Source organism: Corvus moneduloides, chromosome 1, assembly GCF_009650955.1.
Source record: "Corvus moneduloides isolate bCorMon1 chromosome 1, bCorMon1.pri, whole genome shotgun sequence".
In the NCBI taxonomy this organism is placed as follows: domain Eukaryota; kingdom Metazoa; phylum Chordata; class Aves; order Passeriformes; family Corvidae; genus Corvus; species Corvus moneduloides.
This window is the reverse complement of record NC_045476.1, coordinates 40350680-40469311: the sequence shown is the minus strand read 5'-3', so window position 1 is coordinate 40469311 and position 118632 is coordinate 40350680. Positions and strand designations below refer to the sequence as shown.

At 40.8% G+C, this 118632-nt stretch overlaps 2 protein-coding genes and 1 long non-coding RNA gene across 10 annotated transcripts; all 3 read right to left on the bottom strand.

Moving 5' to 3' along the window:
* Positions 1 to 1662: 1662 nt before the first annotated feature.
* LOC116443302 lies at positions 1663 to 10420 on the bottom strand. Its single transcript, XR_004239810.1, has 3 exons — positions 10035 to 10420; positions 7095 to 7214; positions 1663 to 7006 (listed from the first exon to the last, which is right to left on the bottom strand). It is a non-coding gene; the product is annotated as an uncharacterized LOC116443302 (long non-coding RNA).
* A 20285-nt stretch (positions 10421 to 30705) lies between these two features.
* On the bottom strand, positions 30706 to 56687 carry TCAIM (T cell activation inhibitor, mitochondrial). 4 transcript variants are annotated; one of them, XM_032107359.1, is made up of 11 exons: positions 56603 to 56687; positions 54530 to 54605; positions 48935 to 49070; positions 48244 to 48397; positions 47108 to 47354; positions 45246 to 45368; positions 42516 to 42613; positions 40805 to 40896; positions 38554 to 38786; positions 37898 to 38029; positions 30706 to 34498 (listed from the first exon to the last, which is right to left on the bottom strand). In XM_032107359.1, exons 2-11 carry the CDS (start codon positions 54556 to 54558, stop codon positions 34273 to 34275), a joined length of 1470 nt encoding a protein of 489 aa, XP_031963250.1. In that variant the 5' UTR covers positions 54559 to 54605; positions 56603 to 56687; the 3' UTR covers positions 30706 to 34272. The 4 variants fall into 4 exon arrangements, with proteins under 4 accessions (XP_031963250.1, XP_031963262.1, XP_031963255.1 ...); XM_032107371.1 differs by lacking the exon at positions 56603 to 56687 and adding an exon at positions 56482 to 56596; XM_032107364.1 differs by lacking the exon at positions 56603 to 56687 and adding an exon at positions 55985 to 56228.
* A 2253-nt stretch (positions 56688 to 58940) lies between these two features.
* Positions 58941 to 101889, bottom strand: TOPAZ1 (testis and ovary specific PAZ domain containing 1). 5 transcript variants are annotated; one of them, XM_032107348.1, is made up of 22 exons: positions 101173 to 101887; positions 99723 to 100229; positions 95619 to 98322; positions 92407 to 92468; positions 89889 to 90019; positions 87823 to 87884; positions 84557 to 84663; positions 82251 to 82336; positions 81394 to 81531; positions 76950 to 77013; positions 75660 to 75811; positions 75360 to 75452; positions 74963 to 75078; positions 73498 to 73564; positions 72320 to 72494; positions 70720 to 70820; positions 66595 to 66760; positions 65585 to 65749; positions 64372 to 64575; positions 63110 to 63293; positions 62270 to 62465; positions 58941 to 59627 (listed from the first exon to the last, which is right to left on the bottom strand). In XM_032107348.1, the coding sequence occupies exons 2-22, from the start codon at positions 100183 to 100185 to the stop codon at positions 59544 to 59546; spliced, it is 5520 nt and encodes a 1839-aa protein (XP_031963239.1). In that variant the 5' UTR covers positions 100186 to 100229; positions 101173 to 101887; the 3' UTR covers positions 58941 to 59543. The 5 variants fall into 5 exon arrangements, with proteins under 5 accessions (XP_031963239.1, XP_031963205.1, XP_031963215.1 ...); XM_032107314.1 differs by having other exon boundaries at positions 99723 to 101888; XM_032107324.1 differs by having other exon boundaries at positions 95619 to 98319; positions 99723 to 101888.
* Between the last annotated feature and the right edge of the window lie 16743 nt (positions 101890 to 118632).

Here is a 118632-nt window from a genome sequence, read left to right as displayed (position 1 = left end):
CCTGCCGGTGTAAAGCCTTCCCAGTATACCTCCACCATAGCAGCTATAAATAGGCTGGGGGATAAGACAAAGGGAAGTTTTCTTGAAATGGAGGATACCACAGGTCCTGTTTGCAGGAGCAGGAACTTTATAGGGTAGGCAGCCATTCAGGGAAGTTTTAAAGCTGTTGATTTGGCTGACGCTGTAGGTCTTAGAGAGGGGAATGCTGTCACTCTGAGGATTTTTTCCCTTTTTTGCTGTGCTAAAGCAGGGAGGGTGTTGTCTCTCCTTTCAAATAAAACCCACATACATTTTACGGTGATGGATGTCTGCTGGGAAGAGAAGTTTGTATATCTTGTGTTCACTAGCTGCAGAGAAGTGGAGTGGTGCTGAGCCAGACAACCCCTTTCGTGAACCACTGCCTGGCAGTACAGATGCTCCTTTATTTAAATAAAAGCAGCCGGGGGGCTTGTGTGGTCTCTGCATGCAGACCCTACCCTTCCAGGGAGTTTCACAACTACACGTCTCTGGATGCTACTGCAAGCTGGAGAAGTAAAAATAAGGAAGGAGGGAGCGAGCCTCAGGAAGCCAAATCAAATGGCGGTAGCAGCATCTCAGGAAGCTCGCCCAAGGTGGTGGGGTGCAGGGCAGGTGAAGAAGATCAGAAGTGTAGGAAATCAGGGAAACAGATGTGGCGATGCCAGGCTTTGGGGAGGGAGCTCCCGAGATGCAGGGCCAGCATTCCCATGCGTTCCCATCTGGCGGTGAAGGAAATTATGTAAAGTGGAGGGGCCAGGGGCCCCCTTTCTTATTTTTTTTTTCTTCCAATTCTTTTCTCCCTTCACTTCCCATGATGCAATTAAACAGCCATTGCTGACATCATCATGTATGCACGCTGAATGCAGGCATTGTGTCTCGGCTGCAGTGCTGTACTATATATAGATTAGTTGCCAATCTCTGCTATGTATCAGCAGGGAAGACACCCAAGGAATTAAGAGAGCAGTTGCACTGTAGGACTCCTGGCTTTTGTCCCGTGGCCTCAAGACACGATGGACTATACAGTGGAACTAGAAAAAATCAAAGATAAGTGATTTGGAGACCAAGCCAGGAAACTTTTGACTGATTGATTTGCAGCAGTGGTAGGAAACAGTCTTCTAGGTTGTGATGCATGAAGCGGAAAGACAATCTGACTGCTAGCATGTTGCTAGCTTCTTTTATGTGAAAATAAGTGGTTAGTCAGTAATCTCCCCTCACCAGACTCCATGCCAGGCAATATTAGATAGCCTGCTTCCTTGGCCTTGGGCAGATGAAGGAAAAACATCCTCCTGGGAATTGTTTTGGCCTTGTGGGCACTTGAGGGGACAGAGCTAGTGACCTCCCCTCTGTGAGTGGTAAATGCACCCTGCAGTCCCCTGTGCACAGACCAAGCAGAGCAGCCAGTGCCCGTCCTGCCATTGCCAGTGGCGTGAGAGGGTGAGCACCCAGAGAGGACCACTGCTCTCTCTGCTGCCACTACATCAGGGAACCTCTTCCACAATGAGCCTGTTCAAGTGACCTTGCCAGCACTAGGTTAGGGAAATTTGGTCCTGTGCATTTCCAGTGGTAGCATTTTCTTTTGCAACCAGACAGCTCCGTCAGCTCCTTCTCCCTCCCACCCAGCCCTTTGGCAGGAGGTGACAGGAGGTGGCTGAGCCAATCTAACAGCTCAACACATCAGAAAGGGGCAAGTCCTGCTCCTTCCCTCCAGCTCCTGCTCTTTGCTGCTCATCTGTGGACACCCCAGGCAGCTGACAGCAGGGTCTGATGAGTGCTTGAGCAGAGGAGGTGGTGGGATGGGGACCTGGAGCACGAGGGGGTCGGGGTCCTTGGAGGTAAGTAAACCTTCCCTGTTCAGCAGTGAGCTGTTAGATTGACTCAGACAACAGACAATTTGAGGGTGTAAATTGACCCTGAAAGGAAAGCTTTGATGTTAAGAGGCTTTTTTCTTTCTTGTTGACTTCACTCCAGGCCAAATTCCAACTGAACTGTGGCCATAGCAGCTTTCTCAACCATTTCATGGAGTCCCATACCACAGTGATGAGACTGAGTGTTGCCACAGCCTCAGGCACTCACCTTCCTGCCCTTACACTGCCCGTGGGCCAGTCACAGCATCTCTGTTCTTCACTGAGTAAATGGTACTTTTTTTCACTCTTCTGGTAGGCATCTAAAAATAAGTCAGGTAAAAATGTTTATTTCTTGTAGCCCCTGTGAGAGTGACTGTTGCACTGGTAGCAGGCACAGAAAATGCTACCAGGGTGGTTTTGAAAATCTTCAGGGGTGGAGGTTCCCCAGCCTCCATGTTTCCCTGCTCTCGTGTCTGACACAGCCATCACAACAAAGGTTTTTCCTTTCATCCAGGTGGGATTTTCCTTGCTGCAATTTCTGACTGCTGCCTCTTGTCCACCCAGTCTTCTCAGGGTAAATTAACCCAGTTCTCTTAGCTGTTCTTTACACATCACATCCCAGTCTTCTAACCATCTTAGTGCTCCTCTGCTGCACTTCCTTCATTATATTCATATCTCTCTTGCACTGGGAAGCCCAAACAGGACACAGTAGCACAGGTCCAATCTTGCTGCTGCTGGAAACAAGGAAAGGACCACTTTCCTTCACCTGCTGGTTATGCACTTGCTGATCCAATCCAGTCTGGAGTTAGCCTTCATGCTGCTGTCTCACGTTCAGGCCATTGCTCACAGGGACCCGCAGGTCCTTTTCTGCAGAGGTGCTGCCCAGGTCCCCAGTAGATCCCCACTAGTGCAGGTACTTATTCTAGATGAGGTGCAGGACTTTGCATCTGTCCATGCTGAACTTCATGGGGTCCCTGTTGCCCCATTTCTCTATCTTGTCCAGGTCCTGAACTGCAGCCCTGGTCTCCAGGCTATTGACCTCCTCCTGCTTTGACATTGTCTCTCAGTTTGTTGAGGAGGTGCTATTCCCCAGCGTGCAGGTTGCGTGACACTGGTGTAAACCAATTATGGCCTCAGTATTGACCCCAAAACTCACTTATGGACTGCCTGATGGACTCTGAATCTGTGACCACTCCCTCCAGAAGCTAAGCATCCAGACAGTTTTTCACCTGCTTTCTAGCCCATCCATGCAGCCCATACCACCTCAGTTTGGCTACAGGGATGCTATGGTGAAAGCCTTGCTAAAGCCAAGGCAGGAGACATCCACTGCCCTCCTCACCCCTGCAGAGCAGGGCACATATTCCATCAGGAGGGCAGGCAGGCAGGCTGGTCAGGGGCACACTTCACCCTCGGACAACCCATGCTGGCTATTCGTAGTCACTCTCCTGTCCTTCATGAGGTAGACAAAGAGTCCCTCAGGACTTGCACTGAATTGAGTCTGACCATCTGGTCCTTCCCCAGATTCTCCTTTCTGCCTTTTTTTTTTTCCTGAAGGCAGCTCTCACGTTGAGCATCGATCGACAGATCAAACACAGACCTGGCTGAAGCTGATGGATGTACAAAGCAGCCTTCAAGTATGATAAAAGTGAAGGTCTCTGTGCAGTGAGAGCTGCTAGAGAAGCCACCATGCTCAGCACCTCAGTGAGCATTGTGCAGCCTGGAAAACACAGCCCAAATGCTCCTTGTAGGGGACAACACAGGACAGTCACAGTTTATAACTGCAATTACAATTGCAGAACTTTTGCAGTTTCACCAATAAATAACCCATGGTGTTACAGTCTATTTTCAAACAATTGAAAAAATCACTATATTTTGTTCCTCAGGTTGAAGAAATACAGTTAGTCCCCTGATGTGTTTACATTTCTGCTGGTACTTCTTAATCCTTTTAATTGCATGTATATTGCAGAGTTGAATGAGAGGCACAACTTTGGACATGAGGATCTGGTCCAGTTCAAGCCCTTCTGATGTGGCTATTTCAACAGTGAAAACAAAAGCAGCATCAGAGCAGGTGGGGAATACTGTGTTATTTCTGGAGGTATGAGGGAATTCTTTGTACTTCCTGGAGGCAAACAGTATTTCTCTTTGGTAGTGTGGGAACTGATTGCTTCTCACTATTTTTTTTTAAATCCCAGACATGGAAAACCTCTATTTTTTAAAACTGATTTTACATCTTTTCTTGATGTAGCTATATATAGGACCCTAAAAGCTTTCACCTAACTGGCTAATTATATTTTGTTTTCAAGAGAGAAATGCTTTAAACTTCCCATAATATTAAACAGCTTCCAAAGATGCTTTGAATATTGACCAAAGGCATGACATGGGGATGATTTGACTGTCAAAACAAAGCTCCCAGAACACCCCTAGGAAACTGGGCATCTCAGGATGCCTGACAGCAGGAGCTGAGGGTTAAGGCAGCATCTACACTGCCTTGATTGCTCTTGGGCACCCTGCTATGCTGGCCCTGGCAGGTAGCTGCTCTGAATCGAAAGCACAAATTTGTCTTTTAAGATGAAGTTTTGAACTTTTATTCTCTGATTGTGCAGATCCCAGAATGACGTGAGAAACTGCTAAACCTGTAGTTCCTCGCCAACAAAACAGAAAAGCTCTTACCTTTGTGCAAAGCCTGAAGTGCTGACTGTCGCAGACCTGAGGGTGTCTCCAAAAGCCCGTGGAGAGCTATCTGATCCTGGTGATCTGCAAAGCTATGAAGCCCTCTCTGCTTTTCAGGTTTCTGATGCAAGTGCCTTGCATAATACCACAGGCTTCCAGGTACAGGGAGCGTGGCCAGCCCACAAAGCCGAGTGCATATCTCAGCCACCTTGAGGCCAAAATAACCCGACCTCTAGATGATCTTCGGAAGATGATGAATAATGTATTGCCTCTCCCAGAAGGCTGATTTCTGCCCGTACAGTAACTGACAGTTTTCCTGACATCCACCAACTGTGTTGGCTTGTATATTTTCAAAAAGGGTTCTGGGGTTATTGAGGGGGAAAACCTGTAGAGCAAAGGAAAGATCACTTCAAAAAGAAGTCAAATACTATTGCAACCACCAAATGGGAGTGACTTTTGGGACACACAGTGACTGCAACGTTGGGATTCTCCTGAGCACAGTAAAATCTATCAAAGAAGAAACAGCAGGGCTGGAGAAAGACAGCAGGAACTGAGGGCTAGGAGAGAACTTCCAAGGAGTTAATTAGTGCTGTATTAGTGTTTGTGGGTAAGCAGACCTGTAAGTAAGGACATACATTTGTGAGGTCATTTAGAAATTCCTGAAGACGCTCTCTTTCTTGGCAAATGACAGCACCAAGCCACTGCTGACACACATCCTACCCACTATGAGAGATAGTTTACATGTCACTCATTATGGAAAAGGCATTACAGAATAAAGTCCAAGTCCTTTGGTTCAAAGAAATCCCCAGGACTGCTTCAGACTAGCTGCTTGCCATCTACAGCTGTTTCCTGCTGGGCTGGGACTGTTTCCAGGAGTCATTGGATCCCCAGGATCAGCTGGATCATGGCAAAATCATCTTCTGGTGAAGGAACTCCCTACAGTGGACAAGAACCCTCCCATGCAAGGAAAGGCTTGTTTCCCTCTGCTCTCCCTTATCCTGGAGCTGCCATTAAAAAGGTTTAGAAACAGCAGCCTCATGTCATGAGTCACAAAACTGAGTTTTAATTCCTGGAGGAAATTTTTTAAGTGATTTAATGCTTAGAAGTTTACACTTTCTGAGGGGTGGGCAAAGCTCCTAAGCCCTGCTTTGGTGCTTTTAAAAATGTGCCCTGCCAATCAGCTGCAGATGTGTTTGCTGGGTAAGAACGGTGCTACTGGAGATTCCCCTACTTTTTTCAGCTAGACCATTTCCTGGGAGCAAGCCCTGTAAAATGTCTGAGCTCTCACCCTCATGGATGGCAGGAATGGGCTGCACTTCCTTCTGGTGTAGTTTTTGGGCAGTGCTGCCCTTTGATGCTCTGTCCTGCTCCCCTTGCTATCCTTCTCCCAGTGCTCCACTGGGCTGGCTGCCTGTTTGCTCTAGCTGGATGCTCACTGTAAAGCTGGGGTTGTCTTAAATGCTTTTAATAGTGGGGTGGCCTGCTATTCTTAAATGAAAATATATACTTAGACACAGCTAATTTTCAGGAAACCACATTTTCTGCCAGCATAACTTCACTGGAGTCAATGCAACTTCTTTTCCAAGAACGCCTGTGTGCAGGGGATCACATCCATTATCAGGATTGGAACTGCTTGCAAATAAGAGCACAGACCTCTTTTGAAACATAATAAAAATGAGTGCTTCTGTAGAATTTATTATATATTCATTATGCTCAGGCTGACACCACTTGTGTTCCTTATGTGCTTTTCTCAGTTAAATTCTTAACCACTTGTAAAATTTCAAGCACCTGGAGAGCTTGGCTGGCTTCACTGATGCTGTTTCTGTTTAGCCTGATGCCAGGGTTATGCTGCAGTGTGTGCTACAGTCTAAACAGGTAGAACTACTGGTTTTGACTTAAGTGTGTTTTGTCTCTTATTTCTCTTGGGGTTTTATCTTCTGAAGTGGTTCTCTGAACTAAGTATAGCTCCAAGGTCTTCTCCATGCTTTTGGGAGATAACATCCACCTTGTTGGGACTTGCTGATTAAACTGTGTGGGAATGAAGGGCCATTTGACTCGCCAGCCTGTCTTAGGCCTGCTGTGATCCTTTAACAGCCTGGGAGACACAGCAGGAGCTGGAACTTCCAGGGTCTGTGCTGTTGTGCAGAGAAGCTGGATGCTTAACTGGAAGAAAGCAGGGATACATGAGATGGGAACTGAGTGTCTCAGCACCAAGGGCAGTGGGTAGGAAAGTAGCTCCAGAAATACAGCTCTGAGTATAGCCACCCATTACAGGAGAAGGCTGTGTGTGTGGCTCCTCCTGTTCCTCTGACCAGTGGGTCAGTGCTCACCCCTCCCTGAGGTCACGGTAGGCTCCCATTGCTCCCCTGCAGGCTGCACCTACCTGGCTGAGCTCAGGCAGGGGCAAAGCTCACTCCTGGGGAGGGCTGAGGTGGACACGAAACCTTGCTCAGTCTTTCTGCAGCCAGCATCTTCTATCACAAGGAAAGATGACAAATTGTTTGTTAAATTATTTAAGATATTACTGACTGGTTATGAATTATTAAAGCGTTTATTACTTACCATTTGGATGGCAACTCGGGGCAGAAAATCACAAGCCTTTCAAGAAACCTGAGGCCAGCCATAGCGTGCCAGACATGCCGGGGACTCGGGGGTGAGCCGAGGTGGTGGGTGCAGCAGCATCTGGTGTGAGAAAAGGCACGGCTGGAGCCTGGAGCGTGATGCAGCCTGCGCTGCTGCAGATGGCTTTGCCACTGGTGCTGCAGTCTCACAACCTCCTGCCACTCCTCCCAGTGCTATTTTTATTTAATATTTGCATGATGGCCTCGCTAGGACCTCTTTATACCACATGCCATATAACCGACAACAGAGACAATCCTTGTCCTGGTGGTTTTCTCCCCACTACTGCAATTTTCTTACAGATTCAACTACCTTTAGGTAGGAGGGGACACTACAGAGCAAGAGAATGCTAATTCTCATCAGCAAATGTATGTTTGTTTATGGTCTTGCTCTGTTGAAGATATTTGAAATTTTTTGTACTAGCCTATTTTCCCCCTCCTTTCCAGCCTCCCTCATGTTTGGGGTTTTTTTTTTTTGCTTTTTGTTTTAATCTTCCCATTCCTTGAAACTGTAACCACGTGCTGATCATTAGGACTTCTGTTCAATGCATACTTATCCTTTGTGGTCAACGTTCACGAGCTGGAGGTTAGTGATCAAAGAAAGAGTGTACCTTATCTTCCAGTGTTATTTTGAGGAAGACAAAGCAAGGAGATAAGCGTAGTTTGGACATGCAGCTCTGCCTAACAATGTTAGACTGCCTCCACATCAGTGTGGAGACAGTCAGGATTGGGCAGTGGTTAAAATATAACTACTTGGAGCAAAAATTCTGCTGATGGGTTCTGACCACACAACATGGCTGCTCAAAATTGAGAAGAGGTTCACAATTATCCTTTGAGCTGTGCTAGTTTGGTTTGCACGCATAGATATATCACAGCATCCAGAATCCACAGGGTAGCCAGCGATTGCTGGAAATCTCTGAAAGTGTTTGTGAAAACAGTCAGCTGAATATGTTTGTCCTTGAAATGCACTGTTTCTTATTTAGCATCCTGTGCTCATTTTTCCTCCCTTGCAAACATTTCAGTCATTCAGCCCAGGAACTGATTAAACCACCCAGTAAACACAGTACAGATGTCAAAGTGAAAAATTCACAAGCTATTCATAACAAGCCATCTGCTGAAAATAATTTGCCTAAACTATTTGGGGAAATTTTACAAAGTAATGAAAATGCTCAGAGATATTTGGGAAGATTCTGATTACCAAAAATCATGAAAGGGCCTAATGATATGTTTTGGATACAACTGAAACCTTTACAGCTCGCTGCAGGATTTGGGATAATAAATGCTCTTTGGCCTGCCATGCTAAGTACTGGCTGCTCAGTTTTGAAGCACGTAAACCTTTTTCATGTTCACGATTACCCTACAAGAATGCACAGTTTGGGCATAGTCCATGGTCTGATTTATATTCCCAGGGCAATAAATGGCCAAACTCCCACTCAGGCTGTATTCAGACTATATTGGAAACCCAGCCTTTAGAAACTCAAGCCATCCGAACAACACCAGGTCATGCCCAACCTTTGCAGACCTTGCTCAAGAAAAGACATACCTAACCTTCAACAATTTTTCATTCAGGTAAATCATTGTTTTTCCTTGGCTGTTCAAATTGTTTCTGTTGTACGTTATCCTGGTTTTAAGAGCTCGTGCTGAGTCCCAAAGATGGGCTCTTTCATGTGCCATGGCTCCAGGAGCATGTTTCTCCATTCTCTGCATCTTTTCATTGCCTGGGTTTACACACTGGTGCTTTGACAGACACCTGAGCTGGCTAAAGTGGTTTTTGTGTGTGAAATGCAGATTTGGGCCCCTGGGAGATGTATTTGCTGGTACATCAGACATCTCAGTTTTAAACCACAAGCAATTTCCTGAAGAAGGCTTGAAATGAAATAAGAAAGAAGGGGAAAAGATTAGTATCTCCAGGGGACATTTTCCAGCACATCACTTAAATCCTCCTCCCCAGCCTACAGGCTGAGTAAAGGTTAATCCTATAGCAACTAAAATCCCATACAATCCACACTCCCTCAATGTACACATTTCCAGGAGGAATTCCTCTGACTGAGCATAGTTGGCAGCCACACAGAAAGGTATCTCAGCTTAATGGCCACAAGTCAGTGGATATCTAGGTCCATCAATCTCCAATGGATATAAAAGCCACACAGGGACATTGCTGCTGTGCATGTGCGGGATGGGGGCTTCCTTTGTGAGGAAACCATGTGGACCAGGAAGAAAGACCTCTCTGAAAGCCCACACCCTCTTGGGTTGTCTGACCTTTCACTCTGGGATTAATGGGCCTGGGGTCAAACAGATAGGTAGGTACTTAATGAATTTTTCAGTAGATGTTACATCTGAAGTCTGTGTTTACTGAGTTGTTCCCATGTCCTGTTTCTTCTTTTCTTTGGAAACTGTCAGTATAAATATTCTAAACAGACTGAAAAGTCCATGAGTAAAGCTGGTTGCTGAACTTCCCCAGTGATGAACACAGGGAAATTTGTTTTATGTTTGTAGTCAGAACTTGTTTTCCATTTTCAAGTGACTTCTGGTATTGAAGTCCTAATTAGGTACTTTTAAATAGAGATGAGCTAATGCATTGTCCAGCTGCTCTTGCCACTATCCTGTACTTGCTGATAGTTGCCCATCTGCTCTTTGCCAGCTTAAAATAAACATCCACTAGTAAAATGAAAATATGTTCATTTAGAGTATTATCCTCATGCTACACAATCCAGTGTTTTCCATCTAAAAGTTCATTCTGTTCAATAAAAAACCACAAAAAATGCAGTAGCTTGTGTTAGCAGAGGGACAAACTGAACTCACTTTACGAAAATATGCCATTAAATGTAGCTGCCAAACGAAAAACTCCAAAACCTGCGTTAGCCTACTTCCCTTGATCTTTTACCTTCTAACACCCAGATCCACGAAGCTGTTAGCGTGTCGGATTCTCGTTGACTACAGCAGGAGTAAAGCTCCTGGGTGCTATCACAAAGGTTTGGTCTGAGGGTCTCCAGCCTTGCATTGTGCACAACCCTGGCGGAGCTTCGGCACGTGCCGTTGCCTGCGTTTCCGATGGGAAAACGATGGGAAAACGGGGACCCCCGCTGCAGGTCTTTGGGCAGAGCCCCTCGTCTGCCTCCCCGGCGGTGGGGCCGGGAGATCGCGACTCCCGCCACGGAGCAGGCGATTGCGGAGAGCTCGGGCTCGTTCCGGAGGCAGGAACCCGAGATGCGACCAGCGAGCACACGGCGCGGTCCCGGCGATGCTCCCGGCCAGCGCCGCTCCCGCCAGGCCGCGTCCCCGCACCGCTGCCGCCCCTGGGCGCTCCGTGCCGAGGGGAGCGGGGCCGGGGGGGCCCAAGGCGGCGGGGCTGCCGGCGGAGGGGCGGGGGGCCGGGGGTCCCGGCAGCGGCAGCAGCAGCGCCCGCCCGTGCTCGGCGGGTTCGGCGGGGCTCGAGCGGCACCCAGCGGTACCCGGCGGCACCGGGACGGGACAGCGCCGCGGGCTGTGCGGCACCGCGCACGGCGGAGGGACAGCGGCACCCGCTTCTTAGCAGCGCCTGTCGCGATTGCATAGCGGGTGGTGGGTGCAAACCGAAGATGGGACGGCTTGGACTGGCTGTAAAGAAGGAGTAAGGTTTCTTACAGTCGGGGTGGTGAGATACTGGCACAGGTGGCCCAGAGAGGCCATGGATGCCCCATCCCTGGAAACATTCATGGTTAGGGTTGGATGGGGTCTCTGAGAGTCCTGATCTAGTTGAAGATGTCCCTGATCATTACAGGGAGTTTGGAACTAGATGACCTTTAAAGGTCCCTTCCAACCCAAGCCATTCAATGAATCTGTGATTCTGTGATACTGTGAGTCTGTGTTTCTGTGAGTCTATTGTTCTGTGACTCCTAACCCTGGGAAGGCCTTGAAAACTGGTGTGGTTTTCTGCTTTTGTTTTTGTTTTAATAAAAATCACACACACATGGAGGAGTGGCAGAGGCCAGGGGAAGCCAGAGGGAAGGTCAGGGCTTGCTGCTGCTGTGCTGGGGACAGGAAGGGAAAGGGCTTTGGAGCCTTTCTCTCTCTGCTACAAATATCAGGGAGCATGGTTTCTCCACCCGCTAGCTTTGTCCCGAGGAAATCCTACCAAGATGGAGCCAGAAGTGCTTCAGGGCTGGTTTGCATGATGCAAACTTGACCTTTTTCTGCCAACAAGAGAAATGGAAGAGGAGATGAAAATCTGTCAGATTTAGCGGCAATCCGAGCCAGTGACATTTCAGTGGAGCTGCTGTGGGCTGGGAGTGCTGCACTTAAGAATAGATTTTTTGGCAAAAATAATTTAATCCACTGCCTTAGAGTAACAAACACCATCTTAATCATGTCTAGAATGGTCTGCATGCTTGTGTGAACCAGCCACAAAGCCCACAGCCCATCCCTTGCCTTCATCCTCTGGGTCTGATCCAGAAACTGTGCCAGTTCTGCCAAGTTTTGCTCCAGCTGAACTCCTCAGGCAAGTGAATCTTAACCCTATCCCTTTTTAGGGTGTTGAACATTGCTGTCTTTGTAAGAAACGACTATTGATAAGGATGATCCAACTGTGGGTTTGAAAACATGATAGATAAACAAATAGTGCTCAAATGGCTGCATTTCAATGGAAGTGGTGTTTAGTGGAAAAAATATTTTAGGAAAAAAGCTGTATTTATTATTGGTTTAAATCTTTTTAGCATGATTACAAACTGGGTAGACAATCTACTTTTCATGTGGTGTAAAAGAATCCTCTTAAATGAATAAAATATGGGATATCTTAAGAGCTCAGCTTAAAACCTAGCAAAAAAGAGGAAAGAAAAAAAGCAGAGAGAACACAGGCAAGTCCCTGTCTCAGCTCTCATTGCCATCTGAGAATTCGTGGTTGGGATGCTATGAAAGAACAACCCCTGGTGGGACAAGAATTAAAATTAGAAGAAGAAGGAAAAAACCCTAAAATACAAAGTGACCCATGAAACCTAGCCCAGAAAGAAAGAGGGCTACCAGAGGAAATGAAGTTAAGGATATGTTTGGAAGGAGTTTGTTTTCTCAAAGCCTTCCGTTTCACTGCAGCTGATTTAAAACTAGGGTTGTATTTCAGCAGCAGCAGTTGTAGGAGTGCAAGAGGGGAGTCTGCCTCCTCAGCCTCTGCCAGCATGCTTCACATGGAGTTGTTTCTGGGATTGGGCTTAGAAGCTGTTCTTGGGACCAGACCTGGAGGAAAAGCTGCCCTTTCCTTCTGGTGACCCAAGCAATACTGCATAGGGGCACAAAAGGTGTCCCTTAGCCTGGCTGCAGACAAACCCAGGAGATTGTTGCCCAGCAGTTTTCCCCACTTGCAGGGATGGTCAGCAGTAATACAGGTCTGTGCCCACCAACACAGGGATTTGTGCAGTGCAGCAATTGTACCAGATTTTGCTGAGGAACCAGTGCCATGCCATTTAAACTTTTTGCATCATAAATGCTTGTAGAGTCATCATTCCCCCATCAGCTCAGCTTCTTCCCTCTCAGTTCAATGGCTTCATAAGTATGCCTATTTACTTATTTTATTTACTTCTTGCCTTTGTTGAAAAGACAGAAAATCACTGAATAATACCTTTTTTTTTCCGGACAGTTTGTCTATTCAGCTCACTTACTGTCTAGAAAACATCACTGGAGGAGATCTGAGCAAGCCGTCGCAGAGCAGAGCCAACCCTGAAATGCTGTGCCAGAAAGTTAGCCCCAAGATGGTGTTCAACACAGCAAATTCCCATGAGGAGCTTGGGAATGGCTACAGGAGCAGAGAAGGGGTTTATTCCAAAGGACATGGGCCCTCAGGGAAGAAAGGCAAGCATGTTGTGTGGTGGTGAGACAGCCTTACTCCTGGTAGTGACTTCAGTGCAGTGAGATTTTCGTGTTGTGGCTAGAGCTCATTTTTTCCTCATGGCCAAGTGTTTGTTAAAGCAATGCCCTGCTTGCCTGTTGCCTGCCTCTCCTAAACACACTGGGCAGTGGGAGAGGCAGGACATCAAGCCAGGCTCAAAAATAATGTTTTAGCAACTTCAGTGAAAATGTCACTCCTCCTGCACGTGTACCTAGTCACACGGCACACTCCATTCCCCCAGGCGGGCTGTTTTCCAAAGGCTGGGCTGTCACAAACTGCTAACAGCAGTGCTTTTCATCTCACACTGCTGCTCCAAGTGGGCCACACGTGGGCTGTTCTCCACTTCTGGGCACAGACCTGCTCTCCTCAGGGCAATCCCACTCCAGCCAGCGAAGCCTTGCTCCTCTGCACACTCCCCCTATTACATTCTCCTTAACCACAAAATGCTTCTCTTTCTCGCCCCACACTGGGAAACTCTGTGAGGACCATGGCAATAACAAATGACCCCTGGGAGTTTTGTAGCTCCTTGCTAGGTCAGGATGTCGTGCTGCAGCAGGTGGTGCCTGCTGTTGCATCTTTCCCAGTTGATGGCAGGAGCAGCCAGCTGTGTTTTCCAGAGGCCCAGGTTCCAGCCCTCCTCAGGGGTGTGGTGGGTGTCTGTGATGTCCAGTGATGTCAGCTGGAGGTTGCTGACACCATAACGCAAACGTGTTTCAAGGGATGGTTCAAATAATAGATAAGCTATGGGGAAGTTTCTGCTTACCAAGGATCTTTACACTTGAAATACTTGTACTAACCATGTCTGAAAATAGCAGTGTGGATGGGGAAATATAAATTACACTGTCAAAACCCGAGCCTAGTAAATGCTGCAACGGGGATGTTTCAAGTTCATTAGCTCTTTACAAAGCCATGCTTATACTGATTTGGATAGAAAAATATCTCCAGAGAAGGGGTGCAAATCTGCCATCATGGTCCAGGGACTGAAAAGCCTGGTTGTCCCTTGCCACAGCACAGGTGCCTGGGTGCTGAGCGGCACTTGGGAACACAACATCTCACTGCACGTCATGGCTGAGGACACTTTATTGCCTTCTGTCAACACCCCAGCACCGAGCTAGGAAGTAATATGTGCTTCTAGTGATGTGATCCCTCAGACAGCATTTTAAATCAAGCTTCTGTCTGTGGGGAGACATGAGAGTTCCCGTGACACCATTTTTATTTCAGGAAGAATAAAGGCATTCATCTCCGCAACATTGGATAGATTCACTGCCTTATCCCAATAGGGCATCTTCACATAAACAGCTGAATTAAACTGCAGTCTGGAATAGCAGTCAGGGGTAGGAAACTCAGGCACTAATTTTCTTTCTTCACTGAAACTATCCATGTTTTATCGCTCTGAAGGGGTTAGCCAGCAGTTTGTGCTGTGGCTTCCAAATAATGGCACCATTTTTCCTCTGAGTCATTTTTGTTTGAATGCTGATAACTGGTATTTATATTTTCAAGACCAGTTGTGGCCAGGACTGTGAGAAGAAAATCAAAAGCAAGTTCCAACCTTTATTTTCATGGAATCTGGCTGAGCCATGGAGGTCAAATTGCAGTTTAAATCTTTAAAATGCAGTTTTAGTTCTAAAAGGATGATTGCACCAAGACAGCCAAAAGAGGAATGGTGATAACAATTTTAATACCAATGGGGACAGCTGATTTGAATTAAGCCTTTTCTCTCAAGTGAGAGACAGCAGCCCTTATAAGGACCACAACTCTGCCATGGTGGAGCTTTTCATGACCATTCATAGTCACAACCTTCCTGAATGCCGTGTAAGCTTTGAAAATATTGTCCCAGTTTTACAGATGTGGGATTGTGGCCCAAGCCTTGGCTTGGGACCTCCCCTGAGAGCACTCAGCAATCCTGCAGTTGAGCTGTAACTTGTGAGAATTACTTCCATGCCCTTCTCACCTTCCTTGCCCTACACCAGCATCCTCCAGGCTGGATCTCACCCTCTGCCCCTTGGGCTGATGACAGCCCTTAGATGCATGTTCATGCACTGCCCAGCTGCTTTGAGTGAGGGCAGAAGAACCAGAAAGCTCCTCTGGCCCTTGAACTGATTTCATTCTCCAAGCAGTAGCAAATAAAGATAAGGAGAAAAAAACCATCAGCGTGTGGGGTAGAAAGCAAAGCTGATGAAGGATATAGATATGTCTGCTCACCACAGCCTATGGTGTACTTAAGTAACATAGCAAAGATTTTAAAAATCCAATCCTTTTATTTTAAAAGTAAGCATCACTTGTGAATATACAGCTGGGTGAGTTAATCGTTTGGTGTTATTTTTAGTTATTTGATTTGTTTATGCGTTTTGAAAGTTGCTTCAGCCTCAGTGGGTCTAACAACCCAAGAGGACAGGGAAATGCAAATTGTGTTGTCCTTGTATCTTTTCTCCTTTTTAGGTTTTGCATCAATCTGGTTTTTTTCAGGTCAGTTTATATTACTGTTGGATCTGAGTGTGTCCATCACCACATTGTAAAGATGCAAAGCTGCAAAGCCACAAATTCACAGAAGGTTGCTGCTTTATCTCACCTTTTCACAGACCTGTCAGTTTTCCTTAACGCTGGCAGAAACTGGGGGCAAAATCTGCACGTGAACTGCTTACAATGGGACCCGCCCTATTCACCCCGTGGGATAGGACTTCCCTGTCTTCTCTCTGCCTGCCCTTTGCAGAGTTTCCAGCAGCATCCTGGCTCCCAGCAGCTCAGACTACTGCGGTAAGGGGAGAGCTCTGCTCCATGAAACCCCTTCTCCCTCCTCCCAAACATTGCTGCTGGAGAGACACAGAGGTTTAGCATCTCCCACCTGACACCAGAGCTATTTATGCAATATATTCCCCCTCCTTTTGTCCAGAAAGCTTCATCCCTCTCTCACCCCAACTGGGGTGACTCCTGAGGAGCAGAAATCCAGCCCTGGGGCGTCCATCCTGCAGAAACTGCACCTTGCTGGAGACAAGTACTGCACATGGCTGCAGCTGCTCAAGCCAACTGCGACAGCAGCCGCCGGCCCCCACGCACCAGGTCCGCGGCTCAGGTGTCCTCAGGAAGGAGAGAATTAGTGAGGACTTTAATGCTGGATTAGGCTGCCCCAAGTTTTCCCTTTTTCTCCTACCACCAGCTCAGCCCAAGGAAGCAGGCAGTCTCCGGTGTGGGTTACAGCCTGTGACTGCCCCTCGGAGTGGCCAGGTCCTCTCCCTGACCCACAGCCCCTCTGCCTCTCCAAGAACCTTGAGGTGGCTGATGCCTGGGGGTGTGCCCCAGGGCACCCTTAGGGCACAGGGATGGGAGCTGCTTGAGGTTACAGTTTACAACCCCACCCTGTCCTCTGCTGTGCAAAGTCTGGAGCTGAAATGAAGCATTTTCTTGAGAAAAAAGGCTTTTGCCTCTTCACTGTCTTTTTCAAAACCCATCCACCTGAACATGGGTAGAGCCCCCTGCACAGACAAAATGTTCTCCCCTGTGTTTTTACACATTTCCTTTCTACACAAAACCTTTGGGATATTCCACCAGGCTGCACAGAAATCTGCAGCCGTCCTGGCAGACTTTAATGGCCCTAAAGCCCCGGAGGGCTGAGCAACCCAATGCTGTGGCCTTGCTCTTGCTCCACAGACGGAGACACACCATTCCCCCTGTGGCCTGAGCTGAAACCATTAATGTAACTACTGGGAATCTGGAGCTGATGACTTGTTGAGTGGTAGCTTGTAGGCTTCTTGGCTGGATTTAGACAGCCCGACAGGCTACCCTTCCGCAGCAGTCATGTGGAAAGCCGCAGAGAGCATCAGGATATTGCAATAATGCTGTCTTTCTGAAAAGCCAGTTCAGTGGCTGAATGAGCTCATGTGGATTCAGGACAAAAATCTCATAGTCATGCATCACAGAAATAAGAATTATAAAAGATTTCATATATGATTTACCCCTGGGACTTAGAGATTTGCCAAAACCACTGTGCTGAAAACCAGGAGAACACACAAGGATATCACTTTTCCTTCATTTCTCATCTTTCCTTGAACATCTGCTACTTGTTGTTGCTAGAGGGAGGTTTGGGATGAGGAGACACGCCAGATCTGACCCACTGTCGTAATTCTTTTACTTTCTGCTATGTGGTATTCACTTTTTAACCCCAGTTGACTTTGAACAGCTCAGCAAGGCTTATCTACTACCGTGCTTGGGAGCTGCTCCTCACCTTCTGAGAATTGCCCATCTAAGTTTCCTCCTGATAATTCATCAGTATTTCCCAAAGGGTAATTAAAAAGCTTTTGTTAACATCTGTCCATCTGCCTGCTGAATTGAAGACACCTTGGAGGCAGTATTTGTTACAAATGTATCTGTGTCAAAAAGCTGGAGCGTGATGACCCTGCTTTGGCTCTCAGTTCTAGCAAAGGTGCCAAGACCTGAGGAACTGTACCTTAAAAGAGCAGGTTCCTCCACTGTCGTGTGGTTTCAGGTAACCAGTGCTGTGCTCTCACAGAAGGATTAGCAGCAGGATTGACAAGCCAGGAGGAGTCCAACTGCTTTTTGTGGAGACACAACCTCAGAGAAACCTCTGGCCCTGGGGATTTGCTTTTCATTTTCTGCTCTACAAGTGCAAACAGAGTAGAGAAGCTGCACCCAGGCTGATGGCTCTTGACCCTCCTCCTGCTCGAGATGTGAGGCAGCAGGAGCCTGAAAATCATGGCTGTGACACATTAAGTAATTGAATTCCATCTGCCACAGCAAGAGCCATGCTCTGTGCAGCACCACTTGGCTGCTGGTATATGAAGTTTCTCAAGGAGAGCTGAAGCAAAATTCTCACTTTGGGAACATGGTGGAGCTTTAGGAGTTTATGCAAAAATGCCATGAGGAATCAGTGTTTTTCACAAGAAATGTTTTGAAGTAAGCCCCATTCTCCTTTAGCCAGTGTGATTATCCCTCAGTATTTTCAGTCTTGTCTAAACCAGGCTTCTCTCAGGGAGGTTTCACTTCCAACATACATTTTTGTTCATAGGACGAGTAAGAGAAGGTGGGACAATCTCATGGTACAGACCCTGAGCTGAGCTACAGGATACACCGAGACAACTCATGGCTCACGCCACAGACCCTGCCTGCATGTAATCGTGGCACTCAGAGCAGAACCCCGAAGCAGATGGGGCACAAGCATGTTGGGCTTCTGTTGAATGTGTCAGAGGTCCTGGCACATGTTTTGCATCGGATCGTGCTGTGGGCATGCACTTCATGGACCAGAGCCCAATTCATTGCACACTGCCCATGTTCTTGTTCCCCTGCCATGAGCTCTGCAATGCTGCTGCTGTGGGTAAATGGCCATTGTCAGCCAAAGCTTTGTAAAAAACCTCAAGAAAAACATCCAGAACTCATCTCACCAGCACAACTCTTGTCTGCTTGGAGAAGTCACACTGCACATCACAAGGTTTGTGTTCAGCCTCCTCAGCTCAGCTTGGTGAGCCTGTTCAAGCTGCTGAAGATGCTCAGCTTAGGTGGATATAGGAGCAAGTTTTCCTTGCACAAGCAAGTCAGTTTTTGGGAGAAGTTTTCATCAACTTTCAGGAGAAACTTCAATCTGTGCTAATAAAAATTCACCGATTTTTTTTGACCTGACACAAGGTAATCCTGTGACTTCCAGCACTAACACAGCCCCACTCATTTCAGCAGTCATGTGGCTGACAAGACACAGTTTGGTGGACAACCCCTCACAACCCCAGTGGGAAGAGTGAGCCTTGACAGCCCCCACAGCTTGGTAAGAGCAAGGTTTCAATCCCCAAAATAGCATTCTCTGCTCGCCAGCAGCGTGGGGCTGCTGTGCCAGGGTGTTTTAAGCCAGGACATGCAGTGGTGAAGTCCATAAAAACCAGTTGTCAGAGCCTTTGGGGCACTGCTGTCCCTGGGGGCTCCCGGGAGCCCACAGGCATCTTGGTGACAATGTCCCTGTCAGCTGAGGCACAGCCTGTGTGAGCCCCATGGGAATGGCACCCCTGAGCTCCCACATCCTTCCCTGGGGCTGCATGTGGTCTGGCACTGAGTGTTTTTAATTCTGATGTCCCAAAGGTGCGTCTGGCGGAGCGAGGGGGAGGTGTGTTGGCATCTATGGTTGTAGCAAGAATTGATCAGTGTGAAGGACAAAAAAAAATAACCAACGGATCCCATTTTACAAAACGCAGGTCAGAGGGGTGCGAGTGCATTAAACCTGCAGTCTCACAACACTGCCTCGCCCTTCCTCCAGTGGTCACGTAGGATGTTTTGGAGATGGTGGCCCACACACATCCTTTTGGACTGTGAGCAGGGGTCCCTGCTGCCTGAGTACATCTTACAGGTTTGAAGATCCTAATGGCCATGAACTTCCCTGTGCTCAACCAGGAGGGCCAAGGGCTCATGCACCACCTGATGTCTTCAGGTACCACTTGGCACCACTGGCCAGGCTGATCCAGTCTCCCACGAAAACTTTTTCATCAGCTGGCATGAGATCCCATCTAGGTCAAGGAAACTTCCTATTGGAAGGCTCAGTTCCAACTTTTTTTTAAAGCAGCTCTCTGATTTCTATTCTGAGCTAAAATTTTTAAGGATCCTGAGGCAAATCTCACCTCGGATGGCAGATCTTGGTATTGCAGATGAAGGAAATAACCAGTAGTAAATAACATGACATGCACCAGGTTTTCCACACATCATTACAGAGGAAGCCAGGTGCCCAGAATAGATTTACGACATACAGAAGCAGAAAACTGCAGAAGTAATGAATATTTTAAAGCAGAGAACATGCCTGTTTAATAGATAAATCTTCTCAATTAAGGAAAAGGGAGTATTATTCTGAATATACCCTTTTGGAGTGATTTTCTAGTATCAACCTTTTGGATTTTAAATAAATATCTGCTCTAGATCCCCATGCATCCATCCAGGATATTAGCTGATGGCAGGACAGCTTGTGCAAAGCGTGTGCACGCAGCTACTGGTGGCTCCTGGAAAACACTTGTTTTCTGTGTGACAGCCACCACCTTTCTGTGTGCCACGGTTATTTTGAGCAAGGTTGGGTGGATTGGTATAGAGACAACTGGCTTTGAAATCCTCTGCTGTGCTTTATAAGGAAGGATCCCAGGGATGCAGGTTGTGGGAGGAGGGCTGAGGCACAGGCGAGCCAGAAGGAAGCACTGGGAACATGGAGGTGGGAGCTTTATAGGATAAAAGGAGGGGACAAGGGACAAACTGAGGGGACAAGTAAAATGCTAAAGACAGAGTGCTACATTGCTGAATATTTCAGGCAGTTAGAATAACCATTCACACCTCAGAAATGTCAGGGTTTATTTAGCATGTCATTTTTTTGCCCTTTTGTCCCCAGCCCTGGAGAGGAGGGAGCAGCTGCATGGCAGCCCCAGAAACCCAAATCCTGCCCCCTCTGCTTTCTGCAGAATAAATGTGTTATGGGAGCTTTGCTTGCAGTATTTGTGCTTTGCCAGCTCCTGCATCTGCAGGCCAGGACATGGTGCAGATTTTGTCTGCCCCTAGGATGCTCTGAGCTGAAAGCACCCACGGATTGGTTTTGCTGCACGATTACATTTTCCTGCTGCAATAAAAATTAAACCATTGAGTAAAATACTCCCAGTAGGAAACATGAAAATCTGCAAATGGAAAGCACAGGAAAGGGTTTTGTTTCCATGCCAGCCCCATATGCACTGATGAACAATGAAATATAGTGACTTCTGCAGCATTCATAAATGCAGACTGCCAGGGCAGACTTGGCGCTGGCAGAGGCAGAAGATGGTCTCTGTGGATCTTTGGTTGGATCCAGAGGGTGGACTGTGTGTTCCTCACTGCACCAAAAGGAAAGAGAAGGCAAAGTGTGAGTCCTGACTCATACCTGCACTGAGCACATATGCAGAAAAAAATTACCGAAGTTTTTCAGATGTTATTTGGGCAAGGAAGAAGCAAAGGAGGATGGAGGGATTTCTCACCAGTTGGGAAAAATGAGAACGTAATTGCAAAGATGCAATATCCTCTACCTTCCCTGCTCCAGGTCTTGAGTTCCCAGCATGAAATGTGCTGCTTTATTCTGTTATGATGGGCACAAAATCAAAGACAGCAGTGCAGCCATGTGGGCCAGCCATAGAAAGCCAAGACTTGTGGGCTCATGAAAGGAAAACTCTGGGTGCCTCTCTGCACCCACCTGTTACAGGGTGGGGCTCGAGCACCCCAAAATCAGTGTGGCTCTGGCAGGTGACCCAGTGGAGGGGGCTGGCCGTGTGAGGTGACTGCAGCAAGGAGACAGGGATGGAGCCCTGGGCGCCCACCAGTGCATTTCCCCAGGCAAGGAAGGAGTCGGTTTCAGGCGGCAGGAAGGTGGATGGGGAAGGATAAAAAGGAAGAACCCCCCGATCAGAGGCCACAGCTGATGGCCGTGCCCAGGGCGCGCGCCCCGGCTGCTTCTGGTCCGGAAACGCCGTCAGGGGGCCCAGCGAGGGCGAGCTACGCGAGGAGAAAAGCAGCCTCAGAGCATGTCTAAGGTCATGACACTTGACCTTTCCATTTCTTTTCCTTTTTGAAGCCTGATTACGTCTATTTTTAGGCCCGTGCTCGGGGAAGGAGGGGGAGCAGGGGTGGGCTGACCCTGCCTGATGGTGCAGCTCCACTGTGTTCCCTCCTTATGCCTGCCCATGTTTGCACAGTGCAGCAGTGGCCCCATGTGCCCACGCACACTGAGTGAGCCAGGGATGGTACCAGGGTGTTTTCAGCACCCCAAAACCCCTGCAGACATAGGTCTGCTTGGCATGTGTGAGGAGGAGGAGCACATGCTACAGATGGTTTGGACAGGGAGCAATACTCCATAGTGAGCAGCTTCCAAGGGGATTCGCTCTGGGTGGTGGGGGAAGACATGGTTTGGTGCAAAGCAGTGAGGTTGCTGCAGACCTGTTCTAATTGATATAACCCTCTGGGTGCTGCTGATGAGTGAGGGGCTGCTGGGAAGGTACTGGAATGGAGGAGGGACTTGGGAATGTCAGAACACAGAAATCGCCAACTTTGAGACTGATTATTGCAAACCGAGTTAGGCTTTGGGTTTTTATCTTTAAGACAGGCCAAATCACACTTGAAGAAACAAGGAAAAGGGTATGAAATAATCATGGGTGGTGAGAGCAAAGCTGGTTCCTAAGTCAACATTCTCTTCACCAAGTATAATGTCTATTTTATTTTACCATTTTAGCTTGTCTGAGCAATAAGAAAATAACAAAAACCCCCCATAACCTTCTGGCAGACTGTTTTGCCAGGCAGACACAGTTTGTCTCCCACTTCAGCTGCCTGGAAAGCCAGCAGCATAGTGGGTCTCCCCAGTGAGGCTGGGCTTTCCCTTCTCTCCCCGAGACCTAGTGCGACTTCATCCAGTACGAGTTTTGCATCCTGCCTTTCCCAGCTTCCAAAAGCAAGTTGGGAACAGCAGTGGTGAGAATAAGGGCTGGGTGCTCTCCAGTACTTTGTGCTGTTTTATACATGGGCATTTGGAAAAAAATAATGCTTAAGGCCACTTTGGTGATAGTGGCTGGGAGAGGGGTGGACTTGTCTCCCCAGGAACCAGTTCCTGTGATCATCAGTGTTCAGCTTTCCAGGGGATGTGAGATCATTCCCTAAACGTAGTCTTCCATGGGGAAGCACTAAGAAAGTGCTGCTTGGTCTGGCTGTATGGCAGAATCCCTCTCTCTCTTTTAATTTTAAAGCAAAGGTTATCCTGCCCACCCAAGGCCTGACTTGTTTCACATCACCCATGCAGCAGCATCTCACAAACATTCAACAAAAAAAAAAACTGGGTGCCTGTATTCCAATGTGATATTTACATGTTATTTCATATACCAAATGCACACACACACACACACACACACAGAGCTTTCTGCTTTGTGTTTTTTCTTTAAAAGGCCCAGGGTATGGTCAACCAATTCTCTTGGCTGCTTAGCAACAGGCAATTGAGCCTGCCTATCAATTCTCAGTTTATAATAACCTGAGGCAGACCTAGATTTTTGTTTTCCCTTGAGCTTTTTTCTTCCCTTCCCTCTATAATAAATACCAGAAATGTAGGGGCAGCATGTGTCAGAAATCTCCCAGTGGAATATCTTTCATTGCGCTGGCGGGGCTGCTCCTCTGGCAGGACAGAGCTCCAGGTCCCCCATGCCCTACTCTCCTTTGTTAAAACATTTGAGAGATTCATTCTGCATTAGACCACACCTCATCATAGATTTATCATTTAAACAGCTAAGTTAAAAATATAAATTTTCTGTTTTGTATGAAAAACAAGACCCAAAGACTTCACCTGGACAGAGAGACTGAATGCAACCCTCAAGATACACAAAAAACCTGGATATGTCTGTCTTTGAATGTGCTATAAAAAAAAGAATATAATTAATTTTACTGGCCAGTGGAGCCCTAAACAGCATGTCCTGCACTGCAACTTAAAGGGCTGGAGCTGAGGGGCCTGGCTGTGTCCCTGGGGAAAAGCGGCAGTGGTAGAGCATGAAGGCATTGGGAACAGAGCGTTGTGCCTTAGTGAGCGCTGAGGAACTGCTGCCTTGTGTTGGAGGAGGGCAGCACGTGGTGCTGATGGAGAGGTGGGCATTCAGCCCATCCTGAGGGGTGCCTGACAGGCAGTGGGTGGGATGTGGTGGAGTCTCATGGCCAGCTTTGCTGTAACAGCACACTTCCTCTGGAACACTTCTATTCTCCACTGGCAGCACTTTAGGGATGCTGCTTGCTAACTCTCAGTGCCTGTACTCAGGAAGGAAAAGCAGCCCGTAAGACCTGGAGATAAGGCAAACCTCTGGAGATAAAATGTGAGCAAGTGGGAGAAGCCTGTTCACCCACCTCTGCCCCATGAGCAGGCACGTTCATACAGCTTGGGGTGGGGATTGTTTTAGATGTGACCCCTCCATACCAGGATGACTACAGTTCTCACAATTATCCTGTACCATACCTAAGCATTTCCATCATAAAGAAGCATTTCCAGGAGACTGACTTTTTTTACAAGCAGGTGAGCAGGAGTAGCCCAGCCACCCTACATGTCCTGGATCACTCTAGAAAGAATCAACATCCCTGGTGCTGGTCTGCAGCCCTCAGCCTCAGCACAGCTCTCGTGCTCACACAGCATGGTGCAAAGCCTGCAGCCCTCCTGCCCACAGCCATGCTCTCCCTGCCCGTGGTGGTCCTTGCACAATCTCCAGGTAGCCTCCAGCTCTCCTGGCTGGGCTCCCCACAGAGGATTAGCGTTTTCCCTCACGTGGGGAGTCCTGGCTCTTGGGGAGAGGTTTTGCACCATCCAGCCCCTCACTTTACCGACACATCCCCGCCCAGTGCGGGTCCCTGCACTCCCCAGGCATGGCTGGCCTGTGACCCACAGCAGCAGCAGCAGATGCAACATCAGATGTAGCACTAATTGCTGATGACCAATGTGACAAGAACACAGCACTGTCCCTCACGTCCCTTATGAAATCCCAGCCTGTCTGAAGGGGACCAGCAAACAAAGTGTTGCAGGGAGAACTGGGCCACTCTCCTTTCACCCAGGTCTTTGCAGAGTCTGCAGGCAGACTCTGATCCTTACCTGGTCTCCACTGTAGGCACATCACAGGACCAAGTGCTCCCTGGAGCTCATGACCTGAAGGATGGTCAGAAACTGCTGGCAGTGCCTTTGCTTTCTTGATCTTTCTGTGTGGACCAACAGGTTCTTCAAACTCTGGTTCATGCTGATTCTGGAGATGGCAGAGATGATGTGGATGGAGAAATCCAGTAATATGCATGGATCTTCTCTCACAAGGACACCAGAATGTTCCTCTTGCTGCGTGAGTGGACGTCATGCCAGGGAAGCAGAACTGGGGGTCCCCATGGTTCTAGCACAGCTCATGTGCTCACAGCCCTCCCCTCCGAGCTGGAGACTGCTGAATTGATCATATAATACCTTCACCCATCTTTTGTTTGCCAGAAATTTAGCTGAGGATACAGCTTTTTGTAAAATAGAATGCCTGGAAATGAAATGAGAGGACTGGCCTAGGTGTTCCTTAAAGTGTAACTTAATGGAAGCAGCACATCACTGGGAGTGCACGTGGACAGGACCTTTCTCCAAGAGGCATCCTGCAGGAAAGCCACATCCCTGCATGATGAAAATGCAGTCAAGTGAGTTTGTCAGTGTGAAGCTCATGGTATGGTTCTCTTCAGAACCTTTTTACAGTGGGAGGGAAGTGTCACATTGTTTTTGTTGAAAGTTCAATTATAACCGTGCTGAAGAATGTACCAATCTATCTTCTCTCTCGTGTTGTGCCCTCCTGTTAGGGCAGTAAAATTACAGGACAAAGTGAGCTCTTCCTTTTAAAACAGGATATTAAGGGAAAAAAATACTTTTCACAAAATCTGTGCATTTGACCTGTTTATAGCAGGAATTAAAAATCTACAAAGAATTCCAGAACACTAGGTGCACTATTGTTTCCACAGTAATTTCTGGATGCAAAGCTTCCAGCAGGGCTTACAGAAATGCTATGCAATCCTTCAGGAAAGGGGAAATATTATAAAACACATTAGCTGTCATGTAAATGAGAAAACTTCACTGAAGCCACACAAGGGTTCATCGTCACAAAATTGACAGCATTTGAATTGTAACTCTGGTGCAATTCTCCACTGGAAACCCACTTCTGCAATAGTTAATAAACTTCTAAAAGTTCACTTGTGGCTAAGAGTGTATGTTTAAGAAAACAGAACAACCAAGAAGAAAACAAAATACTGGAATAACTATTCAGACAAGACATTACATTATTTTAGCACCCTGAATTAAACTCTGGCTCTCAAAATGTTGACATTTTCCTGGATACACTCTTCCCATAGACCCCTGTACATTTATGCACCTGTACATCTGGTGCATAAAGTGGAATGAGACCCTTTCCTGCAGCAAGGATGCAGCACTGGCAGTATTTGAGAGAAACAGCTTTGCTTTACCAAAAAAGAATCAGCAACAACTACAAATTCCAAACCAGAGTAACACTGAGGATAGAAGAAATGGAACTGGGAGTGCAAACTGCTGAGAAAATGGCTCCAGTGTACAAGAAAATTATTCTTACTGAAGCTTTGTGTGTGTTCAACTATTTATTATGGTCACATGCATGGTGATATATTAAAATTCTTGTTGGCAAAATGTCCATTCAAAATTAAATGATGCTTTAGCCTCACCATGAGGATTTTTGTTGTACCAAGTCACGTTTGTAATAAACTTTATTAAATGTGATAAAGTATTACACAGCTCAAACAGAGAAATCCAACAGGGAAATAATGTCCAATTTTGTTAAACTAAGTAGCAGAGCTTTGTTGTTGGTATTAGAACAGCTCTGAGCTTCGCTAGAGGTATGTTCTAGAAAATCTCCTCATAGTTCTTAATGAATAATTGAAGACAATATATAACCGAGATGCTTGTTTGCTACCTCCAGAGTTGGATCCTAGAGGACCATTAAATTAATTTTTAATAACCTATGCTATGGTTAAAGCTATAGGACACAAATACTCATTATAAATATACTTATCATATAAAGAATAATCCCAAGATTATAATCTGGCTAGCAGGAGGTGTACAAAGACTAATAAAGCAGAAAGGGAAACATTAGCACAGCTTACAGCTACTCCAAGTTATTTTTCAGATATCGTCTGTTTGCGCCTCTTACCTACGCGTTCCATGACTTTAGCAGTGCACCATGGTGAATGCTTAAATTTTCCAGTGCAATTCTCCTTGCTTTTGTGGTCACCTTTTCCCCCCAGAAGCTGGGAACTGATGAGGCCTTTTGAGTGTACGGGGTCTGCACAAGATCTTACCCATCTAAATTATTTATCAGTGAGGAGGCAATTTCTGTTAGTGCCTCAGGGTGATGCTGCAAAATGTTTCACAAATTTATTATCCAAGAAAAATTCAGTATAATAAGTTGTCTGCAGAATAAATTTGTAGAGAACAATGTAATCATTAGGAAATCCAGGCCATTTAAAGTAATTGCTGATTGCACCTAGGCCTCCATTAATCACTACATAATTGTGTTTCACCTAATATTAACTCAGGAAAGGCTGGTTTATCTTTGGAATAAATGAACATAATAAAAGAAGGGAACAATGAGGGAATGACAAAATCAGCACAAACTTTAAACCAAAAAAGAACAGAGGAGTTACCAAGTACCCCGTGCCACAGATGACTCAGTATTTGTATAGAACCTTTACAGTTTACCAGCGAGGTGAGCAGCATGCAAGAATGTACTTGAATGCGGGTAGACTACATGTTGTGGGGCTATGATGGAGCGTGAGGGTTTACGACACAGTGCCTGTGCCCAGCAAAGCTTTTGTTTTGTCAGAAGCAGAAAGCAGTTTTGGGAACCCTGGTTTGCAATTTCTTGGCAAACTCTCACCATCACAGCCAATGGTCCATACTCAAGGCGGAGAAGCCTCACTAATCCCTGAAATGGCAAATGGAGGAGAGGAAGGAAAACAGGAATGTGCTCAACACCCAATCTCTTACTGTTCTCTTCTTAACTGCTTTTGAACACAGGCATTTAGAATAAACCTGTCTATGATTTGTACCTACCAAGACTAACCCGATGAAGGAGGAATTCAGGACACAGGTACCTAGCCAGAACAGAGAGATTTCCTCCTTCTCCAAAAGAAACTTCTAGTCCCAACCAACTATGATATACTGTGCTCACTATACAGACTTACACAGCTTTACTTGGATGAGAGAGTATCTTCAAGAGATTTTTCAAATAAAGACATGATTAAATTTCAAGGCTTCTTAGAGAGACCCTTGAGCTGAGAAGGTCCGTTAGGACTCCTTGAAGACATCTGAAGATACCTGCACACGCAATAAGGTTTCTATGGCTTTCCCCTGCCACCCAGGTAGGGATATGCTACTAAATTATAATTAGGAATCTCAGCTGGAACCTGTACTTTAAAGCTGCTCAGTGCTGGTCACGACAAACTGCATTAGGAAGGAGATGGGTAAAAACTCGTAAGTGCCAAGCTGAAGCAACCCTAAATTTGGTTGTTCCTTTTCCTCATTTTTAGGCCAGAGCATAAAGTGTAGATGAAATGTGGCTCCTGCCAGAAGGTTACAGTTATGGTTTCTGTACCCAGTAAAAAGGGAAAGAACTGTACAATATATGTCATTTTTTTTTTAAGTCCTGACTTTGGCCATGAGGGGTTTAGATCTGCAGGGCCTGTTGTCCCACCCACTTTTCACCATCTCAAAATGAAGCACAGATTACTGGCTTAAACCAGAATGCATATATATCCCTCAATTTACAGCACAGCTTATTTTCCCTTCAAAGTCTGTCATGCCAGGACAACAAAGGCCTGAGCAGTGAAGAAACATTTGCAGTCATATGGGCTTTTAAATTCTGATTCATTAATTTGGTTTTTTTTGTTTGTGGCAATACAGAGTGCAAGAGACCGAGCTATTCCAGACATCACACAAATACTGACCAAGGCAAGATTCCCTGTTACTAAAACCTTTGTGAAGTGGTTAGTCACATCTAGATTAACACTTTGTGACCTTTAGAGAAAGGTCTAGCAAGCACAAAGGTTAAACAGAGAGGAATGTGCATCTGATCATGCAATACACTAATGGCCCTGTGTTTAAATATCACCTGGCTGGAGGGATTGTCTGTGTCAAAGACAGCAACATCATCCTCCAGGAATCTTCCCTTATTTGAATTGTGCAAAATTGAATCAGAGAAATGGCTCAGAATGCTGTAAGCTGTTAATTCTGTCAGCACTGCTACAAACCCTGGTAGTAGTTTAAGAAAGGCCCTTCCTCACTTTTGTTTCTGTGGTTATTTTTATTTATTTATCTGTTTTTTAGATAAGCAGGGCTCCTCAGGTCACTCCACCCGGGAGGTTGCTGTGATCAGATGTCCTCCCCTGGGGCTCCACAGGCAGTCCTGATGAAGACATTGGCTCACCCTTGGTAGCTCGGCTTCTCTGAGATGTCCCCTTCACAGCACCCTGCTAGCAGGGTGAGCCCCAAATCATACAGTCTCTGTACAACACTGCCCTAGCTGCCAATTGGTGAGAGAAATCAAATTAAAGTTATATCTAGGGCTCCTTGTTAAGTACTTTATCACAATTTTAATTGTGTGAAATTGAAGGATTTGCATTTACTTTTTTTTTTAGCACTGTGTAGAAGTTACAGCTCTGTTTCAATGGACTGTCTGAAATCAATACAAGATGAAAACAGACGTTACCATGTCCTTCGATTATAACACAAGCAGGATTCAAAAACTCGGTCTACAACTACAACCCACTGACTCAAGATGAACTTGAAACATCCCATTAAAAAAAAAACCAACTCCAAATGACAAGTTCCCAGGAGCATGACAAACCCGATGGGTAAAATAACGTGTGGGCTGGACAAAGCACTATCAAGGAAACGCCTTGATCTTGAACTGTGGCCGCCAGATCACAGAGCAGTCTTGAGGGAGGACATCAGGTTCCCATCCGATTGCTGCTTTTAGTAAATGGTCCCAGAATATCCCATTACAGAGAGAGGGTGCACACAGCTACCACAGGCATTAGCTGACTACTCAACTATGTCCCTGCAACATATAAAAATCAAATGACAAAGGAGATGATGAAAGAGAAACAATAAAAAAGAAATTAAAGCTGACTGGTATCTTAATCTACAGTAAATTGCCTTGTGCTGTCCTGAGGAGCTAGGTAGGGGTGTTGGTACTAAATAAGAAAATTAACCCTGCTCTTTTTATTTAACCTCAGTGTTAAAAACCGTTCCATGTTGCCATTGCAGCCTTTACATTTGGCACAAACTTGGGTCACTCTCACTTTTCTGAAATCTTATTATCTGTTAAAATCTAAGAGAAGTTTACAAAGCGGATAAGCAGCTCAATTTCAGGCATGTTGGGGGTGTCTGTAGTTAGCACAGTTCACAGCACAGACATTTAAACCTGTGCTCTTTTGGTAAATATGTTAGGAAAAGCAAAAGGGTTAAAAATCATTAACTAAAATATGGAGCCACACAATAGCCAAAAGCTATGGAAATAGAAGATCACAGAAGAGACCCTTTCAGAATATAAAAGCTGGCAAGAAAATATTAAATGTCAGGTCTACTAAATAAAATATCTTCTAAAGGTTTTTCGTCTTAAAGACATTGCTGAGATCACAATCAATCAGTCTGGCTACTTAGATGCAGCGCCCCATCGGAGGATTTAGCAAAAATGAAGTACTAAATTATTCAGCATTTGAGCAATTGTGTAAGGAATATGTAGCTGAAAAGGATAAACTGCAAAACAAGATTATTTCCCCATTACATCAGTATACACTGTAGTTTTAACAGGGCTTTCCAGGGGGATACGTAGACATTTTTTCCATGCACAGAATTGAGACCCCAGCTTTTGATCTTGTATTTTAAAGTCAGATTACTCTAGTATTTATATGTAGCTGAAAAGGATCACCTTTCTCTCTCAACGTTTAAAATTAACATTTTTACTGTATTTACAACCATGTTTTCTCTTTCTCAGCTAGGCTACCTTTTTTATAAAAAAACCCAAAAAAACCTCCTGCACTTTTCTATTAAAAATTTGCATAATGTTAAGCTTATAAAGAAATACTAGGAGTCCCATCTTTGTATACATATACTACACACATACCATACATGAATATGTCCAGGGAGTCACAGAGACAACACTTTTCAGACAAAGACAATATATTTTCAGAAAGACAACTGGAAATTACTAAGTTTAAAAATTTCAGTTTCCTCAGAAAGATTTTTCTAGCAGTCATGTACACAAACCAGATGAGATTTACATTTTCCATTAAGAGTTCTGATGAATTTTGGATATGCTTTGATACATCAGCTCTAGTCTTCCGGAAGACTTTTCCTTTTTAAGTCTTCAAGATTCATTATCAACCTTTGAATGTCTTACAAAACAAGCCTCCTGGTGCTGGAGACCGTATCCCAGCAATTAATAGCCGTAAGAACAACAACAAATGTGCACTATTGCATGCAATTTCATGCAATTTTCATACACAGCTGTTAAAACATAGGCAGGAGTTCTGTAACACTGGAATTCACAAACAACCGATACTGTAAAATGTTATGCCAACACCTGACAAAATGGAAAGTGTTGTTTGCCAGTACCTGCATCTCAAGGACACAGTATTTAACAGCATCAAAATAACTTGTTAAGGTGATAAATTTTGTCTCAAGTCCCCATCTCTTTTATTTTAGCATTGAATTTCCTTCTGGCAGCTGCACTAAAATACTAAACCACTCTCAGAGGCTGAATGACACGATCTGGGCATCACGGCTTATTGACTCATGATGGATAACCAACACACATTTCAATTCTTTGATCAGTGGTAGGGTTTCTTACTTACCTTTCAAATGTATGGTGCAAATTTCCGAACAGTAGAAAACCTCAAATCTAAGCCAAACAATAATGATTAAAACAGCAAGACACCAAATCCACCTAATTTAATATTAGGATTTGTTTTTAAGGAGGGTGCTTCTTGAAACTTCATATGGAACGTTTTTAGTTGTTGGTCACAGAGCAAGCAGGACTTTGTACTGGATAAAACTACAGTAGATGTTAGTAATCATTCAAATCTATTTCCACAATGAGGTGACCACACTGTCTGTTGAATTTGAGGCGTTCTGCACTATTTAAAAACACAAGAGTTTCAAATCATTATCTGTTTCCACCCTGCCATAGTGGCAAAAGATTTTCAGAGTTCTAACCCCTATTTTTTCCCTGCCATATATAAAGTGTTAGAAATCAAAATGTAATTCTGACAGATTTAACCCATATATATTTACCTAAATGGATAATTCTGTTACTTTGGTGATAGTTTTCAAAATAAATCAAACATGACCAAATAAACACCTACAACATGCACCTTTTTACCCCACTGTTTTCCTAAGTATCTTAAAGAATGTAAAGAGGCCCATATGTTTGTAAAGGCAACTTGATCATTCAGCAGCAAAACCGTCTTACAGAAAGTGCACTGTAAAATAACACTGTTGAGACAGACCTTACACTGCTGAATTACTGACCTATACTCAACCTTCATTTTTATATTGCTCAACTTCTGAGCAGTTTCAGAGATTGTATAATGCATCTCCTTCAAAACTCAGGAAAACAAAACCTAACAGAGGAGGGGAGGCCCACCGCCATGGCATGTGAGCTAACCACCTCCCTGGTGGGAGGGTTGCAGGACCGGAATGCTGGTTAATTGCACAGACCCAAGACCCTAGCCTGGAGGAAACCATCAGGCAAGCAAGCTGCCATGCCACCCTTTGAGGGGTGACACATTCTGCCAGAGGATTTTGGCTATTTTCCCTTAGAAGGAATGGTGAGAATCTTCAGATGCATCCCAGACTAGCAATGTTTTACAGCAACTACTTCACTGCTTCTACTTTTAAGCTCAGCCCCAGCTCCCCTTATCAAGCTTTGCCTTCTCCAACTCCCATTCCAGGTCAGGGTCTCCATTACTTGTGGAAACATCCCATACTCTATTTCATAAAGGCTCGTTATGTCTTCTTCTCCCGCCAGTTTCAGTTGTCTGTTCTGTGCCGCGAAGAGAAGGTGCAGTCACTGGTTTCAGTGACATTGGTGTCAGTCCTCACAGGATCACATCAGGCTTGTTTGCATCCACTCACCTTCCCTCAGACCTTTTATCATCTCCTCTACAGTCAAAGTGGACAGCTGCTTCCTCCCTCAAGCTCCAGAAGGAGTCATTCAACTCACGCAAGAAAAAACCCCACTACTATAGTCTTTTTATTCCCAAAGATATCCTACTTCAAAGAGCTGAATGAGGGAATATTGCTAAGCTACAGTGGGTGGGACTGGCTCACTAGCTTAGCACAGCTGGGTCACAGAGTATCAGCAGTGCTAGATGGACTGAGGGAGAGGTCATGTGCCATGGAAGTTAACTTAGAAGAAACGGTCAATTGATCTTCAAAACCTCTCCATGCATTGCTGGTAAATCCCCTGGATTGCAGGCCTGAGGAAGTCACAGCTTCTGTCTTGACGTTTTAGAACAGTCCTTTCTGAGATCACAGTGGGGGTTTTTGCTTTAAGTTTGACATCTTAATAAACAACTTGATACTGAGCCTTCTAACAGGAGAAAACAGAGGACCACACCAATTGCCCTGCTCAATACAAATAAAAATACAAGGCAAGTAAGCATTTGACAATTCCTTTTCTTTTTGCCAGTTATGGTAAATTCAAATCCAGAAATGTTAAGCAGTTGGTCTTTCTCAAATGATATTTTGCGAAGTAGTAATCCAAATATCAAAATGCATCTTGGCATGTATTACAATGAAAAAGTGTTGACATGCTTTCACACTTTATTTCATTTTTTTCCAAAGAATAAAGTACCAGTAAGGATCCACGTTTGCCATACTGCAAACTCCTTGCTCTTACTGAGAAGTACTTACTCCTGCAGACAATCCCACACAGATCAGTGCTTCCTTCCCATAGATGTCACATTAAACTACTCAGGTTTTAAGGGTTGTGTATGGGATTTGCAATCTGTTATAGTGTAAGTAAAGAAGATTGTCTGTATTTATGGAGCAAATGCCAGAAAACAAGAAGAGATTGATGTCTGCTTTAAAGTAACCACAGACAGTATAACTGGCATATTTTGGAATTCTAAGGCAACAATGTTGGACCAGCATGTGAAATTCTGCTGTAGACACCAATGTACTGCTTTCTTCTGCAAAGGAGAAATATTCTGATGTTTTTTCCCTTGTTTTTTTTTCTAATTCAGTGATAAGCAGCAATATGAAATGCCAGCATTGCCACCAGATAACTTCTGTACTTAACTTCTGCCTTCAATGAACCCCTTAAGACGGCATGTAATGTCCGGCTGGAGTAGCACACTCTTTATTTCAGATGATCTATCCGGCAATATTCATGTATATTAAAAATACACATGCACATTTTTGCAGACTTGCAATTTAATGTATTTTCAGAATTCACTACAAAAATGCTGTTTCACAACTGTAACCATACACTGGGACTCCTACAGTAGTATGAATAATGTACAGATTCTTTCCCAGGACTACCAATACTGTGCATTGTGCAAATTGTCTAGGACTGCAATCCTTCCTCAGCAGCAGCCGGAAGAAAATTTGTGAGCTGAATACTGATATCAAAATACAGATTTAAATAATTTACTCTTAAAAACATTCATATTTATAACCTCTTACAGAAAATAAAACAATTTATCTGATTATCAGATACATCCCTCAGTTTTTCCAGTTCCAAGGTATACACAGGTCTCCATCCTGCAGCACAGAGTAGAAATGGGAAATGCAAAGGTGCATGCCTTGTAGGTAGGGCAACGATTCCTCCAGCAGCCGCTTACAGCAATCTATCATCTGTGCACTGGAAACACTGGGTTCCTTATACAGCCGATCCAAAGAAAATCTTTCCGTGGAAGTATCGATGAGCTCTTTCTCTGTAATCATCATCCTGGCAAATGGAGACAACACACAGCGACAAAATTACAACTTCATCTCTTAAAACCCCCACCTTAAAATAAGCATTTCAACGTATACTGAATATCTATTCAAACAAGAAATATTGAAGTAAGTAGATTATATGCATGTAAACAAAGGTGTCAATTCATGTACAGCTATGGTAGAGCTGAGATTTTTGTGCAGGTTGTTGCATGTGTCTATCTCAGAAGTCAGAGTGAACGTTCTTCCATGACTATGGGCACCGCATGCCCATGGAGTCACATTTCAAAGCCTGTGCCACGACATCTTTTTGCTCACTAAATAACTGGGAAAAACACAAAAATAAAAATCCTGTAAGGCTCCCTTTTTAATGTAAGGAATGAAAATACTTACATAACATTGGAAGTTTAAGTTTATGCACAAAATCATCTTCATAATTACTCTTAGTTACACCAGTACTCTGTATGTCATCAAAACCAACAACTGGTAAGTACAGTAAACTGATGCATATTAAGTGTGCTAGTAACTTCCCAATTGCAGAATTTTGTTGATTTGCTTGGACCCAATGATCTTAAAGGTCTTTTCCAACCTAAACGATTCTATGAATTTTGAATCCGAAGTTTACGGACAACTTTTTCCTCACTCCAGAGAAATAAGACACCACGTGGCAAACTCAAACTACTCAGAAGCAAAGTTAATGTGTAGATTTAATTAAGTCACTGGAGCTGTGACTGATCAACTAATGAAGAGACAGTTCAGGTTCAGCCAGCCCCACTAGCTCAGGCACTGTGCCACATGAACACAGCTGCATTTCCAAGCCAGCCTGGCTGCAGACACAGCACCACTGCTGCCCTGCAACACAGACCTTGTGCTAGACAGGGGAGGAGCTACAAAGCAGCAGCACCACTGGGACGTTAATCAGCCCAAGCTAAGCACGACAGCTACTCAGACCATTTGCCTCACATGAAAACGCTACTGTAGGGCCTTGCCACCACTCTCTCCAGAGCTCAGGATGGGACCTCTGTGCCTCTGTGTACTTGCATGGCACTGAGCTCTGCTGGGGCACTCAGATCACTGCACAAGAGCCCAGCCCACTCTGGCAGTCAGCAATGAGCTGAGCCAGTGAGTTAACCAGAGCGAGCCTGTCCTCTCTAAGGAACATTTCCAAATGACCTTCCCGAGTGCATTCCCAAATACCTAGGCACCAAGCTTTCCTGTTCTGTGAAATCTTAGGCTCCCTCGAAGGAATTCCAGTTAGCTGGAGAATTGCAGGTTTGTTTTCAGTCACTTCCACAGGAAGGTTTACACCTTTATTACCACACAAACCTGATACTTTACAGAAGCATGGGAAGGAGAATCCTGCATTACTAGAAGACTTGACATTATCCACACAGATAACAGAACTTTCTAGAGCAGCAGAATTTGGACTTCCTTGAGCATTCAGGTTGGAATTCCAGCCATGCTATGCTGTTTACTGCATGTAGAACATTCAAGTCCATGTGCAAAGTACAGCCAGTCCATCTCAAAATATTTTCTGCTGCAGTTCACCGCAACAATTTTCCTTTATCTTAAGGCCTTTTTAACCGCCACACGAGGCTAAGGAAAATCAGAAGAACAGAATGAGTTCTGTCCAAGGAAGCATTAAGTGGAAAAGGAGTTTTCAGCTTCGATAAAAGACAAGTAAAAGGAAATATGACACAGCTACAAAAAACCCCAGAGGTGATAGAGAATGACTGTTTTGTATTTCCTATCACACAAGAACAAAAGAATGACAAATGAAATCATCAGGCTGTGGGTCTATAAATCACAGAACACTTCCTCCCTCTTTCATATACACATGCCATACGTGGTTCAAATATGCAATTTGTTGCCATTGGATATTTGGAGCCACAAAATGCAAATTGGCTCAAAAAATAAGACAATTAAGAGGAAGGGAAAATAAAAAGGTCGACTGAATGCTGTTAACATGAGATAATGTTTCCAGCTTCAAGTATTTTCTCAAGTGCAGTCAGACAGAAACTGGGAAGGAGTATGGAGTAAAAAAACCCACCACATTTTTTGCCCCATCCATAAAGCCTCTCCTTAAGCTAATGGATGATGGGGACAGACATTGCGACCCAGTACAGTTGTTTACTATTTCATACAAACCAGCAATCATCCAGCACACAAGATACGCATCTTGGCTCTTACATTCTTACAACACAGCTGCTTGTACTCTGAGGGCACAGTTTTCCTGGATCAGTGTCTTTATGAAGCGTGGTAGTGTGAGGTTTTTTGGAGAGTGAGTTACCCAGATGCAAATGCATACATTTCCTACAACATCCCTCCCAAAATCTACAGACAATACTTTCCCAGCTGTCACATGTGGACAGCTACATAGAGAGCTATTCAGTAGTTGCAATTTATATGGCAAAAATCTAATTTCCAAGATGGACTACGGTTGTTGAAAAATTCCAACAAATCATGTTTACTGAAGTCCACCTGCAAAACATATCTTTCCAAATAATGAGGTCTTAACAGAGCTAAAACCATAGTGCCTTCAGCAACTCATGCCTAAAATAACTTCACAAAAACAGATCTGGATCTATCATGTATACACTCGTGACAGTGTGATAGTTCAACAGCTCATTAAAAACTTTCCAAAGCAGAAAAATAAACTTGCAGTAACAACCTCTGAAAGGACAAGTACCTACCACCCACTTAACAACCCCAGTATCTCTACTTCATCCTCAAGGACACATGCAGTGTACAAGGTCAAGAAGCAGATTTACAGTTCTGATGGATATTACAAAGCATGGCCCTAATATTAAGTATGGTGCTGTGACTCCCTATTGTAAACTCTCTCATCTCACTCACACCTGTGAGAGAATACCCACAAGGTGTTTCACTCATCGTTCTTCCCAGATTTTTTTTTCTTCGCCTTGTTAGGTACAAACTAATATTTTTCTCAACTAAGTGACCAATAACTAGAAATAACGATTCTCTAGTTGGTCTCAGTTATTTTTATTTAGATTTCACTGCTTTTTTGTCACATTTTAATTAACATTAATAAAAATCCTTGCTTTTCTTATTCATTGAGAAGGTGTTTTCCACCTCTTAGATGGGGAACTAATCGTAAAACATATGCAATTTTGTCTTGTAAGCAAAGGTATTTTACTTCTGAATGAAGTACAATTGTCTCTACAAGGTGAAAGAGGGTATTTTCTAGTAACTGTTTGCATTCATTAATGCTGTACTGTAATTCTTTACTTAGTAAAGCTGATGGGTAGAGCTCTATTTTAGAAACAAAAGGGGTTTTTCCACCAAAACAGTATGAATACATTCTTTAAAATCCTCCTCCTTCTCCAAATAAAAAACAGGACATGCAAATATTTTTAAAGGGCTAAATGTATTGAGTCACACGAACACTTACTCCTCCTTTCTTTTCAAATTCTCTCTTGCTTCCTGTGCTTTGGCAAAAATAAACCATTGAAGAGCTGCTGGATCACAGACCGTTGGGATCATAAAGTGTCCAAATTCATGTAAGCTTGGTGCATATCTGTCACTAATGAAACATGATGAAAGTCAAGAAAAAGGTATAATTTTTGAATGCAACTATTTATCTATTTATGTAAATTACTTTCAGAAAAAATCTAAAGATAAAAGAATATAAACTAATCACAATCAGAATAATTGGTAAAAAATTATCAGGCTTGGTTCATGACACTAGAGAAATACAGTAGTAATGCTTTTTTAAAATTACATTTCAAAAGCAACTGGCAAGAATACTCAAAAAATATAAATACCAACATGACAGCACAAAACTTTTGATTTAACCCAGCACAACACTGTAAAATAGACAGAACTTTGAGTCCAATTTGAATGAAATTAAGCAGGATTTTCTTCAGTCTGATTCCTTCTTAACCCATAAAAATGCACTTAAATCCTTCAGAAACAAAAAGACTTTGACATAATGAAAATCCGAGATTATATTACTTTTCTTCTTAGTGAGAGCAATAAGCAGTGTAAGAAAAAAAAAGAAAAGAGTAATTGCTCTAAAAGAAATCAACTTTCCCTGCAAATACCTACCTTTCCAGAATCATTTGCAAGCCTCGCAGACTGCGAGGATGAAAAGGTAGTCTGCTGTCACGTAGTTTATTATAGAAAGAGTTGAGAGTCTCATAGTACTCTTCTAGAGTCAACAGAGGTTGCAGCTCTTCAATATATATTACTTGGATGCCTCCCAGAAGTTGGCTTATCCGATCTTCCAAGAGCAGGAGCTTTTTTTGAAGCATATAATAATTTGGCAGTCTCTCAAAAATCTGTGCATACACATGAACAAACGTTTTCTATGTTACAGAGCTTAAAAGTTAGCTTTAATAAATTAAAAAAATAACAAGAAACTATAAAAGAGACACTTAACAATGCAAACATGGAACCCAAGGGGAAAAATTAAAATTGAAGAATACCAAAGATGAGAAAAATAAAGTGTATGTGTTTTGGGACAGGATATAATGGAACAAGCTTCTAAGTATTTCCCATATTTATAACATAAAGGCACCAAAAGGACATAAAACCATAGATGGATGTCCTCTAGATATTCAGAAATTAATAGTTTCACATAAACAAAAATACATAATCTGACACCTATACAGAACATTTATCACTACAGTTATAGTGGTAGAGCTATTCCTCATACAGTAGTCACTACCTACCATCCACTCTGTTGTTATTTTAAAGCAGTTTTTCATACAAAAAAAAGCTGCTGCTGGAACAAGTCAAGTGATTTCAGAACTATCTCTTTAGAAACCCAGGAGAACAGCAGAATAGATAGTAGATAGTTCTGATAGTAGAATCAGAACAGCTTTTGGCACAATAACAGTTGGGTCAGCTTTTGCATTTGTTACAGAGAAAACCAGCAAAAATCCTTTAAATATTGTACCTCTGACCAAGCATTCTACAGACTGACTTGGACAGTATTCTACCGCTTCCTTCTTCTAGTACTTAGTAACAAAAAGTAATAGCACTTAGGATTGCTTTCTAAAATGGGGTAGAATTGGACAAACATGCTCTCTAAAAACCAACTGACTCATACACCTCATCAAAATTTTCACTGACTTTCTGTGTAACATTTCACATGATCTTTAGTGCATTTCAAAATAAAAACCCTTTGATTTCAGGTTCAAATATATACCTCTCTTTTGTCTTCCCAAGCAAATACCATCACTACAACTAACTACACACATTATTCTATCTGCATGGCATTTTGTGTGGCTTTATAACCCCTTTGGAAAAACCTGCAGCAAAGGTTAGAAAGACGAAGCATTTATCTTTTCAAGGAAGTTAGTGTTTATTTTAATATTAATCAGAACACCTTTATTCCAACGACTGTCAACACTCTCAAATCCCAGAAAATTTTCTATTGAATTCCAGATTCTCAATTTAAGTTCGTAGTAAATCATTCACACTAACAAGCCACAGTTTGTTTTCCCCCACTCAGTAAAACATATATAGGCAAAAATTCAAACTACCACCAGAGAAAGAAGATTGAGTGTTAACTTTTCATTTTATTCACTGATTGGAATACAGAAATAGAATAGTCTGATATTCTAGCAGGGTGAAATTCCCAACTATGAAATTCCACCAATAATCTCCTTTACAAAGAAATATTTTTTCATAGCTTTATCAGTAATGTTTCAGTAACCAAGATTAAAGAAAAATTCCTGAAGTGACATGTTGATATTGCCACATATTTAGTTTTTGGTCCTTTGCATACAACACTATCATTTAGGATGTCAGAAATCTTATCACTCTGAACTTTACACAAGCAGCAGCAGAACGGGCATAGTCACTAAAGATAAAATTCTGCAACATCCACATTAGCTGCCTAAAAGAACAAGATGGAGTGGTAGGGTTGGTTAGTAGTCATTGACTGAAATCATCAGTTCACAACTTCCTTTAAATCTCATATTTACAAAAGATTGGAATAAAATCCATTAGCTCTTCACGGGAATGAGCTCTTTATGGATCACAAAGTACTCCACCAGGACTCACTGCACAGACTGGAACAGTGCATAACTAATTAGTTTTCTTTACATCTAATCAGAAGCAGTACTGACTTATTAATGAAAGCAGCAGCAAAGATCTAGCAAAGACTCTTGTTAGTAACAGCATACACAGGATTAAATTTAGAATGCAGTGTACACCATCATGCTAAACACATTAGCTAAGTGTTTGCTTTAAATTACTCATTAGTTATCTGCACCTATTAATTTTTGCTACAGTTTAAAAAAGGATGTCACAACAAGGAGTGTTATCATTTACTTTGAAATCTTCTTACTTTGGTCCAGTGATGGTGAACATCCATGGTCCCCAGCATTATGTGACCTGCTGCACTCATACCTGAGCGATCTGTAAATACCACCGTGCGTCCTAGAGATTGAACAAAGCTCTTTACTAATTTGGGTTACTGCAGTCATTCCTACAATTACTGAAGACTTAACTATGCTGCTAACATGTCACAAGCAGCGCATTTCTGCAGCACAAACACATGTTGAATAGATGCTTCTGTTATTCTCAAAATTTTGAAAAAGATTCTTGAAAAGTCCAGTTTAAGAATTTTTTTCATACAAACCTGACCCAGCATTTGCCTTCTCTCTATTTGAACTTGATAAGAGTTTTAGTTACTCAGACTTTTTTCTGATGACTATTTTAAAATATGAGAAAATCTCATCAGAGAGGGTATCCAAATAATCTGTACGAATCCTGTATGAAGTAGGAAACACACGCTAAATGCTTGAAGCATATACAAGGTAGAAGTTGGTCAAAGAACTATTAATAAGGCCATTCAACTCTACTTCACAACTCTCTGCAACATGCAAGCTGTAAGAAACACTTGCACATTACGTTTTCATTCTTTTTAAAAACAGAGACAACATAAAGCGCTAATTCTAGATGGATTTTTAGGGGGATAAATCAGTTTTGAGTCTGTTTTTTTAGCTGAGTACAAAGATGGTCAAGAAATCTTTAGGGTAATAGCACAGTCAACTATTTATCAAAATAAGCTTCCACAAAAGTCTTCAGTGTGATGTATTAATCTACAAGACAAGGCTTAAGTAGAAGCTCTTGCTCTCAGAAATCAGTTTTCCAAAACCCCAAAGAAGGAGCAACACTGGCTTCAAGGCATCTAGTTAAACCTTGTACCCAAAGGCAACATCAACTGTACTTGTATAATTACTGACAGGTACTTATCCAGTGCATTATTAAATATCTTCAAAGATGGAGACTACAACAGGTTCACAAGACAGACTTCTCTAACGCTTTGAATCTTTAGCATGCTCAGGTAAAGAACTAATTTGAAATCTGATACAATTTAAAACTACTACTTATTGTCCTACTCACTCTTGTCTTTTGGCAAAGGATTAGGTGAACCCTCAAATGAAAGTCACTCAAAACTGAGTATCTGGAGACAGGCATAAAATGTGGAATTACAATTAGAGGAAACAGCTACTGCCACAGGTCAAACAGATGTATGAGAAGAATGGTAGGTCAGGTTTACAGAATATTTTAGTTTTTCCTGAGAAAATACCAACTTTAATACAGTTATTTTATGGAACACATGAGAAAAGAAAGCAGTACAATTTTAAAGGTATTCTAGTAAGTCCTCGCTAGGGTTAGAGACTTACTCACATTTTTGTCTTGAATTCACCATGGGCTACTATCTATTGCTACCTCCACCCTTTCAGAGGTTCAGTTTACATTTTTTACTTTCATTGCTAATATTAAGTCTGGTGCCTTCAACAGACTCCACTTGCATTTATTAAGAAGTAAACTAGAAGCTGAGTGCAGTGAATAAACTCTAAGGAAGGGTCACTTTAAAAAATACCCAGCAGCTTAAAATGTAAGTTCTCACCAGCTTTTCAGTAAGCCTGACAAGTTTGTTTTTGCAGTTATCAAAAGAATTTGTAAAAAGAATCCCTTGCAACAGAAGACCCATGCTCATTTCCGAATCAATACTATATTAGGATATATGAATCAAGCAACAGAAATACCTTTAACGTTCTTTAATATTTCAGGTCGCTGTTGGACCAATCGACCCAGACTGTGTAGCTGGCTACAGCGGTGAGCAATACCCCAGCTCCTCTGCCACCTAAATGAAAATGTAATTGAAAGCATTTAATCCTCAATATTATTTTTAAAAAAAAAATCACAGAAGTTAAGATGCAGCTCAAAGCCTTGTAGCACAAGCAGAATAGCACCCCAAAAGTAATAAAGGCTACTCAAAACCTGTCCAAGTCATATGCTATTTGAACTGATAGAAAGCCTAAATAAAATTACAGTGCTTCTCAAAGTGAGTCCCAAAAAGCAAACAAAGAAAACCAACACCAGAAAAAATAAATATAAAACCAGGTAGACAGACATAAATCTCTCCCCCAGTAAGAAGGGGGTTAGTAAGAGAACAGCAACAGACAAGCCAGTATTTGGTTTGGTCATGGAGCATGCAGTTTGTTTGGACACTGCGTAATGTTTGTCCAGAGGAGCAAATACAGTATGTAAGGACATTATCTTCTTTTCCTTTTTTTTTGGTTCCTAGCCCAAAACATTACTATGATTCCAATGGAAAGTTGCTATGTATTATTCATATTTTACAGTGGAGTAATTTTTGTTAAACCATACAGGAGCCAGGTGTTACCTTGCTGGCTTTAATACACATAGTTTTGGCATCTTTTTCATTACAGATTGATCAGACAGATTGCTAAACAAATTTCAAAAAGCATCTAAACTGTGACGTTGTCCCAGTGTATTGGAAAAAATATACCTTTTTACAGACTTTTAGTTGATATAAAACCGTCTCAAAGTGGAAAATTCCCATTCCTTTATTGTACCGTGTCTGTGAGGAATTCAGTTAATTTTCTTCATAACACCCATATTTTATATTTTTTACTCTAACAGTGATCATAAAACATCAATATTTTGGCTATTCTGCAGTGCTGGCACAGCGTCCAGGTCTTCTCTTTTTCTTCCCACCCTGCCCCCCACCATCAGCAAATAGGCTGGGGTGGACAAGATGCTGGGAGGGGACACAGCCAGGATGGGTGACTCCAACTAACCAAAGGGATATTCCAGACCATATGTCATGTTCAACAGTAAATGCTCAGGGAAAGGAGAAGGAAGGCGGACCCTCATGGTTATGGTGTTTGTCTCCCCAGGTAAACATTACACATGCTGAGGCCCACTGAGGCCCAACTGTCCAGAAGGGACTAAACACCTGCCTGTCACTGGGGAACAGAGAATTAATCCCTCCTTTTGCTTTGCTTGAGCTGTGCTTTGCTCCACTTCAGCTATTAAACTTCTACTTTAATTCACAAATTTTCTTGCTTGTGCTCTTTCTATTCTCTTCCTCCCATCCCACATGGGGTGTATGAGCAAGTGGCTGTGTAAGTACTCAGCTGCTGGCTAGGGTCACCCACATAATCTCTTTTAGGGAAACCTAACTGGCAAAACCTCACTCTTTGGGATGCAGAGAATGGCACTACGCCACAGCACATGTGAGGCAATTTAATCTAATACAAGTAATTCAAATAATTATTTAGTTACCTAGCAATATCACTTTGCTTTCAGCAGCACCAGACAGGAGTGGAAAAAGGTGGCCATTTCTTCAGCTGTCCTAAACTTATACATGGAATAAAGCCAGTGACCCAGTCATTTTTCAGATCTCTGTGAACACTAGCATGAGGCTCCAGAATCACAAGTAATAGTGTCCTATTAACATAGTGGCTTGTCAGGTGTCCGGCACTCACATTCCTCCCTGGATTATAACAGTGTAACTCATGGAAGATTAATAACTCTTCATGGAACACAATAATTTTAATGTATTTCAGAAGCACAAACTATTTAAGAAAATTAATATAAGCCATGAATAAAATCAAACCTACGCGTTTAATACTGAAGACTGTTTCAGAATGTTAAAAACCTTCACCACAGCACAGTTACAGAGCATTAGAAATTGTGTTCAAAAAGCCTGGCTTCAGCTTAAAGGAAACCAGGGTCTTTTGCAGGGTGAAAGGACAAAAGCATGATTTTAGAAGCTCCAACTCTCTCTTTCCTGGTTAAAAAAATAGAACCTAACAGACTAGCCCTTGAAATAATCTCCCAAAGTTTATTTTTCCATTTGTGAATACCTTCGCTGCCACTTCCCCCACCCTGAATATCTCATTTCCCAACATCCTCAAAGGCACAAAATTTAAAAAAAGATAGCAAATTATTTTCTGGAAAATATTCTGAAGAATCAAGATCTCCAACTGCAATCAGATCTTTCAAACAAACGAATCTCCTCCTCCTCTGGAGAGTGAGAAACTAAACACTAGAAGAAAGAACATTTTTATTAAGCATTCACAGGATCTCATTATGTACCATGTGCAAAGTTGCATTTCACTGCTGGCCTAGTTACCTTTGTAGATATTAACTTGAATTCCGGAAATGCAGTTTTAACCAGCAAAACATCCAAACTAACACATACACACTAGATCTATTTCTGTGTCTGCCTCAGCTGGAGCCTACACTTTCAGTTACAAATAGGAGGTCGGTCGGAGCAGACTGTAACAGGAAACTTTTGTCCCAATAGAATTCTTCTAGAAAAACACTCAGTGCAGTAACACTTCTTCATATATGAAAGATAGCTGTTTCGCTGAAATAAGCTTTTAAAGTTCATAGCATAGTATTAGACAACACTTCCTTGCTTTGACTGTCTTAATCCAAGTACAACTGATCTAATTAATTACCTGATATCTGAGAGCTGGAGTTCATGAGAAAGTTCAATTTTTAAACGTTCTAATTCTTTTCTAAGCGGCAAACTCTTTTTCAGCTTTTTTACTGCACTTGCTTCATTATCATCGAGCCAGGATCTGGAAGACAAGGAAAAATACTCAACAGTAGAAGCATGCTGCTGTATGATCTACCATGTAAACAGTACAGGTAACTCAATTCTTACTGCTAATGTAAGTGTTTCAAGTCAAATTATCAGGTAAAGGGATTTTTTTAAAAATAGAGAAGATGAAATTGCTAAGTGCTTCACCCTAAGATATCTACAGAGGAAACCCTGGCACTTAATGTCTTTGGAGGGGACTAAGGAATCAATAGAGAAGATGAAATTGCTAAATGCTTCACCCTAAGATATCTACAGAGGAAACCCTGGCACTTAATGTCTTTGGAGGGGACTAAGGAATCAAACTGAATCAAAAACACTGACAATGTTAAAACTGTAAGACTTGGATGTGTGTGTAACAGGCATAAACCAACAGATCAGTGAGACTTCACGGGACATCTTCAGAACTCTGTGGTCTAATTAAAGAAGTTTCCACACATCTGCCTTTAAAAAAAACCCCAAACGAACCCAAACACAACAAAACCTAACAAGAAAACCCCAACCAAAGTGATCATAGTAGACTATCAAATATGGGAGGTGGTACTAAAGGGCTAAGTTAGGTAACTTTTACAGAGCTGACATGAACATAGATTGAACAGGTCAAAGTTTTATAGTTTTTTTGCCAATAATCACAACCAGACAAACATGACTCATTGAGTACATCTAAAATTTCAGTAGATAATTCCATTTCTAGGAAAAGATTACTATTTAAGAGATTTAGCCTTTGTTCATAGTATGAACTTATTTTCATACTCTTTTACAAACAAATAGTTCCATTCTCATTTTAATTTGAAGCAAAAAAATTCAAACTCAAGTAAAAAGGGAGGCCTGATGCCAGCTGTCTATGTATTAAAACGAGACTGTTAATACATAACTGTCCGTGGCATTCCTTGTAAATGTGTAAAAATAAGTAAAAATATTCTTGAGTACGTTAAATCTCAGTTAACTGTTTTATAAATGTGCATATTACAGTAGTTTTGTGAGGTGGTATGCAGGACAAGGGGTATACTTTGCTCTGAAGATCCTTCCAGCACAGCTCTGCATTCATTTCAAATGGCACCTAAAACTCATTGTCACAAAAAGATTTTAAAGGCCCCAAAATGCCTGTGTCCCAAAATGAGGACATACAAATTTTTTTTAAACCACCAACTTTACAACATAACTTGCTACATGTAATGCAAGTTCAGCATTTGTAACTACATTGACTTAAATATTAAGGTTTTCCTGCAGAACAACAAATGAGAAGCCCAACACTAAGATACCATGCCTATTAAAACCTTTTAACCTCAGTTTTCATGTATTATCTCCCACCCTCAACAGAATGTGATAATGAAATAGGAACAATAAAGTTAACAGTCATATAGGTTTGTGTTACAGAATTCCTGTAAGAGGTAAGGAGCTATCTGGAGCAAGTGGAACCTCTGTTTTCTTTTGAATTGCCACCAATATTCCACAAATCTGAAAAACAGGATCAACCAAAACTAGATTGACCAAACATGAATGCTGGGCAAAGAGACAAGAATGTTTCAGCTTTGCTGGCACTGTAGTTGTCCCAGGAGCTCATCTGAACTCTAATTATAAAAAGCATGGCAAAATTACATGTTGGACAATAAAGTTTTGTATTGTTCAGAATGTTTATTGCCTACCTTTAAAAAACTCAGCATTAGAGTAAGACCAATTTAGATTACAAAATTTCAGTTCAATGAAAGCATTACATACATTAAAGTTGTTTCCACTCTCTGGGCTTGCTCTAGTTCCTCCTCAGGATCCTTGAATCCAGTAAAGGAGTAATAGGTCTTATCCCATTTGATAGGTCTGTTTACTGTGCTTTTTGCTTCCTTGTGGGGCTGAGCGTTCACATTCAAACTCTGAACATGCTCTGTAGATAAACTGCAGGAGTTGAGAATATCTAATACTGTGCTCAGGAGATCCCTAGTATGTAACGTAAAACTGACTGCTCGAAACCCTGTAAAAACAAGTATTATTTAATTAAAATTATTTCAAATGCATTCCCATTTCTTTCCTCTTACACAAGAGCCTAAACAAGGCACAGATAGTTGGAAATTATGATGATGCTATTATTTCAATACTCACTGCAAAATTCACATGCAATTTAACTATGTCCAATCACTTAGCTACTGGGCCTACCTTCCCTGTTAGAAAGCAAGCTTTTGACTCAAGAGCAGAAGACAGCTTCCAGTTCAAATATTATGTTAAGTAGACCAGACATAACACTACTATTTTCTTAAAAAACAGCATGATTTTGTTTCCTAGCACAAGGACACCTCACAATTTGCAGTGTTTTGACTGTCAGGATATAGAACGTAAAACTCTTCTGTTAGGTAACACATATTGGTACTGGAGACAAATATGTACAATAAAGTTAATCAATAGCAACATTTAAAATTCGGCAATATTTTTTGTATTCTCAAAGATAAGAGACAATGAAGTAAATTGGAGCTTCAGATGTTATACAGCTGCTTAGAGAGTAAGTTCTACAAGTGCCCTGACATTATGTACTACACATGAACTGCAATGAGGACAAGGACCCAACATTGCTCCACTTAAACATGGCAATGGTATTAAAAGCAAAAATATTATCATTTACATCCACTTTTTTTACTTCCTTATACTGTAACTTGACCTCAACACTGTAATGTCTCATTCTTTCAAGGCTTTATAAAGCTTAAGATGTTTAATTACTTGGGATGGTCCCACCTGCCTGATCTAATACAGATTTTCACAGTTTGACAGGATTTTATTCAGTTGTGAAGTTATTATGACTGCACAAGGCTAAGCAATGGTCTGAAGGAATTTAAGTACAGGAAGATACATTCTACACGATATAAAAGCACCTGAAGCACTGAAGGATTCCTGAACATTAGAAGAGTTTGGTTCTCTTTCTCTTACATAAAAGGTAAGCTGAGTTGGCTTAAAGGAACGAAATCCTGGTTTCTGTAGGTTCTCCAAGTAGCCATTTAGCCTCTTCAGAGAGTTTTCATTTACTTCCTGTTTAAAAAAAAAAACAAACAAAAATTACAGATGATGAAGTAGGCCATTTTTCATCTAAACCTTTTTAATCTTACATGCAGGATTAGGTTTCACAAAATTCCAGTTGCTTTTAACAAGTAGTGATACAGCTCATATTCTCAGCATTTGTAATTACCTTGCATGAATAAATTTGTATGGTGTACACACTTGTACATTTGTGTGCGTTCCAAAATGCACTGGCTTTCAAGCTTAAAGAAATTAATTTATTCAAATATAATGCACAGCATTTCAAAGGGACAAAGTAATATGTATTATAAATTAGCCTGGAAGGATTCAGTATTTTCTTTATAACGATTAGAAAATATGATTAACAAATAATGAACTTCTAAGGGACCTATCCTTGCTAAAAATTAAGGAAGTGCATCTTTTTGTTCTCTGGTACCAACGATATTGAATTCTAACATTACTTTTGTCTCTCTGGCAGCAGGAAAACTAGAAAATTTCCATCCTTGAAATATGAAATATTTACAAAGAAAGCATACAAAATATTTTTACCCTCTCTTTGGGATGCTGGCCAAAGAAATCTGGATGTACAGCAAAATAGAAAGGTCTGAGAGCATTGATGGCATCAGCGCCTGACAAAGTTCTTGACTGAAGAACGCATTGCAGCAATATCTTGTCCAGACATAACCTAACAAAGCAGTAAAATGTTTATGCATGATGCTACCAATCAAGTGACAAACTGATATAATTACATTAAAATGGGGAAGAATGGAGTAAACATTCATAGTTGCAAGTATAATAATTTAAAACTGGAGAATTTAAATTAGGAGTCTGAGTTCTGGATCTTTCCCCTTGGGATTAACAAAGCTGTGTTTTCACAGCAGCAATCCAACAGGTTTGAAGGATGGTGGATGCTAATGGTTTAATAAGACATGTAAATAAGTATGGTAACTTCTCTCTCCTTTCTCAAATATGCCTCACATAAAAATTCCCCAGTCAAGTAGTTCAAACTGCAAATACTGGCTTTAGTGGTATTTTTCATAGACATTGCTGAAGCTGCTTTTAAAAGTCAACCCTTATATATCTTTGAACCTCCAAGTTAAAAAGCCAAACACAGTATTTTCCAAGCAGTACCAAAAGAATCTTAAATTTTACCCAGGAATAATAAACCCAATTAAGTGAAAAAAAAGTTCTGCATTAGATTGTGAGTTCCATACTTGTGCCCAGTAAAAAAAAAAAAAAAAAAAAAAAAAAATCTACTTTCCCAAACATATTCTTTTATAGAAAACATCAAGTAAAAAGACAATACTTTTTGTCTTCTCATCTTCACTAAATTACAAGAAACAAGGACTTAAAGAAAATTACTGGTAGGAGAAGAAAACTGTTTTACCTAAGATCAGAAGGAAAAGTTAAGTTGAAGAAGTTCTAGGAAGTTCAGAAAGTGCAAATTATTGAATACCTGCAATTATGTGGAAATTGAACAGTTCTGTAACAAGTACACTTGTGTAACAGAAGACTGAAATGGAAACCAAGTCCTTCATTACAGACCACCAAAATATCCTGCCATAGCTCAAAGGTAATATTCAGGTTTAGCAAACTAAGTACCAAGAGAGTATACACAAAAGCAGCAAGAAAATGTGAACTGGAAAATATACAACAACAGGTTTCTCCTTCAGCTGATTTCACAAGCTAACAAATTCAACAGGCCTCTTTCTGTGATTAACATTAATTTTAGTTTGCAAATCATAAGGGCAGGGACTCTGCTCTGTTAAGAAGTACAATGCCATTCCACTCCTCACAGTATCATTCAAACTGCAACCCCTAAACAGGAAAATATACAGCAGATTAGAGACAAAGCTGCTTCCAATTCACATAGAACTAGTAACTGTATTAATAATAGTTTGCAGGACTGTTCTACAAAGAGCTCTTTGTCCAGCATCCTAGACCAAATAATCATCCTGGACACAGAAACATGTGAGACTTTCCTGACTGCTGTCATTAATTTAAAAATATTTTAAAAATCCCCAAATTTGTCCTCAGACAATATGCAGAATGTTTTATTTTGGCAAATGATAAATGACAACATTTGAGTTGTCAAGCAGAAGCAGTGACCCTTAGTTTACCTTTTTTCTGTCAACCTTCCCAGCTCTTCAGTTAGAAACATGAAAGCAGGTAAGACTAATGCTTTCTGCCTAAGAGGTGGGCAAATATTTAATTACCAGGTCTTAAAAGTCAGCTTGCTGAAAACAGAAGTTATTGTAGAAAAGTGGGACAACAAACCATGATATAAGGCTGATGAAATTCCAAATCTGCTATGACTTCAATAAAAAAAGTGAAAATGTATTCCTGGCAAACACTTCTACTTCCTTCTTGGCTGCATCTCAGAGACTCTAAGACTAAGACTAGTCATGACTACAGCCCATGATCCTACTCAAACCTGCAGGAGATGGTGAAGTACCACAGCAATATAATGTTTTTAGGGAGAGTGAAAGCTCTTAATGACAAAATCATGTCACAGTTGCTCAGTAATGCAGCAAGAACACCTCTACTGGACTAGGCAAGACAGGGAGCAAAGCACTCTGGATAGAAGTCCACTTCGTCAGATGCTTTACCATTCTGGGTCTGGAAACACCAAAATAATTGTCTTGCTGAGAAAAAAAATAGCAAATTTTTCTCTTTTTTGGGTAGCAAGTGGACACAAAACAGTAAAAGGAAAAAGTAATTCCAGCAAAGGAAAAAAGTAAACTAACCAGTTACCCTTCTAATTGCAGATTACTGCCATGCAAGAAATTCACATCCTCCCAGACCAAGCTGCTAGAAGGAAGAGGAGCTCGGTTCTCTGTTCACCTTATTTGTACACCATTTCCCACATCCACTCTCAAGCTACACTGCATGATGTTTCCAGTAGTTCAGAAAAAAAGTTTCACCATAACTAGAAGCCATTAATCATACTTCTGAGTTTATTAATTATAAAGTTCCATCTGTTATTCTACATGAAAAATGGCCAAGGATGGCTAACTTTAGTTCCCTTGTTTTGTATCTAAACAACACTGTCATGCTAGTAGGAAGGCTCAGGATTCCAGCCAAAGTCTATTTTGAACTTGCTTAAAAGAGAAATGCTCAAAGGCCAAAATTAGTCTGCGTGACAGAAGGAAGAATTCATTCACTGAAGGTGAAAGACAGAACTCTGAGGCATCTTTTAACTGAAGTGACGAAGTAAGTGAATTAAAATGGATTTAGAGAGAGAAAATGCAAGAAAGATGTTTATGACTTCACTCACAAGGAGCAAAGATTGTTCCAAGAGCTTCATTTAGATCTGAAGAGCAGAGAAAGGCTTTGTATTAAAACCAAGGTCACAACCACTTTGAGGACAGTGTCTCCATGAAAGACATGAAACACAATCTCCACTAGAACACATTATGCAATCATACTCTAAGACTGATTTAATATATTGGTTAAGTAATTCCCTTCAGCTTTCTTTTTCTTCACATCTCTCCAAAGTTCAACTCTTTGGCGTAGAGCTTTGGCACTGAAAAGCTCTGTTACATTAAGTTCATAGTTGTTGGGGTCCCTCTCCTGCCATGTAGCCCTGGGAGAGGGGCCCTGAGGGCACAGACACGGGGTTTCCCTGCCCCTGCTCAGCCTCGTTCCCATTGGTTGGTTTGTGTTCCCTGCGCAGGCAGAAGGACCCTTGGTCCCGTGACTGGAACAGTTCCTCGGCAGAGCCCCGGCCATGCGGCTGGAGAAATAAACATCTCTGAAACATCTAGCAAGAATCTGTCTATCCATATATATTTCCTTTCCACGGGACTCCTGGTTTGATATATGCGTGTTGCAGGATCCCCACTGCAACATAATGGTGGAGAATTGTGAGTAGAACGATCCCCGATCCCTAAGTGACTGATTTGTGTGAGTAAACCCTGGAAACTTTGGATTCCTCTTCTTGGTTTTGTTTTGCTGTTCCATATCTAAACTATGGAGGAACCGTGGGAAGACTCTTGGCTCTCAGAGCCGCATATGGACATTTATCTTAAACTTAAAACGATTCTTGAACAACGATTTGTAAATTTTAGCTTGATTAAAGCTCAAAAAGAACTGAAACACTTCCTGGCATGGTTGTTTAAGAACTTTTTCTATGTTTCTTGGGATTTAATTCTTACCAAGGGCTTTTGGAAAACCGTTTGGACACAGTTAATACTGGAGTCAAAATATATGCCGATGGAAGAATATTTTCGTGAATATTATTTAGTTACCGAGACTGTTGAGCAATGTCAGCTGTGTCCTGGCGAAGGGAAGCCTGGCGCAGGGACCGTGCGGCCCAGGCCACGTGCACCGAGCGCTCTGCGAGCAGCAGCGAGGCAGTTCCCGCGCGCGGGCGGAGCCACGCGAGCCGCAGTGTCGGTGGCGGAGCGAGGCGCGGCGGGAGCGGCGGGACCCGACGGTGCCCGCCCGGCCCCGTGCAGCGCGTGGTGGAGCGAGCCCCGGGAACGCCCGACCGAGAGGGGCGGTGCGCGGGCGGCGGTGGCGGTGGAGCGGAGCCGCGCCCAGCCGAGACGCGCGCTGGAGCAGGGCACGGGGGAGTCATCGCTCGGGGGCCCGGCCGAGATGTGGGTGCAGCGCCCGGCATCGGCAGCGAAGCTGCGACCAGAGGAGGCGACGCACGGAGAACTGAGCGGCGCGGCCCGGCCCGGCCCGCACAGCCCCGAACGCGACCCCGGGAAGAGCGCGCAGGCACCAGCAGCCCCGACAATTCCAACACGGGAGCGATCAAAAGAGAGAGCAAAGACGCAGCGAGACAGAAAACAGCAGCCACTCGGAAAAAGGAAAAGATCATAGTAACTAAGATCTTAGGGATAGTAAAATGGTATAATGTTAAGCAAAATTATGGTTTTATAACAAGGTGTGACAACCAGCAAGACATATTCGTGCATAGAACTGCTATTAAAAAGAATAACCCTGAAAAATGCATCCCAAGCTTGGAAGATGGAGAGGTAGTGGAACTCAAAATTATACGAGGTAGAAAAGGGTTACAAGCATCGCAGGTCACTGGGCCTGATGGTGTTCCTGTGAAAGGCAGTATATATGCAAAAAATCGTAGTCATGTTAGACAGTATCTCCATTGTAAGTCCCCCCTACAGTCTCCCTTTCCTAATCCCACCTTTCCCTTTTACCCTATGTCCTATTACCCCCAGTGTATTCCCAATCCGTTTTTTCATCCATGGTTTTCCTCACAAAACCATGCTTTTGCCAATTGTTTCCCCAAAAATCCCTTTCCAATGCCGAGTGGAGGATGAAAAGGGGGAGGGAAGAAATTAAACCCTCTCCTGCCTCAGTTTCCCCACAAAGCATGCTCAGAGAGTTCTGTCTCCCTTCTGTCAGCCCTAAGATGTTCCACAGAATCTGATTGGACATTTAAAGACTCAGGAGGGTGGCTTGTTTTGTTTTGAAACTGTTCTTGTTATGTTTATCCAGTTGTTTTCATTCTCCTTTTATTAAAATAAAACGGGTGAGGTGTTGGGGTCCCTCCCCCGCCGTGTAGTCCTGGGAGAGGGGCCCTGAGGGCACAGACACGGGGTTTCCCTGCCCCTGCTCAGCCTCGTTCCCATTGGTTGGTTTGTGTTCCCTGCGCGGGCAGAAGGACCCTTGGTCCCGTGACTGTAGCAGTTCCTCGGCAGAGCCCCGGCCATGCGGCTGGAGAAATAAACATCTCTCTGAAACAGCTATCAAGAATCCGTCTGCCCATATATATTTCCTTTCCACGGGACTCCTGGTTTGATATATGCGTGTTGCAGTATCCCCACTGCAACACATAGTTACAGACATATTCACACATTTTGAAACATTAAGCTTTAATAACTCAATAATGCAATAATACATTGAATATCATATTCATGTTTCTCATAATTAAGCCATTTAAAACCCCTCATTTTGTTGAGAGCCTTTTTAATGTCTCACTTGAGGACAGGCATATGGCTTTGGAGGATTATCAACTGTGGATGCTCTGCTGAAAGCTTCAAGCTGTAAAGATGAGAATGTCAAAGAAATAAGCATGAAACAAAAATACCAAACCAGTTTCACAAATATGCAAGTCATAAGCAAACACTGAAACATATGCTAAAGGTAAATTAGGTCCGTAACATGCCATACCTTCTCACGGTTCTCAAGCAGCAAAACATTTCAGCAACTCAGTAGTCGAGCCAAATTTCAGCCATCCACTAACTCACTTCAAAAAAAGGAGAAGAAAATCCCTTTCAGAAATGGACATGGGTATTTTCCCCTGTTACTTACCAGTGCATTTTCTAAACCCTAGCTGATAACTTTTAAAGTCACAACAGTAATATAAAATTGAGCAACCAAATATAAAACCTAAAGCTTTGTGTAAGAATCTTTCTGTTTCCTCTACTAACAGCGAGTCTTGCCAATATTAAGAGTTATTACCATATCTTGATTTGAGAATGAACATTTAAAGGTACTCCAGTTAGGGAAAAAGAACTCCTAAGAATTTTAAAAGCAAAAAAATAGAAGCTTTAAGCACTAACACATGGAATTTCATGTAAATTTTTAGTAAGTCCTACACTCAAACAAATATTAATACTTTAAAACACATGTGCCAACTACTTTATGGAAGGGTAATATAAAACCAGAGGGAAAATCACTGTCATACAACAGTGCCTGGGAATCTTTCTCAAAGGTTTGCTGACATTCATAAAAATGAATTAGCAGTTCTTACCAGTAACTTCTGCACTAGGCAACTGTAGGTGAGAGTTTTCCAACAGGAGACAAACCACTTGGCATGTCAGAGTGCAAACATACAGCTAATTATTGGAGATTATGAGGTAAGCTCCCTATTGGCAACGTTTTCAATCTTTTTTTTTAAATACGCTTTGCACTTTTCAGAAGAACATGCCTGCTATGTATGCTGTTTCAAAGCACCTGAGATGAACAGCTATCAAAGAAACATCGTCCGTGTTCCAATACGGCATGACACTTCCTATGCCTACTTTGCAAAGCACTTGAAGTTTTAGAAGTGCGTATTACTAATACAAATATACTTAACCAAGAACCTAAATTTTTACTAGAGGCAGATAGTGGGAGGAAAAAAAATACTGAGCTAAAATAGCCCTAAAACATTCGATAATTTTTGTTTTCTGATTTTCAGCTAGGTGGGCAAAACAGCAACCATATCATTTTCACTGTCTATAACAATAGTCCTAATCATAAATTAAGTTAAATACATTAACAAGCTCTCTGGTCATAAAACCAGTTTTCCCTCACTGTAATTTTAGCTTCAGGCATTTGGGTAGAGGATGGAAAAAACTCAACAATCTCGCTTAATCCGCGGTGACACTTTATATAACCAGACAAAAGCATCATTGTTTCTTGCTTTAAATGCTCTATTAACTGCTTGGAAATTGGTACGCCGCTTAACTGAAAAACAAAACCTCCTGGTTTAGACTAAATTTCACCTGCCCCCACCTCAAAGACAAACCCACTGAAACATAACAAAATATGAATTATGTTGCAGAAGCCTTTGGCACCACGACGTCGCACATCGCTGCCACCTCCCCGCTCAGCCCGCCCTTGTCTATTTCAGGTGTTTACCTACACTTGAGGCAGCACGGAGAAAACAGCGTGAAAATCAACAAGATGACAGCAGCGCTCAGAAAATAAGCTCGGGAAAACGTGACTCGCTTACTGCTTGAAAGCAAATAAGCTGCACTGGTCCGACCATTAACAGTTTTAACTACTGAAAACAGAGCCCCGGTAGAATTCGCTTTAAGATCCACTAAAGGCAAGGTCTTCCCAGAGGGCGGCAGAGCTGACCGCGATCCGGCTCACGGGCCTTTCGCACCCTCAGGAACAAGGCGTGCGGTAAGGAGCCGCCGATGCCGGGCCGGGCAGCGCCGAACCGAGCTGAGCTCGGCCGAGACCCGGGGCTGCGCGTGCCCGCGCGCACGTACCGCCACGCGCGTGCCAGCGCAGAGGCAGCCCCCGGCCCCGGCCCCCGCCCCGCCCCGCCGGCGGGCACCGAGCGACGCAGCCCGGCCGGCTTCAAAGCAGACCCCCCCCCCCCGCACCGCCCGGGCTCGGCCGCGCACCGTCCTTCGGCCACCGTCCCAGCGGACCCCCCGCGCAGGTGGGCGGTGGGCCGCGCTTCCTTTCCTCATGCCCTCCCCTCGCGGAGAGGCGCGCCGAGGCCCCCAGCCCGGCCCCGCTTACCGCCGCGGCCGGACGGCACCCGCCGGGGCTCGGCCCCATCGCCCCCGCCTACGGCCCCGGAGGGGGCGGGCCCGGGGGATTCCCGCCGAGGGCGGGCCCGGCGCGCGCCTGCGCTCCCGCCCCCTGGTGGCTCCTCCGCTGAGCGGCCGCTCGGGGCGGGCGGGGCTCCCCCCGCCCGGGCCTCGCCCCCGGCGTCAGCCGCGCGCCCCGCAGAGCCCGCCCCTCAGGGCCGCCTGAGGGAAGCGACTCCTGTGCAGTGCAGAGGCTGCCGCGGCCGTCAGACCGGGGACGCCTGCAACGGTTCCTCAGGGATACAGAAGGGAAAACTCGACGCAAGAAATGCCTACCCTTTTGCAGAGATGATGGGAGCAATTTAGCCAAATGCTTGCGTGCGCTTCACCTCTCCTTTTGTTCTGCAGAAAGAAAACACCAAGTAGGCGAAGAACCAGGCATGAGCTCTGCAGTCCCGAGGGGAATGCAAGAGCTTCTTTCCTGGAGTTACACAGAATCACTTAGGTTGGAAAAGACCTATGAGATCATCGAGTCCAACCTGTGACTGAACACCACCCGGCCACTAGACCATGGCACTGAGTGCCACATCCAGTCTTTCCTTAAACACCTCCAGGGACGGTGACCCCACCACCTCTTTAGGCAGCCCATTCCGAAGTCTAGTCACCCTTTCTGTGAAAAAACTCTTCCTATCGTCCAGCCTAAACCTCCCCTGACACAGCTTACGACTTGTCTTATGTTAGTAATGCTCGATGTACACATACATTTATACATCTATTTTTCTTCCAAGGTAGTTGGTGTCAAAATGCAGCTGACACAGGGACATGGAAGCTCGGAGCAAAAATGTCTATTGCTGCCAATGTTTGAGAACAAAAGGAGATTAACTGTTAGGGATTGGAGTTATTTGCATGCGATCTATTGCATTTCCAGCCAGAAAAGGTTAAAAAGAGAACTCACAAGGTTTAGGAACTATCTGTAGTTCAGTGAAGCTTTAAAACAAGTTAACAGTCTCACAGCCCTTGGGGGATTTTTGTAATTTCTATGACGTGCAGTGTGTTTCTTGCTTCCCCATAGAAGCCAATCAGTTATGTAAACAAATTGGTTGGACAATTATGCAAATGAAAAAATAAATTTAATTGATTCAACAGAAAAGTGTGCTGTTCGTTTCACCTGGAATTTATTTTAACTCGTTGAGGAATGAAATAAATTGGGAGAGGTCATCAGCAAGTGCCAGCCAGATACCAGCTCCACTGCTTAAGGTACACATTTTCAGAGCCCCCCCTCCTGCCCCGGCAGAGGAACTAACTCCTGCTTTTTAGCTAAGTCTCAACGTTTATTTTGTTGATGGGAGTACTACTGTGGCTTTATCAAGTCAGAACATTCCCTATCCATACCCAGGGCACATCCCACTTAGCTCAGCAAGAGTGGCATAGATTTCCAAATGCAAAGCTTGTTTTATACCAGATAAACTTATCATCTGAAAAAGTTTGTATTTTGATGCCTTATGCCCTAACAGAGGATTTTAAACATTCTTTATTCTTAATTCTAAGTTGCTACAAGTTGCAATTGAAACTGTTTTCTCCTTGCTCGTTTGTTTCTGTTTTGGTCCTTGGTCTGTGGAAGGTCAAAAAATAGGATCAGTTTCTCCAATCTCATCACATGCAATGGTCTAGAACTCTGAGACGATCATGTCAGCATTCATTTCTGATACTACACATCATTCTAGTAATTTTAGAAAAAAAAGTTATGCAGGAGTTAAGACTGAAAAATGTAGAGCTGGGATTTGCAAAAAACCCCTCCATTAAAACCACAAAGATGCAAGATGCATCTGGAGAATGTGAAAGGACAAAAAAAGTGAGTAATTGCTTTTACTGTGGCTAAATTTTACTAAGCTGAGGAGTATGGCATTGAGACTAGTAATTAAACTTCTACTACTGCAGTAGAGACATTTTACTATTTCTCCTCAAGTGAAATCCACACTAACATCCATCGGAATTCTTCAGTGAACTGAGCACAGCCTGTAACCCTGGCTGTAGCCTCCACTTCCAGTTAAAGCTGGAAGCTGGCCATCTCCACAGCTGGGAGTTTCAGCCCAATTTATTCATGAGCATTTGCTACATTGCGTGCTCTGGTGTGGTGAAGAACTGCATAGACTCTGACTGATTTCATACTTTCTTAACCTCCTCATGCAGCGTATTACTCTAGATTCTTGTAGTACTTTCAAGATATTAAACTCTCCACAGCTACTTTGCTGCTTGCCTATCTTCCTGCATATTCATTACAGGAATCTGAATATAATTAAATAATTTAATAACAATACAGACTCACAGATATTTTGAATGCTTTATGTAAGTAATAAAAAACGTTTATTAACAACTTAAGAACTCCTCCAAAATGCTCCTCCCCTTCCCCCTCGTTGCTCTTTATAAAACACCATAAAACTTTCAAGCTCCTATTTCCAGCTTCTCACCTCCATCCTGCATTTTGAAACTCTCAAAATTATCAATACTTTGAAATAAAATTGTGGTAAGTCTTCTGAACCACATTATTCTGTTTTAGTTACAAGAAACTGTCCATACCCAACAAAAATAATCTTTCCAAGAGCATAGTGTGTAATCAGTGAAAACTGAAGATTTTCACAGAGGGAATTTCTCATGTATCTAACAACATACTGAAGGAGCACAGCGTTGTTTACTCCAAGCTACTGAGCACAGCACAGGGAAGGTTTTATTTGCACATTTTTCCATCTCTCTCTGCAAACAGGTAAACATACATTTTATTTTCTATATGAAAAATTAGATCAAATAAGTTGCTTAATGTCAAACATGGAAGTTTTTTCAGCTTAACTTATACTGGGAGAAAGCAAAAATATGGATATTGTCTACTGAGTGGCTGGCTCTGCAAAACTGCATTGCCTCTGTTGTACTTAACTTTATTCTTCAGGATATTTTTTCCATCTTTCCAGGCTTGTTTCCATTCCATACTGGAGTTTTGTCCTGTTTGGCACATGGAATTTCTGTTACCAAAACACCGAGAATGTTACTCAAGAAACCTTTCTGGCCTTTTGATACACATCCGAATGACGAGATTTGCATTGTATTTCACGTGGACCCAGAGAGAACACAAACGTGAAATACAGGACTTAACATCAAAGTTGTTTAAATTGCCTACTGGTTTATCATGGGGATACAGGGAGAAACAATATATTGGCAGAGACATCAGAAGCCTCCATTGCAACAAAACTTCTGAGCAATGATGTGGGCAACTTGCTTTGTTAATATAAAACATGACTGAGATTACATCCTATCAGCTGAAGATGATACTCAGGAGATGGAGCCAAAACATTGCAAAAATTTTACACAGTTCCAAGTTAAGCTTGAAGGTCAATGATTAACCTCTGTCTGAAAAATAAAGTAACATTTGGAGTTTTGTTCTGGGGATGATCCAAGTGAAAATTCAAGGTTACTTACAGAGGAAAAAACTCTGCTGTCTCTAGAACATCCCAAGTTTTGAAGCCATACAGATTACAAAGAAAATTTTGTCCTTCTGTGTCTGTCAAACACACTATTAGCCACATTGGGTATTGCTCACAGAAACATGGGATTTAGTCGAGGGTCAGACAGCCTCTGTCTAATTCCAAGGGAGATTAAGCCACAAAGGATCTTACAAGAAGTAATTAGGAAAAATTACTTGGTATCTTACTACCATTTCTAGTTTGTTGGAACCTTCCAAAATTGCTCTTTTCACTAACACTGGAGTGGCTGCAAGAGCATCAGTTTAGATCCCTCATCTGAAACCTGATTACTTCTTACCCAGTCTTTCAGCTACTGGGAAGCAAAATCAGTAGAATCCAGTCAGATTTGACCACCTGGATACCCTTAAAAATGGCAGAGCCATCTTTGTGAATACAAAGGGGTGGAACCCAAAGGTTGTTTGAACCAGTGCCAACTGTACTCTAAGACTGAGGTCAACGGCTTCTACAGAAATGCGATCTGGTACCATTGGTACTGAATCTACCATTTTTTACAAGGTAGGCAGATGATCCCTGCAGAAGAATGATACCCTGTGAAAAGACAAGAGCCTCTATCCTTGCATTTTTCTGTACAGGTGTCACAGGAGGAAAGTAGTGATCTTGGCGGTCATCAGATTCAATCCTCTCTCTTCCAGCAGCAACTCCCTAAACAGACTAGATGAGAAGTGGTATTGAAAAAGGTCAGGACCTGGCCCTGAAGACATCAGGAATCTAACAAATGACAATCAGATTCATGACATCAGATTAATGGCATAAACCCCAAGACTGGAGTGGCAACCTCCCCCAAAGAGAAAAACCACTGACACCAAAACCTTCCACACAACCCTCCAGTACTAAGATCATGATGGCTTTCATAATTTAGAGCTGCAAAGAACACCTGAAATAATGCGGCAGGAACTGGGAAGAGACTTACGCTACCACAAAGGAGAGACATTTTTCAAACACTGAGGTCCTATGCCACCATCCACGATGGAACAGCCTAAAAACTCATGAACTTCTATATCCAAAAGAGCCAAAGTGTTCAGAACAAAAGGCTTTAAAAAGGATGGAGAACAGGACCAAAAGAGCTGTATTATTGGCAGGTTTGTGAAGGTTGGTACTGGAGGTCTAAACTAACAACACTACAGAAGTGGTGAGCTCAGTAAGTATCAGCTTTGACAGAGGCCGTGTTGTTTTGCCATGGGATGTTTTCTGATAGTAAATGTTTTGTTCTTCTTACTCAGGCTGCAGAGTGTGCCTTAAGCAACTCATACTTTGAATGTGGTTCAGGATTTTCAGGTGGAAAAAAAGCAGAACCAGGAATGGTGGAACAAGCATGCTGGCAGTCTCCATCTCATCGTGCAGTTAGTAGAACCTAAAAGATGGGCAAACTGACCTCTCTCTACGAGCACAATCAAGGGAGAAAGCAAGTTTTCCTTTTCAGTGGAAATATCCATCCATACAAATGTGAAACCATACACAAGCTATTATCTAATTACATTTTTATCAAATAAATATCTAATTAAATTGTCAAGCAAACCTTCAGCTGTGAGCAATGTGTAGGCTCTCAGTTCTGTGAAGAAAGGTATCCTAAGTCAGGCATGTCTCAAGTGATTTTGAAGTTATTTTATTCTCAGTGCTTTTCATTGGGCTTTTGGAGTAAAGAAATTAAGATCTAAGGTGCAAACAGTTAGGACAGTAACCTCACACGTTGCTGTGAGAGGCAGACAAAAGAACACATGTATTACTTCTACAGATTATGAATGAATGTGAAAAATGTCTCACTCAAGAACAGTAAATGCACTCAACCAATCCACTTACCTATACTTTTATCTATGCTTATACTATACTTATTTGATTACCTGCTGGGAGAAACAAGCTAAGTGCTAATTCTTTGTACAAAAAGAGAATGTAGGTTCTGAGGCTGCAACTTCCTCATTATCTGGTGATGCCATTGCAAAACAAATATAAAGTCAGTGTGACAGTTTATATAGTTAGGGAAAAAATTACTCTTTCTGTGCTACTATCTGCATTATCATCAATATAGTATTTATAAACAAAACCTGAGTTTGAAACCTTGCTGTAAATCAGTAAAGCACCATTTGAACACAGTGGGAACTATTTAATAACTACTGAAACAGCCAGACCTTCTCAGCCCATTTCATATTCTCATGAAGCCATTTTAGAGCAGATGAATGCTCCAGGCTGTAAACTTCTTCCATATTAACATTCATTGTCATATGCTTAAGAAAAAGCTTTGGATCAGATAAACGAGCCGCTTGGATCAGCCTCTCCACTGCCACATGGTAGGCACTGTTATTCTGAACTGTCTGATCTTCAGATCTGTAAGGGAATTTTAACAATCAAATTAGGTATCATACAGGCCCTGTGTCACTTGCCTGACACTTTATACTGGCAGGAAGATTACAAAAATATTAAAATAATGCCTCGTATTCACTTCACTAATAAACATTATGTTAATTTCTAGACAGATTAGATTATTATTCTGAAGAATTAAGAAGTTATAGAAAGTATATTTTCAACATATTTAATGGTAATGAAAAGTAACAGGCTTTAACGCCAGTGCAAAGTAGCTCTGCAATATTCACATCACATTTCGTGAAAAAATGTCTCTCGGCTGGAAAATTCAGTAAAGGAATGCAAACTATTTAATGAACCGGATATAGCAAGAATTCATGTACATGCTTGAATCCATAAGGTTTACTCAGTTTTGGCATGTAATCACTTTTGGAACAAGGTTGTGTCTAAGTAACATGCCTACATTTTTTGCAAGAGCAGAACTTACTCTTTAAGGAAACAGACATACAATAGCATACACATGGAAACAAGAGATAAAAAACTTCTCACTTATCCAAGGAACAAAATTAAGAGATATATTCTTTGGGAAGGATAAGGAAAATAAGAACTATTACTTACATGATCACCTGAACAAATACAATCAAAATGGTACATGTCTGACAACGAACCTTTTCAGTATTATTTGAAGAGTCTGACTAGTAGTCCTCAGACTTTGAATATCACTGGCATTTGAAACAAGAAATATTTCAATGGTCAACAGCATCTCAACTTCAGACAGGTAAGATGGAATCTTCAGAAGTTTGTGACATAAATTTCCCTGCAGCTCTGGGTAGCAACCCAGCGATAAAGCATCTGAGAGTAAATGTGGAAACACGAGGAATTAGGATTACCGAAACTGAATATAGATCTGTTTTCTCCTGTGTGACTAAATGTGGAAAAACCCAAATCCCTAATGGATTTTACTATTTCATCTATGAAATGGCCTGATTTGAGAACACAGCAGACAGTATTCACACATAATATTCACTGTTGTAAAATGTTTGTTGTTTTTTTTTTTCAGTGAGTATTATCAGCTATGATTAAAAAGCTCTGTCAGAAGTCTGGGGACACCAAGTGTGTAATAATACAAGTACAATTTAGGCAGGTCAGACAGAAGCTGCTAATCATGGTTAAAGTGAGAGAACATCTGAACAGCATCTCCTGCTTTGTTCCCCTGTCTTCTGTCACATGATCCCAGCAACCCAACCTATAGAGCATTTCAAGGGAAAAAACCCAAAAGAGATGAGGAAAAACAATCATTTTAATGTTAACAAAACCAAGTATCCATCCCAGCAAGGATGGACTCTTTATGAAGTCTGCTAGCCTCAACAATTCTAAGACAGAATCAAACAGTAAATAATGTGACAATATGGAAGGACCCTAGGCAGAGTGGCACACTCAGTATTAACTTAGCTCAGAAACGGGGAGCTGAAAACAATTACAGACTATTAGCTTTTAGTTGAAAGGAATTTTCTTATAGTTAGGATAAACTAATGAGCCAGACTTCTCAAATCTTAAATATTAATAATATTACCACCATGGAGATAGCGGTTATACTTCTAGAAGTATCAGGAAATCTAATCTGCCTAGAAGAGAAAGTAAAGATGATGCACTTTTCAACCATTTCAGGGTTCACATATCTGAAATTCTGAAACTGAATGTAAAAACTAATTTTATCATTATTACATTTATTTCATGCCAGGTAGTATGCACTGATTCTTATTTTCAACTCACCATTTCCTAGTAAGTATTTTGGTTTCAAATAAATTCCCGAGAGTGACACAGAAAGTACTGTTTTTCTTCTTACTCATTTCTCCCCAACAGACTGAGCTGTTATGAGCATATTATCCAAAGAATGTAAGGGGAGGATATTGTTTAAGAAGCAACTTACTTTTGTAATAGGTCCTAGCTTTATACCATAAAGAACTTCTTCCCAAAGCTGTGATTAATCTTCTAAGTAAAAAAAAATCAATAGCAATTTTTTTGGAAAGCATGAAGTCTACTGCAGAAGACGAAACCCCGAGGTTCTTGTTCTCAAAACAGGCATTTATCAGCTTGTTAAAAAGGCAGCTGTATTGAGAAGCATCTACAATATCTGAAATGAAATTAAGGACGTTAACAGCTGAATTAATTCAAATGCAAATCTAGTTGAAGGATTTTTTATCAATCAGTACCTAAATCAGAACTTTTGCCTCTATCAGCAAGATGGAACAAGGTTGGACTAACATGAATGCTTTATTCATCAAAAGTCTTCTCATACAGTAGTTCATTCACATTGTGATGGAGAAGTGTTAAGGTTCAAGTAATAATTTGCTGCCAAAACCAAGAGAATCAGATAAAAATACATTCACTTGCTCAAGCCTATAAATACAATCTTCACCTGATCTCTAGATTTAAGATTTCCACCAATAAAAATCCCCTTGGTTTTCTGCTTCTACTTTTACTCTGAACCGTCTCCTTTTTGGCAGGACTGAGCAGCCTTGTATTCACCTCGTAACTCAAAGAACTAGATCCTCTAAGTAGAAGGTCCTCCAACCAATCTCTCCTAACATACCTAAAAGCATAACTGGCAGTAGACTGAGTCCTACACACAGGAATCAGATGAGGTTTCCTCAGTGGAGCCTAAGTAACTGTATCTCATTTTGAAGTACTCATCCAAAATTTGTCAGATAAATTGAGCCTGAAAGAGCACTCGGTTCTTGACATAGTATGTAAGAGACACTTATGCTGGCTAGCTCAGTTAAAGAAAAAGATCCCCACCTCATTCACCTGAAATTAAGATAAAATAAAACTAAAATATCCCTATTTTATCTCACTGTATAGACTGTGTATGATCCTTAAAAATTTAATGGGTACTTCCTGTTGCCCTGTGTAACTGAGCAAAAGAGGACAGGTCTGTGTGCACATCCATCCAAGTGTGTGCACATGTGCAGCAAGAGCAGCAGAGCACAACAAAAGAAACAGGCCTGTATAAACCCATCTTACTTCTTCAACAAATTTTAGCTAGAAAACACTACAAGAACAGCACAGAATCACCTGTTAAATTTTTAGCTCTTGACACAGAGCTAAAATAAAATAATAATAAAATCTTTTTCTTTACTTACCAGAATGTTTCTGCAAACCTGGTAAGTTCTGCAGAACTTCAAGTGCCTGCCTGTACAAACTCTTCCTCAAGTATTTGTGCACTATTGCACATAACAGATTATGTCGATTAAGGATGTCCATTTTATCACAGGGCCACAACGGTGCATCTGTGATCCACTCTGACTCTGTGGCAAACAACAGTGCAGTGTTATTTCTAGGAACTGGAACTTCTGGATGTTGAGACGTTTGACCATTAAGAATGTACTGTAAACTGTACCATGACACAGATTTCTGAATTGTACAGAAAGTGCAGCTCGAGTTATTAATAATTTGTTCCTTATGACCAACACTCCTCAGACTGATTCTCTGAACCTTTATATTGTAAATCATCCCTTTTGTGAAATATCACTGCAGTAAAATGGACTGTCAGTATATAGATAGGCATATATAGATATGCATATATGTACAGCTATAAAACTGAATAGCAAATTTACAACCTCAATATCACTTTATAGCATACATTTTATTCTTTATGCTTCTGAATTCCTTCTCTTTTCAGCAATCAGAATTCCGAGAAGCCGTATGTAATAATTGCAGAAATATGATACTGTTCTAAAGCAATTATATTAAATGGGGATACTGTGAGGTGCAAAGGAATGTTGCTTCTACCCAAGCCAGAAATTTTTTTGACACAGAATGCCCCCTGGTTCAAAGGAAAACTACACATGGGACAAGGTCATTTTCCAAGCTGCACTCCTCCCTCATGGCAGATTTGCGGGTAGAATGGCGTTGATAGCAGAATACTGTGAAAACTTCTGAAAAAAATCAGGCATTAGTTGTAATATTTCTTATACATTTCAAGAAGAATACTAACCAGTAAGATGGATCACATTTCCTTTGTTGCCTCAGTATTATTAACTGTATTTAGTAACACAGACCAACTTGTAACTTTTATCTGAAATCTGTCATAGAAGTGACAAATTCAAATGTAACTGTTCAAATTTAAGTAAAAACTGTAAGACAAGCTTACCTCTCAATACCCTTGTTGCTCCATCCAAATTGCCAGAATGAAGAAAGATTTCTGCAGCTTTATTAACAATCTGACACCTCGATGCTGACCTCGCTGCACCTACAAGTCCTTTCAAGAGTGTAAAATGTATCTGTAGCTCATGCAGTTTATCCAAAACCTTCCTTCCCTAGTATAAGAGGGAGAAGGGAAAGGGGGAAGGTCAGAGAAAGCAGTGACATCAATGAACACAGAGTATATTTACATAAAATAGAGCAGATTTAATTTAGTTTACATGCTTATAGGTATCAGTTCAGTTATCCAAACTAAGTCAGGGGTGAAGTATAGTAAAACTTCTAATGAAGAGTTTAGTTTTGTTTACTATGTAGACAAAAAAACTCTACCAATCTCTTGTCAAAGAGTTCCCAAGACACTATTACCCATAACATTATTTCTATTATATTAAAAATACTGTACTGACATTATATACTTTGTAATTAATTTGTATTTGCTTACTTTGGTTTATTAATATTTTTAATTTTGATTCCATTCAGTACTACACAATCTACGAAATTCTAAAATATCATACAGAGAATTTCCATTTTGCAGCAGAGATGTAATTGTTAAACTGAAATAATTACTCCAGCATAAGTCAAAGGAAACACTGATGATTGTATGCAGCAGGACAATAAACTGGAAGAAGCTGGGCCTAACCGGCCAACACTGTAAGAACCAACAACTTTATCACTGGATTCCAGATTGATATTTAGACTGGTTTTCTAGAGAAACTTCATCTTAACTTTTTGGCTGTCCCTTTCAGTCAAAAATGGAAGAAAAGTAGCAGTCTCAATTAAGATCTGAATCTAAAAAAGAGGATGATCGAGTCAAGGTGAGGTATCAAAATCATGTCTCCAGCAGAGCAGGGCCAGGCAGAATTCAATACTTGTCCTGCCTGGCTGCACCTTGCTAGTCAAGGAACAAAGACAAAACTCCAAACCAGATGTGTTTCAGCTCTTGCTTAGCGGGTGCATCAATGAGGAGGTGGCTTATTAAAAACTGTGGTCGTGTGTGAGCATGCACTGTGGTGGCAGAGCAAGGGCCATGGAGGCAGAGGGAAAGAGAGGTTTAGGAGAACAGAGAACTTGACAGAGTTACTTATTAATAAGCTCATTTTTTAAAAATGCTTTATGCCTATGTACATATACACTATGAACTGGTATGTGCTCAAAATTGGACTCTTTTGAAGGCCTACAGGTATCTGCGATCATTTATTTCAGCATAACCCATAAAAAATACGAACATTAACTTCAGTTAACATCTAAGGTGTAAAGAACCCATTAAACTATAGATGTATGTGGCTGAAGGGGAAAATTACATACCAGAAAGACTCAGGTGAAACTTGAAATTTAAGGGCAAACCAGAAATGAAATATAAAATTAAGGAGGATCTGTGTCTATTCCACCCTTCTGGAAAAGAAGGGGCCACTAGGAAGTGGTCTTTATAGAAAGATGGAAAGTATGCAGCTATAAGCAGAAAAATGATCCTTAAAGGAAGGGCACTCAATTAAAATGCAGTTGTGGAATGAGATCCTTAACTGGACTAGAACCTCTGACCAATTCTCTGAAATACTAAAAACCTGAGTAAAAATAAACCATAGCAGTGTCTTTCAAGAAAAAGCTGAAATAGGAAGTGGATGAAACAGCTGCCAAAGGAGCACTGATGTTACAGAATTCTCTACAAGTAAATATCCAGAAAGCAGTCTAGAGTTGCTTGAAGAGCTGTCTCCATACAAGACATATTCATGTTGCATGTTTTTTTGAAGTACATCTGTTCTATGAACTTTCCTTGCCTCTTACAAAGAATATTCTCTTCAGGACCAAGGAGCATACATATTTTACCCCCAAGAGCCACTAATCACCAAAGCGCTGCAATAAAGGGGTTTGACATTCTTGAAGGAAAAACATTTAGAGTTTCAGGCAGTCCAACATATTCATAAAACAGCACAAGGCATGTCCTAAAGCCAAAATTAATTTGGGCAGAGCAGGAAGAGCAAAGCCATTACTACCTTACTTTCTGGACCACGTTTGGAGCAAGAAAGACACAGTATCAAGTTGATACTAGCCCATAACCACAGGATTAGGGATTTATCTGATACACATAATGGAGTGAAACTGGTAGAGAGAGGTAAGAATGACAGCTCCCTGAAGCAGGGATCAATTTGGGATCTGCCAGTTCTGATAAAAATCATTCAGAGCAGAGCCTCATTCACACTCTGATATGGTCAACACAGGTTGTCTACAACACTGTTCGAGGATCTTGTCAGTTATCTCTTAAGAAGTAGGTTTGAGGCCTAACAAAACACTCTCAAAGAAACAAAGATCTTTTGCTCTAGACATGAAAGAAATCATAGTATCATAAGAAGCATCTACTTTTAGTAACTCACGTTGTACAAGAGTGACACTACACATGCTTTTCACACCTTGCACCTCTGAAATTAGGACATGAAAATGAATCTCCTTGAAATGTCAGGAGCTGTGCAATCCAAGATCAGGCTCTCCCTTAAGATGGATCTGGAAAACAGCTAAAATGTGTGAAGGCACACAAACATATGCTGAAGAAGACAGCCAAACCCCAAGCCAAACTAAATTCCTCAGTGGGCATGTGAGCACTACCACACCTCAATGCCAAGAATTTAGATTCTCTCTTCTGTGGTCAGGAGTATCTTAACTGTTCTAACTGCTAAGTTTTGTGGAACAAAAACGCCTAAAAAGTTCTAGCGCAGTATTAGTAAACTGCTAATGGAAAGACCCTCTCTCCTTCCTTTTACTCTTAAACAGTACCACACTGTGCTGTAGCTTGATAGGGACCTGCCAAAGACCACTCAACTCAAGAAGCCAATGCTGCAAAATTAATGATTCATCAGAACAGGTATCGTGCTGCTAGACTAAGCCCCTCTATCAAGTATCTCCTGGGACTCGGTTTGATCCTGGAAACAGACTGAGCACTGCACAGGTTTTTTACATAACAGAATTCCTGAAGGTCATCCCCTAGAGACAATCGTACAAAAGACAATTTAATTCCTTGATGCGAACCAGAAAGGGTTCCCTGATGATAACTCACAAAAAAGCCAACCCAAAACCTCAAGAGACAAAAGGGGATGAGAGCATTTGCTTCCATTCATAAAAATTCATGGTAGAAATCATCTAATATGGGATGAGGAACATCCCAGTACAGCATAATTAGTAGCTGAAAGGATCAGGCCCAAGTTCAGAATGTGATCACTGACCAAAACACACTCTAAAATCACTGGTGGTTTATATAATTTCTTATGCTGTCACTTGTCATGTTGCTTTCTGTAAGAGATCTGGTTTGGTACGCACTGGCTCCTTCCAGGAAGAAAAAGACAAATTTAACATTGAAATGGATCTTGCTGCAGTGGAATTATGACCAATACTGCCTGAGGCCTAAGGAATGTAAAACATCCAGTCAAAAGTCTAGTCTCTTAGCCCTGGCCCTGTGTAGTATTTGACAGCAAAGATATGATTGCAAAGGTATTTCTTTGTGATGTCTGAGTTTTGCAAGATTCACAGAACTTAGATTCAGTGGAAGAAAAGCACTTCCAGCAGTGTTCTGGAGAATAAGCAGTTCATCAAGTGCAGCCTTGATATGTTGCTCTTCTGTCTTCCTGGCCTTAATCTGTTCCATTTGAGGTCAGATGCAGAAGCACCAAGTGCAGGAAATAGCCCAAACTTCTCTAAATATCACTTGAGTTGGAGATCTCAGAATGCGGCATGATTGCCAGGTGGAAGAAAATGACATTTCTGGGAAACAATCCCATCAGCACCTCACCCCAGAATTTCAGGAAGACCCGTCTCTTTGTTCAACCTCAGCTCAGAAAAATCACAAGATGAACACGAGCAATCAGTTTCTAAGTTGCAAGACCAAGTTATGATGGGCTATGATGTAGAAGACCACTGCTCAGAAAGGCATAATAAAATGCTTCGGTCCAGCTGGACAATTAGGAAGTAGTAAGACAACTGGGAGGCAGGTGGCACACCCAGTCATTCCACTAGAGAAACACTGTTTAATATCCAGAAGAGAAATAACTAATTTTTTTTCTTCCAGACAGGTTCCTCTAGCCCTGCATACCTTTACCCACTGCAGTACTTTGTGATACGAATACATTACGCTTATCCCAGTCCTTCCAATGAAAAGTCTGTCTGCTTCATTATGGTGTGAATTTTTCATTACTGGAAGGAAGAACAAAAAGGCTTTTTAATCTTCTTTTTTTTAACATGTAAATGCAGTTTTAAAGAAATCACACATTTCAAAAACACAGTCATTGTGAAAATACTAAATACATGTTCTGAAATATTTTCCATTGAAAGTAGCAACTTCCTAAGTCTTAACACCAGAAGTAGGGTAAATAACTATAGTTTTTTCAGACAATATTCCATAGCAGTCTAAGTCATCCACAAAATGCTTGGACATGTAATGGCATAATGTAATAACATCATTATTTGTAAAGTAAGCTTTACATTTTCTGACACCACAAAGAAATTTTGGTAATTGCAGAACTAAGTAATCACAACCTCTTTGGAAGCACTGTTAGTATTTCAGAGCAGTGGTCTCAAAGTAGGGTGTGAGCACAACAATCCATTCAGCTGTGGGAAGGAAATTTTTTTTGTACTATTTGAAAATAAAAATAAGTAAAATACTTTAAAATGTAGTGTTTATTTAATATTTATCTCTTATTTGTAATTCCTATTTTTGTGTATGGTTTATAATGAATTTAATACGTTGGTGTAGTAGCACTTGTATATAATATATAAATAAATAAACTGTGGGTGCTCAAAAATTTTTTACTGATGGAGATGCTTATCAGTTAGGAGACCACTGCTCTAGGGAAGGCAGACTAAGTCCCAAGCTCTGACAAAATCTTCTCTCTGTGTCCCGACTGGAAGCTCTGACGGCTTTTTTATAATACGAAAGTCTGTGGTCAGAAAGCATATGTCACATATCTGGAATAAATATTCACTACGTTTTAGTAGATAACACAGGTTGAAAAATATCTAAGTAATCCTTTATAAAATGATTTAATGTCCCACTAACACTTCACCAAGCCTCAGCAATCTGCAAACTTATCAGGAAGAATGATACAGATATGCAGATGAAGGGACATAGAGAGCAAAGAGGCAAGAAAACCTGCCACAACTATTAAAACATTGGGTTCTTGAGCACCCAGCCCTTGCAGAAACCATTGGTTCTTTAGAGAATAAAATAATTCTAAAAATCCAACTTACTAAAAAAGAAGTACAAATTGTATACATGATGTAACCTGTTCAATGTGTTTTAAAATACATAGCTATATATATATTTACAGCACTGAAGTTTGTTTATGCTATTAACACAGTGTGACACTTCACATGACAATACTTAAACACATTTGCCTTTGTCCTGAGCATAGACCATTTTTATTAAAAGATCATGAATTCTGGGTTCTCTTTTCGATTTCACAAAACTACTGTTCCTCCTTCAGTGCCTTCCTTGACTTTAAGTGTAAGCAACTACGCACTTTACTTCTACTGGAAAATAGCTTCTTCTGAACACTACAGTTGATTGTATTTGCACCTCAAAACATTCAGAATATTGTAACATAAAATTAACTAATAATCAGAAAACGATATGAATTGATTTCTAATATCTTTTAAAAACTCTACAAAAAGCACTTCTTGCATCTTAATTTTACCTGCATCAGCAAAATCGCAAAAAGGGACTCCTGGTCTGTCTGTCTCAGAATCTTTGGTTAGAATTTCAGCCATAGATAAAAATAATTTCTGAAGATCATCAAAATGTTCACATCCAGTTCTTGCATTAAGATACAAAGCTCCCATCTTGGACCAATCCCTTTTCTCCTTGCAATGCTGTAAAGAAGGCAAAGGATAAACGTAAGTAAACCTGTTTCCAGAAAACCAAACAGAAAATACATTGAAATTTGAGATATGTACCTGGGATAGGACTTAAAGAAGAAAAAAATGGAGATGAAACGCTACTGCCAAGAACCTTCATGTTCATATGGCAGTTACATGTCGCCAAACTTTCATGGACTGCTAATTACTTCTGTCCCTCAAAAAACTAAATTCCTTTTTTCATGTCATGACCCCAATTGAGAAAGCTCATAACTTATTCATCCTATTTAGGAACTCGCATTTATACAGGTTTGGGTTTTTTTTCCCATGATGCATGCTGAATTTATGGCTATTTTCTATATGAATTAGTCTTTTGCTTCCCAGATCACTTGATGACTTCGGTGTTAAAGGAGTAAAAAATCAGTCCGGTTTTTTCCCTTTTTATATTTCAATCTCTGGATCTGCACAGGATGTGTGATAATATGTAAATTATATTACAACTGTGCATAATGAGTAATCTGACCTTGAATAGGAAAGACACAAGTGTCCAAATAATGTTTCAAAATATTTTCTTATTCTTTAAATTACCTGCTCAATGTTGTCAATTGCAGCTTTTACAATTATGTTTTTTTATACTAGATATGAATTCTATCTGCTAAATAAGGTATTAAATAAATTTTTGGTGAATGATGTACCACTACCAATAACAAGCACAACAAATGTAAAGCAGAGGAAATAAATACCTGAAGTTACAAAATCTTTGAATTTGATGCAAAACGAAGATAAAAACTACAAGTATGTAAATTGAAATACTGACATTACAGAAAGGCCCTTGAGAGTTTTCTCCTGCATGAAAAAGCCTTCCCAATGCAAAGCCTTCCCAAACATGGCTTTGCATAGATGTATTTTGTCTATAAGCTCACTATACTTAACAATAAAGCCCACTAATTTAAAAAGGTGTAAAAATTGCTATATCTTGTAGATTTAAAAGAAGTAATGAAGAATGCACGTACTGTACCTGAATTTCAGCCACTGCCAAATTGAAGTCAAAAATCCATGTCTTTTCAAAATATCTTTCCTTAATTCTTCCAAATGAAAAAAAAAAGAATACTTAAATTTTAACACATCCTATTGAACTAGCAGAAGGTGAACAGCAAATTATAACATATGAACAATGAACTGATGTGATTTTTGATCCTATTTGCTTCACATTACACAAATGTGTAATGCACACTGAAAACACTCATTTAAAATCTTGCCAAGGGAAGTTAGCGCACGTATTAAACAAATAACTGAGCAGAGCTATTTTCACAGAATATATTCCCTTCCCTCAGTAGGAATGTAACTGAAAAGGTACAAATAAGACTTGCAGTCCACCAAGTAAATGCAGAACTGCGTTGTCTGTATGTCTGACATAAAATGACAAGTGCTACCTTCAAGTACCTAGGAGCACAACACTTCATTCTGGTGCTGCTACTGAAACAATGGATTCATCTTCCCAGTGAGATGCTATCATGAAGAGATACATAACCTACACAAGAATGTGCCAACACATGTAGCTGAAGCAGCACAGCTGCTCAGTCTTCATAGATACAGATCATTTCTCACCTTCGGCTGAACACACGTACATACTGAGGCAACCTGCAAGAGGTCATGCCTTTGTGAAGCAGATTCCTGATAAAAGAAGTGATAAAAATTACCTCCAATGTGTGTGGTAGGTTGCACTAGTAAAACACTGAGATCCATGGCTGAAGGTACTGTATGAGAAGAGTATGCAAAAGCAGCAAGTAATTTCTACAGTGCTTTCAGTTGGAACTGTGGTGACTTGTTTTCAGACAGCAGAGGTTGCATGTTTGGTTTGCTCTAAGAATTAAAGGTATGTTTATGAATCAAAATTTAGTTTCTCAACTTGTGTGTGTGTGTGTGTGTATGATGCAGATGATACAAAAAAGAAAAAGGATCCAATCTTGTTCAAGCAATGGGAAGTACCAGCAGTTTTGGAACAGATTCGACATTTTGCCCAGCATATTCCAGCAGTACTCAAAAAATGACCCTCCTCCCTAGCAGTGTTGGCACAAATGTTTATGTAGTCACACTGTAAAGGAAAGTAGAAAACTACTTCATATTATTACTAATCCTCTTATGCCTCGAAATACTGTTTGCTTATGTGGGCCTAAATGATACATTAAACCATGATATTTCTAATTTGGCTAGCTATATAAACTTGTACCACTGCTGGCAGCAGATTGTACAATGATGACTGATACGGAAAAAACTAATAATTGAGGTCAGAATCTAAGTTTTGATTTAACAATCCTTGATCTTTGAAACACAGCAGATTGACAGTGCTTTAAAATACAATTAGGCATGATATGATAGTATTTTCATCCAAAACATCTTACAGATTTCACATAAATTTATAAAAATAGATGCTGAAGAAGGAACTAGACAGCTATAACTAGAACAGCTCCTTAAAGACATACCTGGATTTTATGTTCAAAACAGAACTCATTTCCCAACTGGAAACTTGCAATTGGTGGAGTAACTTAATAATGTAGTCAAAATGTTCTAACTCAAGGTACATACCAGCATCAATGAGCTGTAATACCAAACAAGGTAAGAAAAGTAAGTATACAAGAAATTGTGATGACTTAACATATCTTCAGAAGTAAGTGGCAAACAACACTGGGAAAAATCACAGTGAAACTCACTGAAAAACGAAGGAATAAATGAAAACTGATACCACAAATTCAGCTTCTCATAGTAACACATTTAATATTATTTCAGTATTGTTTTTTCAATTGATATGTTTGAGTTTTAAAACAGGCAACGTATTTCAGAAATTCCAACAAGCAGCAGTAGAACAAACAAAACTCATACCTTACAAAAGGTACTGATTAATGCAGGCACAGCTTTTCTTATATTCAAAGAAGCCACATGCTCAAAAACTTTCAGAAGAACATCTACAGCTGGCTAATATAGACAAAAAAAGCACAATCAGTTTTGCAACTCTGTTCAATTACAAAGCTTAGAGATTTTATAATAGGGTATTCTGAATTACTCCCCTCACCCAAGATTTGAGTACCAGAGTAAAAACAAACCTATTACTACAAATGGCATAGTACTCAAAAAACTAAAATTATGAAACTAAGGTTTAAAAAATACTACAAAGTCACCTACCAGTGTCTTGATCTGTACAATTGCATTCAGTATCTGAAATACTTCCTGCAACAAACAGTTGTTGAGCAATGAAACAAGAAGACCATTCAGCACTTCAGAAGCAAAATCTGCACCAGGAGTAACTTCTTTGTAGTACTGCACAAATATTTGGACTGCAAAAGCAATTAAATTGAATTTCACTTTGGGGTTAACTGATGCCAACTATTTAAACAAGTTATTTCCTTACATTTTAGAGACAGTGTAACAACACTTAATTGTCCAAAATCTTAGGGACAGGGATATGGAGAAATATGGGTGAAAGGATCCAGTCTGAATACAGTGTTAACCTTACCAGAACCAGACTGACTATGCTGAAATATGTTGTATCACTGAACTGAGCACTGTAAGCCCTGAAGGTTCCAAGAAAGCTTAGCTGATTTGGTGCAGCACAAGAAGAATGCACAAACCCCCGTTAGATTTGGTATGTGCATCAAGGTAGTAAGGCCTTTCCAGACAGGAAGTGAAGTGCAGTGTTACAGTGGATGCTCTTAGAACCTGTTCCAGTGCTACCCTTCCTTGATAAACACATCCTATAGCCTGCTGGTAGCCAGTGTTACCCACGTTAAAACACTCATGTGCTCAGCACAGGAACATTGCAGCACAGGGTGCAACTGAATTCCCCGTTCTCATTCTGCTACACTCTAAGAAGCTTTCAAAAACTTAAAAGAATGCTCAGGACCGGTATAAAAGGAATCACTCTTCAGAGTAGAAACAAAATAAAAGCCCTTTCTGACTGAACTCAAAGGCTCAGAAGGATCTGAACGAACTGCAGTCCCTAAAATGCGTTAATCAAAACTGTTCGCATATATGGTGTAAGGACTAAACTAAAGCTGTTTGGGGTGGGTACAGTAGCAACACTTAATTTCAAGAGCTTCCATTCTCAAGTTTTTCAGTTTTTGATGTTTGGCCAGGGTGTTCAAAAGCACCTTAATAAAATTTGGGTTCTTTTAAACCTCCTCCCTGCCCCATTTAAATATTTCTACTCCCAAGTCTAGTTACAGTCAGGTTAGGTTCATTTTATGTGGAAGTAAGATTTCTAACAACCTCCCCAGGCAAGTGCATATGTAAATTTCTAGCCTTACTGGGAAACTGAACCATGAAAACGGAGGGATTGAATGTATTCTTTCATTTGAAGTAAGAACTTTTTATTCACTACTGAAGAGGCAACCATTTCTCTCTTAACAGACTATTTAATTTGCTTTAAATAAGCTAAGTATCAAAGATACATCAGCAGCTATTACTATACCATACCTGCACGTTTTAGGAGACCTGATTCTTTGATACTAATGTATGTCCTAAGAATTGCCATGCAAATCTGTTAAAAAAAAAATTATAGTAAAATGTAACCTCAGTTTATGCCAAACAAAAGAACTACCCACAAACATGAGTTCTATTATATAATGAGCTTTACATTGCTTCTATTTAAGCCATACATACTGACAAATGATGTAAGAAGGTAATGGGATCTGTAGGCAAAGGCTCTGTCAAAAGGCCAGCAAATCTAACAGAAAAATAATGCAGATAAATGTTTGGGAAAGAGGCTGCTGGGACCACAAATATTTGTATGTGTGTATTTACTCACAGCAAACAAACAAAAAAAGAATTTGAAAATGCAGTCACTTCAGAATTAGTATAAATGTGGCAGACTATAAATGAAGAAAGGGAAGCAAAAATGTGAAAGTGAAACATGGTAAGTGAAAATTACATTCACGTACCAACTAAGAAGTCAAAAAATCATCCAGAAATGAAAATGGTAACACTGATTTGTCACAAAGAATCACTCATAAGGACACAGAACAAAAAACTCAGAACTAACTTCATTTAATGAGCCATTTCACCACAGACTGACTTGACCAAAAAAAAAAAATCCACACCTAGGTATTTTAATGTTATTTGATACTGGAACATTCTTGTCTTAACATCTTAAGCTGTCAGCTTTGTGATACTTATGTTTTGCTCCATCTCTGCAGATGAAGAAATAAAGACTACTGATATTACATCTTAGAATTCCAAGTTAGGGAAAACCTCCACCCCCTTTTTAGAAAGTCTGTGTCACTTCTGGAGCATTTACAGTCTTTCTGCACAACAATGTACATCGGTCGTATTTAATACAATTTTGTTAAATAGTTAAACATCAAGAGACAAAAAATGCCCTAAATGTCATGGCATTACAGAACTGAATCAGGTATATTTTTACATGCAACTTCAAAATAACACAGGATTCACTCATGAAGTTAATTATACAGCAAATGAATTGTCATCAAAACAGAAGACACTGGTTTATGGCCAAGACATCTTTCTTTTTTTAAAACCATTAACCTGTTCAGATCATCAAGCCAAAGAATACGAAAACACCTAAGTATAAATAAATCTTATTGTTTTTATTTTGAAGCAGTATTGTAATGTTGAACTATAGTCCAGGATATATCTTTCAGAAAATCATGTCAAATTTTTGATCATTAATATATGTGAAGTGTCACTTGAGAACAGGTTAACTCATTTAATCCAAATCTATACTCCCAGGTGGCTGAGGGCATTTCCAGAAAAAATTTCAGCACATGCTTATAGTATGGAAATCAGTTTGCTTTCTTTTGGAATTTGTTTTTCTCCTTCTTTGGACTGACTCCCAAAAAAAGCCAAGATTGCATCTGGAGCTCTGACTGTTCCAAGTATTGTGAAATTGCTTGGACAACCCACTTGTAGTAGTATTTAATCATGGGACATGCTGTAATACATTAATAAAAGAAACTAAATGTGTTATTCATTTACACCTTCTAGAAGGCTTCAGTTGATTTAGTTGTTCCAATTTTGAAAGGTGTAACTGCACCCACAGACTATAAAAATATAAGAATCTTTAAATTTTGAGTTAGCTGTAATAGATTTTGAATTAAGGTACATGAAAGAGATGATTCCTATTTTCAAAAGGCAGTGTAAATCACACTATTCTGTCATCTATCAGTTGATTCCATGATTCATTTAACATGACAATTTAATAAAAACCATAGTAAAGGCCTCTCTATCTTATACAATCAACCAACCAAATCTCCAGTAAAACATGGTCCTACTACAGTAACACAGATGTGCTTATTCAGAAGAACAAGCACAGGAATTCAGTAAATACTTCAGCATCTCCACTCAGTGCCCACTCTATTGTTTAATAAGGGAGAAACTCCCATAGTGCAGCCTTTATCTCAGTGAGATCAAAACCAGGATCGTTCTTACAGGAAGTTTCTGTAAGCTGTGGAAGCTTTGAGATGCACACTCTATTCAGCGTGGCTGAAACTGACCAAAAGGTTCAAAGGTCGTTTAGTGGTGGTTAGAGACAGTAACAAAAGGACAATGTAGAATCTCATTTCTTTAGGAAGCCACCTTAAAAAAACAAAACCAAAGTCCACCACAACAGAAGCATATACCCAAGGTCTCAAAGTTTAAGACAACACTAATGAAGGCAGAAATCATCCTATTTCATATCCATTTTGTTTCCAGGTAAGAGGTTCATAGGATTAAGGAATAGGAGAATATGAAGCCACAAAAAGTAAAAATTTCTTTAATGGATAGGAGTCCAAAAAAATTAATGAGTAAGGTACACAAAGCTAAAATAAAATCACGAAGAGAAATACAGCTTGCATAAAGACATGTTTTCAAACAACTTATTTAACCATGAAATGATTGTCTGTGCTACACTCGAAGTGTCATTTGAACAAAACAATTTCCTGTATTAAGCTCACTGCCTCTTGCCCTTTCACCGAGGACCAATGAGAAGAGACCAGCTTCATCTCCGTTACCCTCCCTCCATCACTGACCCATATTGTTAAGATCCACCCTCCCTTTACTTTGGCAAGTATTTAAAACAGTCTTAACAGTTTTGTTTACCTAATACAAAACAGATTTCACTGTTTGAAAATGAAAGGCATCTTCTAAAAAAAGGACAAAAAACTGGTAACGTGTACAGCTTGCTGAGCTCAAGAGTATGCTGATTTTCAAAACATATGATGTTTTTATGAATTCAAGCACTACTGTGTTGGGTGATCAACCACAACTTTAAAGTGTTATATACTAGGAAGTTATGCCTTAAAGCATCAACCAGTTACTTAAAGAAAAAGAAAAAAATATACGTTATGTGGAAAGGTATTTCTCTTCAAAAACGCTGGAAACTATTATCACTGAAAACACAGCTCTAAGCAAGTGGACTATCAGTCTGCATAACAGTTCCTGAAGAGATTTATTCCTCTTGTATAAGATTAGATGCCTTTGTCGCTTCTTTACCTGTTTTTCGTTTATGTACTTTGGTGCCACCATGAGGTACTTGGCCTATTATCATTTTTAAATTGACAGGTCTAAAACCATAAATACATACACAAACAAACAAAACCCAGGTATACTTTCAGACTACCACAAAACTTTGGCTAGGGTTGGTGGGCAGAACTGTTGAAAGTGTGCTGGAGTGCTGCGCCACAAGTAAAATCAAAGGGAATGGATTTTTAATAGTTTTAGGCAAATAATTCTTTCATGTGCCTGTAATATAATGAAGCACTACAAACCACAATTACTTAGATAAGCCAGCTGAAAATTGCAAATATTCACTACAGCCTGCCAAAGATATATCACACCTGAGAAAAAAGGAAAAATGTTCCATACAAAACTAGTCTCAAATTATCTTAGTATTTTTAAGACGTCATACAAATTTTCAAAGGGGTTAGAAAGCATTAGAAAAAATATAAAGCAGCTTTTTTCTTGAGATATATTAAGGAAAAGAGAAAACATTAAGAACAATAAAACCAAATCACACTGATGTATTTCTAAAATTCTGACACAGTATATCTAAGATATCAGGAAGACAGACAAGCTCCTTTAGATGTTAATTTTTTTTTAGCAATTATGTCTAACAGGTTAACTGCAAGTTATTTTCTGTATTTCGATTCTGAAATGTTTTACCTACTGACATTAGTGATAAAATTGCACTCATACCAATAAGATGGTAGGTAAGATATAAGTCTTGTAAGACCTTGTGAGGACAAGTTTAGGCGTTTGTTATTGGTTACTTGTTTCGATGTTTTTGTTTGCTTCCAGTTAACTTACAAAACTTTCATACAGCCAATTTCAAAATCTTATTACATAATGTCAGCACAATTAGCTTGCCTTGCACAGTTCTTGGAAGCATTAAAATCATAATATCTCTGTTAAATGGTTTGAAAACACATTTAATTTGCCTGTCACTGGAAAACTATTTTTGCTTGCAAATATTATGAGAATTGTTGCTCCATTTAAGGAGATTATAGCATTTTAGAACAACTATGCTCGTGTTGCACAAAACATGCAGGAAGTAATATACCACAGATGACTTTTGGCTTTAACAATGCATAAAAAGCCTTTGCAAAGGTTTGCTTAAAGTCCCTGATGCTCAGGATAGAAATGTCTCAGAATCTGCCCATTCTGCTACTCTGTATTTGTACAGCCTAATTCTTGCTCTTTTGTTGATGCATGTTCTCTCAAAATATCTACTAGTTCAAAATTATACCATGTTTAAAAAAAACTTTAGAAGACCTTGAGAGGAAGAATTTCTGAACAATTTTTTCATCCATCAACCCCTGAAATTTGCTCCCTTTCCATATATAAATGAACAAAGGAAACGATATTTTGCTCTAAAAAGTGTTCACACTTACAATCTTTTCCTTACTTCAATACATTTTTTTACCTTTTCTTCCCCTTGTCCAGGAACATGACAGAACCAACATTTTGCTCTTTCACACCCACGTGAAGTCATGAAATAATATCTGCAGTATCTACGGGGCAAGTTAAGTGCATCAAGGATCTGCTGGACTGAATGAGAAGCCTGCAATAAAATAAAATTAAAACAGGCAGAAGAAGCCACCTAGTATTTCTTGAAAGCAAACATGTTCTTTGTTTTTTAGAATTTCAAAATATCTACAAATTATAAACAAAAGCAGCAGGTGTGATCTATAATTAAGCCTCTGAAACAACCCTCATCTCTATACTGTACTTGCAGCTTTTCAAAGGACACAAAGATCAATCCCTTGTCCTGTCACATTAGTGTCTAACACAACAAAAGGCTGTCTTGAAGACCACAAACAGGGATAATGCAGGAACTGCTAAATGAGATGGACAATGAGTAAAGAGGAAGGAGAAAGGTGACAAGATCCTGCAAGGCTCTGAGTAACCATCTGAGAATTCTGGGGCATAAATTTCCTTTACCCTTTTTCAGTGCCCAGCATCATGGATAAAGCAGGCTGTCCTAAGCATGTGAAACCTTGTCTGTTTTTCAGTTCTACAAAAACCAATATAGCAAAAAGCATTATTTGATTTTGCTTAAGCTAACAACAGAAATCAAGAAAACTCCACTGTGAATAGCTGTCCCTTCATCACTGATTTTGTTCTCAGAAACGGTATTTACTCAGTGATAACATCTTTAAAGGTATAAAAACATAAACATGTACAGATTCATAATTTCTGACTTGATATATGGGGAACTGTCTGAATAGCCATACGAAATTTAGTGCCAAAGGATCAGAAATCAAAGATTTAACAACTCACAATTGCATTTTTCTCTGTCTTCCATGGCTCAAAATCTCCACAATTCTTCAATGGCAGTAAAGTACTTCTTCCTGAAGATTTGTAACCTAAAAATTGGGATGAGGGCAGCAAGTCACATAATAAAAATGAATCATACTGAAACCTCTCTCATTTATCTTATTTTCCTTTATATTTATAGTTCCTTCAAGTCACAACAACTATTAATGAAAATTTGATTAATGCAGTCTAAAGCCAGTAATTTAAATTACAGTTTTCTTAATCATCCTGAAAGTGAGACTTTACACAAACTTCAAGAGTAATCACATTTAAATTAAAAATTCACTATTTTATCCAAGGTTCCTACTCTATCTTACAGAGATAAGAAAAGAAATAAAAATATCTAGAAGTTTTAATTTCAAAAGGAAAAGAACCTACCCACTTTATCAGTAATCTTTGCATTCCAACATCACTAGCCCTAAATTTAAGCTATTTTTTCAGAACTGATAGAAAAACTTTCATACTCATATGTTTTAAGCAGTGCAGTAGTGAGCTTTAGCCCAATGTAAGTCACTGGTTTCTTAACCGTGAAACTTGGTTTTAGAACTTTAATTATTACTGATTACAGTTTTCTTTCTTTGAAAAATGAATAATGTTAATGGAAGATAAAAGTTCAAAATTTCAGCTCCGTATCTAAAGACAAATGAGAGCCTTTGAATGCCCTGCTTTCTAGGATTCCCATTTGGCTCCTTCAAAGAACTGAGTGTTCAAAAGACAGGGTGCTTAGCCCTTTCTGATAAACTATAGCTACTAAAGGGCATCCAGTAACAAATGTTCTGCTAGAGACTGGCACTAGGTACTCGGTTCTTAATTTGCATGTCTTTCTAAACAGATAGGGCCATCACAGGATAGGAAGGCACAACATAGTGTAGAACAATGAATATTTAATGTCAGGTACTGTCACATCGCAAAACCTTGTGAAGTGATGGTGGGCCATCGATAAATTCAGGATTGGATACACTTAGTGAAAAGAAAAAGACTGAGAAAACAGCCAACCACTATCTATGGAAAAATGCCACTGGGAATTTGATCTTTCCTCCAGATTCTTCCCATCCCCAAGCACAGAGTTTTTGACCAGGTCCTTTCAAGTGTTTGTACTCTTCCTGCAGACTGTAGGTCAGACTTGTAGGGAAGCAGGCACTAAAGTGAAACAGCTAATCCTGCCTGTACAGGTCTGGGAATAAAAGGCTGTTTTGCCCTGTACTAGCACAGAAACTCTTGCTTTGGCAACTTTCAAATGATTTTAAGAAGGAAGATGTAGAAGAACTCTTCAGAAGGCCAAAGACATGAGCAGTTTCAAACAACTCGAGTCTGAAGACATATTCAAAGTTGCTTTTTATAGCATCTGTGTTTCTTGCACTACCTCAAAATACTGTTAAATGACATGATGATAAAATTGTTCTGCAAGCTCAGACTGACAGTGTAATTTGAAACTAAACAAGAACCCCGTCACTGATCTTAATTCAAGAAATCCATGTTTATACACATCCATATTAAGCAATAATTCTAAAAACATTGATCCTAAAAAATTGATTTCCAAAGCAGCTGTTGCAAAGAAACAGAATGCAATATCTATCCGTAAGTAATCAATTCCTGTTTTATCTCTATCTTGTACACCAAATAAACCATGCATTTATGTAAGGCTAAGTGTCAGATTTGTTATGTGCAGTGGCTACAGTTCCATTATGATTTCTCTGGTGGCAAAGATACTAAGGAGGTATCTGTCCCAGGTGTGAAATATACTGGGTGAATATGAAGTGCTATTTATTAAATCCACGTAATTTCCTTGATCCAGTCTAGCGAATGCCTCAACAACATTTGAATTGGCATAAACAACAAGGTTCTGACCTTCAGTAAGGTAGGCAAACCATTTAGCAATTTTTATTAAGACCAACCAATCAACCAAATCTGCAGTCACATTCTCTGACCACAAATAAAGGAAAACAAGTTACTTGCTAATAAGGCACCTCAAACACAATGTGTCAAACTACTAAGAATGCAGGCCCTGCTGTACCATTAAAGTATCTGAGAAGAATAAATATTAAGATAGAATTATTTCTATCCGATCCTACCAAATAGAATTCTGCTAAAAACCCAACCCAAAACCCCTCACTAACCTATCACATGAGAGCTTTCAGTTTTGCTTTTATATATGCAAAGTAAAATTCCAGCCAACACCCTCAGGAACTGAAAACAGTCCTTAAGATTTCATAGGTAAATAAAGCACAAAAAAAAAATTCCGAAGGGTTCACCAACACAGCATACAATACCATTTGTCCAGGATTTCATCTCTGTAGCTTCACTGAAGAGATTTACTTTTCGGTCATTCAATGACAATCCTGATAACAATTCGCAGTTCCCTTTGTATTTACAGTCACTGTTGAGTATTAAAAACCAAAAATTTGTTACAATTAATTTGTTTAACCAAATTAAACAGGTGTTTCTTTCATGTACTGCATGCCTAAAAAGAGGGATTAAGCATATAAAAGATGAGAATTTCTTCAATAATTTACTCAACACTTCAAAACCTGCGGTAAATTAAATAGCTAGCAGTCCCAACAATTTTACTTTCATTACTCTCATTTGCCTGGTCCAATCTGATTATGATTTTAGCTGAGATTATTCTGCCCTAAGGCGTAACTATATGAAATTCAATAAATAAGTAGAAAAGGCACCTGTGAACCACTCCTCCCCCCTCCCCATGCTGACAAGAAGACTGAGATGATTTGTCACCACTGAAGAAGTATCTAATTTACAGTAGTCTGTTATGTAGTATCTGCCAAAGGAGGAAGCCCCAAGGCTTTTCCAATTACATTTGAAGAGTCAACTGTTTTCTTTCCTAAAAACTGACTACGGGACAGAAGATTTAGGTGATTTCAAAGGGAACTCCAATTAAAGACTGTTCTGCTTTTATTCCCAAATATGTACATTCCGGAGAATTAAACTACTAAAATGTGACGTTTTCAAAAAGAAGCTAAAAATATTGCTAGCAAAATACTTAGTAATCTCTTTCATATTTTTAAACAAAGCCACAGGTAAAAAAATCATCCCCTTTCATAAGATCTCCCTCCCCTTCCCCCTTTCAATTAAGAATCCTGGTTCAGTACAAAGGACATTTCAACCTGCTTACTCCTCTGCAGACAGAAACTGAGTTGCTATCTCCTATGAGGGATTCAAGATACTTAATACTTCTCATAGCCAGGATAATTCAAATAGTTCCTAAACTTCAGGATGTTTTCAATGCAATTTGAAATAAAAATGCTACAGTAGAGAGGAAGAAATTCCATCTAACAAACCCAAATTTTTCAAGATCTTTATTCTCATCAGTGCATTGGGTTGGTTTCCAGAGGGAACAAAAAAATCTGCAGTTTCAGTTACTCAGAAATTTCAAGTTACCACGTAAAATTTTCTTAGGCTTCCTCAGGATGCCAGGCTCAGATCTGACACAACAGGATTTTCATAGCAGTTTACCTTCAGAGCTCTTTAATCTAGACATGAAACTACACATAATTTTGCCAGGAACTGTAACCTATATAGCCCTACAAGCATTTTTTTTAGTAACAGCATCACTAGAAGTGGAGTTTGCTAAATAAGAACAGCAACTATGTTTTCTTCTAGATAAAACTTTGCAATGTAACATTTTTCAGTAAAACTAGAGAAAATAGTTCAACTCCAAATGAAGGCTTCTTCTCTAACCACACAGAGTACTGCTTTGCACAAACATATTTTATTCAGAACAATCTACTTATTCTACAGTATAAAGAACTATTTATGCTACTAAGGTAAATTTAAATGGGTATTTTATAGCAGGAGGAGCTTGGAGCTCTCTAGTGGATTAACAAAAAGATGCAGTATTCTCCACCAACAGACTTTTGGCACACTCAAGTCTGTTGCAGAATGTGAGTGGTGTTGGAAAAAAAGCAGTACTCTCTTCTATGTCAGCTAAGGTTTATTGGTTATTTTGAAGATTACTGTGTCCTAGTTCCAGTCAGGACAGGGTTAATTTTTGCAGTAGCTAATTGCTGATTACTGCTCCTAAACCACAACACTCTAAAATATGTTATTTCTCTTCTAATTACTTAAGATTCCATCTTAAGTACACCTTCCCCACAAAAACTAATTTTCTGCCACTTCTGGACTGCTGATGAATGAAAATTTCTCAGTCTGACACTAATTCAGGATCGGACAATCACACACCATATGAAGTCCAACAAGGGAAAGTGATGGATTCTGCACCTGGAATGGGGCAACCGTGGATGTACAGACAGACTAGGGAACAAGAAGCTGGAGAGCAGCACTGCAGAAAGGGACCTGGGGGTCCTGGTCATTGACAAGTTGAACATGAGCCAGCAGTGCCCTGGCAGCCAGGAGGGCCAACCGTGTCCTGGGGGCATCAGGCACAGCATCACCAGCCAGGCAAGGGAGGGGATTGTCCCACTCTGCTCTGCACTGGGGCGGCCTCACCTCGAGTGCTGGGGGCAGTTTTGGGTGACACAATGTAAAAAAGTTATTAAACTGTTAGTGTGTCCAGAGGAGGGCAACGAAAATGGTTAAGGGCCTTGAGGGGAAACCATATGAGGAGTGGCTGGGGTCACTTGGTCTGTTCAGCCTGGAGAAGGGGAGACTGAGGGGAGACCTCACTGCAGTTAAAACTTCCTTGTCAGCGGAACAGGAAGGGCAGGCACTGATCTCTTCTCTCTGGTGACCAGTGACAGGACCCAAGAGAATGGCCTGAAGTTGTGTGCAGGGAGGTTTAGGTTGGATATTAGAAAAAGGTTCTTCACCCAGAGGGTGGTTGGGCACTGGAACAGGTTCCCCAGGAAAGTGGTCACAGCACCAAGCCTGAGAGAATTCAAGAAGCATTTGGACAGTACTCTTGGGCACAGATTGATGTGCTGGGCCAGGAGTAGGACTTGATGATCCTTACGGATCCCTTCCAACTCAGCTTATTCAGTGATTCTGTGATTCTGTGAATCAGACTAATAAACAATGTGTACAATAAACACTGCAAACACAGCTTGAAGCTAGAAGAACAGTAAAGCATGTCCTTAACTCCATGTGACATGTTTTTAAGCACCTTTTTTCTACTGCTGTACAAATATTTGTCAGCCTGAATCTGAATGAGATCTTTTAATTCTTTCATAAGCAGAAAAGAAAAATGAAAGCTTCATGATTTATTTATTACTATTTTTTGGTTTTGTTAAGTTCTGGTAAGCGCTATTGTGTCAAGAAATGCATTTTATGCTACATTAACACTGAGATGCAAAAGTGAGACACTGTCATGAAGTGAATATATTTTGTTACCAGTCATAAAAAAAAAATAAGCCCTATTGTCCTGTCAGGCTATGACTATACTTGTTCTGTACTTTGTAGAGTGAAATGATATTATTTCACATATTTATTTTCTTCGTCACATAGTTACAGTAACATAGAAAATTGAATTAAATACTGATGATGTTTAGGTAACAACATCACGTTTCATTTGTATAATAATTGGGGAACACCACAGGTTACATGAAGGACACGCTGTATGTACCTTTTTTCAGCTTCACTCTTATTTTCTTCTTCAACATCAGGCACTCCATCTGCAAGCTTGAACTGTGAAGATATTGAAAAGTTATTTTCAGGTACAGCAAAGCACTACTAAGCCTGTTATGCTTTACTCTCCAGACTTAAAACTGTTAGTGATCACTGCAAGGTGTGGTAAGACAGTCTTAACTGTAGGAACTATAATTTGGTGTGTAGGGTTACTCTTAAAACATCTTTGTTAACGGACGTACTGCCCTTATACTCTGTGTTCTTGAAAATAGTGATTGTTAATTGGAAAAAAAGGTGATGTGACTGCCTTCACTCCTCTTTGCTCCCGTGATAATTTCAGCAATTTTTAGGCCCACTGCCCAATTTTAACTGTGCCTGGCAGATGTGTGGAAAACCACAAGTCATTTCATCAAGTTTAATGAAATTTAAAACTGAACCGAGAAGGAATCTAAGCCTTTTGCTCAGCTGTACACCATCATGGATAGTTAAAAAATCCCCAACAATATGGAGAAAAAAGACAGCATGAAACATATTTGGAGGAGAGAATGTGAAAAGACTAATACAGAATGCAGTCATAAAATCCTGGCTTTGTTTCATCCATTATTCAGGAAGTAACTTAGGACTTAATATTCTATCACAAATTTATGATAGCCGAAGAATGAGAGATGCATATACTCTCATCAGATTTCCAAACTTTATTTTACCAGGTCCCGAATATTTTTAGCCTTTTCTCCATGGTCAGTTTTTGCCCTTCTCAAAGGATTATTACCTGGAAAAACCATTAAAAAAGCAAAATCTGAAAATCTCCCCAAATGGCAGAGTACCTGCAATAAGTGTTCTGCCACTGCACTCCCCCTGCAGGTGTGCAGGTATTTTCTACCCACATACAGAACAGGTTTAGGTAGGGCTTAGGTAGGGTATGCATTTTGTGGTTTAAGTTTGGGTTGAGTGAGATCATTTGTACATATTTTCTGCTGTCCAACACAGCACAGAAAAGCAAGCACTAGCACACTGATTTTACAAAGCAACAAGACTATGAAACAACCCAACTGGGACTGACTGACCTGGCAATATTGCAACAAGCACCCCACCATCAGCAAACTGTACTATTTGACAGACCCTTTTTGTCTCTCTAAAAGGTCAGGAAACAAAGCACTACTAACTTTGTGAATCGCATGTTAGCAGCCCCAATTCCATTTGCTAAAGGAAATGTTTCTCTTCTTTTAAATGATTTTGAAAGGGAAACTGATTCTCTGCTGTTCGATTAACTTCTCAATCACTTACCAATTTTTAACCATGTGAATTTTACATTTTAACTTATCCAGTTAAAACCACTAGCCACTCTTGAAGTAGGAAAACAGTAAATGCTATCAGCAACTATGTATGAGTGGCAGAGAGATGCAAATTCCAATTCCTTATCAAAAAAGCAAATAGTGTAAAACTTCAGCAAATCTTAAAAGAGCTACACTTATTATCTAGAGGAGGGAGGACAGAGAAAGTAGAAAGGTCAGATAAAGTTAGTGAGCATGAAAATGGTTCCCTCTGAACAGCTAGAAGTCCGTATGTTAACGTAAAGGCCCTTTTGCACAAGTAATGAAGCACAGAATGATTCTTCTTGGATGCATGATGGCTGTGCAGCTCCCCAGCTTGCCAACACTGCCCCATCCTGTTACTGTGTGGTGAGAGGCATTTAACAGCAACATTTAAAACTAGGTATGTTATGTAAAGATGTTACATATGCAAAGCAGTACTCATAGGTGTTCATTGGAACAGTAGTTTTCATACCATTAGGAATACAGCATTACTGCAACAACTGACATAACAATATCCTGTTTCATTTCAAATGCGAAGCTTAATTATTGGTGACAATAAAAAAAAAATCAAGTTCTGTTAAGCAAAGATTATATTGTCAATACATATTAATCTATGAAATGCTAATATTCTTTTTATTACAGAAAATTTAAAATTTTGTTGACAAAACAGCATTAGTAATTGAAATTATCCAATTATGTGGATTGTAATTTCCTAAACTGTTTAAGGAGAGAAAGTGTAACTTCTCAGTACCTTTTCATCCACATCAAAACTCTTCAAAAGTTCATCTAGTTTGCTCTGTTGCCTGTCTTTAAGAAGGTCCTCACTAACATCTCCCAAAGGACTGCTTCCTCTGGAGGAGTTGTGGGTTTTCACATCTGCAGCTGAAAATGTATAAACACCTTGCTTTATATGTTTCATATGCTACAAGACAACAAAGCTTTTATTTCCTAAATATTACAAAGGCTTAGAACTTAATGACATTTAACACCTCCTAGGACTTCCTAAATGTGAAATTTATATGGAAAAGTATTTCACGCTTAAGGCCAGGACCATTTCAAACAAATATTAGGCTGAATCTGTAATTAAAATTCTATCCAAGCTGTATGTTCTTTAATGGTCCCTGTAGAACAGTACAACAGGTTTATTTATAGAATATTGAATTCAGTATTTTAGAAACAAATTCAGTTAAGCTTTTTTTATTAAAACACAGTTGAAGATATGTGTGATAATTTGCTAAGCAAAAAGACTTTAGTCTTTGTTAGAAAAAGGCGTAAGTTAATCATACTGACAGGATGCAACCCTGAACTAAATATAGATAGCTCTGAGAAACTCCAAATTCCTGTATTATAGTAAGCTCAGTAAGAATTCAGTGTCAGGAAATTTCAGCACCTTTTGCAGGTGCCATAGGAAATGAAGAATACACCTGGCCGTAACTTCCTGAAATGGCTGTTTATGTACAACAGAAGAGTTCTGCATAGAAAAGAAAATCACTACTGGATTACATGAATGAATTTCAACTGCACTGTGTTGTCCAGACACAGGAAGAAAGAATCAGATTAGTATGGGAAAGGCTTTTCTCTTACAGTCAGTGGTCTCTCTGTGTGATCACCAAGTACAAGACATATCTGGTTGAAGACAACATACACAAGATTTCCACTTGAAAGGTGAAGAGGACTGATGTCATCCAGAATACTTTTACTGTAGTACTTTTCCCCCTTCTTAAATGGTGAAGCCACTAAGACAAGCAGCCATGACCTCACTACGTAACACACGACACCAAAGCAGCAACACATATTTCTAAATGAACACATAAATAGTCAGTAATTAGCAAAACCAGGCACCTTTCTTTTGTTCTATGCAGGTCTTTTTTAAAAGTCATGTCTTAAACGTAAGTTACTGTGTGCATATTCATCTAAGATTATGATGTGATCTTGTTTCTCAGATCTGGAAGAAGGACTTAATTTTCTTTATTTTAAGCACCACATGAAGAACCAAAGACTTTTAGCCTCAAACTTCACTAGAACATGAAGTAAAACAGCAAAGAAAATGCAGAAGTTAATGAATAGTACAGAATTTGCTGCCAGGTTTGGCCTCAATCACCTTAGCATTGCAGATTCCATGGCAAAGGCCCCTCTGTCTCTTTACATGACCAGAGGCCTAACTGTGCACTTCCCCTCTACTTCTCCTCAGGGAACTTGTGTTTATTTCTTGGTATCTGAGCTCTTAAAACCTCATTACCTTTTATTCTGCCTTCTAATCCCTGAAGCCTGAAATCTTCTCTTCCCCTAACAGTCACTGGGCACTTCCTTCCAGGAGGCACTATCTGCCCAAACCACTCTTTCTACATGAACATTAACACATTAATGTGGAAAACCAGCACAAGAGGGACTGTCACAGACACCTTTCAAGCCTGAAGCAAAATCAACACATAATGTCAGATTAATAACAAGCTGACAAACTGATACCAGAAACACCATGAACCTCCAAAACCAGTCTCAGCACTCCATGTGTTGTCCACTAGGTCAGTAACAGGCCTCTATTCAAAGTCAAAATCCTTTTCCTCCAATCTATGTAATAGAAACTTCCACACCAGGTATACCTTGCACAGTAGGTCTGGTATGCAAGCTGTAGAAAACAAAACAAATCATATTCATGTGCTGCCTAGCTGGACTGTTCTGCTTTAAATAGGAAGAAAAACCCCACTAAGTCAGAAGTAGCCATATCTTACTAAAAAAGGGCATCCTTTAGAAACAAAACTGTGTCTCAATGGAATGGGCATAGCATCCACAAAAAACCCCAAGAAGACAACCTGGAAATATACCTGATTACAGAATTCTGTGTGCCGATGAACACAAGAGAACAACCATCTCTAACTGTGAGCTAAACTCCAAAGCACGACTCAGCACCTTACTACGACCTCAACAACTAACAGAATTCTTTGCCTAAACTATCGGAGAAATGTAAAAAAACCCACAACCAAAACCAAACTAAACACCCCACCCCAACCCACCAGTATTACCAACAGACAAGTACTACAGAGAAGATGTTCCCTGTATGACCCAGACTTGTGCCATTTTGAAAGATGTTGATTTATATGCATGAGGAAACAAACTGCTGTTACAAGAAAAAGATAATACAAAACCAGATAAGTTCTTCTTTTTTTTTTTTTTTTTTTGTGGAAAGCAGAAAGTTTTGGCGTTGCCACAAAACACCTTTTTGGTTTCCTTCTTCTTTTAATTACATACCAAAAATTTCCAGAGACCCTTACCTTTTAACACCAAATAATGGGAATTTTCAGTATCACTTGAAACTCCAGATTCTTGCATGCATCTGTTTTGAACAGAAAGTGTATTTAAGATTTCTATCTTGCACAAAAGCAAAAATAATCTACTAGTTACATAAAATCAAAAGTTCTCAGTGATACTTTTAGTCATGAACAGTGTCCTTACATCCAACACACTGTTTTAAGACTCTTTTTAACTTTCTCTTTTGGCTTTCTTATGTTCATACCTTCAGGTATATGCCTAAACATTTTAAGTAAAACCAAGACATTTCAAAACCCAAAATTTTCAGTAAAAGCTCATTATCTCATTTAATTTTTGCTTAAAATACCGAGAAGGGAAATTTTCTCTGCATAGCAAATCAAGGAAACACTGTGCTAATGAGCCAATTCATCAGTTTCTAAAAAATGTGATTTATAGTAATTTTATATTCAAGATAATTTGCATAACAATGAATCTCAAAGAAAGTAACAAAAACAACTGTTCATAGAAAGATATCTATTTCAAAGATAAGTTGGGAAAAAAATAAATATTTCTCCTTAGAATCAGGAGGTACAAATACATATTTAAATGTTACATACAGAATATATAAAACATCATCATCACAGATTTTAGAAGCTTGTACCTGGTGAATAACACCAAGTGCAATGACAGCAAGCTGTCTAGTCAAGGCAACAGAAAATGACAAACAGAAGCATATATGAAAAATGAGTTCTACTGCCCCATTCAGGCTTCAGGCCACAATGTTTTCCTGATGCCTGGAAGTGACCAGCACTGTTCTCTATGTAAAATGCAAGCACCAGAGAAATAACCTGTTGAAGTTCCAACTGTATTTGGTAAAAGTCAACAACAACAAAAAAAATTAGCATGAACTGGCCATGATCTGGTATTATCTGGTGATACCACGAATTACCTGATAAAACTGTGGTAAGGTCTATTGCCTTATTTCAATATTCTCGTATTCCGGTTCATTAATATGTTCCTGACTGCTACCAGCTATGGTTAACCACCATCTAATGATCTTTGCATCAAATTATAGCAAGTAAAAAGCAAAGTAAGAAATTTTGCCTGTTTCTTTAGCAAATCAAGAGGAAATTCTAAGAAAGAATCACCACGCATTTTTATTTGCCTTGGCTAATGGCAAAACAATTCATCAGAAAGAAAGTTTTAGTGTGACTTGCAAACAAGTTCATTGTTCATCTAGTTAATAATCTGTAATGTTACTCTAAATGTAATTAATAATTAAGGGAGTATTTGTCCTCCCCTATAAAGTACTTACAAGATCCAACAAAATTTTCAGTTAATATTTAGATAAACAGCAAACTTTATTACCATAACCAATACACGAGGGCTCAGAAGTTCTGGTTTCCCATTCTGTGCAAGAGTTGTCTGAACAGTCAATTGGAAACCACTGCCATTATTACCCTAGGTAATATACAGTAAATACTCATTTTGTTATACAGTGTGTATGAGGTATTGATGCCTTTCCCTGCTCTTAAAATCAAGAATCAAACATGGTTAGAAGGGAAAAAGGGATTTTACCTCGGTATTTATTGTAAGGATCCTTAGGTGCACCAGGTCCAGGTGGAATGCACCGAAATGCACCCCGCAATGCACAAACACGATAGATTGGGTATAACCTTATAGGTCTTACTAATTAGCATATCTACCAGAGGTTCCCGGGTGAGAGGCTCGAGTGAGCCCCCCTCCCCAAGGAACCTTCCCCTGGATGGTTCTATCTTAGTTCACAAAATGTGTTCTGGAAAGGACCTTGGTGTCTGGGGCTTTCTGATCCGTAACTACAAGCCTTCTAAGATGTTTCGTCTCCTAGCTTAACAAAATAAGTCTAAGAATGTAGGCTAAAAATCACTAAGAATACAAAAAGCTATAAAAGGGGTATAAAAGAAAATGCAAAAAATCATCATGGCATCAGTATCATACACACTGTGCCCAAAATGAATACTCCTTCTAATGAATTTACTATCATACAGCCTAGCAGCTTCTCAAGAAGTTGGATGCTCCTACTACGGACTTGCCCTGTTCCCTAGAGGCTTGTTTTAGCAGAAATTTTATTCTATTATCATCTGAAAATTTTATAGTCTCATGTTCAAAAAAGTGTTCAACACCTCAAAGAAGATTTTCTTCCTCTTTTGCACATGAGTTTAATGAAAAGGAAAGGATAAGGAGAGCAGCGAGTAAAAAAAGAGAAGAATGCAGTTGTAAGGTGACACAAGCCTGAAAATAACTGAAGTGTTACTTAAAATACAGGTAACATAAAGCCACCTAGAAAGACCACACACAGAAAATTAGAACACCCATCCCAATAAAAAAACTAATCTTCAGAGAAAAATCTTGCATTATTTCTATTTAAACCTTATGTTTTTCTTGGTAAAATTAAAAACTCAATCTTAAAACTTTTTTCACTGAACACAAGTATCAAAGCTTAAGAGAGAAAACAGACTGGACAGTAGATCCAGTAGTTCATCCATTCCCTGAAGAACTACTACCTCATTTACAAAAGTTAGTTTCTACTTTAAACTTCTTTTCCTCCTCCTGTGACTTTTATTATTATCTCAAAACCCAGTAAAACATTAACACCTAGTGATTTACACCAGGAACTTGCTGAATGAAGATGCAGGATTATAAACCTTTACACCACCTGAGCCAAATTACACATTTGAAAAATATTCATATGGCTCAGGATAGGAGAAAAGGAGGGAAGGACAATGGCAGAACGGACTACTACTGTAGAGAGAACCATTTACTCTTACAGATCCAAGAGAAGAATAAGATACACCTAAAAAGTAAAAACATTTCTAAGTATTATACCACTTTACAACTAAGAAAACTGCCTTCAAAGGGGTATCTGCTATCTCCAGTCAACCAGATTGAGTATTACTTTTAATTACCTTTGTTTCTATTTTCATAATTCACTTCGTTTAAACAAGTCCTTTAGGACTACCTTGTCCTACAACTCAGAGTTTATCCCAGCTCTTACGAAGAACAAATTAATTTATCTGCATTCAGAATACTGTCATAGCTCAATCAAACTTAGCCACTTAATACCAAATAAAGAATTAATTTCAACAGAAATTAGTGAAATTCTCTAAGGAAGCCTGACCACTACAACCAAAGTATACAGATATGAGATAAAAGTACTTAGGAATATTGTGATTAAAAAAATGAATGATATGCATACCTAAAACTATTCTCTACTGAATAGGTCTTTTCTGAGGTAACGGGAGACTCAGGCTTAATACACTGCCTTGTGTCTTTAATGCAGTTTGCAGAGGATGCTTTCACTGGACAATTTTCACAGTATGCAGGTGCAAACTCCTCTTCATTACTGGTTCCAAAAAGGTCAGGGTCATTCTGAATCACATCAATGACAAGAACGTCTTGGTTGTAAGCTTCAAGGATATCTGGTAAATTTTCACTTCTGTGTTGTGAAAAATTCCCTCTTGATTTTCTATCATCATTTATTTCTAATCCAACAAGGTGGTCGACTGCATTCCAAGAATGACCAGGAAAACTAGATTTCAGCACACATTCAGTACCACAGAAATCTGGCACAGATGACTCCAGCTGTCCATCACGAAGAGGATGCGGATATGCTGAAAAACTTTCAGGGAGCACAGACATCTCATTAGAGAATTTTACAGAGCCATCATGCTGGAAGTCCTTACTGTCAATGTCATCTGTTTTTTTCTCTATGGAAGGTGGAGATGTTGCATCACTCATGACAGGAAGAGGACACTGCTCAGAACTCACCAAGAAAGTATCTTCACCTGTCTTCTGCCTTCCTGGAGCACTAGTGCTTTCAAGAAGCTCTAGTGGACTGCAAGTTTTTCTTTCAAATGAATGGACAGATTCCAATTTCTTGGATTCAAGTTTGTTTCTGCATAAAGGAATTTTGAATTTTGTAAGGTTTCCAGAGGTTAATGGTTTAATTAGGTTTAAATGAGCAAATGTCTGGTTCACTACTGATACTTCAGGGCTGGAGTTTATTCTGCTTGTGTTATCTGTAGAAGTACCATTCTGGACTGTTGCAGGCAGGTTTCTATTTGTCACATCTCCTTCATTTTTATCCTTTTGTTTTGTTGTGCGATTCTGGACTGTCACAGACAGGTTTCTATTTGTCACATCTCCTTCATCTTTATCCTTTTGTTTTGTTGTGCCATTCTGGACTGTCACAGACAGGTTTCTTTCTGTTACATCTCCTTCATTTTCATCTTTTTGTTCTGTTGTGCCATTCTGGACTGTCACAGACAGGTTTCTTTCTGTTACATCTCCTTCATTTTCATCTTTTTGTTCTGTTGTGCCATTCTGGACTGTCACAGACAGGTTTCTTTCTGTTACATCTCCTTCATTTTCATCTTTTTGTTTTGCTGTAAAATTCAAGGTTGCTTTAACTTCTTGCACATCATCATGGTTAAGAGCCACAGCACTTCTATCTGTATTAACTGGTGATTCCCCATTTTCATTGCTCATTGTCAAAGTCTCATAAATATCCACAGAAGAGGATTCTGGTGTTTCAAGTGAAGTCTGACAGTCAATATTTGGATCAATCTTTTTATGCATAATTTCCTTTGTAATGTCTGCCAACGATGTATACAAATCCAACTGTCTCAAATTCCCAGTCACTTCACTATGTCCTACAGCTTTAACACTGCTTTTATCAGAGGAATCCTCCAAAGCAGCCTTTAAAAGTCTTTTTCCTTCTGAGATGGACCCACGATTTTTAAGAAACCATTCAGAAGTCCTGGCACAAGATTCAACAGGCCAAACTTTTTTACCAGTCATGGGAACTGTTCTTTGACAGGTAAACTGCAGCAATTTCTTATTAACTTTGTTCAAATTTCCTCCTGTCTTGCTTTTGTGACAATCAGAAACATCATGGATGTGAGCTAACACTCTCAGGCTATCTGAAGCAGCTGCACAATGTGCCACACGGGTTGAATTTTCTCCTTTTGCTGTTACAGAGAGCTCAGATGTCTTCTTAAAGCCAGTTTCAAATGCAAGTAATTTGGTACTATTATTTCTCCAGGCTGATACAGTTTGTACTTCATGAGTATTTTTTTCTGTATGAAAATCTGATGTATGATCACATGAAGCTGACAGAGTATGATTTAGTCCTGAAACTGCAAACGAGCTTGACATGGCAACTGCTGCTTCTGTTTGTAACTCACACTTTTTCCATTTACTAGCCATGCCTGCAGATTCCTCCGTGATTTTCATATTTTTTCTAGGCTTTCTACCAGTATTCCAGTTTTTCCCCCTTAAACACTTATTGCTTTCACTCAGGCAGCTTGAAAAACAGCCTTCTTCATTTTCATTCTTTTCTTTATTAGATGATAAACCACCTTTTATGAGTGATCTCTCATTCTGCATTCTACTAGTGCTGCAAATTCTATCATTCAGATCTCCAGTACGATGGGCTACATGGAAGAATCCATTTAATTTATAACTGTTGGTAGTTCCACTAGCTGAAGGCTTCACTAATGTATTGATGTAACTACAATCCTCTAACATCACAAATGGATTCTTTCCTGTTGCACAGAGCAAGCCACTACAGCGCTTTAGGGCACTACTGCAATGTTCAGCATCACATTTTGCAGATGTATTCATCACTTTTTCAGCTGCGGTCACACTTAAATTTTGCAAGTGCTTGATTCGACCAGATCTGTTCTGCCTTTTTTTATACTGCACACCAGGCTCTTTTGTTACAGCATGGCATAGAAAGCTCTCGCTTTCAGTCCCACCTGAAGTAGAAACTGCAGAAGATCTAGAATAGTGAGATTCCTTTTCCTGAGAATCTTCTGCCCTGTTTTGCTTTGTCTTAACTTTCTTCACAGACTCTAAAGTATCAGAGTCCTGCTCAATTGCTTTCAATTGTTCCTCTGCTGATTAAAAAACCAAAGAAGTGTCATTAAAAAAAACTTTAAGGGAAAAAGACTACCCTATTGAACTCTTTTATAGAGAGAACCAAAACCCCCAAACATTCAAGGCTGCTAAAGAACATGACACTGTATAAGGCTAAAATATTTCTGTAAAGTTCTATGATTTTTTTTTAAATGAACACTATTGTGAGACTTACAGTAACAAAGGATGTAGTATCTTCAGAAACAAGTGCAAAGAGGAACAGACCCTTACAGTGTCATAAGGACATTGGAAGTTGTGTATCTGTTGTGTATTCCACATAGGTGGAAATAAATTAGAGCAAATCTAGCAAAAAAATGCAGATGCCATTTGCATGCTCAGCCTTAAAATCTTTTGTTTACACAGCAGATTCTAGTAGGAACACTTATTCATAGGAGTATCTTCCAGAGACATAGTCCAATCAAATGCATCAGACTGATCAAGAAGATCCAGGAAAACTGAAGGACTTGCATTTTTAGAGACTACTACTTTTTATTTGAAAGCAAATACAGATTATGTAAAAAACTGTATATCTGAAAATTTAGACTAGAGAATGAACTCAAGAAGATGCTAGTATAATGTCATTTTTTTTAGACATTCCTTTTCAAGGTAAGACAATTTTAATACCTCAGTTTTTCAGAATATGGCTTTTAGATAAAATATTAATAATCTATAGTAAATATTTGTCATTTGAATGTATCCACTTTGAAAGTAAAAATCATCCTGGAAAAAAAAGAGACTTTTAGAACTCCTCTTTCAGAATTGTTCCAGTTTGACTCAACATTCTCTTAAAACATCAAAACACAATCATTGCTTCTACATCTTTTGGGATTCTGCAGAAAATAGCAGCAAAAAAGTTCTGAGAGCAAACCCCAGCATCCTATAAAGGCAGACATTGAAACAAGACAGCATGACACATATTCAAAAATAAACAGGTAATAGATGAATGAGGAATTGACTGTCTTTTATTCTGGCATTGCTGAAACTACTGCCTCCTTTCTTGCTTGTGCCTCACCACCTCTGCAGAAATGAGGAATGCTTTTAGGGGAAACAAACTCCCAACACTTCTTACCAAAGGCCTGCCTATTGCTGCCCATACCCCTTCCTCCCTCCCTCCCTCTCTCTCTCTACCCCCTCAAAAGGCTAACTGGTCTCCTCTCCTTGGTGTTAAATAGGCTGCTTTCCTCCTCCAAGAAAAGCCTTTCTTTTTTCTGAAAATCTGTCTTCTTCTAAGACTGGTGGTATTCACAGTACTGGGAAGCACACCCTAGCTTTTCTCAAACTAAGCCAGCAGCCAGTTTTTAAAGGGGTCTTACTGCAGGACCAATTTAGGAGCCTAAATTCTTTATCTGTACTTCTACAATGGAGCTCTACCAGTGCTTACCCCTTTCCCCTGGGCTGTCTGGTCCTTTCTGATGGCTTGAGCTCTGCTGCTCTTCTTTCATGCAATGCTTCTGAGTCTTTCTTCTGGTTGTTGGCTGCTCTTGTCCACTCGGACCCTGTAGCCACTGTGACAGGAGTGCATTTCTGTTCCTCATACTCAGAGCTCGTTTCCTAGACTCTGGAAACAGTGTATGCTGTTCTAGCAAGGCAGAACTACCCCTCTCTCTGGGACCATGTACTTTTGGTTTCACCACCGATCTCCTCCTTTTCCTGCCCAAGCATCTCTTTTCTTTTTCATGTATCCCTAGCGTTCTTGATCTGACTAATGGACACCCCATCAAGTTTTCTGGTATATCAACCTCTTCCTCAGGTTTTGGTTCAGGCATGATTTCCTGAGCCCCCAAATTCTTCTTAAGATCTGGGATTTGCATGTCCTGTGTCATTCCAGAGTCAGTGCATTTCATTCCAGTACTCCATGTGACCTTTCTGGGTTGCAGATCTTCTGGTTCTGGAAAACAAGAAATTCTGTGTCTCTCCGTGCTCTCAATCTCCCCTTTCAAGGATGGGACTTGTAATTTTATTTCCATACAGGAATATTTGCCTTCTTTTCCTGAGCTCCTTGAACCCTCCTGGAAATCTGAGAGGTTCAGGTCTTCTGAGAAACTTTCATTCCTTTCAATCCCTGCTGAAAACTTATTCTCCAAAGTAGTTCCTGAGAAGAACAGCTGTTGACTTTGACCTGTCCCTCTTCTTACGGTCTCTTCCCAGCACATCGCTGCAGCCGTGGCTGCTGCTTGCCAATCGTCACACTCAGCTGTGTCTGAAACTGGTGAAGCTACACCCTTGCTTCTTCTGGGAGACTTCCTGTGCTGGATTCCCTTGGTTTTTTTACCTGGGAATTTCCGGTTGTTCTCACCTTGCTCCTTCTGCTCGGGCACAGGAGGAGCAAAACGCTTAAAGGAAGCACCGGAAAGCCTGGCAGGTTGCGGAAAGGAAGGGAAGGGCTGCTCAGGCTTTCTCTTTGGTGCCAGGCGAGGGCTCCGCCTCACTACCAGCTTCTCCCCTGCCTCACACCCTGCACCAGAAGAGCCGGGGCTGGTGACCTCCGGATCAACCGGCTTCACCTCGCTGGCTCTCACCACTTTCCCTGACCTCAACCGCGCCATCTCGGTGGTGCAGAGACAGCAGCAGAACCCACAAAACCCACTCGCCAGCGCACCTCTCGCTGCAATCTCGCTAGCCCAGCACCCGCAGTGGCTGCAGGCCCGACCCGGAGGTGGGGACAACCCCTCCCAGGCTGCCGCTTCAGGGGACAACAAGGGGAGCCCAGGCCGCCCAGAGAAAAACCACGGCCACCGACAAGCCCTTTCTGACACACACCCCCCCGCCCCCAAACACACACCCGGAGCAACCTCTCACAGAGCAGGGCGGTGAAGGAAGCAGTCTCGCACCTCTTCAGACTCAAGAAGGCCGCTGCCTGCAGCCTCGCACGCTACTTTCCCACCTTTTCTCTCTCTACCCTCGTCTACCGATCCGTCCCTCGACGCCTCGTCCAAGCGCCCCCTGCCCGCCCAAAGCGCCGAGCTGCCGCCGCGCCGGCGGGCAGTGGTGGTCGGCGGCGTGAGGCGGCTCCGTGGCGCGGCCAGGAGAGGCGGGGGGCGGCGGGAACACCCGCCTGGCTACGCTCGCCCTCTCGCCGGGCCAGCGGTGCCGCCTGCACGGTTAAACCCCAGCGCTGGGGATAGCGAGAGCGGTTCCTCCGGGCGGTCGTGCCTCGGTGTTTGCAGCGCCCGGGCCGGCGGGCGTGCGCCGATTTACGCTGCGCAGCCGTCGTGCTGCCCCGTGGCGCCCGAGGCGCTATGGGGAGCTGCCGGGCCTGGGCACAGCCATAGCCGCGGGCTCATGGGGCACCCAAGGTAACGGGCTTCGGTGTGGAACTGCCAGAGCCTGTGAGCAAACGCTCAGCTCGCCCCGAACTCGGAGTCGCGTGGGTAAAGACCCAGGCTCGCCTATTTCGTCGGGTGTTCCATCCACCTCAGGGATGCAGTATTCCTTCCTTCGAGCACAGCGCTTCAGAAGCTCGCCGACACTGAGGGGCCATGCGGTTCTTTCACAGAATCACAGAATGGGTCAGGTCAGAAGGGACCACACCCCTGCTCAAGCAGCGTCATCCCAGAGCACATGGCACAGGATTGTGTCCAGACGGTTCTGGAGTGTCTCCAGTGAGGGAGACTCCACACTGTCTCAGGGCAACCTCTTCCAGTACGTGGTTGTCTGCACAGTAAAGAAGCTTTTCATGTTCAGCTGGAACTTCCTGTGCATCAGTTTCTGGGTGTTGCCTCTTGTCCTGTTGATTGGCACCACCAAGAAGAGCCTGCCTCCATCCTTTTGGCACCCCCCCTTTAGATACTGGCAGACATTGATGAGGTCCCCTCTCAGTCATCTCTTCTCAAGGCTGAACAGGCCCAGCTCCCTCAGCCTTTCCTTGTGTAATACTCCAGTTCTGTGATCAGCTATAAAGCTGTCCACTGGACTTCCTCTAAGAGCTCCATGTCTCTCTCATGCTGAGGACATCAGCTTTGTATTTCAAATAATACGGATTCTCAGGACTTGAGTTAGGGGGAAAAAAAATCATTCAAATAGATTATATAGTCAGAAGACAATGGAAGTTGGTGTTTGGGCTTTGAATGGGGTGATAGTTTCAACACAGGTAAAGCTTCAGGACCATCCCCTGCATGATAATGTGAACATGTAGAAGTTAGCTTAAAAAATCAATGTTGTACAAAGACTGAATCTAAGTGGCAGGTGCTATGAAAATCCCAAATTATTAAACTTGATAAGGTGGTACTCTAATGCCAACAATGCAATCAGCAAAATTGCACATGGTTAGTAAATGACCGTGTCCTACTAGCAGTCCCTTTCTCTTTGCCTCAGGTGGTCTCTGAGGGATGAAGTACCTCCCTCAAATTCATTTCACCATGGCTTAGTGCTTTCTGGTGTTCACATTTCATACATCCTAGTTTGAGATCTGTGCAAAGAAATAAGGCACTTTACATCACAGCTTGCTAGATGTGCAGTCCTGGGGATGTAAAAGAGTAGTTGGAAAGGTGTATTTTACTAATTGGCATTGGTTCACTATGTAACTTCAGCCCATGTAACTCACTTTATCTCTGTTTCTCCATCCAGAGGTAGAGATAATACATTTCAATCCAAATAAAGACAGAGAACATAGGATTTTTGCTAAAATCTCTCCATAGATAAAGAAAGAACAGGAAGGCTGGGAAATGGTTAAACTTTAATTTGCTTATCGTCTTTTTAGATTGCACATACATGCTTAAATGCAAAAAGTCAGGAAATGGCTAACTAAAGCTAATCAAAGCAGAAAATACAGATTTCTTAGGCAGTTTCTCCTGTGGCTCAGTATTGTGCTTCTGGTCCTTGGGACAGAAAGGACCCAATAAAAGGGAGTTAACTGCACAGTATTTATTATTGTCAGTGTTCTGCAAGGCCAGTATTACATAAAACATTCAGCTCTGGTGAAATTTAACCATTTAACCTTTCCACTTCAAACTTTCTTCAGTGTGTAACAGAGTCTTTTATGATAGAAAGATGAAGAAGATATGCTGAAAAGCAGAAGTAAAGGAAATCTGGAAGAATGGCATATGAATTATCTTACTGCTCACTCTAATTTTTAGGATTTTAGTATTTAGTCAGTTATTTAAAATGATGAGAACTCTCCTCAGACCAGATTTTTATGAAATGAATAAAAAATCTACTTGAAATGAATACTAATTAAAGGCATTCTTCATTAAAGTACTTTGAAAAAGCACTAGAGCTTCAGAAAGGACATTTTGAAGCAGCTGTGGATTATGTTAAAAACCAGATTGCATTCAGTTTACAATACTGCTAAAAAGAGGTGGTATAAACATTGTCTTGCAAAGTGGATCAATTTAACCATCTTTTAAAAATACTTGAAAGATAAGAGAATTTTAATATATAGGCATATTTAAAGAAATTCTGTGTCAAGTGTTTATTAAAACTGTAGGTTATTAAAGTGGAAAAAACTTTCAAAAATCATATAAACAGCTTAAGGATGAAAAATTAGTTATTTTCACATTTCAACAACATTTGAATTAGTAATACTGCTAGGAAATGTTTAAACTTTATTTTTAAATTACATCTTGTTTAGAAATAAAGATAAATGCTTGTTCCTCTTGAGTTTTATAGTTCTCTATTTCAATGCCATATCTAAATTTTAGAACTAATTCAGCTTTTGCTGATCTGTTGCTTTGTTTCAGTGATTTCTTGTTATTCTAGACACTTCAAGACAGTTATAGAAAGATGAGGTACCAGGTGTCTGAAAGTTAAAAGGGAATCGTGGTGCCTAAAATACTTTTTTCCCCCAGAATTACCAGTATACTTAGAGATGTCTGGCAAATTTGAAATGGGAAAAAGGAACTTGTGTGACTACATTTATGTGAAGTCCACAATTTTTTTTTTCCTCAGAGGAATGTGTGCACTTAGCTCCCCAACTGATGTAATTTACATTGCTACTGCAGAGAAATTGTGGTTGCAGATCTAACAATGATACATTTGAGCAATCTTCCAAAAGTTTTTGAAAGATTGAAATTTATAAACACATAATCCAGCTACACAGGTGAGCAAATCATATAAATTTTTTATTGGGCTGTATTTTAGACTTTGCTAATGTACTCACCTAGCAACAGGAATTAAACTGTCTTGTTTTAGCTAGGGAACTGGAAAGAATTAACTTGAAAATGAACCTATTTTTTTTGTGAGGCAATGTGAAAAATGTCTCCCTGGACCACTTCTTTTTACACTGCTTTTTACACTCCCTTGGCTGAGGGAGAGATTTGTTATCTCTAGCAAACCATGGTGGAAAGAGTTTGGCTGTGCTGTAATAACTGAGACTGAGCTCTGAAGAATATGTCTAGTCTGTTACATTCTCAAAACACACCAAATTAAGTCCTTAAGTAATACAGCTAAAAAGAAACAGGAAAGTGTTTCATTCCAGTATGTCTAAGAAATGATCCTTTTGTAACCCCAGGGATTTATTAACAGTTCTGAGCTATTGGTTTTGCAAAGTTAGAACCCAGAGATAGTAAATATTTTTGTGATAATTTTAAGTAACTTCTTTATCCCCTGCTTTCTGTTCAAATACATTGGTGCTTTGGAAATACATGTGTTGCTAATCTGTTGAAGTAAGAAGTTGGTCTTTTTCTCAATCCATTCATGTATATCCCTCTAAAATTGCCTTTGCTTTTCACTTCCAGGCTCTTGAGTCAGGAGCCACCTTTGACATGGCATCTAATGAGAATGCTGCTAACTGCCCTTGTATTGGGCTTGAGGTACAATGTTCGTGGTCAGCTCATGTCCTTGGTACTCCTGTGTGTAGGTGTTGACCCAGTTCATACTGACAGCTGTTTCCTTGTCTGCCCTGACACTGTGAACTCTGTGAGACGAGGGCCAGTAGGGTGGTGAGAGCGAAGATACCTTGGTGAAAATACATGATCTGTTTTGTGAAACTGCTGCGTGATTACACTCATTGTGAGTGATTACATGGCTTTGTGGTGGCAGACTAGGTGAATCCAGTGAGTAGCTGGATACCTCAACCTTTATTTCAATGTCTGTTTTTATTATAGAACTGTACAGGGCAGATTAAAGTAACTTCATTTTCCACCAGTTTAAAACGAGTCATTGGAGGAAAAAGGACAGCTGCTATATTTTGTAATGAACCATCTGGCATTTCTTGGTAGATCCTCTGATTCCTAATTTACTACTGAATTGTGACAGCATGAAAATCAAGATTATTGATTGTATAGAATCAGTGTTTCCCTCTGGCAATTCTGTTTCCGTCAAAGGATAGACATAGGAGGGATAAGGACCTCTCACACTGGGTTTTGCAAGCCTTGATAATTTGCCTTCTTTTTTGGTAATGGTGGTGCTTGACATTTATTCTGGAAGACTGACTTTCCAGATGATCACATCTGATCTGAACCTTACAGAAAGTGGCACTAATCAGTTTTAAGGTTCCACAAGGGAACTCCTGTGTAAGGTTCGTATTCTGTTTTACTCCCTTTCATTCATGGCTCTTTTTAAAATTTCAGCTGCTAGGAGTTTAAGAATAAACTAGCTGTCTAGCTGGAATTAGAATAAAAAATGCACAAGCAATAGAGGATTAACTAGTCAAGTAGGGGACTACACATTCTGTCACACTGACCACTCGCTGCTCTGCTCAGCTATCCCCTGCAGTGTGCGGCAGGAGTGGGGAGCAGCTGGAGGCTCTGGGCTTTAAAGCTGCTCCTCTGCAGTTCAGCTCCGTCCAGGGGGGCTGAAGCTCCAGGCACAGTGGCTGTCACCAGCCCAGAAGAGGGAGAGGATAAAAAGTAGCGAGGAAGCTTGCCACAGGGGGTAATCCAGGTTTATTGAAGGGTGTCCTCAGAGAACAAGCCCAGAACAGATCCGGGAAACATCTTATAAAGGGAGGCGTTACAATGGGGATGGCTTAACTGGGGACCAATTAGGGATCTCTTAGGGGAGGGATATGGACAGGGATAGACACTCATAGGGGCCAATAGTCTCGAGGAGTGGAGGGAAAGGGGTCACATGCCCCAATGAGGCGTCGAGGTTTAGCGGATTTCCAAGAGGGGAGGTATCTGAAGGGGCAGGATCTCGGGGGATTGACGGGGACCATATAGGGGTAATTAGGGAGGGCTTTGGTGACAGGCGCAGAACGTTCGGGAGTAATGGGCGGGGTTTGGGTAATTGATGGGGAACCGACTAGAACTCGGGGAGGAGAACAACCACATAGGGAACACCGGGGGAGCGGCTTGGGTCTAGGGCAAACCAACTGGGAATAGGAATGGGGAAGGTAGGGATGAACCCTCGGGGTACAGAGAACATACGAAAATACAATAAAAATATCCCATCACCACAACATTCAGTCTCAATTTATTTTGAAATTCTCTAAATAAAACATGTCTTTGCTTTCACGTAGATAATACATACCATGTACCTACCACTAAGTCTGTCTTTAGAATCAACAACTTCTAGTGCCTGGATGAAAAAGATGGAGTTAGGAGAAAAGCATCTGGACACCAGCAAGTATGTGACACCTCCATCTTGGTGCCAAAAAAAGATTATAAAAAGTGATTTTTAGATGAGAAAGTTAAAAAAGAAAGGAAAAGAGGAAATTAAAGTTGAATAAATCAGAGCTAGAAAAGGCATAGGATTAGAAATGATAAGGGTTCAGTAAGGTATAGATAGAATGCAGTAAACCGGTAGATAATCAGGGAAAACAGTGCTAGACAGAACACAGACGAAAATACCCCAAATTGCTTCAGAAAACCACAGAAAAAAGTGGTGAAGACTAAACACAGTAATAGAAAACTTTCCTGTGGTTCAGACTGACTGAAGAAACAGTGGGGGGTTGTCTTTAGCAGTGCTCCTAGGAAAAGTGAAGAGAGCCTGAACTTTGAATAGTGACAGTGATCAATCGTAAACTGGGGCCCCAATCTGAGACCTAATTCATCTTGCTGTTAGGCATTGAAAGTGACTGGCTCCTACATTCAATTTCTTGTGCCATGGTCATCCATTAGGACCTTACATCTTTGTCTGCTTAGTAGTGTCAAGGTGGCTGACATACCGAGTGTGGAGCCTCAGAACAGCCTGCTGTGTCTTTTCTCCCTTGGGTGATTCGTCCATAAGCATCAGGTCACTCCACATCCCCTGGTACATTACATAATTTGTATATATAGTTTTGAACCTGAAGAGTGCATTTGCAGTTACTCTGTGTTTTTAGAGCTGCAGATCTAGGAAATGTCTGCTACTTACATATGTATATATATTTTTGAGGCAGTATTACTCTCTAGTAATATGAAAGTACCTTTTACAGTTGATGAAACCATGCTGACTGTTGTGCAGTGCACTGACTATACAGCTTTCCCTAACTGCCATTTTGAAATGTATACTGACTTTACCACTGAACATTTTCCCCCTGACATATTCAGGGTAATCTATGGGAGGAGTTGCATGAAAGCTGGCATTATTGGTTCACATATACAAGACTGCAACATCTTGCTGTGTAGGAAAGAGCAGAGTGGATCGGATATTTACCTGCATTTGCATTCATCTGCTTACTTCTTTGCATGTAATTAACTATGCTATTTGAAAACAACAGAAAATGATCTTCAGATAAACCAGGCACATACTAGGTGCTGTAGCGGAGGTTGGAAATAAAATTCATTGATGCTAAGTCAAAGCAAGGCACCCATTCAGCATGGAGTTGCATCCAGCATAAATTATTTGCTTAATATTGACATCACTTGCATATCTTCATACTTTGGTGGGCTGAGTAGCTGGGTCATAACCTCTGAGTGGTATCCCAGCTATTTGCTGAGATATCTAAATATTCCTTGCCTGTTGTGTCCTACTGCTTAGCCAGCATTTGGGGACAGAAAATTTCTTTTTCACTTCTTCACCTAGATAAATTTTTTTCTAATCAGCATGAGGTTTGTTGATGTGTTTGTGATGGCCCAGGTTCCATGCTGTGCTAACTGCAAGAGTGTCCACTCTTTGGCTTGGCTGTCACTTGGTGAGTCAGACTAAGCACATAAGTAATTGTGGAAAGTGTAATTTCTGGAGACATTTCCCCGCAAACAACTACTCTGTTACTGTGAAGAGCTGATCAGAATGTCTCCGTGCTTGCTGGTGTAGACAAATATATAATTACTGAAGACACTAGATGTTTCATTGTTACAGGGGGAATTATTTGCTGGACTTCCCTTCAGCCTTGCCACTTTCTAAAGCAATTCCTTTGATACCAAACAGAGAAAACATCCTTTAATAATATAACACAATAGCTCTGAAACCCCATTATGAGTCATGACTCCACTGTAGTTTTTCTGCATACTATTACTATTACTATTACTATTACTATTACATTGGTAGAATTCTTAAGTGAGTAGTTACATTCCTGGTCCCCGGATCAGTCAGCTGAGGACAATTGAATGAGCCATCTCAAGTGCTAGTTTTGTGAAGATGTGAAGACTTTCTGAGCAGAGACTGTACATGGATGGTTTAAAGACTTTAATTCATAATGATAATTAAAACCATAGTTTCACATTCACAACATTTGGCACGTTGCTCAAGATGAAAATTGGGGTGCTTTGCATTAATCATGGTGTGATGATCAGGTAGGAAATGAGGTTATGTATTCACACAGCACAGGATACAGAAACAAAGAAGAGCAGGTCTTCTCTGATGTTATAGTATCTATGCAGAAGTACCTTCCTTGCACCTCAGGAGCCTTTCTTTCAAATGCTTACCCACCTGTAAAAAGGCTGGCAAAAAGTGATAATTCTCTATGAATAGCAATGTTGTTGTCATCATTCAACACACAAGTTAGAACAGCAAGGCACTCAGTTTCCTTCTTGGCTGCAGCAATTGTGTTGCATTCACTATTTGTGTGCCTGCTTATGTCAGTCATTCCTTCCTGGTCTCTGAGTAAGTATTGGGGAATTTTGTCTAAATTTGACTGTTATGGGATAGAGAGCAGGGCTGCTAAATTCCTGCATATTTCATGAAGATGGACATTCATGTAGATGAGAAATCTTCCATGGAAAGAAAGGCTCACCCTTTATTAAACACGAATGAATTCACAGAAAAGAGAGATGTCAGATACCAGGTCTTTTCCCACTGCTTACAGAGCTACTGATTATAAGATCTTGAACAGGGTTTCAGGCAAGACTGGGTGTCAGGGGCCATCTTGCTTGTGAGAAGACCTGCTGGAGGGGAAAGAGCTTCCATGGGCGTTAAAATTGTTGGCAGAGCTTTATGACCAGAAGGCCGTAAATGTTGTTCCTGAGGATTTCCTAAAGTTGAGGGACACAAGCTGCAAAGCAGTATTAATCCCTCTGTGGAATAATATGTTTCCATATGTAGCGCATCTGAATGTTTTTCAGGACTGTTCCAATAAATGAGCCTCTTCCTCAGTCCATGGGAATTTACAGGAAAATAATTTATATATATAGTTTATGTTGTGTAGTGAAATTATGAATAAATGTAAACAATATATTTGTTTACATTAGAATGATGTAAGTTGCTTTTGTGAACATGCAAATAGTTATTTATCTTTGCAGCTTATGTTTGAGTTTCCTATTCTGTTTTGAATCTTGAAAAAAGCCAGGTATTTGTATTCGTTTTGCATGCTCAACAGTCTGAGAACTGAAATCAGTCACTTGCCTTATGGGGGCTAAGAATGATGCTGGCAGGGATTCAGGTGATCAGGGCTGGGCAAATGCTGAACTGAAACCTCTTCCTGTGCTGCAGGATACACTCGGTACCTTGTCTTTTCCCCACCCACCCATAACATTTACGCTTCATCTTCACGTAGTGGTTTGTCACATAAGTCTGCATTGTGGTCTTTCTGGGGGCTGTTAGCTTGTTTTCCTGGCTGCTGAGGAAATTAGTATGTATAGCCAAAGACAAATTATTTCCAATCGGGAATCTGTTTGGATGTTTTTAACTAACATCTTTCCTTTGAAGTAGTTACAGGCTTCTGTGAATACGTTTCCTTACTTTATAGGCTGTATTTATTAAAACAGAAAGGTGAATTAACGAATTGCTGCCTCATTAAAAAAGTGAGGCACTATGTACAGCATTTGCTTTTTCAGAGACCTGTTTTCTGATACCCTCATTCTCCTCTTTCCCTGAATAAATGCTTTCTGTGGAGTGAGATGGGAAAGTTACTGTAAACAATTCAGGGGCTGCACTGAGTCCTTACATTTAATTTACTTTGGAATTTGTTGGTGCAGCTGAACCTACTGCACTGCCAAGAGGCTACACATGGGGTTGCGTAGAGCTCTGTGATGGGTTTTCTTGGTCTTCCCCTTTTATGTGTGAGTAGATGCTAAGGACACACCCCAGTGTGAATGAGAACTTGTATTCAAATCTCTCCATGCTATAACCTCACCTTCTCCATGCTTGAACGCTCAGCTTGGATTTTGCGTCTGTTTTTCACTTTCAGGGTGACAGGTAAACCTCCTTGACCAGCACGTGCTGGCCCCATGAGCTGGAGTATGTGCTCTGCCACCACAGCCAGGCTTCACACATGTACAAACCTCCGCATTTTGGGAGAAGAAAAAGAAACAGGAGAAGCAGGAGACTATGGAAAGAGAAATCCTGGCATGCTCTGTGAGGAAACTGCCATTTCTTTTCTCTTGTCTGCTTGCTGCTCCTCCATGCATGAAGGCTTCAAGCCACATAATATGAATTAGTACATAGCCTATAAAACGGCTACAGTATATAGCTTATTTTTGCTATAAAAACCAAACTAAAGCAGCACGCCTCATTAGTCAAATGGAGATGCAGAAGAGATACTGTTCTGGAAAGGAATTATATACACTGCAATAGTATTCACTGGGACACCCAACCTATACATTTTTATTATCCCCTTCCAGATAGCCCTTCATGTCATCCTTTTGGGGAGGCCTGCCATTTAAACTGTAGGCTTTTGGGTCAGAAACCATTATTCTGGGTGTCTTCGATTCTCAGAGTGAGGAGCTGATGGAGCCTGCAAGTTGCTGCTGTGCCCTGAACATGTGAGATAAAAGTGGTAATGTTTGCAGGGGCAACTGAACAAAGAATTTTATCATATATAGCCTTTAAATATTGACTAATTGATTTAGCGCTTGAGAAATACTTGGGGCTTGTGGATTTGTCTACTGAAACTGTAAATAGCTGCTGTGAGCAGTCTCCAGCTGGATTCAGAGAACACTGCTGGTCACAGTGACCTTCCCTCCTGTCCATTTTTGTTACTAAAAATAGTTGGAAAAAAGAATTAATCAGGACTGTCTTTCATATCCAAACTATATTAATTCATATGTTAAAATGTACTATTTGTGAAATGAAACCATTTTTATGAGAAGGAAACTAAACTATGTTGAATTAAAATGCCAGAGCTTGTTACGGTTAGGTATTTATATGGATTTATACACTCAAATTTCCCAGCTATTTTATGAAATTCTCATGATAGAAATTGTTTTTCAGAATCATAAAATGTTTTAGGAGAAATATAGGCTGTGGGTAGTAGATTGGATTTTTCAGGAATGAATGGCTGCCCTGCTTGCAAATTCAATTGTGGAGGAGATGACATGGTGGTATAGTGAATTTGCAAAGCTGTAGCCAGGTGGTGATGAAAACCTAGTAATATTTTGATACATTGATAAACAGGAAGAATTTATTTGAAAAACATGATGGATGACCCTTTCTTGATTATTAATCCATGATGACATTCTCAGTGAATAAAAAGTTAATTCTCACTGAAAGTCTGAACACATAAGCAGACTTGTCTGTGCTAGCTGAGTCCACAGGGTTGCCAGAAGAAGTGGAAGAGTTTTTGAAGCAAACTGGATGGATTGGCTCTCCTAAGTGCCTCTGGTCTTTAAATCTCTGATATATTTTCTAATCTTGAACCACTTTACAGCATGCATAACTGGTTAGCTGAGACTGAATAATGCCTACCACCCCACCAAGAGTTCCTGGACATCTTTCCTCTCTTTTACTCAATGTAATGTTTCTACCCTAAGATAGTGTAATTTAGTTCAACTCACTCTAAGCTGCATCATACTAAGGGATCATGAGCTTTCAGAGGTTTTGGGTTGCTTTTGAAGGAGATCCAGGAATAAAGGTTTTGCCAAAAATGTCCCCCCCCAAAACTGAAACCTCCAGGAGTATCACTCTGTATTTCCTTCTGTAAGCAAAACATTTGGACATTTTTCATTAATGTCTTTCTGGCCCTGCCTATGTCACTCAACAGGATGGGATGAGGAGATCCCTGAGGAAGGACTAATCAAAGTTTTTCCCACAGCAGCAACAGTATAGTTGCCTCAGTGTATTGCCTTAACCAGCCCTTCTGAGGTTGCAGAAATTCTGTCCTGCAGTATTTTTTCAGGGTAAAAGTTTTCTAATTTCTGTCAAAGGTTCAGACTCCTCAAATGTATGTTTTTCTGAGAGAAAAAATAAAAGCCTGCCAAAATTTTCCAGCTGGCTCTTGTTGTTAATGTAGGGAGGACGCATGGTGTTTTTCATAACTAATAAAGATGTTGGTATCCTACTTTATAATGAAACTTAGTTTTGACTGTGAAAATGTGACTGAATCTTCCACAGATTTAACTCTGACATAATAACTTGGCTAGTGCTATACTCACGAGCATAGCTCTCTCACCTAGCAGCACCTTCTGCTGAATTAACCCTTATCTTTTCTGTCTCACTTTTGAATGTCTGAAACCAGTCTCCTTACAAGGGTTGAACACCCAAAAACATTGTTCAGTCCAAGGGGCCCTGCCTCCTGTTCCTGGCTTCATTTTAGCATCACTAACCTGTAACTGTATTAAAGTGACTTATTGAACAGGACCCTAAAATGCCAGCTGTGTACCCTATGGCTTTCTGCAAAGTCCTCTGAGCTTCCAGTTGCTCAAGTAATAGTCTGGTTAGTTAATCATTTCATCTTTGGTGGTTAATCACTTCATCTTTGTAAGAAGGGCAAAAAAGTGGGGAGGTGGAAATTTTCTCTGTGTGTCATGTTTAGGACAGGTGGTGACAAACACTGATGCTGGAAGGATTTGTCCAAAGTGTTTGTGTTCCCAGCAGATGGTGCTGCACTGGTGGCCATGAGCGAGGGATGTGTCCAGGACTGACAGCTCCTCGTTCCGGTACCTGCCCTTCTCCAGCACGTTGTGAGATGCAACTTAAGATGCAAAGTTTATTGAGGGAAAGGGATTCGGGGACACTGAAAATTGCCACCACGCAGTATGGAAGTGGCCTGTTTACACAAGTGCATAAGTGCTACACAATCTGAATTTCCCCTTGTGGAGTTTTGTTATGTTTGTGTTACTCTTTAGTTCATTTGCACTATTGGCTTTGTATTGTATTCCCTCAAGGTTTGCATAATTTGTATAAATATACAGCTTACTTCTGGGGCTAGAAATTATGTGCACCTTCATTTTGTCAGTCCTCTTAGATGGGTCAGGGCAGTGCTCCTCTTTCATTCTTAATTAAAGAATTATAGAACCTTTTGGTAAAGAAAGAAAAAAAAATATCTTTGTCTCACTTCCTACTCTGCTATTTTGGAGTGATTTGTAAATGTGAAAAGCACTTAGCAGGTAGGTAAGCAAAACTGCAATTTTTATGGTTTGCTTTTTAAAAATCACATTTTTGCTACTGTAACCACAAGCACTGTTGTCAGGAATTAACACTAAAAAATTTGAGTTTTCCCTAAGCTCTGTCTTGTGCTTCTTGAACAGGAAGACACTGGCAACAGTCAGAAATTATTTTGGTGATATACTCCTGCCATATGGAGGACCTGTGACCCATGTAGTGACTATTAGGGGATCAAAGGTTCTGAGCAGTGGGGAAAGGACTTCAGTAAGTGACCTCATGGCTGATAAGACCAGCCCTTGCAAAAGTAATTTTTTTAATAGTAAAGTCTTCTCACAGATTTTGTCTAATAGTCTGAGCAGACAAACTTTTTAGGGCAGACTTCATATCATTGAAATCTTTTGTGCCTCATCTAAACATGTTTCATAGTGCTTAAATGCTGTATTTTAAGTATGTGGGAGGAAGAAAAAGTATGTGCAAAATGCTGTAAATTGCCCTGTACTTTGGAATACCACTTGATTTTTAAAGACCTTACTACAAAGCTCATGGTAACAATATATTAGAACCCTTAGCATTATTTAGTAGTAATTTTTTTTAATCCTGGGGTCAGAAAACCGGATTGTCAATGTTGAATGTAATCAGGTAGAATGAGCATATAAGAAATCTTCACAAGCAAGAGAATAAACCAGCTCAACGTTTTAACCCTTGCAAGGCCATGGCCTTTTCATCACATTGACCATGTAGATAGAGCAGTATTTTCTTCTTTGCCTTTGTGATTATCACTAAGCAACTGGCCCTTCACTGTTTCTGTGCTCAGATCTGGTTTAGAGAGATTTGCCTCATTTTGAACTTTTTCTCTTTTAGAAACTGCATCAGGAATTAATGGACTGAAAGGAGAGTGCCTTGGATGAGTGACATTTCTTTGTTGAAGAATTAGAAATTACATTATCTTCTCCAGCCCTCTATGGAGAGAACGTGAAAAGTGTCTCTGCCACCCCCACAGCATCCTACTGCTGTTGAGATTTTGCAGGTTTGGAGAAGGTGAATTTTGGAGGTGCCTACAAACAATACAGCAAATGTATGTGCTTGCACATAAATGTCCTAGTTCAGCAGTTGAGTAAATCATATGCTGTCAGTGCGGTTCAGATGGTTTGCTACACTGCAGCACAAGACACAAGATACTTCTTATGCAGAAATCCAATTTATAGAACCTGTTTCCTCCTGAGGATGAAATCTACTGAAAAAAAAAATCTTTCTGTACTGCTTCTTTTAGGTCATTTCCTGGGAGAGGGGAGCTCTCTATAATCACAGAGTTTGAACTGCCCTGGTACATAGAATCATAGAATCTTCAAATGTTAAGGGTTGGAATGGACCTTAAAGGCCATCTAGTCCCAGCTCCCCTGCCATAACCAATAAACCTTTCTGTCACACTCCGACATGTGTGTTGGAGACAGTGGGGTATCACATGTTAGCTATGGGACAAATAATTTTTAAATGTATGTCTAGATTTCCTTCCTAAACACTGGGCATAAAAACGAGTGTAACAAGGAGTGTGTGTCTTACACTAGTTCTATTCCATGCTCACTGAATCTGCTTAAAAAGAGTGGTAGCTTTTTCCAGAGATGCTAAGCTCTTATAAACCGCATCACAAATTTTTCAGGCTATCAGCTGAGTAAAGCCTTTTATTAGCCTCTATTTAGTATCGACAGAGAGAGATAAAAGAAAAGGATGTCCTGGAGATTTTCCTAGGGCAGACTTCATCCCTTTTTATTCTGCCATGAAACAAAGAGACATCCCTGAAGGTGCCACACATTTATGATACAAGAAGCACAGAGATGCTTTGTAGTAAAGCAGCAAGATGCAAAGGTGATGTGCAACCCCATCATTACAAAGTGGCACATGTCATGTTTATAAAATGGCTGTTGCTGACATGAGTTCCTGGGTAAAGCTGACCGCCCTCAGTGGAAAATATCTTCAGGAAATAAAGGAAAGTAAAGTGACTCTCAGTTCCTCCTTTTTTTTTGTGCTTTAATCTACTTCTGAATGTCATGGAAATATGGGTTGCTGTGTAGCAAAAATCCGTATTTGTAATTCAAGTTTTAATTCCATAAATGATTGTGTTCTTCAGTTCATCCTTATAACAGACTTTCATTAATAAGTAGTAGGAAATTATCTGAGAAACTTCATTGCTTGATACACATGATTGTGGCAAGTTAATTGCTGGTTCAAAACTCCCCCCCAATGACTAAAGTTTCAGAGAGCCTTGTGACACAGTTATGGGACACTGCTTTTCTTTGAGATTAGTTGTCTTTCGTTAATGACTAGTTTTACAACTTCTGGTATTGGATGTTTCATTTGAAGAAACCTCATTTTTTTTTTCCAAGCAGATAAGAGCCATTCTTCTCTCTCTGGTGAGACTGTATTGAAGGGCAGCATACTGTCTTGTGAAGATGGTATGAAAAATCCCATTTCTGGATGACAGGCATAATAGGAAATGCCATTCCTACACTCCACAGACACACAATGGAAAACATGCTCCAGCCCCAGACAATCAAACCTTTAACTGTAAAACTAATGCTGATTTATTGCAGACAACAGTGTGATTTTTTTTTTCCCTTGGCACTTACTCAGAATAGCCAGGTCTCTCCCCTTTCCCTTGTGCCATTCCCCGTGCATGGCATACGCCATGGACTAAGGTAGCTGCACTCATGCCTGGAGTTGCAAAACTTCCCCTTACAGCAGCACAGCAAGCTACCATTTATTTTTAATTGCTCCCCACCGTGTAGGCCAATTAAGGATGAAGCCAGCAGGGCAAGGATCACTGGCAAAGCCTTTGAAGGGAGCAGACCCAGCATTCGCTTCGCCGGAAGGCTGCCATTCACACATTTGTGCAAGAATGCAAACAATTGGGCTCACTCAGTGGGATCAAGTGCTATCTAGTTCAGCCTGAACCGCTTTCTAGTGCAGATGGCAGTGAGAGTGGCAGCACCACTGAATATTATCCTCGGGGTTAGAAACTTTCCAAATGAGATTTCCATTCGTGACCCTCCTCATTTCAGCAGGAAACACCTGCTAAAGCAGCTTTAGGAAATGCCTCTCATTAGCAGCTTCTGTTTGAGCTCAGGTTTTCCTAGCCATCAGAGTTCAGCAGGCTTAAGAACTTGATCTTTTGATAATATGAAAGGGAAAATATTAGAGGATAGTGGGTACAGCCAACATTTTGGGCTCATGTTTTCTACCACCTTAGTTATTCCTTTAAAATCCTTGTTTAACACATTTATTTTTCCTAGCTTTTGAACCTCCTAAAAAAGAGGATTTCTGGGCATCCTAAACCACTTGGCCATTCCCAGGAAATCCTGGATGAAGGGTTTGCTGGTTAGATTGGAATTAGCAACCCGATATTTTTAATGGTTTGGGAAAAGAATGAGTCTGCAAATTTGGTCATGAGTGTTGTGAGCAGTCTGTGCTTTCCAGCTTCTGCAGAAGAAACCCAGGATTTACATCCTGTTTCACACAGAGCTGGGAAATACCAACCACCATGCACAAACCCAAAAATCACTGCAGAGAAGTAGGAAACTCAGTTTTATCCTGGGAAAAGTTTTCAGGAGGGCTTGCTGTTCCTTGCAGTGGGCTTTTATAAGCTGTCAGTTGTGGCTCATACATCAGCAAGGTTGTGTCTGCTCAGTGTTAGGGACATGCAAACACTGGGCTTGGGAGGGGTTTGGCATCCCTTCATGTCTGAATGCACAACATGCAGGTAAATGTTAGTCAAAATAAGGCCAAATTCTGTCTTTGTTCCTCTTCTGTTCATTGCATGAGGAACATGCTGGTGTTTCTGTGAGCTAGTTCTCCAGGGAGGCTTTCCAGTCACCCACTGGTTGGGATGGTGAAAGCAGTGGGTGCAGCTAGTGCTTCTGGCTAATAACACCGATCTGCCCTGCTGATTGCATATCTCAGTGATGCCAGCTCCACAATTTTCAACCTTTAAAAAAACCATTTAATTTATAAATGCCTCCATGTTTTCCAGTGGAGAAGACTCTGTATCAGAAATCTTAGCTTATTGACAACTAGCCTTTCAAGAATCACTTAAAATTCTGGCCACAGCTTATATATATGCACAGAGGTCTTTTCTAGATGAAGATAGCTTTCCAAGTGCTCATGAAACCCCTTACCTGGGTAATTGTTTAGTCATCTGTCTGGGGAAGCCATGTATGACTGAAAGGGCAGACGTCAGGTTTTAAATGCTATTCTTTATATGACAGCAATGGAAAATTATGCAGCTGAACTGAGACTGCAATTCCATCATGAGTAAGCAGGTTTCATTTCACATGTATCCCATGCAGCTGGGATGTTGGAGGCTTTTGCATGTCATAGAAAACAGCCAGTCCCTGGTTTGTCTGTATATTGGATTTCTCCACAGAAACTCCTGCAAACATCTATGAGGCAGAAGGCCAGTGTGACTTGGGTTATTCCCAGGTGCTTCCCACCTCCCCAGACCCCTGCAGCACATCCTCCCTCCTGCCTTCCCTGAGCTGCTCCTACTGCCAACGCAGCCACTGCAGCCCAGCCAGCAGAGAAGAGGAGGAATTTCCTGACACATGCTGAGCCCCAGGAGCCCGAGCTCCCCGGGCTGCTGGGCTCTCACTGACATGGCATTGATGCTGCAGATAAGAGGACTGGCATGTCTCTAGGGCTGGAAAAGAAATGGAGCTTCTGCAGCTGCTTCTGTTCTG

What these genes read in the sequence shown, in the direction of transcription:
- TOPAZ1 (XM_032107314.1), bottom strand. Translation starts at nt 100,887, where the DNA reads ATGGCGCGGTTGAGGTCAGGGAAAGTGGTGAGAGCCAGCGAGGTGAAG. An exon ending in AGACAGCCCAGGGGAAAGGG is followed by an intron (nt 98,323 to 99,722) that starts GTAAGCACTGGT and finishes TTTTTTAATCAG; the next exon opens with CAGAGGAACAATTGAAAGCA. An exon ending in CTGGACAAGGGGAAGAAAAG is followed by an intron (nt 77,014 to 81,393) that starts GTAAAAAAATGT and finishes TTTTTTTAACAG; the next exon opens with ATTTGCATGGCAATTCTTAG.
- TCAIM (XM_032107359.1), bottom strand. Translation starts at nt 54,558, where the DNA reads ATGTTTTGCTGCTTGAGAACCGTGAGAAG. An exon ending in GGAATCCTTCAGTGCTTCAG is followed by an intron (nt 47,355 to 48,243) that starts GTGCTTTTATAT and finishes TTGTTTTTACAG; the next exon opens with GGTTTCGAGCAGTCAGTTTT. An exon ending in TTCACCATCACTGGACCAAA is followed by an intron (nt 38,787 to 40,804) that starts GTAAGAAGATTT and finishes GTGTATGCACAG; the next exon opens with ATTTTTGAGAGACTGCCAAA.